The sequence below is a fragment of the Glycine soja genome, chromosome 4, assembly GCF_004193775.1.
Source record: "Glycine soja cultivar W05 chromosome 4, ASM419377v2, whole genome shotgun sequence".
Classification (NCBI taxonomy): Eukaryota; Viridiplantae; Streptophyta; class Magnoliopsida; order Fabales; family Fabaceae; genus Glycine; species Glycine soja.
Window position 1 is genome coordinate 45,336,506 of NC_041005.1, and position 118,272 is coordinate 45,454,777.

The following is a 118,272-nucleotide window of genomic DNA, read 5'->3' on the forward strand; positions in this document are numbered from 1 at the left end:
GTTGGTGGTGTCACTGCTGTTAAGGGAAGGCCTCATCCATCAGTATAACTTAAATAACTATTACACAAATTTATAACTTGATATAGAATGTGTGTTTTATCGATTCAACCGTTGAATTATATCTAAGTATTATCTAGATTGTCAGGAGAATTTTGTCAAAATTGAAAGTAATCAAATGATCCATATTTTAGTATATTTAAAAAAATTATATTACATCGATGTTGATCTATATGAATGAGGTAACAAATAATTTTATATTAATATGAAATTGTATGTGTGTGTGTATATATATATATATCATTTATGTGAAAGGAACTTTCAATTTAACAATAGATTTTAAGAAAATATTATCCAATTAAAAATTATTAAATAATGTAATAGTTGATCAAAATTACACGTTATAATTTGATCCCTCCTCATTATATATATATAATATTAAAAATTCAAGTTAAAATCATTATATTTTTTTAAGAACTTAAAAATAGATTTATATTTAAGATAAGTTATGAGTACGGGAGGTATAATTTAGTTGGTTAAGTGACATGTATCAGTTATTATAAATTTTTTTAATACTTATCCTTAATTTTTATAAATAAAAAAGTTGAGTTTTTATTAATTTCTAATATAACTAGATAATCATATATCAGCACATATACTATTTATTCTTAAGTTATTGATCCTTAAATTAAATACTCAATGATAATTAACAACTTGTATGGTAAGCCAAAGAAAAAAAAACGTGTATTTTAAGCCAAAGTAATTAACAAATACTTAGTGCATGCGAGGAATTATTGTTGTTTTACATATATACATAACATAATCAATTATTTCTTCGACAAGAACTTATCTTTCAAAATAGTTGCCAACTAATTATTAATCAAACTCTTTGAGCAAAGCAGTTTCGTGATTTGTAGAAAAAACGATACTCTTTTTATAAGTTGTTAGAATCGAATACAGTATTATTAGGGGATTTACATATTAATATACATTGTTAACTAATAAATAATTAAAAGTAATTTACTAATATTTTTTAAATCATTTATAATTTTTAAAATAAAAAATAGTTTTATTATTCTATTTTTAATACTTTTATTTTGTGAAATAAGAAATATAAACGAAATGTAAAACAAAACAGTTGAAACTCATATATTTTAAAAATTAATAATATGTAGTAGTGTTTTATTTTATAAATAATTTTAAAGTTAATAATTATTACTCCTATAAAGCAGTAGTAAAAATACCTTTTTTTTTTCCTTCGACTATTTCATTAAAAAAATAGCCCTATTTGAGATATTATTAAATGGTTGTACTACTAAATAAGAATACCTATCTCGATGAAGATTTTCAATTTAATTCACCATAAACAACCACCGACACCAGATAATACTTAATTCTAAGGTTTTACAGTTTTTATTAAAAGGTTTATATTATTATCTAGTTATAAATGATCTTTTTTTGAATTAATTTAAAATAATTATTTTAAAATAAATAAAGTTATCATGTATAATCAGTTAGATGATTGTATAAAAAAAAATATTATCGACATATAAGCTTTTTCTCTCTTCAAATTAAAGTCAATATTTCAGCGGAACCAACACATACTTCCGCGTAACTGTGTCGGCTGCTATAGCATCTCCTACCATCCACAGAAAATTCTAAACGGCAAAGTGTCTAAAATTTAAAAAGAAAACAGATCATAACCAAAAGAGATGTTCTTAATATTCTTTGGTCTAACATATTGGATAAAATACTAATATTGATAATATTAAATATTATAGTTTTCGGTTTTTGAAAGAATAATAGTTACATTACATATTAAAATTTATTATTTTGTTAGAGACATGAGAGTCTTTTTCCTTTACTGCCATGAAAGTCTTTTATGTAACGAATTATATTACTTTAATGTAATTTTCACAAGTTAGTTTTGATATACAAACTTCGTTTTATCTTTGGGCCGATGAAGAATGATTCGACACTCTTTGAAGTAAGAAGGAAGAGAATGATATATAAGAAAATATGAGAAGAGAAAAATAAGAATGTAATAAAAGAGACTGTAAAAATATACTAAAATAAGTGTATAAATTGAAATATATAAAGTTTACGGAGTTTTTAAAAATAATTACGAGAATAAGAAACTTAAAAAAAATTAGATAGGTTTTACGGAGTTTTTTTTATTTATTATCTTGGACCTCACTTTAAATCCTATCTACTTATATTTTATTTATGCTACTTTTTTGTTTTATTATTTTGATATATACATATATTTTTTAAGTAGCAATTTTTAAGTTTCTTTTTATTACATGGTCTTTTGTACCTTCTTGAACGTTAACGTGGTCTTTAAGTTTTTTTTTTTTTTACTTTGCTTTTTTTATTAATGCTTGAATGTAATAAAATTCTTATTTTCATATTTCTTTAAAAACATCAAACAACCATATAGAATAAGTTAAAAATTTCATTATTTGTACTCAATATTTAATTTTTTTTATTAATATTATATATATAATTTGCAAATTATCACTAAAATAAATTATTAGTAAAACAACTTTTGACATTGTTAAAATTCAAAATCTTAAATAGTTTTATCTGAAAAGGTGTTTGGGAGCTCAAAAAATGGAATCTGGTAAATAGCTTCTCCTTTTCTTTTAAACTCTTATTTTTAACGTTAACTTAAAAGTGAATTTTAAGCAAAAAGGAAAAAGAAAAACCTACTTGGACCAAATATACTCTAAGGTTATTTTCTATTCTTTTATTTAATTAGATTAGGTTTTTTTTGGGTACAATCATGTCATCATATAGCTCAAGTCCTATAATAAATTTACGTTATGGTTGGTTGCATAAAGATAGGTTGGAAATTGAGTGGAGAGTGAAATTAGCGATGATAATATATAAAAATTGGTGTTGTTTGGTATAAGTAAATCTAGATGAGAGAATTTTAAAGTTAGTGATTTTCATGGTATGTTATTTTGTCATTGGATTGAGGGAAAATAGGTTGGAAATTAGCCATCAGACTTCAGTTTCCTAAACTACCCTTTATTTCTCGCGTTACTACACCATCTTCCTAAACTATAGTCGATTGTGTTCAGTTCCATGTTTCATTTCGATCTTCCTTTGCTGAATCAGCCTTCCACTTTCTAACCGTTGCCATAAACACTTTGAACTTCCCTTACCACCGGGTTCCCACATTCTTGCGTCGTTGCTAGCTACTTCTTCCTCCTAGCTTCCATGCAATGTTTTGAACTTTTGGTACCTAGAATACACATTTAATCGATTATATGTTCGGGATAATAGATTACGTTACCACAGCATATTGGTCCGATTATGAGACGTGTTAAGGGTAAGATAGTATTTTTAATTCCAATCTAATTCCTCTTTGAGTTTCTCATCAAATTTGAAAAATATTAATTTAATTCTCAATTTGTATTAATTTGATCTTTATAAAAATAAAATATATTTTTTATGATCTTTAATGATAATTTCATTTGACAGGTTGTTTGCACATGTCTAATAGACTTAATTATTTTTAATCTCTAATTCTCTAAACATGCTCAAAAGACATTAAAATCTACCATTATTTTATCTTTTTCTGATTTTATTAGACAGTACGAGAAAATCACTAAAGAAATGACAAAAAATTACAATTTGGAAATTTTTAACCTCAAAATATTATTTAATTCATTTTAGGAATTTTAACACCCATAAATTATTTAATTAATTTGAAATCAAATAAGAAGTATAAGTTTGTTAAGTAGGCACATCACATACTATCTAACGGAATTACTATTAAGGTCATAAAAAATATTTTACTTTTATAGGAACTAAATTAATCAAAAAAATTTCTGAAAAATAAATTAATAATTTTTAAATTTTACAAGGACCAGATATATTTTACCCTTATATATTTTCAATTAATTTTTTATTTCTCTCAACCAAACAATCCAAAATTTTATTATGTTTTTTTTTTATCTATTTCTCTTTTTTCTATTTCCATAAACTATATTTATTTTCTTTTCTTGCTACCAAAAAAAGTATTAAGCAATAATTTGTATTTTATTATTAATTAGAAAATATTATTTTTAGTATTATTTATAAAAAAAAATTAATTTTTTTTAATTAAACATTTACTAAATAGCTAAGTATTATATCAAAGAAAGGCTAGTTAATGCGGAAGAAATTCGTGATTTACTAAAAGAAGTATTCGTGTTTATGGTCAAATGGAATTTGACTTGCAGCAAAAATATTTTACTTTGACGACTTATTTTCTAAAGCATATTCTTGTATTGGAATTTGTAAAGATATCATTTTTTAATAGAAACTTAATGTATTTTTCATTGAAAATAGACTATTATGAATAATAATAAAAATTAAGTATTTAACATAATTATATGTTTAATACTAGAATTAGAATTTGATCATATTTTAAAGACAATATAAGAATTTTCGATATTATAGTAAGTTTGCTGCAGTGGATTACAAATTTGTCGGGAATATGAAAAAAATACAGTAAATTTAGTCATCATTAAATTACAAACAGTTAAAATAATTCTTATTAATTAATTAGTGAATAAATCAAAAACAGATAAAATAAAAAAATGAATAAATTTAGCTCAAATAGAAGGTCCACGTTGAAAATGTATGGATGCTATTATAACTCTAAAGTGCATGCTTATATTACAGAGCTGTTATACTTTATAGTACTTCATTTATTTATACAATTTTTCTAGAAATAAGGATGTCTTAAAAACCAATCCAATACAATGGGAAAAAGCAGCACTGGATTTGCGTAAATCCCACTTGATTGCTTCACCTTCCTCCTCAGCATCTCTCATAACTTGAATCCTAAGTATGATTAACACTCTTTCCCTCTCCCCCTTTAAATCACCTCACTTTTACCCTCTCCACACATAGCAACAATAACACTGACACATTTTCCACCCTCTCCTCCTCAAAAAAACGTTTCACTGACACAAGCACACGGGCAATGTCTCACTATATAGAGCCACTGATGACCACTTCTTCATAGTTCAGAGAGCCTTCTTTCTCCATAATTTAGAAAAACTTTCCTTTTGTGTCCTTTTTTTCCTCACTTTCCTCGCACACATGGGTCGCCATTCCTGTTGTTTAAAGCAAAAACTAAGGAAAGGCTTATGGTCCCCCGAAGAAGATGAGAAGCTTTTCAACTACATAACCAGATTTGGCGTTGGCTGCTGGAGCTCCGTTCCCAAACAAGCCGGTAACGTATTATATTCTACCTCCTTTCCTTTTTATAAGAAACAAGTTATAGTGTATTATTTAAATTTAATTAACACTCATTCTCTCTTCTCATTAAAAGAAAAGAAAAGAAAAGAAAAACCCTCACTTTATGAATATTGCAGGACTCCAAAGGTGTGGAAAGAGTTGCAGATTGAGATGGATAAACTATTTGAGGCCTGATTTGAAGAGAGGAATGTTCTCTCAACAAGAGGAGGATCTTATAATTAGTCTTCATGAAGTTCAAGGAAATAGGTATAATTAAATACATAGAATTACAAGTTTAATGATGATTTCTATTAGACGATAGTGTAAAATCATTTTAAAGTGTCAGGGTATACACCTTTTTCTCTTGAATTAATGTTATATTATTTAATACTAGTATGTGTTATAATGCTCTGAAGTACTTATTAAAATTAATGCTTTGGAAGAGTTGTTTTTCAAATGGTTATTTTTGCAATGTCAGGTGGGCTCAAATTGCAGCTCAATTACCAGGGAGAACAGATAATGAGATTAAGAACTTTTGGAATTCATGTTTGAAGAAGAAGCTAATGAAGCAAGGGATTGACCCTGCAACACACAAGCCTCTCCTCAGTGCTCAAGAACACATAATTATAAAGGAAGAGAAGGAAACCATTTTGGAGACACCACCACCTATGTTATTACCAATGTCTCAAGGGATTTTAGCTTCCTCACAAGAGTCACCACTTGTAGTGAACAATTCAAGTTACTGTGATGGTGGATTAAATGTAACAGAAGCTGCTTCAAGGGAAGTTTTCATGAGCAAGAATGCTGCTTTAGACCCTTTGTCCTACTTTGAATTCCAAATGGGTTACAACCCAATAAGACAATTTGATCAGAACCATGTGGGGACCAACTCAAGCTATGGATTCTCCTCATTGCCGTGTCTGAATAGTTCTTCTGATCACGGGAACGTGTCGGTGGCGGCGGAGTTTTCAGATAACAACTCAGCTTCAAAAATCAGTTCTTTGATGAAGGAAAGTTCCAGCAATAGCTCAAGTATGAGTGTTTATCCAGCTGGGGGAGGGTGTCAAATGATGGAAAATGCAGGGTTCTCATGGGATGGTGAGAACGATAATACTAAGATCGATCCTTTGTTACAGTTCCATGTCAATGTGCTAAAATCTGAAGAGTTCAAGACAAGTTCGTGGCAAGAAGAGCAGATTCTGACTCAGAATTTGATAGATTTCACTAACTATCCGTTAATGTCACTGTCTGAGGATCTAACCGGAGCAAATTTTGATGTGTTCCAGCAGATGTGAGCTGTAAAAAATTCTCATTTTCTTCTTCTTATTATTCTGAGTTGAATTTTTTGAACTCTTTTCTTTCTTTCTCTTGTTGAAAGTTGAAACGACCAAGATAGAAAACAATAGGAAGATGTTGATAACAGGAAAAATTGTAGCAAAAGATTTGAGAATTGATGAGATGATGATCTCCCCCCACTCCCCTCCGGATATCTTTGTTTTTCCTGTTGATGTATCTGTTTTCATCAGCAGAAGTTTGGATGACGATTATTGCTGATTAATGAGTGAAGCTAGCAAATTTTTTTTTGTGATCCTAATCTTTTCATGTGTCCATTCACAACTCTTTTATCTTAAAAAATAACAATTATAACTCAGCATTTCATCATATATTATTTTCCCTCCCATATTATACTTTTCTTAAATTATAGTCTTTGTGGTGCTACTTTGGTTGTCTTCCGTGGAGAAGCGGGTCAAAGACTCAAATTATCAAATATGATGAGGGGTACTTGTCACATTGATATTTGCTGCGATGCAGGCATTCTTCATAACTCATGGGAAGTATATACGATAGACAGGGATATATGATGTTACTTGAGTGGAATCGATGCGTGGAAAAGTCTCTAGTGATGTTAAAAAAATCGATGAAGGAAGAAAATCCGTACGTACATAAGAGAACGAAAACGCCTTTAAAAAAGAAAATTCCATGAACCTTATTATGTTACATCCATTATCCCACGCGCTCGTACGTTTGTTGATATTAAATGTACTAATGTACACACACGTATAAAATATGAACGGTATGGTGAGCATTGGTGAAGATATTAGGATTGATACATATATATTGAAGCGCTGGCATAGCTTGAAATATATAGGTTGATTATTATCGTGGCCTATAGTATTATGTGTTGTTGCTGGCATATGATATGATCCAGGCAGCACCATGCATTTTGTGAATATAATCCCTCCAAAAGGTTAACATTGGCTGCCCAAGATATGCATTATTGGAGAGAGAGATGATATATATAGCATAGGTTATATATATATTAAGGTGTAGGTGTAGGGTCTTCTCATATGATCATATATACACGGTTCAAAAGTGATGTCCAAATTTGTACCTGTTTGATGAAAATCATCTTTAATTATCTGGCACCAAAGACTTGCCCCCAACACACAATGGATCACTCGTCAGCGCCATAACTTGGTGCTTATGAGGTATATATATATATATATATATATATATATATATATATATATATATATATATATATATATATATATATATATATATATATATATATCCCATTTGATATCTACGTATTCAAAAATTAATAAATTTTATTTCGTATTGTTCACAAAATTTTGGATCGTCCTTTTTATCTCTGATTACTCGATAATTTTTACAAACCCAAATTCTACTTTTTATAGGTCCAAAAATTCTTTCACAAAATAATTCATCTTTTTCGGGTTTATTAGTTTTATAGTATAGAGTTTTGTTACCTCCTCCACTATCTCTCCATTAGGTAGGACTTTTTTTGCCCAAACACTTATTTGTTGAGGAGAAATTGATCCTATATATATATATATATAACTTGCATGGAATGAAATTAACAATAATGTGGGATGTGGGTGTTGTATGTGCATATATATTGATATCCGCATCATTATATATGTAGCTCTCTTCTGGATTCCGACAGGTTCGAGAAATTATTATTATCTGAGAACGTGATTGTATATTTTATTGCTGATCAATTTGCTGGCTATATATATATATGTCACTGTTATAGAAATCGATTATGCAAGTGATAATATAACACAAAATAGATGTTTGTAAAATTGATTAAAAATGAAATTATTTTATAAACTTAATTTTGATTAAAATTAAATTTTAAATGTGATTATTTATGTTTAAATGTTTTGAAAGAAAAATTGATATAAAACTTAGTACACATTTTTCAATCTAAACATGAGCTTTTTTTTTTTATCAGTTTCAGCCAAATGGAGGTTTAGATGCATTTCATTCTTTTGTATGAATCACTTTTCTTGTCTTTTAACAGTTTAAATTTATTTTGCCTTCTTTATATTATATGTATGTATTATGATAAAAAAAAATAAAGATTATAAACAATCATTATAGAAAATATAAATTATTATTTTTATATAATTGTATAGCAAAAGTAAAATTTACAGGCCATGATTTATTTATATATAAAATCATATTTAATTGATTAAAGATACTAAATTAATTTGAAGGTTTTAATTTTTATCTATATTTTAGGAACAATTTTTTTAGCACTTTCCAAAAAACTTTTGTCGGCACAGTTTTCACTGTTAATCCGTTCTATCTTTTTAGTTCTACAAAAGATAAACAATTTTAAGTAACCGGAGAGATTAAGCTTCCACTCAATGACACCATCTTCCTAAGAAAAAATGGAAGAATAAAATGTCGTAAGTTTAATTTTGCTGCTGTTAAAAAATTAATAAATTAATAATTAGATAAAAAAAACTTTAACTATTGATACATATCTACATGCAAATAGTTAACATTCAATTAACTGTCAAGTGACAATCAACTTACTTGTTAACCATCAACAAACTAAATTGGTAAATTAAATTATAAGAGAATTAATTTAATAAATTGAGATAAATAAAAAAAGTATTTTTACAATTAATTTTTTTTCCATAACATACGAAAGAGGAAGTACAGTGGCCCGTATCACTCACATGCTCCTATTTTGCTAGACACCAAATTAAGACGGCGAAAGCCACTTGTCTATAATTTTCAATCAGAAAAGGTAATTAATATTGAAGCAGCTAGCACTTCAATGATAAGTTCCTGATTAATATATACTCTCATATAATATTACCTTAAAATTTTAGCTTATGATTGATTAATTAAATAGCTAGGGGACAATGTAACAAAAATATCAAATAATGATAACTCTAATTATATAAATCACTCAATTATGCATTTAATAAACTTGTGCTAGGACCAAGGTGATATTATAGAACAGACTAACTAGTTCCACACTCAGAGGGTGGGAACAGTTCGTTATCTTTTAAGAACGCAGTACCTAAAATAAACTAATCAGATTTATTTAGTTTACTAAAGTTTATTAGTTGTGATCATCGTGTGTATTCAATTCGCATGTATAGATAAATAGAGTGAGAGAACTTATAAATTTTAGGCTTATGGAACTTTTGTTGCTGCTATTTTTTTAAAATATGTAATTTTGATCCTCTGACTTTAAAATTGAGATATTTAGTTTTTTTATTTTTTAAAATTTATAATTTCATTTTTTTTATTTTAAAATAGAAACATTTAATCCTTCAATTTTATAAAATTTATAATTTTGATTCTTTTATCAAATTTAAAAAATATTCATCAATAAAAAATTAACCTAACGTGATCTAAATTTAGTGATGTGATATAATATTATTTAGTTAATCTATGTTGTAATCAATGTTAATATATTAACATTCAACACTTTCAGTAGTTTGATAAAAGGATCAAAATAATAAATTTTACAAAAATGAGGGATTACATATTTTTATTTTAAAATAAAAAGAATAAAGTTATAGATTTTGGAAAATATGAAGACTAAATATTTTTTTAAAAATAAAAGAACTAAAATTGTATAATTTTAAAAATAAAAGGATCAAGATTACATTTAAAACTAAATTTTAATAAGCATTAAGAGTCAATGTTGTCAATTATAAAATCGATCTCAAAATCCTATCAAGTTGTAAAATTAAATTCGAATGAAAGTGTCTTATTAGAGTTATAGTTAGTGATCAATACTATTTTTTCTTATTCAAAGAGAGATTTATAGTATGCATGCCTTATAAAAAGGAGAAACAAAAAATTAAGAAAAAGAAAAAAGAAATGTATTGCAAAGGACATAAAAAACAATTCAAACTCTCACAATTTATATATATTTCATAATGAACTAAATTGACTTAAGAGGATAACCTATAGCTGGGCCCTGTCGATAGAAAGAGTACAAGACTTTAACTTTTTACAAACATTAACTTGACTAAAAAAGAAAGGGAATTTTAATTTGAACTATTTTTTAGGAGTTTTAATACTTGACATAAAATATGATTATTTTTATTATAAACGACAATTTTAAGTAAAAAAAAAAATATTATATCTTTTTCTTAAAAGTAAGTACTTAAATAAAAATATATATATATATATATAGTTGGGCATAGATAGTAAGAGTACCTTTACCCTACCCTGAAATATTGGGACACCAAAAACAAAACATCTCAATTAGTGACAGCTCACGACAAGAAAAGTGCATAACTATATCGTATTTGAAGTGCGAAAATTGATCTCAAGCTTAGAATTATCAATTATACCCGTTTCTGCTTAAGCCACAGCTAGCATGTGCTGTTCATGCGCAATTACTAGTGATGAGGGGTGGAAATAGGTCAGGTCAGGTTTTGAAAGGCCTGAGCCTAGCCTACGATGAAACTTTTATTTTGGTTCGGTCTGGCCTTTTTAAAAGTTTTCTTCACAATAAATATTTAATATTTTATGGAGTAGGAACGTAATAGGAAAGTTAAAAAAAAAGGAAAGTCAATCAAAATAATGAGAAATATAAAAGGGCACATGACTCAACTCTAATTTGTAATTAAAGTCCTTGATTATAGAAATAGAAGTTATCGAGCAATAATGTGTAATCAAAGTCTGATAGTTTAAAAAAAAATAATTGTATCCAAAAAATAATATTATATATTGATACCCAAAAAATAATATATATATAGGTTGGCCTATCAGACATATAAGGCTTTTTAATAAGCCTAAGCCTGGTCAATTTAATTTAATAGGCTTTTAAAAAAGTCTGACCCTACCATTTTAATTAAATAGGTCAGTTCAGGTCAGACTTTATGTAGACCAGGTCGTAGACCCCTGTAGGCCGATCTGGCTTATTCCCACCCATACTAGTGATCATGCCATTGCCATTGAGCAAAATTAACCAAGTATTTTAACACATATTACTGCATAGTGCTGAGAGCATGAGATTAAACTTTTTTCTTTCACTTATCATAATTAGAATCTTTATACTTTTAGTAGCATTTCAACATATTTTTAGTAGCATTTCAACATATTTCTTAGATCTTTAAGTATTGGTTTAACTCAAGCTTAAAAGACTAATTTCTAAGATAAGAGTTACCTTTTATTTATACACTTAGATTTGATCACATTCTTTTATGTAAAAACAATACATCTCAATCTCAAGTGTAAAGTTTATCAAATCAGACATCTAGAAATGATATGATAATGTTCCAATAGCAATCTAATAACGAATAACATAACAAATTTAATAATACTTAATATGATACACTTTGATACATATTAGAATATTAATTTAAATTTAATCCTATAAAATTAATTTATAAAATGAAAATGATCTTTTACTTTTATATTTCAATTTCACCCTATCATTTAAATTCTTTCACCAAACTCAGTATATATCATCAAATGACTCACATTCATATGGAATTATAGTTCATTTTATCAAAACTATACATTACTAATGAGTTATATAAATTAAGTACCAAAGCAAATTAATTTGTAATGTGTCACGTTATATACCAATTAATACAAAAATTAAGGAAAAATATAGCCATTACTTTAATATTTTTGCCTCTGAAAATGATATTTTAATTTCTTATTATAATGATAATATGTTTATTATGTTATTTTGTCTCTGATATTAATATTTCCGCAGTATTTATTTAAAAATAAAGGGCTAAGAATCACTGTTACTAAAGACGCGCACTGCCGCCGACTATTTCATAATATTATCTAAGGCCTGCATAATAAATGCATTATTCCACCCATATAATTTATTCATTTTTCACAAATTAAAATATCACAACTAATGATAGTACAAATTAATAGCTATTTTTAACAATATAAAATATTAAGCTGAATTGCAGCCTTTGCTGCTGCTGCTGATGTGTATCTAAACGGACCAACGTATAACTCGTCTGCTAAAAACTATTTAAAAGTTAAAACTTTTAGATTTATAATTTCTTTGTAATTTTTATAATAGTATTATTTATTTTATTTGACATTCTTCTTAGCACTCTCTAATGTTAAAAAAAAATTATACAAAATTTGATGTACAATTATAATTTCTCAAACATGTAATTTTGCGAGACAAGATGACCATTAGAAGAAAGATGCTCTAAGCAATAGCATGCTCACACTTCAACGTTGTGACGTTATAGACAAATTACCAAAGGTTCTGCCGCCAAGGTATGAGAAGTAAATCAAAAGAGATTCTGATTGCGGAGGTTGTCACAGTCAAAATCATTAATATTAATTAGATTTCTTAACAAAATTAAAGTCAATAACATCGATTAATGCTAACATTAAGTTCAAGATATCATATGATTAAACCGCTGCTAAACCTTAATTGAGCGTGTGAAAGCATTTCTTGGAGGGTCTTAGTGAAATTCAAACGTAAACAAAACTATATTACTAGACAAATTAATAGCCCATTAATTGTAGTAATGAGTATTATACTACATGCCGACGCAGCTGCTGGCTAGCTGAGGAGCACCATTTTAGAACTTCATGATAAAAAGTAAAAGTGTTAAATTTACAAAGAAAACGAGGTAAAAAGGGAAGAAAGATATCAATGATAGTCTACTAAAAGAAGAAGAAAAATAATCAAACACATTTCATTGAAGTGAAAATAACTTAATACTATAAGCCTTTCTTGGTCAACTAAAGGTGCGGTCGACAAGAAATATTGGGATGCTTTTGCTAAATAATAGACTTTAAACCCGACAAGTTCTAACCATATATGATAATAAAGGGACATCACAGGATACTGTCTCATAATTGAAAGGAAATCAATGAAGAAAAAATGTTTATGGTGTTAAAGCCCCTTTCCCATGTCCCTCGTTGGTGGTCAACTCAACTCTTTTTAGGGTAAAAAGTAATTCTTCTGAACTAGCAAGATCTTTATTAAGGCTTCAAAGTTGAACTTTGTCACGGCCTTAAGGTAAGAGATATTTGAATTTCTCTGCTTGTTCATTACTATCACCTGGAGAGAGAGAAAAACTATCACCTAAACATTTAATAATTTATACTCATTTTTAAACAAAAAATATCCTAGGAAAGAAGTACATGCTAGTTTTATCATTTGTTAACCTAATTTATTATTATCATTTTTAGTAGGATCTTTTTTCTTTATCATTTTTTATTCACAAAATTTGAATTTGAGACTTTATTTAAGGATATGTTTAGTTTAATAAAAAAAAAATGAAAGGATATAAAAGAAAAGAAAGAGAAAAGAGAAAGAAAAGGACTGAAGTAAAAAGTGAGATGATTGTAAAGTTGTTTTGTAGGAATGAAAATAAGAGAAAAGAAACTAAGTATTTGTATAAAATACCATAAATATCCCTAAAAGAAAAAATATACAAAATAAATGACATTTTTGTTATTTAATGTTAAAAACATCTCATTTTTTGTCTAGCCTCATATATAATTTCAAAACTTGAATCTCTTGTTAGTCACTTTTAAAGCTCATATCTTAAGTTAATATATAAACACTTGAGAAAAAGTTATTCTAGACAATCTAGGACTTTACTTTTTGAAATACCTCTGAAGAATACAAACAATTGTAAGTTTCATGTAACCACCTGAAACGTGAAAGCTGGCACTTATTACTTTAAACTTAGAAATTGAGTGTATTTAACATAAGTAAGAAGCTACTATTTATAATCTTGCTTTACACTTCTTCTAAAGCTCATTTAGACGTTCATAATAAACATGATAGCTAACTTGATTTCTTTTGCAATTGGCATCAAATCATAAAACTCGATGAATAGAAAGAAAATTAAGTTAGGTAGAGACCAATGATGCGTGGTGATTGGAGTTGGATAGAATGCTAAAGTAATGCGTTGAACTTAACCTCAAGAGTTTGGCTTCTAGATATATGGACCCTGCCAGGGGGATGATGGGAATGAATATGTCAAAAACAGATTCTCACTGTCATTGGGAATGATCAATGATGGAACCTTAGGCCAAAGACCTAAAGAATATAATTGCAAGCCCTAGTCAGAAGGAATATCGATGATAGATTGTAACAATGTGTGATTGAAACAACATATTCCCTAGCATCATTACGAGATATCTTTAACGATTGTGTTTGACATTTAGGGACTCGTTTGTGGTAATATTTGCAAATAAAGAGACAGCTTTTTACTGAATGAAAACGGCTTTTTGGCTTAAAAGTGATTATGACCCCTTAAACACACAAAGGAAACACACCACTTTTTTTTTCTGTTTCTTTTGTTGTTTTTATTATTACCGGGGGGGCTAAAACGATAAAGTGAACAAACTTGAAAGTACATAAAGCATTCCTTAATTTGAACGTCTTAATAATGGCTTCTCATCAAAGATAAGCTACCTGTTGACATCTATCTGGAAATGTGTTTTTCACTGATTGCGTTTCCTCATAAAGTCACGAAACTTCTAATTACGTATTCAATGCGTTTATGAGTACACTAGTTTTTTCTTTTACCAAATTTTCTAATGATTCGGTATGTTTGAATTAAAGTTTACAAACTTTAAGTTTAAGTTAAACTTAAGTTTGTAAAAACAATCCAAATCTTCCTTTTGTAAAATTGAGTTTCAAGACAATTTTCATCTACAAATACACTTTAATTAGAAGTAACCAAAATTAATTTCCTCTCCAAAAATACGTTTAACATCCAAAATTACTTTTTCAACTGATAATCACGATCTTATTTGATTTTACAAAATACTTGTCAAGTGGACGTTGAATTTTTAGCTATTTGGTGCATACAGATACTAGTTTCCCCAGCCCGTACCCTACCTTGACATCCTTTAGTAAGGCTTGAGGCAACTAATTTCATGATTAGGTAACGGGTTACTATATAACTAGATTTTTAGCCCATTCCTTGTACGAATTTATTTAAATTATATGTTTTATATTTATAGTTAGTTTTTAAAACATGTGTACATAAATAAAAATATTGTTTTTTAAAATATTTAGTAGTATATTATATATAGTTACATTAAAACTGAGAGAAAAAATAATTATATTTTTAATTGTACAATTCTAAACTTAAACAATATTAAGCCTTTTGAAAACTTATTCTTTTTCAAAGTAATAATAGTGATATAAGACTTACTTAAAAAGCATAAATTATATATATATATATATATATATATAAATATTTAAATTTGACTATTTATTTTTGTTATTTTAGATATTATGTTAATGTGTGCTTGATTTTTCTGTGTTTATAATTAATAATTTTTAAATGTTTCTTATCAAAATTAAAATTTATTTTAAATTTTTGGAAACAGTGTAATTAATTTTTAAGTTAAAATATAATTTTGGTCCCACTAATTTATTCAGATTGCAATTTTAGTCTTCAACAATTTACAATAGAAACATCTAGTTCCTGAATTTTGAAATATTAATCACAATTTTGGTCAAATCATTAATTTTGCCTAAAATAGAGACATTCCTTACACTTAATAAATTAAATTATTTTTTGATGTATCTTAAATGAATATATTAAGACTGGGAATAAATTGAGTAAAAATAAATAAATAAAACATATGTAAAACTAAAGATTTGAATAAAAAAATTATTTTTTAAATTGAGGGACTAAAAGTCTTTCTTTTAAATCGAAAGACCAAAATCATATTTTATTCTATTTTTTATTATTAAAAACATAATTTTCAATTTATTTTAAAATATTTTAAATAATTTTGAATATATTAATTTTAGTTATTTGATGTTGTTGAAGTTTTGAGCTGATTGACCTCATTGCATCATAAGTTGAACGCTCCCAATTAATATAATGAGATTTGTGTATCATTATTAAATTTTATTGTTTTTGTTTGTGAAATATATTTAATAACTAATTTTCTTTAAAAAATTATCCTAATATATATATATATATATATATATATATTAATTTCAATCCTTAATTATTGGTAATATAATATATTAAGAATTACTTTAATTTTAATTCCATATTTATAAAAACTTTAATTTTAATTATTATTGTTGGTCAAATATATTTTAATGTAATTAATTTAAAATTTTGAGCATAAGTAATAATATAATATTTAATTTTTCTATTTAATAAAAAATTATATAATAAATAGTATATTGTTACTTAATATCAAATTTATTAAAATTATGTAGTAATAAATAACATTAATGTGGGTTATTTTATTTCTTACTAGTTACTAAATACAATTAAATTCATTAAATTCTATTACATCATATCAATAGTTATTATAAAATTGAAATTTGATCAACGACTCATGAATTTTTAAGTCTCATTTACTATATATAGATATAAATATAAATATAGACTAATACGCTGACTTGTGCATACGAGTTTATTATTATGTTATAAAATTATGAATTTCTTATTTTAATTTATGTTTATTTTATATTATTTAAGAGTTATAAAACATAAAACCTAGAGTATTGATTATAAATAAATAATCTAATTCAAGTTTTTAAAAACTTCTTTATACACACATTTGATCATAAAAAAATTAGTTTTTTTACAAGACAATAAAAATTAATTTAAAAAAATTAAAATATGTCATAAGTTTATTAGGCCAAGTAGAAAATTGTTTTCCTTTAATAAGTTTGATTTGTTTAAAAAATTCAAGGCCTAAACTTATCCAATTACTTGTTGCTAACTATTTTCAGGTGGAATCTAAACTTTCTAAAAATCCGTTTAACTTGTTAATTCATTTACAAGTTTGCTTCATATAAAAATAGTATATGTTATTTCATATTTAAATATTTATTTTACATCAATATGTTAACTTGAGACATTGGATTTTTTTCAAATATGTTTATTTTTTTCTATAATTTTTTTTTCAGGTTTAACCCTGAAAATGATTTATTTTTTCTTTTAGTCACTCTAAAATAACTTTTAATGATGTGACAATTTTAATCACATAACACTTATTACATGAGATTTTTATAACATGATATTTAATGATGACATTATTCATTAGCCATGACAGCACTTAATAGCAACTTGTGAGGACAAAAAAGAAATTAACCGAAAAAAGTGTGTATATATATATATATATATATAAGTGTGAAAATTATTATAAATAATTAAATTATAAATACTTAAAATATATTTAAATCTAAAAGGTTAGAATAAAAATTATTATATTAAAGAACAATAATTCAAATTTATAATATAAAAATTAATAGATTTTATAATGATGAAATTAAAAAATAAATAATTTTATTCTATATAACAATTGATATCCAAATACCATATCTAGCATGTCATTAATTGGGGCCGAGCTTCTTCATCATTTACCCAAAAATATAACTAAGTTACATCTCATTTACATTTCATTTTAGAAAAACATTTTGCCATTCAAATAGCATGAAGTGAGTTGAAAGTAATTTTGCATGCATAGTATAAAAAATTTGTGTTTACAGCGAGAAATACAACTGATCCAGACATTTCTCCACAAGGTAATTATTGTTTTATGGATTGACATGAAGATTTCTGTCTCGTGCAATTCAGGGGCAGCTAGCTCGAGAAATTCTCCACTTCTCCCTGCATTTTTGAAGTTTCAACTTTCTTTGCCTCAGCTGATGCTGCAAGACACTCTTTGCAGTTCTGTAAATTATTACCTCATTCTCGTATCTTTAATTGTTTTTTTAGCCTTCTTTTTTTATTCCAAAACAATGAGTGTTTTAAAATTTCAAAGTTATATTTTTAAAAAAAATATATCCTTATTTTAATTGATATAGGTATCAAAGATAAAAGCATTAAATAAGAGTATTTTAATCTCCATGAAACAGTATCTAACTTTTATCAAATATTTATTTATCTATATACATTAAGCTTGAACATCTAAAGATATAGAAATGTGATATTAATTACTAGCTAATCCTTTCCATCTAATTTCAAAACTCTAACCCAAATCTCACTTCACCAATCACCGACATTGATGCTACTCACACCCTTCCCAAAAAGAGCGTCAACATCCCCATGTTTTGAAGAAGTGGCTTGGTTGGAAGCCTTAAAGTTCATTCCCCCAAACCCATATTGTTGCACCACAAGCACTGAAGAGCAATAACCAAAGCTATTTGATGCCAGCGTGTCCCCTATGACCCCAAGTTCAGGGCAATCAGTCCAGTCCATCAAATTCGACAACACCAAAAAGTTCCTTCCCTTTCCATGCCCTAAAATGTACAAATCATAGCTCCCTCTATCCAACTCGTTAAGCACCAAAGGAATATCATCACATAGGTTATTGAATCCCCATTGTTCACTGCCATGACCCTAAACAAACTCACATACTCCTCATCCAACTCCTTCTCCTTCCCACTATCAATTACTGTAGACAATATCCCATTGGCTTCATCATTTGTTGTTGCATTTGTGTCCACTTCAGCTGCCTTTCCGTACAAAAGAACATGCACCAACCAGAGATGAATCCCCGGGTGCTTCACGGCCATCGGGGCCGCCAATGAAGACGATGCAGACACGCAAACTCACCTTCGATAACCACCCGTGCCCGCGATCAACCAATATCCCCACGGAGCACGGCGCGTGGTGCATCACGTTCTGGTTGATGCCTAAGATATAAAATTGATTGGATAGTTAAAACAATAAGAAAAAAAATCACGGATTCGATTTCTGCTAATAAATTATAAAATCAAAAATTAACATTTGCCAAAAAAAATTGTAGTACACCTTCCACGGTCGAGTGTTTGTGAAAGGGAAGGAGAATCAACTAGGCGTGTCTCTCCTCTGCAATGTTGTAAACATCCTTGTGAGTCTGTCTCGTAGGAGGACACGGCGCTGAGAGTCTCAAGACTGGTGTTTGTGTGCCCTTGTTCCGGCGAAATTTCTGCGAAAATATTTGCAATGCCCTCAGTGTCGGCTTGTGGACACAAGCCATTACTGGGATATCTGCATCAGCCCTCAGGTTCTGTATAGTCCTCAGCTTATCCTTCTCAAACCGCTTTCTTGGCTTGTATACGTAGTTGATGATTGGAGACACTAGTATGGTCATCAGAACATTAGCCGTCACCATGATTGTATAGAAATCCCTACTCAAAATCTGAAAATAAAAATTAGATGTAGAGTTATTCATTTGAGAAAAAATAGTAAATGTACCAACGATATCTTCTGATCACAAATTGTTATATATAATAAATACTTATTTGTTTGAAAGTTTATGTATGTAAAATTTTAATGTAAAAAATTTGAAACACATTGTCTTTCTAATCACATGAAGTTCTATGAGAAAATACTAAATCAAACATGCAATAAAGTTGATTAACTTTTAAAATAATCATTTTAAAAATTATGTTTTATGGGTACTAACCAAGGAGCATTACTAGCAGAATGAACCACCTTTACATGTGGTTTAAAATTGTTCACTATTCTTTACCATTAGATCCATCTAGTTACATTTCTCTTATTCTTATGGTTGGAAATAAGGCTTTTTATGTTTAGGAAAAGTGTTTAGGAATATTGGAGACTTTGAATAGAAACTTGATAGGAAGGAGAATTCTTTATGGAGGAGAGAATTTTGTATTTTTGCTTGATACAAATTTGTAGGATTACATCTCTATTTATACTACTCTAAGGAGAACTCTAGACACACTAATTCTAGAGAGTTCTCAACTCTAGAAATCCAAAGAGTATTCTAGAGAATATTACAACCATAAGAAATATTTAGACACTCCAAACACTACAAGAATTCTCTAGAAACATGACCCATAATTACTTAAGCCCAAAATAACTAAGTCCAAGGAACCAAATAATTAATTTAGGCTCAAATCAAGTTTATATTTCAACACTTACACCTTTCTTACCATATTCATGTTTCTTTCCGGAGCCGCCGCTGCCGGAGATAATTTCCAACTGCAGTGGTCTTTTTCCCCCTTACTCCTTTCCCAGATCTGTCCCCGACCGCTAAAATAACACTGCATGATGTCATCATTAGTAGCACCAACAATACCAGTTAAGACGCTGTTGGGTTGTCGTTGCCGATGTCAATTTGATGCTCCTTGAAGGGGCTCTTCCGAAAAACATGCTCGGAAGCCAGAACTTGAAACTCCATAGCAGAGACGGGAAAGGATGCCATACTCGAGAACCTCCTGACGATGACGGAGATGTCAAGTTTGCGAAAGCAATCATCAATACGCATATAATGAAAACTTGAGTGTACATAAAGCACCGTAGATTAATCCCATTTTTCTTTCTTTTATTGTCATCCACAAATCTCATTTACTTTCATACTTTCTGTTGTTCTAAATTGGGATCACAGCTTGGTAAAAAGTGATTGAAATCTTTGGTTTAGATGTGGTACTGGTACATCATAATTTAAGTTAATGTGTTAGCGTAAACACTTTTAGATCTAGGGAGAGAGAAAGAGGAAGAAAAGAAAGAAAGAAAAAAAGAGCACCACTGTCGGAAATTGCCTCCGACAGCACCCCAAAATTAATCGTAGCTAACATGTTTCTGATGTTTAGTATAAGTAGTTATATGATGTGTTTCCTTACTTTTCCATAGGTCTGCATTATATAGACAGTAATGCAAAATATATGAATTTGTTTTCTTTGTAGTGCATGGATGAACACTTCTTGTGTGTTATCTATTTACATCTTGGTTAATAAATTTATTTACTTGTAAAAAAAAACTTAAAAGTCATACCTAACATAGCATAATTTCTATTTAGTTATTACTATCGGAATGAAACTCCACAATGAATGAAAGACCAACAGATATAGCTATAAAGAAAGAAAATTGGCAAAAAGGGTAAATTATAAAATTCTCAAGTGTGATTGTGATGTAGTGATAAATTAATTTTTAAAAGATTAAAAATATAAATTTATTCTTTAAATATATAAAAAAATATGATAAATTAGTTTTATTATTAAATTTGTAAGATCATTATATTTTATTATTAAGTTATAATATTTAAGAATTAATTTGATAATAAGTTATATTTTTTTAAAGATATTTGATTTTAATTTGTAAAATTTAGGAATTAATTTATTATTAAATTATTTATAGGATTAATTAATCACACTTTTTATACATTAAGAAACTAAATTTACATTTTTCATAATTTATAAACACCTCACACTTTTAATAACTAATTTGACTCTTTATCCAGCAAACAATGTTGAACCATGCATGGCAACCAATTAATACCAGTCTGTCACTTGCAATATGTTTAGCATTACTAATGGCAAGAGGCCTTTGGTGTTCAAAAGCTCTCCAAGTGCCACGCCATCTCGAAAAGGCATACGATAGAAGCCAGTGGCTATCACAGTGCTTACAATCTTTGTGCAGCATGACAAGAGCGTGATTATCATGGCATCACGCAACTTTCTTTTTTTGAAAGTTGTGAAGTCGAATCTTACACCACAGCCAATGAACAACAAGGGTTCCAGATACGTAGAGACAAGATCATCTGACCTTTCCATCAACATGTCCACAAATTTTTCCCTAGGAAGAATCAAACCAAACACCAATGCCCCAACAATGGAGTGAGTGCCTAACATTTCAGTAATATGTGCACAAAACATAATGCCTATGAACACATAGGATAACTTGTAGTTGTCCCACTCATTCTTGTCCGTTATTTCTCTATCAACCGGGTAAGTGAAGGGCGCAACACATAGTAGCAAAAAATGACAAAGATCATAGTCAACATCACTGACACAGGGTTTTTCACTATGAGTGGCAAAAGGAATCAGCAGCACAAACATTGCCCAATTGTAGAATTCATTAATTGTGGCTGCAGTTACCGCCACTCCACCAAGCCCCGTGTAGAGGATCTCAAGATCAGCAAGAATGTGAACTAGAACAGGATAGTTTGTGACACTAAGAACCAAAGCCCAGAATAAATATGTGTTGGAAGCCCACGTAACAAATCACGTTTCACGTCCTTTATTTATTTTTATTTTGGAACATTTTGTTATTTCTGAATCTGATCCATTTTCTATCCACATTCAACCCATATCTTTGCAAATATATTTGCAACCACCTTCAGTAACAAATCACGTACTCATCCTTTATCTCACGTACTGATAACTTCTTATCTCACGTACTGATAACTTCCTATCTCACGTTCTGATAACAAGTTGAGAGCTCTGTGATGGACAGACTCTATAAATAGGATGGGGTGTTCTCAGTTTTGTATCACTAAACACACTTCTCTATTCAGAAAAATACACCATCTATTCAGAGTGAGTAAAGGTCTGGAAGAACAAAACTGCCTTCCAGGTTCGTGTGTGTGTGCCGCTTCGCGTTCAATTTGCAATGGTTGGAGATACGCTCGTAATATTTAATTTCTGTTGTTTGATCTGAATATGGTATTTAAATTGATTTGCATGTTTAGATCAGTATATGTATATTTTTACATTTGGTATCCGAGCCTATTTATACATCTGTCTTGCTTATTGGGTTGTTCCTATTATGCGGAGTTTATTTTCTGAGTATATGGGGGTTATGTTTTAAGCCTCTTTAATTCAAAATAACATTAAAATTAGGAATGATATAAGTTTTCTAATTTTTCTATGATTTAAAACGTATTTTTGGGTGTCTAAAATGCATATAATGATGTGGGTTTTTCGAAATCGAGGTAATAATAACTTTTTTTTTAACCCCCGCTAGAGGTTGAAGACGAAGTCTTGCGGGTTTTGTTTATTGTCTTGAAATTGTTAATGTACATTTTAAATTAATGATATTAAACAAAGCACGAGTTGGTCCAATGGTAGATGTCATGTATATTACCTCTCTGTTCTGGGTTTGAATCTCAGTGGAAGCTTTTTCTTCCTTGTTTTCGTTTTTAATTAATTAAAAGGAACGCGAAAACGTTTTGGGCTGGTTTTGAACCCTGAAAGGACTCCCTTTGCCGCTAAGCTACTGCAATTTAATTGTTTATTAGGTGCAGTTCATGTGTATTTATAACGTCTGAAGGATAAATCATTTATGCACAAACTGTTTAAAATTGTGTGTCTCTAAGTTATGCTGAACATGCAATATTATGTTAAATACTGGTATTAATTGGATTTAATCCTTTAAAGTTTATTACATGTTGAATGAATATACGTGCAATGTTATTTTGAATTGGTATACATGTAATTTTTATGATTCAATATTGAGCACATTTGCATTATTAAGTATGTTTATGCAATGATTATTTTTGAATGTTAAGTGATTAATATAATTTTATTAAATTAGAGAATAGCCACAACATCTTTAATTGAGTAAAATTATATGCTAAATTTATAATCACATTAGAACTATTAATTGTGATTAATCATATGTAATGTGATGAAATCTACCCACATGAATTTTGTTATATTTGTATGATTAATTAGGATAAAATATTAAATTATATTTCTTAATTTACCCACAGGAATTAAGGAAAAGAACATGATTTAATAGTTTTATCATAAAGTTGCATGATGAATCTAATTGAGTAGGACTTTAGCCCACAGGCAAGTTTTGTGTCACTAGATTCATATATTGAGACATGATTTGCATTGGCAAAACATGGCATTTGTTTAGTCTCAAATTTTCTTAATGAGCATGTGTGTTTGTTTGTAGTTTCACAATCTATGAATATTTCTTGTGACCTTCCCATTTTGAAAGGTGATAATTATAAGGTTTGGAAGGAAAGAGTTCTCCTTCATTTGGGCTGGATGGATATTGACTATGCTATAAGGAAGGATGAGCCACCGGCTATTACTGAAACTAGCGAACCTGATGTTGTTGATCTTTATGAAAAGTGGGAAAGATCTAATCGTCTCTCCGTTATGTTCATAAAAACCAACATATCAGCTAGTATCCGGGGTTCAGTTGACCAGCATGATAAGGTCAGAGATCTGTTGAAAGCCATTGATGAACAGTTTACGACCTCTGAGAAGTCGCTTGCTAGCACACTCATTATGCAATTCTCTTCCATTAAGCTTACTGGAACGAGAGGTGTGCGTGAACATATCATGCGCTTAAGGGACATAGTGGCTCAGTTGAAAACCCTGGAAGTTACCATGTCTGAATCCTTCCTGGTACATTTCATTTTGTGTACCCTACCTCAATAATATACACCCTTCAAAATCTTCTACAACACACATAAGGATAAATGGTCTATTAATGAATTGATGACCATGTGTGTTCAAGAAGAGGAGAGATTGATAATGGAAGAGGGTGAGAAGGTAAATTTGACTACTTCTACTTCTGGAAAGGATAGGAAGAAGTCTGTAGGCACCAATAAAGGAAAGATTCCGACTCAACCAACAATTAAAAAGGAGTCAAAGTGTTTCTTCTGTAAAAAGAAAGGACACATGAAGAAGGACTGCCCCAAATTTAAAAGTTGGTTTGAGAAGAAAGGTACACCATTGACTTTCGTTTGTTATGAATCTAATATGATTAATGTGAATTATAATACATGGTGAATTGACTCTGGTTCTACAATCCATGTTTCTAATACCTTGCAGGGTATGGAAAGCCTAAGGAAGTTAGTGGGAAGTGAGAATTGCATCTACTCAGGGAGTAGGATGAGCTCGCATGTAGAGGCCATTGAAACGTGCGTCTTAGTTTTAAGTAGTGGCTTTAAATTACATTTGGAGAAAGTTTTTTATGTTCCTAGTTTCTGTAAAAACTTAATTTCTATTTCTAAACTTGCACCTTTGGGATTTTATTTTAATTTTACAGACTTTGGTTTTAATTTACTAAATAAATCTGAAATTATTGGTTGTGGTCAATTGGTTGATGGTCTTTATTCGATTGAATTGAAAAACGACGCTACTTCTATGCACGTTTCTGTTGGGTTGAAACGATGTATTGTGAATGAAGAATCCTCTGTGTTGTGGCACCGGAGATTAGGACATATCTCTATTGAAAGAATCAAGCGATTAGTAAATGAAGGAGTACTTAGTACTTTGGATTTCGCTGATTTTGAGACTTGTGTAGATTGCATTAAGGGTAAGCAAACTAACAAGTCTAAAAAGGGTGCAAAGAGGAGTTCTAATTTATTAGAAATCATACATACAGGCATATGTTGTCCAGACATGAATGCAAATAGTCCGAAATACTTCATAGCCTTTATAGATGATTATTCACGATATATGTATCTCTACTTACTTCATTCTAAGAATGAAGCTTTAGATGCCTTTAAAGTTTTTAAGGCTGAAGTTGATAAACAATGTGGAAAACAAATTAAGATCGTGAGATCAGATAGAGGTGGGGAGTACTATGGTAGATACATAGAGGATGGACAAGCACCAGGTTCATTTGCGAAATTTCTTCAAGAACATGGGATTGTTGCCCAATACACTATGCCTAGTTCTCCGGATCAGAATGGTGTGCCAGAACGAAGAAATCGAACCTTATTCGACATGGTGAGAAGCATGAGGAGTAATGTAAAACTTCCTCAATTTTTGTGGATTGATGCTCCTAAGACGGCTGCGTATATATTAAACCGAGTTCCAACCAAGGCTGTCTCAAAGACACCTTTTGAGTTATTCAAGGGTTGGAAACCAAGTTTGCGACATATACGCGTTTAGGGATGCCCGTCTGAAGTAAGAATTTATAATCCACAAGAGAAGAAACTAGACCCTAAGACTATTACTGAGTATTTCATTGGATATGCTGAAAGGTCTAAAGGGTATAGGTTCTATTGTCCATCCCACAACACTAGGATTGTGGAATCAAGGAATGCAAAGTTTCTTGAAAATGACTTGATAAGTGGGAGTGATCAATTTCGGAACATTTTTTCTGAAAGGGATCACTATGAAGCTGAACCTTCTGGGACAAGTAATAGGTTGGTAGTCATTCCCACCCCTCAAGTTAAAATGGATGTTAGACAACCAGTGATTGAAGTTCCACAAGTTGTTGAAAGTGATCATGTAGATCAAGTTGTTTGTGAGGAACAACATGATGATATTGAACAAGTTCCTCAGCAAGATGACCAAACAACATTAAGAAGATCTACTAGAGAAAAAAAGACAGCAATTCCTAGTGATTATGTAGTGTACCTACAAGAATCAGACTACAACATTGGAGCCGAAAATGATCCTGAGACGTTTTCACAAGCCATGAGTTCTAAGGAATCAAATTTTTGGTATAATGCTATGAGGGATGAGATGGATTCTATGGCATCTAACCAAGTTTGGGATCTCGTTGAGTTACCTGTTGGTGTAAAAGCCATCGGATGTAGATGGGTCTTCAAAACAAAGAAAGACTCAGAAGGCAATATTGAGAGACATAAGGCAAGACTTGTTGCTAAAGGATTCACTCAAAGAGAAGGAATCGATTATAGAGAGACCTTTTCCCCTGTATCTAAGAAAGACTCTCTTCGAGTAATTTTGGCATTAATAGCTTATTTTGATCTTGAGTTGCATCAAATGGATGTGAAAACGGCGTTCCTGAATGGTGATCTAGAAGAAGAGGTTTACATGAAACAACCTGAGGGATTCTTATCTAGTGTTGGTGAGCACCTAGTCTGCAAGCTTAATAAGTCCATCTATGAATTGAAACAAGCTTCCCGCCAATGGTATTTAAAATTTCATGAGGTCATTTCTTCATTTAGCTTTGAAGAGAATGTCATGGATCACTGTATATACCAGAAGGTCAGTGGGAGTAAGATTTGTTTCCTTGTATTATACGTAGATGATATTCTGCTTGCGACTAATGATAAGGGTATGCTATATGAGGTGAAACAATTTCTCTCAAAGAACTTTGATATGAAGGATATGGGAGAGGCATCTTATGTCATAGGCATAAAGATCCATAGAGAAAGATCTCGAGGCATTTTAGGCTTGTCTCAAGAAACCTATATCAACAAAGTTTTAGAGAGATTTAATATGAAAGATTGTTCACCAAGTGTAGCTCCCATTGTGAAGGGTGACAAACTTGCTTTGAGTCAATGCCCCAAAAATGATTTTGAGCAGGAACACATGAAAAATATTCCATATGCTTCAGCAGTTGGAAGCCTTATGTATGCTCAAGTTTGCACTAGACTTGATATTGCATTCGATGTTGGAGTCTTGGGAAGATATCAAAGTAATACAGGTATTGACCACTAGAAAGCTGCAAAGAAAGTGATGAGATATCTTCAAGGAACAAAGGATTACATGGTCATGTACAGACAAACTGATTGTCTGGAAGTGATTGGCTACTCCGATTCAGACTTTGCTGGTTGCGTTGATTCACGAAGATCAACATCTGGTTATATTTTTATGTTAGCCAGTGGAGCTGTATCTTGGAGAAGTGCCAAACAAACCTTGACTGCTACTTCCACTATGGAGGCTGAGTTCGTTTCTTGTTTTGAGGCTACCTCGCATGGTGTATGGTTGAAGAGTTTCATATCTGGCCTTAGAGTTGTGGACTTTATTTCTAGGCCATTAAAGTTGTATTGTGACAACTTTGCTGCGGTGTTTATGGCTAAAAATAACAAAAGTGGAAGTCGAAGTAAGCACATCGACATTAAGTACTTAGCCATAAGAGAACGTGTTAAAGAAAAGAAAGTGGTCATTGAACACGTCAACACTGAGTTGATGATTGTTGATCCTTTAACTAAAGGCATGCCACCAAAGAATTTTAAGGATCATGTAGTACGAATGGGACTTGGTTCCATGATGTAATTTCATTCGTACATTTGTTATTTTCAATGAAACTCTTATTCAGTTAGATATTTTCTCATATGGTTTTGTGCACATATTTATTTATTTCGAGAAAAATCATTCGGTTTAGATATAGAATAAACATATGGTTTATTCATTAAGTTGAGAGCTAGTGTTGAGAGACTTGATATATTGTGGTACATGGAAGATACTACTCATCATCAGAGGACCTATCGCCATGACTCATATATTATGTTTCTTGTTATGATTAATGTTGAGTTAAATGGACCAAGTGGGAGAATGTTGGAAGCCCACGTAACAAATCACGCTCCACGTCCTTTATTTATTTTTATTTTGGAACATTTTGTTATTTCTGAATCTGGTCCATTTTTCATCCACATTCAACCCATATCTTTGCAAATATATTTGCAACCACCTTCAGTAACAAATCACATACTCATCCTTTATCTCACGTACTGATAACTTCTTATCTCACGTACTGATAACTTCCTATCTCACGTTCTGATAGCAAGTTGAGAGTTCTGTGATGGATAGACTCTATAAATAAGATGGGATGCTCTCAGTTTTGTATCACCAAACTCACTTCTCTATTCAGAAAAATACACCATCTATTCAGAGTGAATAAGGGTCTGGAAGAACAAAACTGTCTTCCAGGTTCGTGTGTGTGTGTGCCGCTTTGCGTTCGATTTGCAATGGCTGGAAGTACGCTCGTAATATTTAATTTCCGCTGTTTGATTTGAATATATTATTTAAATTGATTTGCATGTTTAGATCAATATATGTATATTTTTACAATATGCACTAGGTGAATTGAAAGGTGACATATCAATGTAGAGAGCTTGAGCCAAATAATATATATATGACTGCCCCTAACACCATTGGAATGATGGTGGTGGCCTTTATTCACACTAGTAGGACCGTGTCTAGGTTCATCTCCAAGCCAGTTAGTAAGACATTGTAGATGAGACCCATATGTGCCATTGTCTCTATACCAAGGAGTGCTTTTGGAGGCATCACATATGTAGTAATTTCTCAGTCTCCAACTATTTGTGGACATAGCCTACATTGCCAAAAAAAAAAGTGAAAACAATAACACATTTAGCACACCCACAAATTGTTAATTACGAAGAGAATGTCTCCATGTATGAGAAAGAAAAACCATAAATTCAATCTTGGGCAAGGATAACGTTAAGAACACATTTTTTAACATTATCTTTTTAAGTACATGTTTGAATTGTTGTCACGGCAATCTTAACTACATCTCCGGAAACATAACTTTTCATGTTGAAGTATCATTAGGTTTCAAAATTCACCACAAACACAAATATGCGCTAATATAATACATTTTTTATTATGAATTAAAATTTATTAAAAATTATAAAATTACGGTAGTAAGAATCATAATAAAAAGTAAAACCTACCTAGTTTTATAAGATTCAATAAATTTTAACAAATAATGTTTACGGCTAGCATTTCTTTTTGCACAATTGACACTGGATGATCAACAAGCCTTCCTTGATACATATATTGAATGTACAAATTGCTTAACTTATAGTACTAAGCGTTTTGCACCAAAAGTTGTAAATCAATGGTCCTACATGGTTTCCATCAAGCTCTCTTTTCTTTATTCAATTTTCAACTAATAAGAAAGAAGCATCTTGTTTCTGACTTGATTTCTCTTAATGTTTCTCATTCGGGAACACGCAGGTAAATGCATAACCAAAACAAAATGAAAGAGGGATGATACTAAAGTGTACGTAAAATTTTGCATGTACGTAGAATCAATTATAAAATAAAAAGAACATGACAGGCATAATTCGTGGTTAGTAATTCACTGTTCTCATCAAAACGATATTTAACAATTTCAAAAATGAAAAAGAGAGAAAAGCGTGCAGTTACAAAAAATTCAGCAACAAAATGTGGTTGATTGAAAGGTCTGAGGATGTAGTGTATAAAACGGGTCATAGAGACAATGAAAAGCAATAGGAGGGTAAATTGGGGTAGAAAGAATCATAAGATGTTTTCACTTTTCCAAACCTCATTGGGATTATCTACAATAAGTTGGGAATGTAAGGTGTGGTTATTTTCTGGCTCAGCCATAGCTTCTCTTGAAATGTGTCACTTGTATCTTAAACCATTGTAATAATGTCAATTAGATTTTCTTCCAACTTTTGCTTTCTTCTTTTCTTCTCTTCTCGTTGCACAAAATATGAACATCTTTGTCGCCAGTATTATCCATATGATGAATCCATTAATGATGGGAATGAATAATAACATAGGAAATCAGTGGGGGGAAAATTAATAAAGATGTTTTCTTGTCTTCAATTACGTATAACTTCTTATTGTGATATGTTATTTCTGCAAGTAATAATAGTGATGTAATACCATTTATAAAAAAATAGTGATGTAATACTTATATAAAATATATAAATTCAAAAGAAAAATAGTAAATATAAATTTATAATTATTTAAATTAAAATTTATTAAACACGTGATTTATAAAATATTTTAAAAATAAAATTGTTATCAATTTATAATTTATTATAAACAATTCATTGTAATTAGAATTATGTGTATTTTTTAATTAAATATATTGATTATCAAATTTTCATGAGATTATCATTATAAAATAAAATATATTAAATATTATAATTTATTAAAATAACTTATTAAATATTTTCTTATATACTATATGTTTTATGTTTATTAACATTTAAATAATAAAACAGAGAAAATATAAAATAATTAACTTAACTCTAAAATGATGTGAGTCTTATTTTATAACATATAAAGATAATCATAATAATGATTTGAAAAAAATCATAATAATGTTGTGAGTCACACTTATATAAATTTTCACTAACATATTGAATATAAAGTAAGGAACAAAAAAGCATATTCAAACATTTATTTTTCAATTTTAAGTATATTTTTCTTATATAAAAAGTATAAATTTAAAAAGAAATTAAAAATAATGAATATAAATATATAATACTATATAATTATTAAAATTTGTCTGTTTATTTCATTTATTGTTCATATAATGTTAATATGTAATAATTTTTAAAAGCATTTATTATCAAAATTTAAAAAAATTGCTGTAATAGTGTATTTTTTATTCAATAGATATAGGTAATGATTTTAAAGATATTAATATGCAATATTATTAAAGATTTGAATTGATTAACTTCATTGTATCATAAATTGAATATTCTTCTTTAGTATAATTAAAATTGTATATTATTATTATTGTTAGTATTGTTGTTATTATTGAGAAATGTGAGACTTACAAAGCACTATTGGAGAAGTGAAAACAAATATTATTTCAAAGTAACTACATTATCTCTTGTTTTAATAGTTTTCTCTATTTCTGTTTAATAAAAATAGTAAATGAAAAAACATTCAATTATAATTATCTTTTATCTATTTTAATAATTTTCTCTATTTCTATTTAATAAAAGATTAAGTTTTAAAAACTTATAATCTGCTAATATTAAATCACTTTGAATCATATCAAAGACCACGCTATTAATGAAAGTTTGCTTATATAGAATCATATGGAAACGGATGCATGTCAAGGTTTAACTGTTTCAGATATTGTCAGCAAGTATCTCCTATACGAATTTGATTTCTTGTTTTCTTTGTGTTGCCCTTTAAAAATATATAATTTTTATGATTTTTAAAATTAAATATCCCCCTTAAATATTAATACAGCTGTTATGCATTGTTATTTTAATGAGACAACACATTATTTTAATGAGGCACCATCACAGGAACAGTATGAAAAAGGACAGCAGAGAAGTCAAGTCCCTCTTGCAGATGACTTTTTAGTGCAAGAAACAAATTGGAAATGGGAAAGCTTCTTATAAGAGAGCATAAGAGAGCATGCTGCTATGATTTCTCTTGCCAAATTGATGTCTGAATGGTATGTTTTTAGATATTAGCTGTTAAATTAATACTGGTCAATAATTATTTAATATAAAATGAGTGTATATGTTTTAATATGATAACTAAAATTTTAAGATATTCTAATTGGAGTGTATAAAAATCAAACACATACAATAATAAATTAGGGGGAAAAGAGTCCCACAAAAAGTATTTCTTGTGGGAAAAAAAACCATAAATTTGAGCTATATGGTGAAAAAAAACAAGTACAGGCAATCACAATATAATCTTGACACCACACCACTGTAACGAACCTATTATTTTAAAGTCAATTCCACAGCTTTATTACCAGCATTTAGAGTCAAATTTGAAACCAGAATTCTGAGTGCAAAGTAAATCAAATGAATATTACCAGCATGCTTTCCAACAAACGAAACCACGACTTATGTCAATAGCTTTATTAAGATTCTAGATTGAAAATTATAATGTGCTCAACTACATATATCAGTGGATGACAAAATAGTCCTCGTGTTTCTCCCTATCAGCAGCTCAGTGCCATAACTTTTGGTGGGTCAAGTTCCTAAAGCTTTGCCGTTAACCCACTCTGAATTGGTTTCGAAGAGCCATTATCCTTAATGTCAATCCATTCCACATTCATTTGGCGGAACATCTACTGCAGGGGAACAGTCGAAGAATCCATGAGGCTGCACAAAGAAGGGAGGACAAAATGTGCTCTACTGGAATAACAGGCCAGTCTTCCAAACGAGGAACGTGTGTGATTCCAAATATGTGAAAGCATGTCGATGGTGGAAATTAAAGTTAATTGGAAAAGGAAAATGAAGATTGAAGAAACTTATTTTGACAATGTTTGGATGAAACAATATATAAAAATATGAATAGGCTATTGCTTGATGCAGTTACATACTTCAATATACTACTTTAATAGAGATCACTAATTTAGCATTACAAATTTTGTAAAATATTAAGTAGAAATCCTGAAGAATACTTTCTTGAAGTCAGGTAGGTGTGTGCATCAGAGAGTGAGGAAAAAAGAGGGGGAAGGTTTACCAAAGAACTACATTAATTTCTTCCAAACAACGGTTCTGCTTAACCCATGTAGCTAGTCCTTCACCAACACGACGTGAATATGTTGTTACCCAAAAATTATGCTTCAAGAAAGCAGCTCTTCTTAAAAACTTGGCTTCAGAACCTGCCAATGGTAAGCAGTTTGAGCCATGTACCAGCTTATAGCTTGTCAACTGTCCAGTTCTATTGCATGTTCTCGTGTTCCTTACCTGAAGGATTATTAAAACATTATCAGGTCTCCATCAAAAAATTAACTCAAAAAGTCTAAAACTGTTGGAATCAAGGTTTAACATAATATACAAAGCATATGTTTAAAGCAAAACACAAAACAAGATACCAACCCACTGTAAGTATTTTCCTTGTGATAAAACCAAGTACAAAATTTTCAGTACTACCTTACAAAAGTTTATTTTTCCATAAGAAAGCATTCAGTTTTTTTAAAAGCATAACAGACTCTTGTCTGATCATTGCAAATAAGTATTCAACAGCTTGACAAAATGCAAAATTACCAGCATCAATAGTTTGAAGTTGGCTGTAAGACCCACAAAAGACTTACAACCCAATGTCGAGCAGTCAAAGAATTGCAATCACGCATGGCTTCCAATTCAGATCTGAGCAAGGTCTCTTCAGCATAGAATGCATTATTGTGAACATTCTTCTCACCTGGTTCCTCGACTTTGATATTGACCTCCACAACCTATAAAACATCTTAGGAGTAAGAGTGAGCACTGAGAATTACATACATAGTTTATTGGAGAAGGAGGAAGCTGGTAATTTTGCACTTTGTCAAACTGTTGAATACTTATTTTCTATTGGAGAAGAATGACCTCCAAGTTACATACATTATTGGAGAAGAATGACCTCCAAGTTTCTTTCTAGGTGGCTCAAGATTTAATGTAATCATATTCATATCTATCTGAATGGTCTTTTTTTCAACATACAGTAACTTTGCTTTAATAGATATTCGTGCAGCTTCCTTGAAATATCTTGCAGCAGTAGCAACTTTCAATAATTCCATCCCACGCTATATTTTGTAATTTGTAGATGCATGATAAAATCTTTTCTTGCCTGGTTGCAATATCCTTTTGGTATTTAATCACATTTAAAATTTACTGATTGCAATCTTTGTTGCTCTGTTATGCATATATATATAGAGAGAGAGAACAAGGCACAAGTATCTTCACTTTCAATCTCTTCACATATGGTCTGCTTTAACATCCTCTTCCTTCTCATCCTTGTACTCCTCTTCATTAATTCAAAAGAATAAATGCAAAATTTATCATAAATACCTTGAAAAAATTCGTGTTAATAAGAAAATTTTTGATAAATATATTACAAGAACAAGAGATAAAAAAAATAACAGAAAAAAAAAGAAAAAAATAATTATGATCATCCTTAAGCAGTGGGAGAGGGATGAAGAGTACACAGAAAAGGAAAATGGGTGAAGTTTCACCGAGAAAATATGTATACTAAAACTTTTGCACCTTGATTAATTGAAAGGTGAGTAATAATGGTCTATAACGGACTACTTACAAAGTAGTCCACCATAGCCTCTGCCCCAAACATAAGCAGAAGGGTAAGGTGCACTAAAGGAGTTATTCCCTCTAAAATAGGAATGTCAAATGGATAGATTAGATAATTGTTTAATCAGATTATAATGGATGGATTAAAAATAATACACTAATTCATTTATATTCATTAAAATTTCATTAAAAAATAATATTAATTTAATAAAATTTATCTATTAATAAAATTCATCTAATTTATTTAATATATCCATAATTTTAAAAAAAAATATTACTATTTCAAAAATATTTTTTTCTTATCTATCCAAAAAAATATTTTCAACTCAATCTCCATCAAAGTAATGTCAACTCAACCTTTGCAATAATATTTTTAACTTGACCGTAGATAAAGTATCTTTCACTAGTCTCAGATTAAGTATTATCTTAACTTCAACCCAAATAATTTCACATTAGTTTTCACCAAAATATTTTCACCTCAACTTCAAACAAAACATCTTTCAACCTCAATAAGAGCATCTTTATCTCAACATCAATCAAAGTATCTTTAACCTAGTCTCAATTAGAGTAATTTCATCTCTCGTCCTTAGCCACAACAACTTTAGCTCAAAATCAACTAAATGATCCTGAGTTCAACCTTAGCAAAGACGTTTTTGACTCAACTTCAACTAGAGCATTTTCATTGTCAAAGTATCTTTTACTCGGTCTCAATTAAATTATCCTTACCTCATCTTTGGGCGGATATCTTTATTTCAATCTTAGCCAAAGCATTTTTAACTCGATTTCGATCAAAAAAAATTTGAAAAATTAAATGATTACATAACCTATTTTATCTAGAGCTGATGTATCACGTTCAGGGCCACTCACAGACATTATGTGGTCGCACAGTTTATATTTAATTTTGAAACAATTGAAGATTGAAGGACAAGTGCGAAGAGATGACCAACTTCAATTAGGCATGAGGTCTTCAATTGTTATTTTTTAAAGGCTTGATACTCAATTTGGTCCCTTAACTTATTAAAAGTGCTCAATTGGGTCCTTTCCATTAGGTCTGTTATATTGACCGACAAAAATGTTATATGCGGCACCGTATCGTCATCGGCTTGTCGCCATCACCGATAACATCGTCACCTGTTTTTTTTAGGTTACAATGAAGAAAATGAAGAAGGCAGAAGAAGCATCAAATTAACAAATTCCAAAAAAGAAGAAAAGGAGGAAGAAGAAGAAAAAAAATGTGGATGTGGATACTCGCACGAGCAACACGAGTTGTTGTCGTTGTCGTTGCAACAACTATTCACCAACGCATTTGTGACCCTATCTTTCTCAAAATCCCCAAATCAACTTTTTTCCCAAATTTTCAATAGCCCTCGATTTTTGGACACAGATTCCACCTCCAACCTCGACAATGAGTGCTCACTAGATTCTTTAGTGAATGATTGCGACAAACAACTCGCAAAAGAAGGAGACACATATGCAGAGGGAGGAGACACATTCGTAGAAGAAGAAGAAGGAGACACGTACGAGGTTGATTTTGACAAGTTGGAGTGTGCTACGTTTTCTCCAAACCAGGTGCTGCATTGACCGTTGATTGGGGACTAGTTATGAAGCCCTAAGGAAGGACCGTTCTGATTTTGTGTTTCTGATTTAGAAGACTCGGTTGTCGTCAATGATAACACCAACAACTGCATTGGCCACCGACCAGGGAGTAAGCGACCTGGACCACCGTCGCCGCCACCGAAATCGCATAGAGAAAGGGGAGGGTGAGGTTCGACTTCTGGTAGAATTAACGGAAACCTAACAGAAAACACCCAACTACATAGTTGAAAAACCAAAGGATCTAATTAAACCCTTTTAATAAATTAAGGCACCAAATTGGATATTAATTCTCTTTTAAAATTATCCAAATTTATCAGATTAGTTCGATTTGAATTTAAAATTATGAAATATAAATATATTATATTAAATTTAGTTTTTAATTTTTTAATTAATTTAAATTAAATTAATCCAATTAAAGTTAATTAGGTTTGATTTATTTGATGTACAAATATTTCAAAATTAAAGACGTATCCGGATTGTACTTAAGCCAGGCACCGATAAACGTTTTTTTTTTTAATGACAAACGTATTATATGGTCATGCCTATGTCTAAATTATTTTAATTTGTTCGATTCAAAATTTCAAATTAATACATAAAATTTTCAGTTACTCCAAAGTGCATGAAAATTCGCCTATTATTATTATCATTATTATACGGTTCCGTACAAAAATAATTATATAAAGTTTATAAATTCAATAAAACATATCTGAGTCATTGTAAAATTTTAAAAATGTTAATTTCATTCTCATAAAATTTTTCATATTAATATGATCTTTTGTATAAATAAAATATATTTTGACTGGTCGGTCAATAATTCTGTTAGATGGTAATTTAGTAGAACTAACCAATTTACACGTATAATTTTTTTATAAATGAATTAAATAATTTGTAGTAGTTAATATTGTATAAAATAAATTGAATTAAATAATTTGGTAGGTTAAACACTTTCAAAAATTGTAATTTTTCATTAATTCTCGAGTGATTTCTTTACACTTTCTAATAAGATTAGGAGAAAAAATGAAACAAGAAAGAATTTTGATATCTTTTTAGTGTACTTGAAAAGATAGATAAAGAAGGAAAGTAATTAAATTTGTTACTCACATCAGAAATACAACTCAATACTAATAAAAATATTTTGCTTTTACGAGTCAAATTAATAAGAAAAATTTTATGAAAATAAAATTAATATTTTTTAAAACTTTACACGAACCCAAACGTATTTTACCCTTACAAATTTGAGGTGGATTTTATTTATTAATAAAATTCACAAATTAACTATTTAAAAAATACTAATGTGGAAAAAAAAATCTCGAACCCATTCTTCCACTGTTCCACTTAATCGTGAACTATGCTCTCCATATTATGACATCGTCAAAATTCTAAATTAATCAACAAAAAAGCAATTAAGAAAATAATATATAAAATATAATTTATGGGAAATAATAAATAATAATATTTAATATAGAAAATAATGTATATACATATATATGTATGTATCTAGGCAATATAAATATAATAATATATAATTAAAATGCATTAATAATGTAAATGTTAAATAAGTGGTTTCAATAACTTAAGAGGGAGGTAAATTAAGTTTAGAAAATTTCCCCTAACAAAAAAAATTTAATTCTCTCTTTAAAAGAAATACGCAGACTTTAATATGCATAAAAAGAAGTAATGAATAATTTATTTGATGCTTCTTTAAATATGCAAAGTAAAATTAAACTACAATAAAGTAAAATAGTTTAGGAAAGAGAGAATTGTCAACTCAGTTTTATACTGATTTGGCCATTCTATGTATTTCCATCCAGTCCTCAAACAATCCACTTGAGATTTTCACTATACTTGTAAATTTCTTTACAATTTATGAACCACTCAGGGATACATTTTCCTTGTGTTCAAAAAACTTACAAATCCAGAGACCCACTGCCTCTTGATTACAACAACAGTTTGCTTTTGAAGTACAAAAGATGTTTTTCTCTCTTTAAGAAAAGAATGATACAACTTGAAGAACTTATAAGAATCCTTAATAGTTTTGCAAGTGTTTGGCGAAAAGTTTTCTTGTGAGAGAATAGGACAACAAAGTTCTGAAAAACTTTGAAGAATTTCGAACACAAGTCACACATCTATAGACCTTTGATGGTATTTCAAAAACTTATGAAGAGATGTGACTTTTCAGAGTTATTTTTGAAATTTTCTCACTGGTAATCAGTTACAGATCTGTGGTAATCGATTACACAGTTAATTTTGAGGAGTCATGTCTTTTCAGTTTGAATTTTAAAACATTCCATTACTGGTAATCGATTACACAAAGGTGGTAATCGATTACAGTCTTTAAAATTCAAATTTCAAACTTTCTAAAAGCTTTTCAAAAACATGTTTGCTTCTGATAATCGATTACAGCCTTTGGTAATCGATTACCAAAGAAAAATATATTTTTCCAAAGATGTAAAACCACTTTAAAAACTTTATAAGAGAAATTGAAAATTTAAGTCTTTTAAGGCCAAACCTGTTCAATCTTTTAAGAGATTATTTTAACAAATAATGGACTATTGTGAATCGTTTCTCTTGATCTCTTGACCTTGACTTGAATCAACTTTGAATAGCTTCAATCTTTTGGCATCATCAAAATCTTCATATAGCATATGCATTCACAGTAAATTATTCTATACTATCATATAATCAAACGTTATCATATATGAAAATCATTTATTTAAAAAATATTTTAAAAGTCATATTTTAAATGATCTATAATTAATTAATATTGAAAATTTCACTAATAATATATATGTTGACTAACTCCTGAATTTGTATTAACTAATTCTAGCTAGTTTTCTTAGGTTAGTTGTGATTTGGTTAGTTAACCAAGTTAGTTATCCTTGTAACTAACTATAAATAATGTACTCAGCATCCTTCACAACGTAAGTAATATCAGTATTATTTTCTCCTTCATTCTGTTACAGCTTCTTTCCTTTTCTGCATTATTGCTTCTCTTGCATTGCGATTTGTTCTTCATTCTTCATGAGAGAATCAAGCTTTGATATGGTATCAGAGCACTTCGATTGAAGATCTCTGTTGCGCCACTCTTCGCATCTTTTTTTTTTGCACTTTGTTTTCGCTTATGTGCTTCATTTTCTGCTTGTACGTTTGTTGGTTTGTTCGATTCTTCGATATTTCTTTCTATCTTCCTCAATTTCAAAAGAATTTCTACTCTATTGATTGAACATGAACACAGAAACCGACCAATCTTTGAATGTTCATAGTCCCTATTACCTTTACCCTAGTGAAAGTCCAACTATAACGCTTGTATCTATTGTTCTTGATCCAACGAATTATAATTCTTGGAGTTGTTCGATGCTTACTTCTTTGAGTGCAAAGAACAAGGTTGAATTTGTGGATGGAACTATCTCACAACCAGTCATTACACATCCTCTGCATTCTGCATGGAAAAGACGCAATAATATGGTGATATCATAGATTGTTCACTCAGTCTCAAGCTCTATTCGCGAAAGCCTTCTCTGGATGGATAATGCCAGAGACATATGGAAAGATCTGAAGTCCAGATACTCTCAAGGAGATTTATTGAGAATCTCTAATCTACAGCAACAAGTTTGTACAATTTGTCAAGGTGATTGCTCAATTACTGATTATTTCACAAAGTTAAAAATAATTTGGGATGAACTTGAGAATTATAGACCTGATCCTATATGCACATGTGTAAATAGATGTACATGTGATGCTCTCCTATGTGTTATGGAAAGGAAAACACAAGATCAGATTATGCAATTTTTTAGAGGATTAAATGATCAATTCAATAATGTTAGGTCTCAAATTTTAATGATGGATCCACTACCTACAATTTCCAAAACTTTTTCCTACATCGTTCAACAAGAAAGACAAATTATAGGGATGAATCAGATTGGAAATTTTGATTCTAAGGATATCATGATTAATGCAGCAAGTTCTACGTCTAATCATACATGTTCTTTATGTGGTAAAGCTGGCCACACTAAGGATATATGCTATAGAAAACATGGTTATCCATCTAGCTCAAAAAGAGGAAGAGGTCCAGGTTCGAATAACACGTCAGGTTATGACAGAGGAATAGACAGAGGAATGCCAGGCAGAGGAACAAAGTTGTGCACCCATTGTGATAGATATGGACATACGGTGGAGATTTCTTATAGAAAACATGGATTTCCCCCTGGTCATCCAAGTCATAAAACCAATCAAGGAGCAACAATCAACAACACTATCGTCGAAGAAAATTCAAAACATGATACTGATCTTACATTAAATACAGCTAATCATGATGTTCAATTCACTCCACAACAGTATCAAGCTTTCCTGGCTTTAATACAATAACCTAGTAATGGAAACTCAGCATCTCCCTCCCCTCACATCAACCAAATCAATAGTCATCCAGTTATAGGTAATATTACTTTTTCTGCTATATGCAACATTAATAAAAAATTTGCAACATCATGGATATTAGATTTTGGTGCATCTGATCATGTCTCTTCCCCTTTCCCTTTTTAATGTCTTATACTTGCTTGATTTCAATTTCAACTTAATCTCTATTTCTAAACTAACCTCTTATTTAAATTCTAAATTGATTTTTTCTGCTAATGATTGTTTCATACAGGAAAAGAACAACCTGAAGAAGATTGGTATAATTGATTTAGTTGATAGACTTTATAAGCTTGCAGCTATCATTGTTCCTAAAAATTCAATGAGACACAACATTTTTGCCTCTACTTTTTCTTGTAATAAACGGCAAATAGACCTTTGGCATTTTTGCCTAGGACATCCCTCCCATGACAGATTAGTTGTCATAAAACAATCTTTTCCTAGTATTTTTAGTAATAAATCTTTTGTTTGTGACACTTGCCACTATGCCAAGCAAAAGAAATTACCATTTATGAATAACACTTCCATTTCCCCTAAGCCTTTTTCTTTAATTCATGTTGACATTTGGGGCCCTTGAGCCTCACATTCTATGAATGGCCACAAATATTTTTTGACAATTATTGATAATCATTCTAGATATGTATGGGTTGTTTTAATGAGCACAAAAAGTGAAACACAACAGCAACTCAAAGATTTTATTACACTCATGGAAAAACAATTTGACACGAAAACTAAAGCAATTCAAAGTGATAATGGTGCAGAGTTTATAATGAAACAGTTTTATGCATCATAGGAAATTATTCACCAAACTTCATGCATAGAAACACCACAACAAAATGGAATTGTTGAAAGAAAACATCAACACCTTTTAAATGTAACTCGTGCACTCCTTTTTCAAGCCAATTTACCACAAATTTTTTGGTCTTTTGCTTTATCTCATGCAGCATTACTCATCAATTGTTTGCCAGCTCCTTTTTTAAACAACATATCTCCTTATGAAAAAAAATTTCAACAAATCATTTGATTTTTCAGATTTAAAATGTTTCTTATGCCCATGCTATATTAGCACCATTACATCAAATCGAAAGAAACTTGACCCAAGAGTTGTTGCTTGTGTTTTCCTTGGTTTCAAACCAAATACTAAAGGTTACTTAACCTTTAATTTACAAACTCGTGCCATTGAAACATCCTGAAACATAATCTTTTATGAAGATCACTTTCTCTATCTCATTATTGACAACAACATTGCCCATGATACTGAAAATCCACCTCAAATCATACCATCCCCTAATCCCCTTTATGATGTTCCCCATGATGATCCTACTGATCCAACTTTTACTATTGATATACAACCACCCCAACCAATCTCATATGTTATCCTTCATCGATCTAAACGACCTCAACAAAGGCCTACTCATTATAATGATTTTCATACCAATTTTACATCAACTACTGCCTCTCTTCCTTCAGGTATTTATCATCCCCTCTCATTCGTTCTTTCATATCATAAATTGTCCCTTGCACATAGAAATTTTATCATGTCTATTAGTTCAATTTCTGAGCCAAAGTCATATGTTTAGGCTTGTAAACAAGATTGTTGGCTTAAACCCATGAGAGATGAGATCATTGCACTAGAACTGAACAAAACATGGACTATAATTGACCTTCCTCCTCACAAGACTGCAATTGATTGTCGTTGGATCTATAAAATTAAACACAAGGTTGATGGAAGGATAGAGAGATATAAAGATAGATTGGTGGCCAAGGGATACATTCAACTTGAAGGCTTAGATTTCATAAACACTATATCCCCTGTTGCTAAGATAACCTCTGTCAGATTACTTTTAGCTTTGGCAACTATGAATAATTGGCATTTGACTCAACTAGATGTCAATAATGCTTTTCTCTATGGTGATCTCCATGAAGAAGTGCATATGCAACTTCCACCTGGTTTTAATCAATCCCAACTTGGAAAAGTTTTCCGCTTACAAAGGTCCCTTTATGGTCTGAAATAAGCTAGTCGTCAATGGTATGAAAAACTCTATTTTTAGTTTCTCATAACTATGTTCAATCCCCCTCTAACCATTCTCTCCTTTTAAAGAAACACGCCAATGCCTTCACTGCCCTTTTAGTTTATGTGGATGATATAGTACTCACGGACAATGACAACTCTAAAATCAAAGCCATAACCAACCATTTACATGTTGCCTTCAAAATCAAAGATCTAGGAAATTTAAAATTTTTCTTAGGCTTTGAAGTGGCTAGAAACTCACCGGGGATTCATATTTGCCAACACAAATACGCATTAAACATCCTGAATGACTCTGGTATGTTAGCTTCCAAGCTAGTTAGTACCCCAATGGATTATGGAACCAGGTTACATGTCAATTCTGGGACCCCTCTCTCGGATAGTTGTTCTTCTTCCTATAGATGTCTCATTGGTCATCTCATCTACTTGACTAATACCCGATTAGACATTACTTATGCAGTTCAACATTTGAGTCAATTTGTTTCTAATCCTACTATTGCTCACCAACAAGCTGCATATAGAATCCTAAGGTACACCAAGGGAGTTCCAAGAGCTGGTCTTTTTTTTCCTGCTAAAAACACCCCTCAACTGAAAGGTTATAATGATTCAGATTAGGTCGGGTGTATTGATACAAGGCGTTCAATCACTGGTTTTTCTATTTACCTTGAATCTTCTCTGATTTCATGGAGATCAAAGAAACAAGAACCTGTCTCTAGAAGCTCCAGTGAGGCAAAGTACAGAGCATTGACAAGTGCTACATGTGAAATCCAATGGCTCACTTATCTTCTTGAAGATTTTCTCATTCCTTTCTTCCAACCTGAACTACTTTTCTGTGACAACAAATCAACACTCCACATTGCTACCAACCAAGTCTTCCATGAAAGGACCAAACATATTGAAATCGATTATCACATTGTTAGAAATAAAGTTCAAAGTGGGCTCCTCCGTCTTCTTCCTGTATCATCCTCTCATCAGAATACAGACATTTTCACTAAAGCTCTCCACCCTGCAGCTTTTCAGTCTCTTCATTCCAAGTTGGGAATGTCTGATATCTATTCTCCAACTTGTGGGGGCATGTTGACTAACTCCTAATTTTGTATTAACTAACTCTAGCTAGTTTGTTTAGGTTAGTTGTGCTTTGATTAGTTAACCAAGTAGGTTATCCTTGTAACTAACTATAAATAATGATATTATTTTCTCTCCTTCATTCTGTTACAGCTTCTTTCTTTTGCTGCACCATTGATTCTCTTGCATTGTGATTTGTTCTTCATTCTTCATTAGAGAATCAAGCTTTGATAATATAAAAGTAAAATTTTTATATAGAAAATAATAATAATATAAAAATAAAAATGTATATAGACACGGGAAATACAATTTTTTTTATCTCACATGTATTCTCCATTCAAGATTTAATGTATGATCAGCCAAACACTAAGAACATGTTTGGATCTAAGTCTAGAAGTGCTTTTAAGAGTTTATCTACTGAAAAATAATCTATATTTCTAGTAGAAAAGATGTCAAAAGTACTTATGACTTGTATCCAAACAAATCCTAAACGTGAAACACTTTTTTTTTTACAAGAATTTGAATTTTGATTCACTCTATCACGAGGAATTAGTGTTTTCGCTAGACATAATCCCTATTTGTTGTAAATGTAACAAGGATAAAATATATTTTTTTCTCTTTAAAATATGTAAAGTTTGATTTTAGTTTCTCTAAAAAAATTGTTTATTTTTTATCTTTTAATTTTGAAATATATCACTTTCATCCTTCAAGTAATATCTAAATCATTTTTTTTATCTTTTCAAGTAATATCTAGATCATTTTTTTTATCTTTTTATAAAGTATTATCTAAATCACTTGAAGATCAAGTGTAGTACATTTCCAAATTAGAGAGACAAATAAATAAATATTTTTTATAAGAACTAAAGTCAAGCATTACAGGTGGTGGATCTTGGATGTGGGTACATGGATATAGATAATATAATTTATCTTTGTCCCCATAAAAAAATAGTTTTATCCCCATAAAATATTTTTTCTTTAAATGAATGTAAAAAGTAAAAAGAGAGAATAAATTGATATTAATTTTATCACTTAACCTTTTCAAAAATTTTATAGTATTGAGAATAAAAAAATTATATAATATTTTTAAAATATGAAAATGTGTGAAGAACAATATGTAAAAAAAATTTAGGTATTTTAGATTTTTTTTTAGCCTACACATTGTGTATTTGTAATAATTTGCAATATTTTTTTCTATCAAACTTAAAATCAAAATCGATTCTAAACACAAAATCAATTCCCGTTCAACCAAACACACTATATCCATGTATTAGAAACTAGAAAGTGTAAAACGTGAATCAAACAAGTTTCCAAAAGGCATCACAGTTCAATTAGTCAAGACTTTCAAATCAAATATACCTTAGCGGAAGTAAAGGAAGGATGATTGGGGAATTCAGGGCGAGCTCATTCCAAAACCATAGTTTTTTTAAACACTCACGTGTATTATTCCAGAAAGCAATACCGTCATTTTTCACCACAAAGAAAAAGCTAATAACATCAAATGGAATTAGATATACTGCGAAAAGATTCAATGAAAATGAGTTTGGAAAATTGAAATTAACGACACAAGCCATATACCAGAAGTAAGATGAATCACACGAAAAGAAAAAATTCCCTAGTGAAGTTCAATTCATCACGTAAAAACCTAATTTCAAATACCGCATGTTCAACGAAACAAGGGTAACACGCGCAATTTTAACAATTTCGATAGATTCCCAATTTCAAAACACCGTTAAACGCGATAATATTAAATTAAAATTAAGCCGAAGTCTAAAACGCGCAAATTAAAAAAATAAAACCTTAAATTAAATCCTGAAATGTAGCATAGACTAAACAACAACGTCATCCAAAACGAAACGTATCAGAACAAAACCAAAAAAACCCTAAATCGTTGAAAAAGCGATACCGTCAATAAAATCAGGCGGTGAGAACAACAGCACCGCCAGCCTCCTTGATCTTCTTCTCAGCGATCTTGGAAATAAGCTTAGCTTTGACAACAACGGGCTGGTTCTGCGGCAAAACACCCTTTCCGAGAACCTTAAAGTACCCGAACTGCGTGACGTCGATCAGCGGCGCCTTGTTCTCCTTGGAGGCCTTGTCCTTCACTTCTTGCGGAACCAGGGACCAGAGCTTGTCGATGTTGAGGATCGGAGAGTAGAATTTGTTGCGGAGCTTGTGAAAATAGCGCATTCCGACCTTGCCGAAGAACCCAGGGTGGTACTTGTCAAAGAGGATCCGGTGGTGGTGCATGCCTCCGGCATTACCGCGTCCTCCAGGGTGCTTCCGGTGCTTCCCGATGCGGCCATGGCCGGCACTCACGTGGCCTCTCTTCTTCCTGTTCTTCTTGAAGCGTGTAGTCATCTTCTCTTCTCTCGATCAATCTCCTCCTCCTGCGTGCGTTGAGCCCTTGCTGCAGCGGCTAGAGGAGGATTAGGGTTTCAGAATTTATAGTATGTGAGACTTCTGCTGCTAGTTTTACTGCTTTAACCCTCGCGTGTGTGTTTAGTCTTTTTTTTTTTTTCATTTTCGGTCCGGCCCATGAACGAAAGGCCTTTTATTTTGTGGTTTTGAGCATTACATTCTGTATTTATTTCAACTCGATTTGTTTGAATCTCTAATTTCACACTCAAAAATCGGATCAGTCATTAACACAATCGACGCACTGAATCATTTCACTGCTCGGACCAGTAAATTAGTGATTGAATCGCATGCATAATCAATTTAAACAAAGCATAATCAATTTAAACAAATTTAGTATAGTTTGAAGTTGATATAAAAAACCAAATTATAATTTTAATTTCCTATAATTTTAAATTCACGATTTTAAGGCATTTATTTCCCGTATTTTTTTACAATAAACAATTTTGATCTTGATAAGAATAAACTCATGATTTTTTATTTAATTAATTTTATCAACTAAGTGTGTCCATATGATTCTGTTGTAAATCAATCACAATAAATAATATAATGTTCTTTATAATTAGTCATTAATAGAAATTTTACAAATTCAAATTTATAAATTCTATGAATTATTGCTATACTTATAGTTATTTATAATTAGCTATTAGATTTGCTATTAATATAATCTATATTTAAATAATCATACACATAATTTATGAATTTTATAATACATTTAGTCGCAATTCGAAAAATTATAATTATACTTTCTTTTTAATAAATAATTAATAGATATTGTTGTACCCAATTCTAAATACCTATAATCGGTCAAGATTTTTTAAATTTTATCAAATACTTTATATAATTACAGTGTTTTTAAATTTATAAATTCTAAGATTATTATTATCCTCATTTATACTTAGCGATTAAATTGAGTATTAATATAAGCTCTATTTAAAGAATTATAAAAACAATTTATGAATTTTACAAATCTTTAATATATTATTATTTTATAACACATTTATACTAAATTCTAAGAATTATAATGATACTTTTTTAACAAATAATTAATAGATATTACTCTATCAAAATTTGAATATTCTTTATTAGCACGAGATTTTTAAAATTTTATGAAATAATTTTTATAATCATGGAAATTTTTTATTTATTATCATAATTTTATAATATTTGTGGTAAATATGTATTAAAATTATAATGATAATAAATTGCGGAAGATATGTATTACAAATATCATTTTTTTATTTCATTATTTTATAATAGTTTACGTTAAATATTTATTATATCATATTAAAATTATAATAATAATAATATCGATGAAAAGTTTATTACTATTTTATTACACTAATTTACGGGAAGTATATACCATTATATTATGTTATAAAATAAGATTCTGTCAGGCAGATAAGTGTTCCTTTTTTTACGAAAATTAATTATTGAAAGAATTATTAAATATTTTGTATCATTAACACAGTTAAAAAAATAAGAAAAAAATAAATTAAATAATTTTTTTTAAAAGTAAAGTTAAAAGAAAACATAAAGATATTATTAAAGTAAAAAAGGTTTTACTTATGACAATAGTTTCAGTAATAACAATTTTTTAAAGTCCGTATATATGTATATAAAAATATATTTAAATATTTATTTATATATTTATTAAAATTTAAACTAAATAATTAATAATATATTAAAAATATTAAATATATTATTCACATACTATACACGGACAACTAAATTAAGCTAGTGATAGTTATATCTGAGTGAGATTGGCAACATAAATTTAATTATTAAGTATACCCATTTTAACAAATAAATGTGAGTGTAACAAAAATGGTTAACTAAAAATAATAGGGTAATAAAGGATATAAAGGAAATTGCATTGATAACTACGTTAATTATTTAAAAAGAAATAATTTCCTTTCTTTATTTCAGCGGTCCTCTTGCCCAATTAATTATTTAAGGAGCATTATTTTTTTCTTCTTATTCGTCAAGCTTTCCCTTCTCTCATGTTTCTCTTCTTCGTATAAGTTTTTTTTCCTCTTAATCTTCGTGAGAATCTTCAAATCAAAAGTTAACATGTGCTACTTGTTAATTAGAAAAGTTTGTGATTTCTCATGATTATTTTATATTAAGTTTTCAATGTTGTTTGATTTGATGTTGCACAATCGATTTTGAGTCTAAAATTGATGTTTAATATATTTTCATATATTTGATTTTATGGTAGAGAATCATTCATAATTGATTATAAATTGATGTTTAATACATTTTCATATATTTAATTTTATGTTACAGAATTATTCATAATTGATTATGAGTTAAAATAACTTTAAATAACTTATGTGTTAGATCTAAAATTTCACACTAAATTTGACTGGTAACTTAATTTTATAATAAAATATTCAAAATATAAATTCCTAAAATTCATGTGTTTGCAATATGCAGAAAAACTCAGTGGTTTATATATCGATTAAGGTGAACATATGATGGTCCAAGGCACTATTTGCTGCATGCGTCACTCCCGCTCTTGCTTTATTAATCAATTACAATAAAAACTCATTTTAATTATATTCTTCTTTTGATTAATTCATGTGTCTACGATTAAGGTGAAACTGTGATCTTACTAATCTCTCCCATTTTTTTTCTTTTTATTTATTATCTCTCATTCTTCTTTTACTATACTATCTAAGTTGATTCTTTATTAGCTTATCTTTTTGTTCTCTGCATGGAGAGACTGACACTGAAGAAGATTCATGAATTATGTGAAACTAATGCATGGAGACCTATATCCCTATGTGATGGTGGGCCTTACTCTTTCTCACCTATTCTTTACGGAGGAGTAGGTGCAGATAGTAACATCCACCTTTAACCAATTTTGTGTAACTTCTGGCCTAAAAGTAAACTTTGACAACTCAAAATCCATTTCCTCCAGAGGTGTTCGTGATTCCACTAAAGCAACGCTTTAGGTTACTCTTGGCATAAAGCACTCACCAAATATTGGCAAATATTTGGGGATTAATATGCCTTTTAGGCCACATTTTCGAGAATGACTTTAATCATATCAATGAAAAAAAAGTAATGTTATTGGCACTATCACTTTTGCTAGTGACACTATCCAGGTGGATGCATTTTATGCATATTCCAAAATTGTCTCCCTGAAAGTTTGAATAACAGAATTGTCTTTTTTTAGTGTGCAATTGGGGGATGAAAAATACACAATAAAAATACATTTCTATTGTAGAAGTGTACAATGAAATCATGTTTTGGTTGTGTTTTTTTTTTTCACCTTCCAATTCAATAACAAAAAAGAAGATTTTGGTGTGTAATTTTTCATCACCTCCACTTAACACAATGGAATTTCACCCTCAAATAACACAACGAAATCATGATTCCGTTAATTAACGCAAATGAAGTACGATTTTATTGTATTATTCATCCAATAACACAATGGAATCATACTTTCATTAGTTGTTTTTCAAAACAAACAAAAAACACAATGGAAATGTAATTTCATTGTATTCTAGGTTGAAAATCACAATAGAATTGTATTTTTGTTGTGGTGTTTTCCAAAAAACACAATAAAAGTATGATTCCATTGTGATTCTTAACTTAGAAATACAACAAAATCATATTTCTATTTTATATAAAAAAAATGAGAAAAAATGGAAGGGGAAGGGGAAAGGGCGATAAAAGAATGGGGGAAGAGAGAAGGAGAAGAAGAGAAGAAAATATGTAGAGGAATATTTTTGTCTATTCTTACTCCTTTTCAAAAAAGTAATATTAAGAATAGCAAAAGTGATAATGAGAATATCAATTTCCTTGAAAAAAATCATACAAGTTTTTTTTAGTTTGAGAAAAGCTTATATCATGAATTTGATCAAATTTAGGGTTTGTTTGGCAAAAATAATTTGATAGGTTAGAAATGAATTGAAAACAATTATTTTAAAAATTAATATTTAGAAAAGCTTATATCATACAAGATAGTATTAGAAATATTTAATGAATATTTTAAAATGGAAAAGAAAATAATAAGTTTAGACACTATAACCAAAATCTAAAAGAGAGTTATACTAACTTGTAAAAAGTCAATGAGATAAATTAGTTCACTAAATAATTGTTACCTCGTACTCAAACATTATGCAAGTTTCTTAATCAAATACTATCTCCTTTTCATATCTTTTGATGTTTAAAATTATTATACATAGATTAAGAAACATTTAATGGAACTAAAAATGTTTGTATTTGGACTAAAATGTCCTTTAAAATTTTATTTTTGATACTTACACTATTAGTATTAAGTATTAAATAAGAATATATTTGAGAAAAAAAAAATCAAAGAGACTTTGAAAGTTTAAAACATCATTGTTTTGAGAAAAAAAAATTGAAAGCTAAAACATCAAAAGATATGGAAAGAAGGTATTACCTTTTTTTTAGTTCTTAGCCAAATACTTGCAACAACAAATATTCATAACAAGTTAAAAAAAATGACAAAATTGGTCTCAATTGTCAACTATATACATTGGGAGGTAATTCTAAATTCCCAGCCATTTCTGTCATAAACAGCCAAAATATTATCTAATCAAGAAAATACTAGTTGATAGAAAATGAACATCATAACATCATCCATACAATTCCTTGGTTGAGGAAAGTTAAACAAGGAATTAGCCTCAAAACAAATGACCAATGGATATCACTATATACAAGGGTTTCTAGTTTCTGGAACCCTGAATAATGATTTGCAATATCTTGGTGACTGATATGAATACAATAAGCATGATATTTCAAAAAATGTAGAAGCCCCATCTTCTAAGTGGAGCTCTTACTGTCCACTGCTTCCTTGAGCTTTCTCCCCAATGCAGATGCCAGAGGAGGAGGCACAGCATTACCAATCTGCCGGTGCTTGTGTATGATATTGCCAGCAAATTGATAGCTATCTGGGAAGCCCTACATTCATAAAGATGTAAAATATGCTCAGGTATAAAAAATTATATCAAATTATATAATATATTCCTATTTTTTAGGCCGAGATCATAAGGACTATAGTTTTCTATTTACTTATTAAACATTATTATGCTCACTACTTAATCATAGAAACTAATTTCTAGGACATCTCTATTAAGGTAACATGATCAAAATTATCCATAATAGTTCACAAATATTAGAAATTCCAACTTGTTAGGATTTCATTTCTTATCAAAGCATTTAGGGTGACAACTAGAGTTATGGACATACTTGAGACCGAGCACATTCACGAACAGTAAGAATCCTATCTTGGTCAGGGTGGAAGCACATTCCAACCTTCCCCATTGGCTGAGGGTCAGTAATGGAAGTTGGGAAATTCCCTTGCCAATCCAACCTGCCAAACAGTCCCTTCCACTGATTGTGCCGCTTAGCCGTGTTTGGCAAGCACCATGGTATCAAATCAACAACTTGTCCAGTAGACAATTTTATCTGCATTTCATTAGATTTCACATATTAGATAGATCACAAAAAATGTTATGCTAAAACTCAAATATTTAACTTCACCTTTTCTTCTGGAAGGTCACGCCAATCAGCGCCTGGTCTCTTGGGAATTTTCTGGCATCGAATCAAGTTCAATTCATTCATCTCCTTTGATATATGATCAGTCAAGACAACCATATCACCTCGAATCTTCTTTTGAAACCATGAGACTGGATCATTTTGATACTATGCAACATAAAACCCAGTTAATTAGTGAGTGTAGAGAAAACTCATTATGGAAGAATATAAGATATGTATCTTTCCTATTTTATATACCTCCATGTTTCCTTTTGAGGCTCCATTGCCAACAGCTGGGAGATCACCAATAGTATCTTGAACAGTTATTGAACGTAATGGAGCACCATTTGCAGTACTGCGGACAGCAGCATACTGGACATTTTCTGATAATGTAATCTTCAACTCAGGGGCCGAAAAGACATGCATTGGTTCTGGCCATTCAGGAAGCACATCCTCAGGAGAGGCTGCCCATATGAATGCCCTTTTTCTTGACTGGGAAACCCCATATGCTCCAGCCTCAAGGATACCAAACCTCACCTTTTAGACAAGCAAATCAGCATTCATTAGTTCCTTCCTTGAGGTTCTATACTATTCATCAATTCTAAGTGCAATTACTCAGGAAGAAAGACACAGTAACATAATCTTACCTGATAGCCCATCTCAAGAAGTGAAGCCAAAGTTAAACGGAATGTCTGCCCTTTATTGAAAGACACAAAGTTCCTCACATTCTCCAACAAGAAATACCTTGGCCGGAAATAATCGGCAAAGGATAAGAATGCCAATATCATCTCACACTGGACTTTACTCCAACTGCTCTGGTTAAACCTATTCATCCCAGAGAAACCCTGAAAGCAAAACAAGTGTTAAACAATTACCCTATAATATATTCATCAGCACAATAAATACAAAGCCAACAGCTAGAGAGACCTGACATGGAGGACCACCATTGATGAAATCAACTTGTCCAGGCATTGGTAAACTACTTATTTCCTTCTCATCAAGCTTTGCAGCCAATTCTGCAGCTTCGGATGTTGAGATACAATCATCTGTGTCCCCACACTTCTCCATTACAGCCCTACATAACAAGAATAATTTAACAGTCACTTAAATAGGTTCCACTCCTTTCAACCTTAGGGTCTGGAATATGTTATCTAAATGAGATTCTTTACCTAAGAATAACATTGCAATTGTTAATAAACACCAATGCCTCAGGATGATTAGCTTTAAATGCATCCCCAGCAGGTTCTTCATACTCAATAGCCCATTTAGTTGATGAAACTCCTGAAGCATTTTAGAAATAAAAGTCTTATTTTGCATCGGTAGCAGATACAGTTGGGTTTCTTGCTATAATTATGTAGTTAAGATCACCTGACTGCTGCAACCCCTCTGATAAGCCACCACAACCTGCAAAAATGTCCAAGGTTGCTAAACGTTTTTCATTTAATGTTTTTCCTTCATTTGGGGACTCTAAAACATCATCTCCCTCTATACATTTTCCTTTCCTCTTTCTAGCTGCAGCATCAGATGTTTGTCCACTTGAATATTTTACTTTTACATGAGCCGGCAACTGTCAAACAATTGAAAAAGAAAATAGTTAATTACTGAAAAACCATACCTAATACTTCCACCTGTTGTTGAATTGATGATGGTCTGTTATCTTGAGCTAAACCAAAATACTTAATTTGAGTTTAATTATTTCAAAAATAATGGCAGATAGGATATTATTTATAATGATTTTAAATTGGATTGAATTGAGTATTGATCTAATAACAAGATAGAGTTTTTCATAATACCAGTGAACAATGTCATTATGGCAACTGATTGAGTTGATCTTTAGTACAGGTGAAAAACCTCAGTTGCTACAATGTGACACTTTCGAATAACATAAATTTAAGCTGCTGAATATTTTTTTTACCAAAAGTATATATTGTGTGAAACCAGGCAACAAGATCAAGCTTTAGATAGATTCTAATCACACAGCAACACTCCACAAAGCAATCATTTTTACTCAGAACTACAGAAAGGTTGTGGACAGTAATTAAATGAAAATGGGAACAGAACACAGCATACAGTTATTGAACTTATCCATACAATGAGTTCAATAACATGAGTCCAAATAGGCCATACTCATTTAAAATGAAAAACAGAAAATTCTATAAACCATAAAATTCCAATACTTTTGCAGATTTATCTGCTGGATTAACAAGCACCTTAACACTTGTCTAACAGGGCCAAATACACAATACCTTCTTCAGTGACCCAGTGGCAGGATCATACAAGAGCTCGCAGAAAAAAACATTTTGGAACATTCTGCCAAGGGCACTGCATTCGGGAATATCATTCTTTTTTCTGACTTGACATTTCCCTTCTATGGATTCTACAGAGATTATATGTGTTTCATCACTGTAATACACCTAAAATATAAATTATGAAATGCAAATCAGTATAAAACTTATAGACAAGATAAACAAAGTAGAACCAATCCTCAAATTATAAGAGCAATATGCACAAATAGCAGCTCACTTATCACAGTCAGATCAAGCACCGATGACTTAGGAAAAATAATATTATAAAATCCACACAATCATGCTATCTAAGACTGGTACAAAAGCTGTAGCCAGTTTTACTTGCTCTTTCAGTAAAATCATTTGTGATACCTCTCCTATGTGCATGTGTGCATGGGTTCATTCAAGTTCAAGTATTAACTTTTAAGTTGCTTATACCTCTTGTATATCAGAACAGTATGCCTTCTCATTTGATACATCTTCTGGTCGGAAGAACCTCCTGATTTTGACTTGTGTAGACTTTATTTCAGCTTCTTTAATTTCCTTTTTGACAACAATCTCAAGCACTTGGCACACAACATAAGCTTTCAACCTCACATTCCTCCCACTCTTATGAGTTCCTTGCTCTATCATTTCCTCAAATTCGAAGGGACTTACATAAATATAATCATTAAGAGAATACTCAGTTCCTTTCAATAGGAAACCAGACTTGGAGGAATTTACTTTGAAAACATCCTTCTCCTTTTCAGCATCCTGTATTTTGCAAGATGGGCAAACACCAGACCCTAGCCCCAAAGTATCAAGTGGAAGGCTAAAGAAAGCACCTCTTTCAGGCCAGTACAGGCTTTTACAGTAATATTCAGTAGGTAGTCCTTTCTTCTTCCTTTCTTCTGCTTGAGCCCTGTCAACTCTATCTGCAATGATATTATCCTTTCGATGCTGATGTCCCCAAGGCCTATTTTGAATATTTACAACAACTGTCTGATTGACATCATGCAGTCCCAAATCCCTGCACTCATTAGTCAAAAACACCTCTCTCTCATTAGCAGCATTGCCAAGAACAGTCTGACAACCACGCTGCATCATCCTACCATGGAACATTTTTCTTCCGATCTTTGATTCAAACATATATTCAACATAATATATGTCTGGAAATTCATCTGTTTCATCAACCTCCACCAACACAGATCTTCCTACAGAAATAACTTCCCCACGAATAATTGCCTGTTTATAAACAGGATATCCAGAACTAGTCTTCCCTTCAGGTTCCCCTTCCCACCTTATTTCTGTTTCAGCAGAAAATTTTTTGGTTTGCTTTGAAGCTGAATGTGCCTTTGGGGTTCCCTCCAAAAGTATTGTCTCCTCATTGTCATCATCTTCATTTTCTTCTTGTTCCTCCACTTCATCCTCATCCTTTAACTCACTAGCAATTCCCTCTTTTGCATCCTCTGGCAAGTGGTTTGAGTAATACTCTCCCCATATTCTATTGATCAGCCTTGTCGTTGTAGCTTGCATAGCTTTCCTCTTGGATACAACAGGACCCACTGCTGCTCTAGGATTTAAATTTGGTTCACTCCTTGGCACAACTTTCTTCTTCTTCACCAACCATTTGGTATGGTGGCGCTCTTCCATTTTGTTTGTAAGACCCGTCACAAATGCAGACTTTCTGATCTTATCATCAGGAAATTCTGCAAACAGTTGCAGAATTATCTGTCCATGGACAACAACATATCTCTCAACAGTCAATGGATCAGAAGAAATGTAAGAACCGTCTTTCTTATCAAACTCAGATACTTTCCTGATGACATCTCCAAAGGAAAGTCGTGATACTCGGCTCTGCTCCTTCAGCAAGGTGATAATGCTTATAGCAAGCCTTGCAGTTTTCAATACTGTGTCATACCAAGGAGCATACTGCTTTGCTGGTTTGCCAAGTCTATACCTGAAAGGAATGAAGTATGAATGAACCTAGTTTTCATTTTCTGACATTTAGAACCAAACTATTCTAAGATGAATTTACAAATAATATGTGCAAATGTTTCATTCACATGATATGACATTCATCCATTGCAGTTAACCCATTTTTCTTGCAACAATTTGGTTACAAATAGCTTATATTGACAATTGAGAGTTTGCTACCCACATAATCAAATGGATATTTCTAATTCTATTGCATTTGAAATTTGAAATATATATAAAAAAATAGCATTTATTTTAGATAAGAGGCATCATACCAGGCCAAATCAGTTCGGATGGATATGAAAATCATAGATGATCCAAATTCAATCATCCATTCCTTTATGGCACTCAGATAAATTGGCATTCCATCAGCAACCTGTGCTCCAGAACCAACGGAAGAAGATTTGCCAGCCTCAGTATCAAGATGAAACCCACTTCCATCATCTGAAGTCATTATACCTGATCCAAAGATTGCAACATCGATATCTGAACAAGGTTTCATAGGCAGAAGTTCCAAGGAAACCAATCTTGCATCTGAGTTGTATAAAGACCAATTATGCAGCATGCTTCGAGGGAGATCTTGAGTGTCATATATGTCATAGTCATTATCAAAAACTATAAACTCATCTGTTTCTTGAAGGGAGGTTTTATAATAAACAGGTAGAGGATAATCATTGGCAATCTCATCTTCATTAATTTTGATATAGTATTTGTTCGATGCAGAGGCTGATCTGGAGTTTTTCTTCTGGTTCATAGATTGCCAATACTCTTCTTCCTGCAACAGCCGTGCCAGCTTTGCATCCTCATCTTCCTCGTTTACAGAAGCTACTGAATCCATCTGATTCTTGTTTTCTTCATCTCCAACTCCTGAATCAATCCTTAAACTCCCATTTGAGGGCATTACCTGTGCATGTACTTGTTTCTTACTCTCATCTCTAAGAGCAATAAGAGCAGGAATATCTGCAAACATCCTGTCATTTGCCTTGGATGTCATATCCAAACCAACAAGTTGCTTATAAATGAACTCACCCTGTGAAATAACAAAATCCTTTATAGATGCAGCTCCAGAAAAGCATTTGCTACCACTCATAGACCGCACCATGCCAGCAAGTAACTCATCAAGACTTATATCAGGGTCACCACCAGAGGACTTTGCAAGTTTCTTGTATACTTCTACACATGCACGGGCCTTTTCAAGGAAAAGATCGTAAACTTTTTTGTAACTAGCAGCAGGTTTCTGGCAATCATAATCAGCAACTTCAGTAGAAAGCCATATCACTGGAGAGCCATCTTCATAACCAGATATATCCCATGATTCAATTCGACCAAAGCCTTCACACTTAACACCTTTCTCTTTTTTCTTGCCAGAGCTGGCTTCAAGTGGCAATACAAGTCCAGTGATAAACAAATCATCAACCTCCAGCACCTCAAGTGGCTGGGATTTACCAGTTTCATCATGAAGGATAAACTCTGTAATGCGCCTATTTGGACAACCATTATCCTGTCCAGCTGTCATGCGGACAGCCAGACTTTCTTCTTCTACAATATGATCCTTCTCTGTTTCAATGAGGCAGGACTTCTCATATATCAAAAAGGATTTCTCCTTCAAATTTTTACATGCCGCAGCACGTTTTGGCATTTTGCGCATAGCAGCAGTCTGCTCACTGCTCTCCGACAAACTCCGTTTCTTTTGTTTATCTTTAAACATAACTTCCTCTTCAGTTTTGGAAACGACCGATTTCTGTTTGCTCTTGTCATTCTTCTTAACGCCTATTTAGCCAAAAAAAAAAAAGACATAAATTCAAAAATTTTGTCAAGAAAAATAAGGTAAGCAGTAATGCAGGTATAGGGGACACAACAAATGACAATTGGGACATGCTTGAGGCAGAAGGAACTGCTAAGTAACTTATAAGCATCATAATCATCCACTATGCCTGTAAAATATAGAAGGACAAAAAGGGCATAGAACTTTCATACATGATCATACAAAAGCAGGTACATAAAAGATGATACTTATCTATGCGAGCATCAAATAGATTTCCAAAATATTTTCCATCCTTTTAGTCTATCTTTGCCTCTCGTGTTAAAAAAAAGAATTACATAGAGATTTAAAATCTATTTGCCCTTCATCACAATCCGTGCATTACCAAATACTAACATCCTAAAAGATTTAATAATGTTAATGTTATTATAACCTGGTTGAGAAGGATTTAGAAGAGAAGCTGAACCCATGTCTTCCACGAATTAGGGTTCAGGGCGTTTTCTGGGCTTTGCGGCTACTCCTCAATTTGCGTCTCCGAAAAGCGTCCGTCACCTCCCTCTTGCTACCGCTCCATCTGCCATAACGAATTAGGGTTAGCACTTAGCACAGAAACTTAGTTTAGGATTTCAGAAGATTTGGGTTGCAGGGGCATATTTTGAATTTAGGGTTACCTCCACACAACTATATAAGATTGGACCATTTTCTTTGGCGGGAGGGACGCAAATTTTGGAAGAGAGAATTTTTTTTTTTCCCGCCCCTCAAACTGAAATTTTAGGAATTTAAAAATTAGAAAAGAAAAAATATCAAAAGCTTTTGTTACAAGCTTACATGAAATCGAAAAAGTCATTGCATTTTGGAATTTCTCTTTCACCTTCGCAGGATTTTAGAATTCCTAGTGGATGTTTCGATTAAAGTTCATGATCTTAGGTTTGAATTAAAAGTATCTTAAAAACTTAAGTTTTTTTTAAAAAAAAATGAGTTTATACAATGTTTTTATGTGGATATTTTTTTGCTCAAAGATATGTTTGATAAAATGAATCTTGTTTAGATAATACTAAATATAGTATTTTTAAATTTGTAATTATTAGAATTTTTTTGAACAAGGGTTTCTTTTGTCTCTTATGTTTAAATGAGGCGGAGTTAAATGTGCAAAAAAATCTCTCTAAGTTTGGACTCATATTCGTGATTTGGTTCATTTCCGCGGACGCTTTATTTCTCTACAACACATTACTTACTCTTTAATTAGGGACAGATCCACATGAGGTATTCAAGGAAAATTTTGTTGTGTGACCATAGCAATTACAGTCTACTGCATCTGGCTGTCCAGGAATAAATTGATTTTTAAAGATTATCAATTTTCTGTAATAGAAGTTATTAACAAGATTAAGTTTCTTTTGTACGGGGACATTGTTATATCATTTTGGATTTAATATAATTTACATTTAAAAAAAAAGAGTCTATCTAAATAAATTAACAATCTTAATATGGACACAGTTGCTAAATCATGCATCAAAACTATGCATCAGTCACATCTTATGCAGCATTTATGCTTCAAATGTTTTGTGAATAATTACTGCATTGTATTGTACATTAAACTTTTGATCAACTAATTGATGCAGCACTTTAACACTGAAAAAATAATATTTTTCACTGAGATCCCTCGTTGTCGTTTGCGAGGCTTGATATCAGGGTAAAGTCCCAAAACATGCTCTGGATAAAATCATGACTTGTTAGAATCTCAACAACTGGATGTCTATGCAATATGTAGGGATTATCAACATATTTTGCATAAGCAAATTAAGTTGTAATGTAATACTATTAGGGATGCATTTCAATAAACTCTTATTAAATGGTACAGAAAGATGTCAAGCTTATTGAAACAAGCTAAAAAGAGCTAATTTTAAAATAAGTTTTTCTAAATGCCCCTTGAGTCTATTTTGTAATGAGTAAGTCATTAATTTTGTCCTCAAACTATTACCCTTTCTTTTGAATGATGGCTAATGTAAAAAATAAAATATAATTACTCGAGTAGTGCCACAAGTATTGTATATCATGCTAAGTAATCCTCCAAACATTAAAAAAATTGTTCAAATTGATCCCTAAATTTTTCTCAAATACATAAACTTAAGGACCAAATTGATAAATATTCAATACTACGGGGATTAGCTAAATACTTTTATTACTTTTGGGACAATTTATGAGAAAGAAAGGGCCATACTTCAATGACAAAATTGATGGTTTATTCATTTTGGAATCTTCAAATAAATGGTACAGAAAGATATGAAAAATGAAATGTTTGCATGTGAAAGAATGCAAATGACATATTCCAGTGAAGGGTATATAATAACGTATTTTGGGAGGGAAAAGAAAGAATATCATATCCATTGGCTAATTGGAACAACACATATATGCCTGAGTCCATGTTGGCAGAAAAGAATAGCAACTTTGGCCTAAGGGGGTGCATTGGTTATGGGATGGAGATCAACACACATATCCATCTCTTCTTCTTCAATATCAAGACTCTCTAGTGTGATCACCTTTCTTAATCATGCCTTTCCAAAATCTGAAGTAGAAATTCTTTGGAAAATACTTTGATCTATGAAATTACCATCTCTTGAAAAAATATTTTCCTTTAGTAACACTAGTAAATGAGACCTAATAGCACAAGCCCACATAATTTTGGTTCATCTATCAAAGGTGTTCATCAATGACAGGAAACCCATTCTGCCTTATAGTACTAAAAGAATGCAATATATTTCCAACCTTTTTCAATGCTAGAAAAGCTTACTAATGGACCACAAACAACATTCCCTGCTAAAAAAAATACTTTCAACATTATTATTTTAACGTCTATTTTTTATAAAAAAAAACAATGACATTTTTGTAAATAAAATAATTTTGTTAACATCAATTTTTAAAAAATCAATATTAATTTTGTTAACATCCATTTTTGTAAATAAACTAATTTTGTTAATCTCTGTTATTAAAAAATTGATGTTGAATTTTAATGTTAACCTCAATTTTTAAAAAAATGGAAGTTATTTTTTTTTTCTTTTCTTTAATGCTAATGTCACTCTTTGCGTTGCTTCTCTTATTTCTCTCTCTTGCAACTTCAAGAGACCTCTTATATTTTGCTTCTCTTATTTCTCTATCTTCTAATTTTAGTGTTTTGCTCTTGTATTTGTGTTTTTAACTCCTTTTTTAAATATTTATTTTTGATGGTGATGTGTTTAATATAATGTCTCAATCCTGAACTGCAACTTCTTTAAGTGTTAGCAACAATGAAGTAAGAATCAACTATTAAAGAAAAACTGTTATTGTCTTAAGAAATGTCCCGTCAAAAGATCAATTATTATTTTGTTATTGAGTATTTAACAAAGATATTAGAACAATTTCGTCTACTCAAATACTTTAATTGACGTTAGTTAACAACGTTAGCAAAAGAAGGATAAAAAAAAAAAAAAAGAGTATCATGTGTAAATTGAGTGTAACAAAGATGTTAACACAATATAGTTAATAACATTAACAAAAGAGATAAAAATAATGTAAAAAAAAAATCAGATATAATTTGAGAAAAACACAAGCAAATGTAATTTACTCTTTTTATATATATTGTGGTGCAAATATATTGTGTATTGTGGCTTCTGCTTGTAGCAAGTCATATAGAATATATTGAACAAATTTTAAGCAGGACTACACATTTTTTATATATTTATTTTATGAATCCTTTTCCAACCAACGAGCTAGCAGAATATTGTTTAACAGTATACCAAAACCAAAAAGAAAAAGAACGTTGCTTAAGATCATATCTTTATAAAGAATCTGTCGTCAGTCACAAGTCTTCTGGTATTCGCGGTCCCAATTGAATGGATTGGGTTTTCAAATCCGCAAGAAAGTGAAAAAAGGAAAACAATGGAAGAAACTAAATGTTAAAAAGAAAAGAAAGGACAAAAAGTGATAGCGTGATTTCTATTTCTTGGTCACCTATGCCATCCTAAGATAAACTGAATTTAGGCAAAACTTTTAGCATATTCTCTAGTGTTGGAGTTTGATAAATTCCGATGCTCTATTTACATGAGTTACTTGGATTAAAGTTGTTTATTTTTTTTTTTCATCCGAGTAAATGATTGGATTGATTATACAAGTATTGTTGCTTAACTAAATTTATAATTAATAATATATTTTCAAGCATTATAAGATCATAAAATTAAGTTAAACAGTTACTTTAACTACATTAACCTTGGAGTATATTTTTGTGTAAAATACTTAAATCTAAGACTCACAAAATTAAAATAAATAAGCTATTTAAGCAAGAAGCAACCGAGTATTATAAATGCCAATTGTTAATTAAATTAAATCATTTAATAAATAAATTTATTTTATTACTGTACATTTTATAAATTATTTTAACTAGTTTATAATTTATAAATGTGCCAACCCTCAATAATAAGAGAACCAAATTAATTCTAAAAAAAGTAAACCAGAAAATCAAAATAACAATTAAACCGATGATCAAAGATGCGCCAATGAGATGATAGAAAAGTTTCATTTTTCATTTGTTGTCTTGTGTGCAAAGATAATGTGAAGTTAAAATGAGATGGTTAAAGAGAGTCACACAAGCCATAATTGGAAATGTGTTAGCAATAAAGTAATGGGGAACTCCATATATGAATGTTACTATACATTACGGCGTCCACTAGCAAACATTCCAACGATCAAGTAAGCATGTTCTTATTATTGATAGAACGTAGAGACTCTAAAAAGATTACATGTCTAAAGGGAGAAGTCCCTTGAGCCTCTAGATAGGGGTCTTTTGTACTAAAGTTAGTTCAGGTCTAAAAAATAGAGTTTAGAAGAACATAATTGAGGTACTCCTTAGTGTACAATTATTTTGTATGGAAGGAGAGTGTATCCTTTTAAAGTATGTTGCTTGTATGAAGAACGATAAGATTGGGATAGTGATTGGAATTACGCACTTAATTATTATGAACGATATTTCTTTTTAAAATGAGTGATATGATTTAATTGTGAATTTTTTAGTCTAAAATTGCCAAATTGAAGTCTCATTGTCTGAGAAATTACAGTCCTTAAAGCTACAAATACTGTATACTTTTGATTATGTCAATTGAGTGTTGAAATCAATGATACAAGATACTGCATGTTAAAAATACAAACAATTAATAATCAAATTGTTCGTTGTCAAACCAACTGAGTCGTCCATTTTCTAGTAAATATGTTTAGATTTTATGTATGTAGACATGTTTTTAACTTTGTTACATTTCTTTTTTAGTTTAGCTAGGTTAACTTTGTTTCATCTTGTATTGATTTTATTATTATAAATGAAATAACGAGACATTTGCATTAAAAAATATAAAATATTTTTGTAAGAAAATACAAATAATATATACATCTTAAACATGATTTACTACACTGTTAAAAATTAATTTTTACACTGTTTAATAAAACACACATTTTAATATAATTTCTCTTTAACCTTTTTGAAAGTCAATTGTATCCATGTTAATTACTCCACACTTCAACAATAGGCTAGTATTGGCTCCAATTTTTAGAATCTTCTCGGTGGCAAATTTACGAAGGAGGGTTGGTTTTGAAAACTATTTACCGAACAAGGTTTGTTTTAAAACAATTCAGGGGGGGTCACTTTTGGACGTGGGTGTCGCCATTGACACTGGCGGGAAGCTTGAACCGCCAGTGGCAATGGCGGGATAGGGGCTGACTAGGAGAGAGGGGGAGGGGTGCCGCCATTGCTGCTGGCGGGATGGGAGGAGATAGGAGAGAGAGAGGGTGTCCCGCCCTTGGAGCTGGCGGGATAGGAGAGAGGGTGTTGCGGGAGGTGGTATCGCCAGTGTGTGTAGCGGGATAGGGGGAGAGAGGGATCCCGCCACTGGCTTCTGCGGGATAGGCTTGATGGGACTGCACGTTTGCACCCATGGTTCACGTGTTCAAGCTTTGTTTCAGTTCTGAAAAGCCTAAGTCTGCACCTAGGGTTCACGTTGAAGGCTTTCATGGTCTGCACCTTGTAATATGTTTAGCTTTCAGTTCTGAAAAGGCTATACTATATAGCATCTGAACGTTAAAAAAATTTGAACGTTGGGGTTGGGGTTTAAGTTTTCAGCTATAAAAAAAATGTTGAACTCATTCTTTATGCTTACATAGCTTACTTTGCTTTCTCTTTCTTTCTTCTTCTTGAGTTTGAGAGATTATTGTGTTTGTGTTGTTCTGTGCTTTCATCCTTCAAGTGCCCTTCAAGTGCCCTTAAATTCCTGGTATGTATTTTAAAAGTAAATATGCTATTATATATTATAAGTTTAAGTTAGTTAGTATTAGTATTAACAAATATTCTAAGTTAGTTAGTATGTAAATAGTAGGTTAGTTATTATTAACAAAAGTTTTAAGTTTAAATTAGTTGGTATGAGTAGCTATTGTGTTATTATTTTTTACTTATTAATAAATATAGGTTAGTTAGTATGAAAATATTATTTGGTTAGTTAGAATTAAAATTTTATTTAGTTATTGTTATTGTATATATTGTTAGATGTTATTTGGTTATTGTATATAATATTTTAGTATTAGTAGTAATTACAGCATAGCATAGAATATTATTATTAATTTTTTTTATCAAAGAATGAGAATTTTATTATGAATTCTAGAAATATCTGTAAAATAAAATATATTCTAACTCAAGAAATATAAAGTTTTCTAAAATAATTATTCTTTCTTATCAACTTGTTTCAATTATTTTTCTAAATTTATTTTATTTGTATATTACATATGTTGTATAGAATCTAAATTAATTGTATTCTTAATTATTCCTAGAATTAAAATATATGATGTACTTTTGTCGGGTTTGACAAACTAATTATTCTTATGAGTTTTAAATAAGAAATTATTTTATAACTTAATCTCTCGTAAAAAAATTGTATGAGTAAGTATAATTGAAAAGAATATTATATATTTGTTTAGGTAGTATAAAAATATTACGTGTATATATATTTAGTTGTTGTGTATATTCTTAAATTTTATACATGTGATATTAGCTTTTGTAGTATTATGTATATATTTAAATGGATGATAGTTTAGTCTAATAAATATATATACATGCATGATACTTTAGGATGAGATACGTAATATTAGATTTTTTAGTATTAGGCACAAGTTAATATTAGCTTTAGGTATATATTTATAAATTTTAGACACACCTAAATTTTTAGATTTTGTAATATTAAATATTTGACACTTAAATAAATAATTGTAATATTAGACACTTGACACACGTAAATTTATCTTTTTAGTATTATAATTTTGTATTTTAAATAAATGAGTTGATAATTTAATATTATTTGAGTTAATTATTTTTTAGTTAGAATGGTATATATATTATTTGTTAGTTTTAATTTGTATGTTAATATTATTTGTTTTAGAAAATTTAAGTGATTAAATATATGATACATTGTACATTATTATTATTATTTTTGTATATATATTATTGAAATGATTTTTTGCATTTCAATATTTGTTTGTATTATAAATAATTTCTTAGTCCATATTTTATTCAATTATTTATTTGTTAATTGTAGAAAAAAAATTACTAAAAAATTAAAGTTTTCTTCACATGTATTTTAATTTATGTATAGAATATATTAAAAATTGCCCAGTTTGATTTTTTACAAATTTATTGTTATATATTTAAAGTTTACTAATAAATTAAAGTTTTCTTCACATAATTTAATATTATTTTATTTTGCAGTAGCAATGGTATCTTCATCATCATCTTCATCACATATTAACATTAAATCTGGCCCCATCGATATTGATGTATTATGGATGCAACCTAAGCATGTTTCAGAACATGTTTGAAATGAGGAAGAAGAAAGGAAATTACATATGAGGAAGAAAAATTCCAGAACAAATCTTTCCTTTTCTTCAACAATCTGTTTTCGGGTGGATTATCAAGATGGGATACTTAAAAATAAATGTCTCACTAATTAGTGCTCTGATAGAAAGATGGAGGCCGGAAACACATACGTTTCACATGAGATGCGGAGAGTGTACTATCACTCTACAACACGTCTCTGTGTTGTTAGGTATAAGTGTGGACGGTTTACCATTAATCGGTCCAACAAATCTTGATTGGGCTGATTTATGTGAGGAATTATTGGGAGTCAGACCACAAGAAGGTGAAATTATTGGGAGTCAGTGACTTCATCGTCTGTATCAGATATTTCATCATCACTATCATCTTCATCGAAAGACTCTTCAATGTATGAGTTAGATGCAAGGTAATCATCATCATCATCATCTTCATCATCATGTAAATTGCTTATATTTCTTGGTAGTTCCGACTCATGATGAGATACATTACGTCCACATGACGTAACAGAATTTGCAGCATGAAACATCGAACCACCTGCAACATCATTTTCTACGTACAATTCCAGAACTGACATTTATTGTTGTTGTTGAAAACTTTCTATCATAGTTTCAACATCTTCGTCATCAGAAATTTGCAACGCAACATATTTTCCTGAAACTAAAAATCTACAACTTATAGTAGAAATAATTTCATTATTTTCTAACTTTACCTTATCTCCATTTTTTTTTTCAAAGCATTGAAACTAATTCCGTGTTTAATCTGAATGGCCTTTTTACTGCCTTCAAATATTACACCATCATTATCTTCATATACTCTTCCGTTGAAATACAACACTGTAATAATTGAATTCATGATATACCTACATCATCAAAATTAAAAATAATTAATCATATCAATAGTAGTTTTAAAATAAATAATTACTCATACTAATTTTATAATAAAAATTCTAATTAAAAAAATTAATTCACTTAAACTTTAGCTTCAAATATTAGTCTAACAAATAAAATCATTACTTCAATTAAATATAAAATATTTATTTGCTTCCTCTATTAAACTTAAACTACACATTCATACTTTATTCTAAAAAAAAGTACTCTAATTAAATAATTTATGGAAAATTCCTCAACTTCAAAAAAATTCCAGACAGACACAAAATGGAAGGGTTATAAATGAAAGGATTACACTTAAAAAAATTTCAGACGGCACATGGCCAACATGCCTAGGCGCCCCAATATTTGTATCTTCGAAGTCGTTTTTCAGTACTAATTAACAAGAACAACTTACTTTACTTAACTCAAATGACATATATTCGGTAATGAAGGATATATCATATATATACATATGAGAAAATTAGTAGGACAGTATATTGTCTATATATAGGAGTGGAGGAGACAGACAAATAAGAGCGTAATTTTTCCTCCATCTCCACTTAATAGTCTCAATGGTTAATTAATTAAATTACATGCACGTATATGTAAGGCAAAAAATACTCGGTGAACAACTAATTTGAAAGTTAGTGAGACAAGGAGATAAAAGAAATATATACAATTCAAGTATAATAACTAATATGATATATGTGATAAAAACAAAGAGATACAAAATTAGTGACTGTTAAAGAATTAATTCAATTATATTTTTTAATTTTCTGCACTAGTGATTGCTTGGAGAGATAAAATATTCACCTATTATTTTTTGAAAACTTGACAAGTATTAGAACTGATCTAGTATAAAATAATCTAAAAATCCAAGTAAACTTCTTTTAAGATTATTAAAAATCAATAAATTACTAATAAATATAGTAACGAAAAATTGTTATTCCCATGTTAGTAAATTTAAATGACGGGACTTTTAAAATTGGTAATATTTTTGTTATTGTTTTTATAATTAAAATTAAAATTTCTTTTTCTTAACTTATACTAAATTTTATTACAAGTAAAATAAAACTTCGTACTCAGAACACACCACAAAATACTTAAGAAATAGCATGTAATTATTTTTTGTCTTAAATTAAATTATATGTCAAATAATACTTTAGACGCAAAAACCATTAACAAAAAGGCTTACAAATAATTACTACTAATATTTTTTAAATTTAAAATGTAATTTACAAAATTAATACACTTAAATTTGAGCTTCAAATTTCATTCTAACCATAATATTTGTTACTTCAAAATAAAAAATTTGTACATCATAAATAAACAAAATGAAAGAAAACTTTAATTAAATAAATATAAAACATCCTTACTATAGAATCAAACTTCAAAACTCTTTCTTCCTCTTTCACAATACTCTCTTCAGTCTCAAATTTATGTAAGTGCAAAGAATGATTGAAGTTTGCTCTATTTAAAGAAATTTTTTAGCAAAAAAGCTACGTAGCAAATTTATACACCATTATTAAAGTAACTCTGTATGGTCACCTCCTAGATGCCTAGCTCTTTAAGCTCCCATGCATGCATGTGATTTCTGATTTCCTTATGCAAACAGTGCCCTATTCTCTCCTCCCTAGCCCTGCATAAAAAAAAATTTCAGGTGCATGTGAACCCTAGCTGCATCATCAGGCTTGAGTCTCATCATTCAACATCACTCTCCAAGCTTCAGGCCCATCAAACCTGTCCACGTAGAGTGGTTTAAAATTATTATTATTATATAGAAAACGGTATGTTTGATTTATGGAAAAAAAGTGTAAGAAGAGAAAAATAAGGAAGGAAAAGGAATAGAAAATATATAAATGATTTTTTTTTCAAATTGTATGATAAGAAAGAAATAAAAGATAAGAAAATTAGTATTGTTCTCTTCTTGTATAGTTGTAGAGAAAGAAGAATAAAAAATGTGTTTAAAATTATAAAACAATTTAAAACAAAAAGATAAAAAAATTGAGAAAAAAATTGTTTAATTTGTGCATGAAAGAGTTTTTTCTATTTTCCATCTTCTATGTTTGAACAGAATAATTTTTTAGTTTGATTCCCACAAAAATGTTTTCAGTCTTCTAAATAAAAAGCTAAACCATGAAAAAGATAATGAGCCTCACCTTTTCGTCATTTGTTTGCCTTTTCCTGCTTCCACATTTTGGGAAAAGAAAGACTAGAACTAATAAAGCTTCCAATTTGCAAACGTAATAACGTAACAGGATAGAGAGAATTATATGCCCCTATCCCGCCAGCTCCAAAGGCGGGACTGCCCACGTAGGCATGTCCCGCCAGGAGAAATGGCGGTACACGTTTTACCCCTTACCTGTCCCGCTGCTGCGACTGGCGGTATCCACTATCCCGCCATTGGCACTGGCGGTTCAAGCTTCCCGTCAGTGTCAACGGCGGCACCCACGTAAGAAACGAACCCCCTCTGTAATTTGTTATAAATGAGACCTCATTGCATAAATTGTTTCTAAAAGAAACCCTCTAAAGTAAATTTGCCTCTTCTCGGTCACGAAGCGTGGCTCATCGCTATACCAGAATGGGCCACCCATCTTAACTTAATTGGGTAGCCAGGCATGGTTATAAAAAGGTAAAATTACATTTTTATCCCTTAATTTGTCTATAATTTTGATTTTGGTTTTCTTTTAAAATGATTGATGAATTTTGTTTTCTTATTTTATTCAATCATACAATCTTGGTCCCCTAATTTAGAGTTGGACATTGACTATTACATAGGAATGTTGACTGTTATATGTCATGTTTTTATTAAATGATGACTGTCATGTGTGATGTTCTTATTGAATAATGATTGTCATGTGTCATATTCTTATTGAATTTTGAATTCATGAAAGATGAAATGCATTGGTATTGTCATTGGTCAATCATATCACACGTGATAATCATTATTCAATAAGAATGTGACAAGTGACCATCAATGTCCAATTCGAGATTGGGAAACCAAGATTGTGTGATTGGATAAAATGGAAGGATAAAATTTGTCAATAATTTTAAAAGGGAACCAAAATTAAAATTAGAGACAAATTAGAAAACCAAATATATAATTTTACCTTATAAAAATTAGTCCCATCATTGACTCTGTAAAGACAATGAGTCAATAAGTTAGTAGTTTAATTGATGAGTTAATAATTGATTCAATTTGATTCCATATATATTAAAAATTTAAAATTATATATTTATCTATTATATATAAATATATATAATTAATATCATTTAATTAAAAATATTATTTATATTCTAAAATCTAAAATAATAATGAGATATCAAAACATAGATGTGATATTTTTTTTTGGGTGTATAATCTAGTTTCAGTTTGTAAAATTGAGCCAGAATTTCTCAAAATTGGCCCGAATTTGACTGAATCAATCTAGATCATATGCATAAATGGTTCAATAATAAAATCGGTCCCGTTAAATCATTAGGTTCCAATTAGGCTCATTCTGCCCGGGCTAAACCGGTTTCATAACACTGTATCCACTCTCCTACTTTTATTTATTTTTAAATCTGAACTTCGGTTTTCCTTCTCGGAAAGCAAAAAGAAAGGAATATCCGCATATATGGGAATAGTCTGAATTGACCGTCATTATTACTCACTTAACAAACACTCCAGGTAGGTTCCCAGTTTTATTTTTATTTTTCTTTTGTACTAATTATTTTTCAATAAAATTAGTTTATTAAATAAAAATGAAAAACCCTTAATAAAGAAGTATTCTATTAAATGCAAAATATATTCAATATTTATTTTTAAAATAGTTAACAATATATTTAATAAATAGTACTAGTACTAGTATAAATTTATTAAATATCTCTTAAATTTTTATAATCAACGGTTCTATTGTTTCGTTACGTCATTAAGAAAAAAGATAGTGGAAAGTAATAACGCGTGGGCTTGTTCTTCGATTTGCGCCTATAAATAAACCCCAAAGGCACAGCCCAGAGTTTTCAAGCCCTAAGCCTCCAACGCCGGAGGAGCAGAAAAAAAAACACTTCCAGAGTTCCTTCCTCAGTTCTCTCTCTTTCTAGAATCTTCCAATTCCAATTTTTCTTTTCCTTCAACACAAATTAACTCACTGAGTAGCGAGAACGAGTCATGGAATCCAAACCCGCTCAAACTATCAAGCTTCTCTGTAGCTACGGCGGCAAGATTCTCCCACGCGCCACCGACGGCGAACTCCGTTACGTCGGCGGCCACACCAGAGTCCTCACCGTCGACCGTTCCATTTCCTTTCCAGGTTCATTCCTTTTTCCCTTAGCCTTCGTTTTGCGTTTTTTTTATCTTCCTCTGTTTCATGAATTTGACGATTCGTTGCTTCGTTGTGCAGAATTGATGGTGAAGCTACGCGTATTTTGTGGTTCGTCTGTGATCTTGCGGTGTCAATTACCCAAGGGAGACTTGGAGACCTTGATATCCATCACCAACGACGAAGATCTCGCTAGCATAATCGAAGAATACGACCGTTCCTCGTTGAAATTGGCGCATCCGTTGAAGATCAAAGCCGTTCTCTCGCCGCCGAAATCGATGAAGAAAGCTTCGCCTGTTCCATCGTCGGCGTCGGCGTCGTCCAGCGCCACACACTCTCCGTCCGGATCGCCGCACACCTCCACCGAATCGCTGCCGTACGCGGCGTTCCACCGCATCGGCCGCCACAACCGCCCGCCGGTTGTGTATGCTATCGGCGCGGCGAAGGCATGTTGCTACACGCAGTTCGATGGGAGCCCTAGGTTCCTGTACCGTGGACCTCACTGCAATTATTACTGCCACTGAGGCGAACGAACCGATTTTATTCACTGTAAATACAGCTGCAAGAGAATCGCTATTACGAAGTTGATTCCATACAAACGATGATGACGACGAAAAATATCAAAGGACCAAAAAAAATAAAATAGAGAGAAAGAGTGGACTCTTAAATACAATTAATATTTTTTTTAATTTTGATAAAACTTTAGACATGGATGAGTTGAGGTTCTAATTTTTTTAACCTGAGCCTGAGTTTCTTTAATTTTGGAAATATTGGTTACTACGGACTCTTGATTTCGAGATTAGGGTTCTGCGAACTGCGGTTTAAAACGACAGACTACTATTGCCGTTTGACTCATGGGACCACAATTCCTGTTACGTGTTAGACATGTTGCTTTTGGTGGTATTTTTGCGTGTTAATTGTGGCTACATGCGTTATCTTTCCGTAAGACTTCGATTATATTAAGCGGGTACGTATCTTTCTTCCTTGGCATTTTTTTTGAAATTAATGAGATATTCTTGTTGATTTGTATTGTATAAGTTTTTTTTTTTTTTTGTATGACCCAGTGGTGTATTAGTTTTTTCAATGTGCAGGTCAATTAAAGGAGATGGATGCATGGTACCGTAAATAGCGGGGAACTGAGTAAGAGGACAAAACCTTTGAACCTTCTTGAAATTTGGGTTGCAAGATAGTTGGATTGAGAAAATTGAATGTATTAGGAAAGGTAGATGGCATGAATATGATTGATTGAAAGTGGAGGAGGCCAGCAGAGGAGAACGAAATGCCATAAACTTAAAATTGAACCAAATATAATAATTTCAAATACTTATCCTAAAAAAGAGGTCCAATAATAAATAGAATAAAAAAAAACAATGGATGGTATTAAAAACTCCGATAATGATATTGAGGACCAAAACCGAAAGATGGCTTTGGGTGGAGCAAGTCGGCAAGTTGGTTGCTTGAAAATGACATCATTGAGGCATATTTCTGGTAGCCTTTTGATGGGTTCAACAGCTCAACTTTATCTGGTCATTGGATGCGGTCGAGGAATAAATAGAAAAATCCAGGGAAGTTTGAAGAAAGAATCTGCCCCCACCATTGGAATGCAGGAGAAGATCCTAACTTAACATGAAAATATACATACATGGAGAAAAAGAAAAGGCCAATGCCCAAAATCCATGAAGGGTGGCTATTGAATTTGGGCAGATAAAAGTTTGGTTGAGGTGAAATTTAACTAAAAACGTGATAATATTACATGGAGTTAAATTTGAACATCAAAGATATGTTTTTAACCCAATAGTTTTGCCCATGATTTTCACTGAAATATTTAACTGATTTAACCAATCACTTTTTAGTGAAACATTTCTTCTCAATTTAGAAGATTCGAATACAAATCTTATTTAATAAATTTAGTTGAGTACCAACATGTCATCTCCCTAATAGATATCAAGTTTGAAATATTGCTTGAACTTTCCCCAGATTCTTGGGTGAAGCTCAACGATCACAATAATGACAAAGCTGGATGTGGAGGTTTAATCCGTGATAGCCTAGGGCGTTGGGTTCATGGATTTGCAAGAAACCTGGGGTGTTGCTCTATTGTAGGGAATAATCTCGGACCTGCAACTAACCAGGGATAAGGGTCATACTGTTTGAGTGAAAAGTGATTCTAAGGTGGTTGTTTATCTGATACTTAATTTTGACAGTGAGAGAGTTGATCCAAAAGACAATGGATAATTAATATGTCTCAAACTCATAGAGAAGCTAATTTTGCGACAAATACTTTAGTTAATTTTTCGCATTTGTTACCTATAGGTTTACATTTGTTTACTCATCCCCTTACTCCTTGTAAATCCTTTTTGTGGTGGGACATTGTTGGGGTTTCTAGTCCCGGTTCATTATTAATGTAAGAGCTTGACCCTCCCTTACATCAAAAGAAGAAAGGAAAAGAAAAGAAAATTGTGCTCAATATCACTCATACTGATGATAAGTGGATACATAAAAAAAATATACACAACTATCTAATTAAAGTTAAGTATCAAAGATTTACAACAATTTATATATTCTTCTCAACTGATTAAACTAAACAGTTTGAACTTCATTTGATTTTACCACAAAATTTTATATATATATATATATATATATATATAAACTATTAACGCAATAAAGAGTATAAGAAAATTATTATATAAATGAAACTAAAATCCAAAGTTTAGATGAACTCAAAGCTCATCAAAGCTCATTTGCCCTAGCTTAGATAAGATCTATTCAAACTCTAAGCGATAATATTTGAACAAGTTTTGAGAAAAAAAAAACCATTTTAAAAAAAATTGACTAAATATAATTTTTGTTTTTTTAGAATAAGTTTTGATTTTAGTTTTTATAATTTTTTTTGGTTTTTATTATTTATAAAGTTGAAAAAAATTGATTTTGGTATTTATTATTACTTGACACTCGTTAATTATTCTTGAGGATACTTACTAGTGCATGTTATATCATGTTAGCATATGATATCTATAGATATTTTTTAGATTCCCATAATAAATGTTATTTATCTACTTTAAAATGAATGTTTGGAATAAAAAAAAATATTTTATAAATATTAAAATAAAAACTCACTCATTTTACCGTGACAAAAAATAATTATTCCACATTTTAGAAGGTTGAAAAGAAAAAAGTTTTATCTGGACTGAAATTAAAATTTATTCTAGAGAATAAAAACATATTTAAGTTATAAATTTTTTGGGGACTTTTTTTTAAAATTTATTTATAGAAGGATTAAAAGTGGTTTAAAATTATTTTTAAAGAAAAAAAAACATATTGTTAGTCCTAATACTTTGTCTTATATATGATCAAGATCCATGGATTTTCATATCAATGAATTTGATCTTTAAGCTTTAAAAAATGTAAAATTAGTCCATATTTTAGGTAATTTTATTTTCATAAATAATCAATTAAGGACCAAATCTAATACATGGTCTAATTTTATATTTTTTTTTATAAAGTTTAAGGATCAAATTCATCTATATAAGAGTACATGCACCTTAATTATGCTTCACCGAAAGTATAGTAAATATTTTTTTTCTCTTTTTGTAAATTATTTTTTCATTAAAATGTGTAAACATGATTACTTTTAAATAAGACACACAATATGTTAAATATTATAATATATATATATATATATATATATATATATATATATATATATACACACACTCTTGAAAATAAGTGAAATCATGTAATTTGGCTCAAAAACCTTTTGAGATACTCTCAAAACACAACTTGCTAGCATGAGAGATAAGTAGCTACATGTGGAATCGTGGGGATGCAACTTGCAGCTAAGCCATGTCCCCAAAAGTACAATACAAGATGCACCCAAGCTAACTGTGGCTAGCTAGGCATTTGTCGGGTTGGAGATAACCCTGTTAGAAGGGGTATCCTGGTTCTGTAACCAAGCGGCTCTCATAGTCTGGCCCAATCTTGGTTTTGCCGTTGAGTGATTTGGAAACAATAAGCAACGATGACAAATTATTTACATACATGACGTCGCTCATGAAATTAAGAGGGATATAAAACAGGATCAAGTGGGAGCTGACCTATGAAGCACCGACACGAACACCGGACACGACACGGATACAAACACGTGAACACCTGTAATGTCCAAAATATAGAACGTAGTACGGGTGTCGTGTCAGTGTCAGACACTGACACGGACGCGTGTCGGACACCAAACACGGCAAGGGGCTGGCGTGCTTCATAGGAGCTGACAAGGAAAAATTTAACAAGGCAAGGAAGGGATCATCAGCGCAAATAGGAGGCACTGCTACTTAAGTCACTTTTCCTCTAGAGAAAAGGCAAAGTGACCAGTATTTTTCTTGTCTTTGTTTTAACTCTTCAACCAGTTGAAGTTTTAACTGCTCACTCTTTCATTTACATATGCCAAAAATGAAGTAAAAGCTCAGAAATGGTGAAGGGGCAGACATTTAAGTTTTTATGTTCCTGCTCTATGCCCCTATCTCATCTGAATTTAACTCATGCTATTGTTTAAGTATTGGCTATGCCACTTAAAGGTTATAAATATTTAATTAAGCATAATAAAAGAGCAGAAATAATACAAAGTTTGATATGAATGACAAGTCAATACTCAATACTAGGTCCAAAAGATTAATAGAAGAAAAACTCAATACATAGATTTGGCCTAGCAGTCCAAAAACATACTAACAGGTTCTTGCTGATGTGCAGCTATCTCAACCAGTTTCTTGCTCAAATTCTTCGCCCTCAGATTCCTCTGCATTGTCAGCATCATCGTCATCTGCCTCATTGTCAAAGTCTTCCTTATCATTTTCGTTAGTGGTTTTTCCTATCACAATTAGGTTGCTGTTCATCTTCCTGATCTCGTTGCACTGCAATGATTCGTGCCAACATTGACAGGGATGAGTATGAGGCAAGGAACAATATGAAAAGAGAGATTTAAAGAGCACTGAGTTGCAACTTGTAGCCTATTATCCTCTTAACTGAACACTACCTTATGTCATGGATAATCCAAGCATTTTCTTAATACTATGAACTATTAAGTATATGTGAATGACTACTAGTTCAAAATCATCAGAGCAATGCAGATAAGTTCAAGCAAACACAGCTAGATGCCAATGTGGCAAACTGGCAGCTTTCATTTGAGGAGATTTTGTTTGTTTTGTGTGTGTAATGTGTATATTTACAGCATGTTTGGAATAGAGTTTTCACACCACATCCATTACGAAAATCATGTCCACAGGCCTCAATGATTCAGAAGCTACTTGTTATTGCTTCAAATGAATGTAGAGAGAGAATGACAATTCACATTGCGAAATCTGTTCCAAGCATGCACTTAGTAGTTAGCATACACCAAGGATATCTCCTAACCTGAAGTTTGAGATTAATTCCAATAAGACAGAGAGATCATTAAAGTAGACTTTGTCTCTCTCCACAAAACTTTTCTAATAAGAATCAAACTGTGGTCAGGTCAACAAGCCTAAGGGATACAACTATCTCTCAACCAAACTTTGTTGGTAGATTTTATCCTTGTATGATGACCGAACTTTGATTCTCCCAAAAGATATGAAATTTTAAGAGAAAGATGCTAACAACATAAATATGTGCACCTAAAAGAAAAAAAAATATTCCACCTACTACCTCTCTAGAGGGTAAAAAAAACAGAATTTTGTCACAGATTTCAGATATGTGCGTTTAGCTTGTAGTATATTCATTATTCATAGATTCTCATTTGTGAACTCCCAGTTATGACCATTCAGTCATTCACACTCTAATGTTTCCATATCATGGTTCATTATCTTCAAATTGTCTGACAAATTAATGGAAGGCAAAATTGAAATGTTTGATCATCATGCTTCATAAGTACCATATCACCGAATCCCTATATGCCTCTGTTCATCCCAAATTCCCAATCATTTGATACATTACAAACCTAGACAAATAAGAGTGTGCAAAAATGGGTGGAAAAGGAACAAGGTTTAGTTTAATTCAAGCTGCCAAATCAAATAAGCTATTATAGCTATAATAGACAGAGTGCGACCTAAACGACAACGTTTTGAATGAATTATTGTGCGTCAGAATGCAATGAACAAAGCTAACAATAACAGAAAATGAAGGGTGGAGCGTAGAGGAAAGCACCTTTTCTTCGAAATCGGACTCTTCCATGGCGAGAAGGAGTTCTTCGTTTTGGGGCTGGGGCCACTGAGCGGGTAGCAGAAACGACGTCGGAATGGTCATCGTGGACAATGGGTACTGCGTCATATACGCCGGGAACTGTAACATCTTTTCTTTCCTTTGTTTTGTTGTTTGTTTGCCCTTTATTGTTCCCTCGGACACAAACACTCCCCTCACCTCCACTCCAACGTATAGCTTTGGTTGCTCTCCTGTTTAATCCAGAATAGTTTATTTTTGGCTTAGTTATATAATTGATTATTTTATGTTTAATGAGTCTCTCAAACATGAAAAATTCAATCAAATCTTTTAATTATTTAAAACACAATAATTATGTTCTTTCCGTCTAACTATAACTGATGCTATGTATATTATGGTGGTTTAAATTAAGAATATGTTAAATTGTAATTTTAATCTTTTTATAATTTTAAATTTATGATTTTGGTTTTCTAGTTTAAATTAAGATAATTAATTTCTTATTTTTTAGAATAATTAATTTTGATATTTTCATTAATTGATCATTTAAAGTCAAATATTGATATTGATGTGATGTTTTGGTAATGATGTGACTCTTATATATGTTGTTCACATGATGTTTATTTGACAAGATGTTAAATAAAATGAAAATAAAAAATGATAATTTATAATCGTCATTTTATTTATTATCATTTTTAAACAATATAAACTTTTTCTAGTCTTCCATCTTTACTATATTAGAATCTTAACCCCCAAAATATCACAATCGAAAACCTTAACCACCCTCAAATCAACACAATTAGAACATTAAACAATGGTGAGTGAGTGAGGAGTTTGTGGTTGTGAGAAGAGTGATTATGGTTGCTCGTGTTGGTGGAGGTTGGTGGCATGGTTGGATCTAGGTTTGTGGAAGTTAATGGTGGATGTAGACGGCACAAGAATGCTTGTTTGGGCTACGATCATGGAGGTTGGTGGTGACACGATGATGGCTTACCGTTGACCATGAGTTTTGAGTGAGGAAGGATTAGAGAAAGAAAAGGAAGAGGGTGATGATCAACTTTGTAAGTCAATGTCACCAAATTGACGAAAAGAGCATGATTATTGTGTTTTAAATATTTAAAAGATTTGATTGAACTTTTTAATAGGTAAGAGACCTAATTAAACTTTAAATTATAGGAGAAAAAAATTATGCACTGACAGTGTAAAATTTTTTATACGATCATCCAATCACAATTTATCGTGTATGATAAGTTTGTTGATTTTTAAAATAATTATCTTAAAGTAATTCAAAGAGTTTTGTGTGATTAGATGATACTATAAAACTATTTTGCACAGTCAGTGTATCACTGCATATGCATCAACCTCAATTTATACTTAAGAAATCAATTGTATAATTAAGTCTTTATTTATCTATGAATAAATAATTAGCTTTAACATTGTTAAGTTTGTTATATTAGTATCTAATTTAACTTTTGCACATTTAAAATTATCAATATTTTAAAACTAAGCCAAAGCCTAATGCAGATACTCCCTTTGGTGGAGGCGGCAAATATATGATATGTAATTTGTGACAACTTTTGATCTTTAAAATTTAATTTTTAATAAGTATAATTTTTAGAGGTTAAAAACCATTATAAATTGTAAAAAAAAAAAAATACAAGAATCATATTCACTCTGCAAAACCCCAATCAAAGTCCCATGCATTTGGATCATCTTTGCCACCTCTTACTTGAACCCATATTCAATGTTATGAGATTTGCAATCAACATTTGCAATAAAGAAAGAACGGTAAAATGAGAGATTTTCAAATCTAGCAAAAATTAGGAAAAATAATATCATTTTTTTTTATCACAATACAAACCTAAGTGAAGTCACTGATAACAATTTTTTTTTATCACTAGACATAGAAGCCCCCACACGACACCAACACCAGGAGGATCTTGTGTTCATCGCTGCCCCATGCAGATGTGAGTAGGAACCACAAGATCTGCAATGGTTAGAGTGGCATCGTAAGGTGGTTCGATTTTAGGGATGAGAAATCTTGGACGATCTGGCGGTGTCTCAAGTTCGGACTCCAAATCAAAGGATGAGATGCTAGTATGTACAGAGGTTTGTTGCTAATTTTTTTGTTTGTTTATTTGTTGAAAAAAGAAAAGATCTCAAATTGTGTGTTTTTGGGTTGTTTTTATCGGAACATATTAGGCTTTTATTTGCAATTTTTTTTTGTGTTTGAATGTTGCCTCTATATGGTGTTTTGATGGGTTTTTGAGGAAAAAAAAAATAGCAATGGCCTACTAACCTACTAATCCTGATTAATTTATTTTAGAGTAGTTTCTTCAAAAGATGGTAAGTGGGTTGGGTTTTGATTTCTGTGTAGGTTTAAATTTAGAGTTTTTTTAATTGCTTGGAAGCTATATTGGGGTTTAGTTTTTTTATAAAAAATCTTTTTGCAAGTTATTACGATTAAAAACTGTTACAAATTATATATTTCATATTTCCTGTTTGGTTGTGTTAATGAGATATGCGAGTTTGGTTATGTTAATGAGATATGCGAGCGAGGATTAAAAATAATAATTATCAATTCCTAGACACTGAATAAAACAATTTTAAAATTAAGGGATTAAAACAATTGTATCTCATATTTAAGGAATTACAAACATATTTAAACCTAATATTTAGTCACATACCAATTACTTGTTAAAGATATGAATAAAAAATTATATATATTTTATATTGATGTTTTAAAATGATAATTAAAGTAAGAAAAAAGTTATTTGATTTGAGAAAAAACTATATTTATTTATTTTTATTTTGAACAATTATATAGAAAACTATATATGGTTTAAAACAAAAAAAAAAGATGATATTTTTACAATTAAAAATGTAAAAATTATTTTTTAAAAGCTATGCGGCTCCTAAAATTTCTTAAAATGTAAAAGTATGCCCCGAAAGGAATAAGAAATAAGGGTAAGTTTCGATACATGGTCATCTGTACTTAACTAGATTTCTTAAAGCAACAAATAAGCACTTTTAAGTTGATTTTATCTATCTAAGTTGATTAAGTAGTGCGTAACTTAGTGTAAACTTTCGACTGCCTATCTTTAATTTCTACTGATAACAAAAAATGATCTTACCATAATTTCGCACTCATGATAATTTTTTACGTACCATCAAACCAAACACGCAATAAATAATTTAAGGCAAACTCTCTTTCTATGATTCTATCTTATTGCCAAGAGTCACTTTATAATCTTATTAAATTTGAATTATAAGAGGTTCATTTGTGCTCAAGGGACGAGTGACGAGTCCTCAAATGAGAAAACGTTCGCAACCCTCATTCTTCAATAATGTGTTCCTCATCCAACATCGTATACTTCAATAATTAAGGAAAGTGATTAGAATCCCACGGCAATGCTTATCCTATATTACCCGCTACAAAACCGTTTTGGCACCGCTACCACAAAACACAGACGTACAGAACCAATGACTTGGTTTTTCTATTATTCAGAAAACTATTCTTATGTTGTCCTTTTAAAATAATACTGTTTTCATAAATTTTATGAGATAAATTTACGTTTAAATATTAATACAACCGTTATGTTCAGTCACTTTGAATAAACAACACATAAATAGAAAAATAATAACAGAAAAGTAAGATCCAAAACCACATGACAACAAAATTTTAAGGAAACTTCGACCTCGTAATAACAACAACCAAATCTGACATGCTTTCTGAGGAAACCATCTTCGATAAGCAATGACTAATAACTAACGAGTTTCCATTTGCAAGCATACCTCGTGTCATTTCCCTCCAATGTCCACGTATTCGTATAACACGTGACTTCCGCCTCTTCATTCCACCGAATAAAACAAAACAAAAAGAAAAAAAGAATGAAAACTTGGAAACCATTCTTTTCCTTGCATTGTGTGATATACACAAATCATCTTTTATTTTAAACATTTTATCAATATTTTTTTTTCTCATTATAAATCTTATTATGTCTATAATTTTCTTTTTTTTTTACTCTCTAAGTATTTGATAACTCATTGGGGATTTATCAAACATTTTTCTTATGCATTAATAGCGTTAAGAGTTGTAAAGAGCTAGTTTTATTACAAGCTATGTTGAGACTTTACGTGTGTGTATTGGAAGCCAAGGACCTTCCCGTGAAGGATACTTACGTGAAGCTTAGGCTGGGAAAGTTCAAGTGCAGGACAAGGATATTGAGGAACACAAGCAACCCCGTTTGGAACAAGGAGTTTGGTTTCAATGTGCATGGTGCTGAAGACATGCTTGTTGTCTCTGTTGTTAATCATGATAATATTAATGAGTGCAGAGTGACCAATGGTTCTGTGGAGTTTGTGGGTGAGGTACGGATTCCGGTAGGTTCGGTTGCTTTTGAGGATAAGCAAACGTTTTTGCCCACGTGGTTCTCTCTTGAAAGCCCCAAGAGTGGGAAGTTTTTCAATGAATATTGTGGTTTGTTTCCCTCATCACTATGTTAATTAATTACTTGCATACATACACTAACACTGTTCTGTGACCTTCCTTTCAGTTTCATTAATTATGTTTCTGGGTTGCATCTTTTGGTTGGTCACGCTGTATACGATGATGTTGTGCAGCTTCTCAACTTTATATGCGTACTGAAAGTAAATTATTATGAAAAAAATGAAAATTGTGAAGTGCATAAGTTAGTTATATCATGTATGTTTCATCTATGTACGAGAGGAACCCTAGATATTATGTGATCTTTCCTCCACTAGGTTTCTGACAACTATTTGACATTTTTTGTGGCTAAAATGTTTGATTTGTATTAATTCCTTGAAGAATGCCACAACGCACTCTTTAAAATACTTCTTGATAATGACTGAAATTTATTAGAAATTACATAATTTTGTAGATTTCACATTTTATTCAATGAATTTCACTCATGATTTTATAGTTTCAAACAAATTTTAATCAATAACAAGATTAACACTCGGACTCTTCCAATTGCTTTCTCTGTTAACATAGTTGCATCAGGCAGAAACTTCACTATAGTGGTTAACTAGTAGATAGCATTATAGAGTACATTTTAACATTCAAGGTTACGGTTCCTACTTTTCATAGCATATCTAGAATTTATGTATCTGCAGGGTAACACTTGCTAGTTGCTGCTAGTTTCTAAGGAATTCAATTGGAAAAGTGATTATAAAATGAGTCCACAGGACAATCTTAAGCTAATGTTGCATTTTTTGTTCTAATCATTTCTACTTGTTTACCTTATATATACACAGTTTTGTTTGTCACAGGTTAAACCACTCTTTTATTTGTTTTGTAATTTTGGAACTGTTGTCCAATATATGGAACTGATTTTTAGCTTAATGTCTTGTATGATCAGGGAAAATTCTCCTTACCGTTTCTCTTCATGGTAAAGGTCGTTCTTCTTTTATCAATCATAAGCATTCTTCAAATTCAACTATTGCGGTTGACAACTCAAGAGACTTGGAAGGTCTGCACGTTGCGTGTCAGGTACCTTGTGATAAAATGGGTGCAGGCAAACAATTGTTGAAGGCTATTGCTAATGGTCTGCATAGGATTTTCAAAAAGAAAGAAGAAAACTCAAAATCTGGTGATTCTTCAGAACTATCTACTTCATTATCTGATTATGAAGATAGTGTACAGGAAAATTCATCTCCTTGTAGCTTTGAAGAAGCCATTGCACTAATGGAATCAGGAGATGACAAACCAGAAATGCCTGAAAATTTGCCTGGCGGTGTTCTAGTAGATCAGATTTATTTAGTCTCTCCGAATGACCTTAATGTGTTTCTTTTTGCACCCAATTCACAGTTTAGTAAAGATATGGTTGAACTGCAGGGAACAACAAATGTGCAAGAGGGACCTTGGACATGGAAAAATGGAGACATGTCGTGTTTAACACGAGTTGTTACCTATACAAAAGCGGCTACGAAATTGATTAAGGCAGTTAATGCAATTGAGGAGCAAACCTACATTAGAGTGAGCAGAAAGGAATTTGCTATACTTGTTAGTGTAAGCACACCAGAGGTCCCATATGGAAATTCATTTAGGATTGAATTGCTTTACAAGATAATGCCAGGGGAGGCATCTTCAGGAGAGGAATCCTCCCATCTAGTTGTGTCTTGGGGAATTGTCTTCCTCCAAAGCACAATGATGAAAGGCATGATAGAAGGTGGGGCAAGACAGGGATTGAAGGAGAGTTTGGTCCAGTTCTCGGACCAACTTGCGCTGAATTTTAAGGTGCTAGATAAAGCAGATTTACCAGACAAGGAACATTTGTTGGCAACTTTGCAAACTGAAGACCAGTGGAATTGGTGGCAGACAATTACATACTTTTGGAATTTCACTGTGGCTTCCACCATTTTCATGTTTTTGTATGTGTTGGTGCATATTTTAAGGTGTGGTCCAAGTCTACCTCAGGGCTTGGAATTTAGTGGGCTTGAATTGCCAGATAGTTTTGGGGAGCTCATTACAAGTGGAATTTTAATCATCCAGTTGCAGCGTGTTTATAATATGGTGTCTCACTTTGTGCAAGCTAGATTTCAAATGGGTAAGTAAGCATATAATTTGAAAACACTGTTATGCTTGTTATCACTGTCAAGTGACTTCATCTGAGGTATCACATTTTACTTCATTTTCCTCTAATAGGAACTGACCATGGCCTCAAAGCCAATGGTGATGGATGGGTTCTTACTGTGGCTTTAATTGAGGGGGTTGACCTGGCCTCCTTGGAGTCCGAAGGATTGTCAGATCCCTATGTAGTTTTCACCTGTAATGGACAAACAAGGTCAAGCTCTGTCAAGCTTCAAATGCCCGATCCTCTATGGAATGGTTTGGTCTTCTAACTTGTTAATTGTTATCTTATCTGCAATAACTTTGCTTTGATATGAAATTGTCAATATATCTTTACAAGTATTTTCTATTGGTATTTATATTAATATGCAGAGATATTAGAGTTTGATGCTATGGAAGAACCACCATCAGTTTTACATGTGGAAGTTTTTGATTTTGATGGTCCATTCGACCAGGATGTTTCACTTGGACATGCTGAGATCAATTTTCTAAAACACACATCAACTGAGTTGGCAGATATGTGGGTCATGCTTGAAGGAAAGCTTGCCCAATCTTCTCAGTCAAAGTTGCACTTGAGAATTTTCTTGGATAACAATAATGGAGTTGAAACAATCAAGGAATATTTGGAGAAGATGGAAAAGGAAGTAGGCAAAAAAGTAAGCATTATGAATCTGACTTGCTCCTTTCTCCTTGCCCCATGTATATGCTTTGTTATTATGCAGCTCGACCAACTTTTTTCCCTGTTTGTGTCATAGAACATTTAGAACTATTTATTGTATATGAATGGCAGTTGAATCTTAGATCACCTCAAAGGAATTCTACATTCCAGAAATTGTTTGCTTTGCCTCCGGAAGAATTTCTCATCAAAGATTTCACTTGTTACCTCAAGAGAAAAATGCCTTTACAGGTACTACATGTGATTGACAACCTGACATATTTAAACACATTTTTTGATAATATTGGTTGACTATAATATGAGATGTTGAATTACTATATAATAATTTACCTGGTGATGTTTAAGTGATAGACTGCATAATTTAAATAAAGAATGCCTTCCTGTTGTAGGGTCGGTTGTTTCTTTCAGCAAGGATTCTGGGGTTTCATGCCAATTTGTTTGGACATAAAACCAAGTTTTTCTTCCTTTGGGAAGATATTGAAGAGATACAAGTGCTTCCTCCATCATTGGCAACATTAGGAAGCCCTACATTGGTCATAATTCTGCGAAGAGGTCGGGGTCTTGATGCAAGGCATGGTGCAAAGACTCAAGATGAAGAAGGGAGACTTAGATTTCATTTTCAATCATTTGTTTCATTTAGTGCTGCCTCCAGGTATGAATCAGGCATACTTATATTCCTAATCTTATAAATTGATGCCATTTTTCACATTCAGCTGACATCATATTTTGTTTCCATAAAAGAACAATAAAGGCCTTGTGGAGGACAAGAATACTGAACCCCTATCAGAAAGAACAAATTTCAGAAGAGCATGAAGATCAAGAAAGCTTTGTAATTCTGGAAGACTCTGCATCTATCTTAGAGGATGAAGAAAAAATGTCCAGAATTTTCTCTGCAGAACTTCCAATTAAGGTGAGCAATCAACTACTGGTACCACAATATAACTGAAGATAGAATTAGCCTCTTGAAGACTTTTTATGCGTAGTATTAACTATTAAGTTTGTCTAGCTTTAATGTGTAATGTTACTCTTTATCAGATGAAATCAGTGATGGGAATATTTGATGGAGGAAACCTGGAGCATAAAATTATGCAGAGAACAGGATGTATGAACTATGAAACAACATCATGGGAACAAGTAAAGCCTGATTTCTTCGAGAGGCATGTTTCTTACCAATTCAATCGACATGTGTCAGTTTTTGGTGGTGAAGTCACATGCACACAACAAAAATTTCCAAATACAAACACTGGAGGTTGGACTGTGATTGAAGTTATGGCTCTTCACAGTGTCCCATTTGCTGATCACTTCCATGTAAGCTAAAGTGGAAACTCAAACTTTTTTGTGGCAAGTTAATTTAGTTCATCTTGTTGCACTGAAGAGAATCTGATTCTGATATTCTCTGTCTGCAGATTCATTTTAGGTATGAAATTGAGAAATCCTCTCTTGGTGACTGTGCATGCAAGTGTGATGCTTACATTGGTATTATGTGGCTCAAGAGCTCTAAGTTTCAGCAGAGGATCAACAGGAACATAACAGCCAAGTTTAACCTCCGATTGAAGGAAATATTTGAACTGGTTCAGAAAGAGATTTTGTTAATGTCTCAGAACTCTCACGGATAAGTATTATGTTAGGCCAGATAGAATAAATTGTATTATGCAAAAGAAAAATGAGTTTTCTGTAGACCAATTAGCTTTCTGAAATTGTTCAGAAAAATGAGTTTTCTGTAGAACAATCTTGTTGTATAACTGAATTTTTATTAACCCTTTCTTGTAAATTGAAAAATTTAGTTAAGCCATGTCAAAGGAGCAGAGGAAGGAACAAAAAGAGTGACCCCATCATCAACCCAATGAAATCAAAGAAACTCATTTCAAATCCAAAGGCCACTCACTCTCTTAAGATTCATTCAACGAAATATGCCTCAGTGAGGGGAGAAGGCCAAGCTTGCTAACCTCATCAAAGACATGAAGATGAATGTTGTTGCGTTTTTTCAATAATGTTAATAAATAATTTTTAAAATGAAATAAAGACATTTTTAATAGTTATTATTTTAAAATTTAAATATTAATAAAAGACTGACATTTCAAATAATGAAAAATTGAAAAAAAATATATTCTCAGAACATAAAATATTAAAGTGAGATTTTTAAAATTTAATGTATCAAAATAAAATAAATCAAAATTAACGTTAAGCCAATAATCATCTACCCATGGACGCAAACAGGTAATGAAAGTGTAAATATGTTATATGTAGATGTAATATTCCATCCATCAAATATTTTCCTAGAATTCTCATCACGTGTATTTCAACTTTGTCATGCATTTTAATTGTTGTATATGTATTAATTGTGTCCTAAAATTTTTTAAGATTATTATTTATTCTTCCTGTCAAAAAAAGATGATTATTAATTTTTTTATTTATTTCTCAAATGTTTTTTAAACCGTCTTTATCTTTTTTCGCCACAGTACTTATTATATTTGTTATTTTTTTTCACTCCTCTTCCTATCTTTTGCTTCAGTCTAAAGAATATAAACTTAAAATATGATTTTTTTCCCCACAATTTAATTAGAATTACTTCAGAAGCCAATCATTGATAATTTGCATAGTAATAGTAAATTTATATTTAAATGATTAAAAAGAGAATTTAATAATGTATTTAGTGTGCATTAAAATAAATATCAGTCATTAAAAATATTAATATTTCTTTAAGCATATAAGTTAGATATTTGCAATCTTTCTAGCAGTAATACTTTTTGAAGAAAAAAAAGTCAAATTAATGAAGGAATACAAAATTACATGTACTTACTAAAAATCTTCAAAAGCACTTCTGACTTGTAACCCAAACATGGGTTACAGTGAGTTGTGACCACCCCTTATGACTCACAGAACTAGTCTATTAAAGTCATAGATGCACTCTCCACTTTTACTTACTTCCACACTGTCCAATATAACTCTTTCTTGTAACTAAAGCCAAACGCGATATTCTCAACGCTTCATTGAATTGATTCGATATTATCCCAATTTCACAAACCCCAACCCTCGCTTTCTCTGTCATCCAATTCACACCGCCATGGATCCCAACCCCGGAACCTTCCCTCTCCTCTCCTACATCATGTCGCGCCTCCCTTCCCTCACTCCCAGACCCGCCGCCCCGGCACCCTCCGATTCCGACCAATTCGACATCGAACAGCCACCGGAGATTGTGGGCCAAATGCCGCACCTGGCGGACCCGGAGCTGGTGGCCTCTATGGGCCGGGCCGTGGCACAGGTGACGCAGGCCCGCTCGGTCCTCACCCTCATCGGGGAGCGACCCACGCACGAGGAGGTCGACAATGCCCGGGCAAAGTTGGCCGACGTCGAGGCCCAGCTCTCCCGAGAACTGGAAGAGATCGTGCTGCAGGCCCGGCCCGCGGAGATCGAGATCCAGGGGTGGCGGGCCCAGCAGGCCGAGAGGGAGAGGGAGTGCAGGGAGCGGGCCGAGACGGAGAGGCGGGTGTGGAGATCGGTGCTGCAGCTGGACGAGATGCACGAGGCTTACGAGAAGCTTCTGAAGGACGCGGAGAAGCGGTTGGTGAAGATGTACGAGTCCAAAGAAGACGGCGGCGGCGGCGATGCCGACCTGGCTTATGGCGAGGAAGTCAACGAAGAGGTTGTGGGGATTCTGCAGGAGGCTTACGGCAAAGGAATGGAAAGAATTGATCTTTCTGGACGCCAGTTGAAGCTCTTGCCTGAGGCTTTTGGTCGCATTTCTGGCTTGCTCGTTTTTGATCTTTCAACCAATCAACTCTCGGTAACCTCCACCTTTTTTTTTGCTACTTATTTTCCGTAATTGTAGAAGATTTTTTTCTATAGCCAAATGTTAATCATTAGTTTGTTAGTGTTTTTTCGGAAGAATACATTCAACCCGCGCGACCTTTCTCCTCTTTTCTTCTCCCTTTACCATCCATCTCACCGTATATTTCCTTTCTGTCTAAGAATGTAATCAATCAATTAGTCGTTTTTTTCCCTATAAGCCGATTCATGAGTACATGACATGGCTCATGTCCTCTGATATTCAAGGAGTGCGTTTTTTTTCCCTTCACATTGATAGCATTTTTGCTTCCGTGGTGGAGACGTGAATTTCCATGTCAAATAGGAAGCCAATAGCTTCTGCGTTTTTTTTAAGAGAATTACGTGATTTCTCCAGTGCGTGTTTGTTTGCGTTTTGGATTCGCGTTTGCCTTCGTTTTCACTTCAAAAATTGGAAGAAGGTGAAGAAGCAAGGCATTTGTTGATTCCGCAGATCAACATCCGAAGTGTACGACACGTTACCAAACATGCTCTTAGTTTAGACACGTATCCAAACATGCATTATATCATTCAAAATCACGGTGAAACACTAGCCAACATGATTCTAGGTAAATATTTTCATGTTTGGTCCAACATTGAAGAATCAATTTTGGATCCTATATTGATTTTAAGTGGAAGCAATTTTAGGTAAGTTTTAAGTTGCATAAAAAAATTATACTTGGTTTTAGTACTGACTTGCTTTTTGAGTAGACACTTATAGATCATTTCACTTCAAAAAGCAATTTTGCAAAATCAATTCTATGCATCTGTGGTTTGATGTTATGCTGTCCAGAATCACATTAAAATTTTAGTTAACGAGATTTTAAGTAATTAAAATTAATTTCATTTGAAATCAATCTTGTAGAAGCTCACTGCACACAAAATCTGTGACAGAGATTGAGAATCAAAATCAATTATAGATGATGGCGGCTTTCATTTTGAATGTGTGTGTATGCTTCTTGGTGCTCCATTGGTGTTTAAAATCATGTTGCACGTACTGGTCTGTTTCGATGATTTAGCATTTTTTTTATTGATTTATATGTATAGTAATATATTGCGTGCATCACTATAGGCAATTCCTGATTCAATAGCTGGATTGCAAAACCTTGAGGAGCTTAATCTGTCTTCAAATCTTTTGGAATCATTGCCAGATTCAATTGGGTTGTTACAAAAGTTGAAATTGCTCAATGTCTCTGGAAACAAGCTGACTGCGCTTCCTGATTCCATCTGTCAGTGCAGGTAAGTGAGAAATTCTTAAGAGCAGTTCCTTGTAATTACATTTACCATGCCTTGTGATTTGGGATCCCTTTTGGACATTAGCATCCATGTGTTTTAAGAATAAATTGTTAACTTTAGTGGAGAACTGCTTGAGTATTTTGTAAGCCATACTTGTAGACTACTAGCGCAATGAAAAATGGGAGCAGTTTTTATGCATGCACGAGCAATAGCTTTTTTTTTCAAATTTGGGAAGTTTGTCTTATATCAAGGTTATGTCCGATTTTGTCATTTTGTTTGTGACTTTCACATAGGTAAAGTGTTTAAACACTGTCAAGAATCTCACTAAGAATTCTATGTTCTGTTTGTGCAAATATCATCTCATTTTTAAAACCATGACAGGAAAACATACTCAAGTCATTTAGGAATTTGTTCAAACTATAAATGCTTTAATTATAAACGGTTGATCTCCTATTATGTTGAATGATCAGGTCATTGGTGGAGTTGGATGTAAGCTTTAACAATCTCTCATATTTGCCAACAAACATTGGATATGAATTACCGAACTTGCAGAAACTCATGATTCATTTGAACAAGATTCGATCTTTTCCCTCATCTATCTGTGAGTTGAAGTCCTTGCACTATTTGGATGCTCACTTTAATGAGCTACATGGGCTTCCAATTGCAATTGGGAGACTGACTAATCTTGAAGTTCTCAACCTGAGCAGCAACTTCAGTGACCTCAAAGAACTTCCTGAGACATTTGGTGATTTGGCTAACCTCAGGGAATTGGATCTCAGCAATAATCAGATTCATGCTCTTCCAGACACATTTGGTCGCCTTGATAATTTAATCAAGCTCAACTTGGAGCAAAATCCTCTTGAATTGCCACCAATGGAGATTGTAAATCAAGGGCTTGAAGCCATAAAGACTTTTATGGCCAAGAGGTGGCTTGATATATTGTTGGAGGAAGAAAGGAAAAGCAACCAAGAAATGCAAGAACCAGAACAGGGTGGTTGGTTAACACGAAGCACCTTCTGGTTGAAGAATGTTTCTGGAAATGTAATCGGGTATATTGGAACTACCGTTGGATCTCCCATGTCACCCAAATCTCCCAGAGATGCATATCTTGATCAGCAGCTATGAGGTGAAGGTCCAACACATTGGGACTGTCATACTTGTAATTTAGAGGAATAATGTAGATACTATGTGCTGCTAAGCAACAATTCTCTGCCACTCTCTCTTTTGGTTCTCTGCCCCACCCGAAATAGCGTGGGTTGCTTTGCTTACAGATATTTTTGTTTTGCTTAGGTTATATCTGGATGAGAAATGCCAGTAAAATACACTTTCTTCCCCCACACATTTTTGTATTCGGTGAAACTCACGTAGATTTTACTAAATATCTGAGTATTATATGAATTTCAATTAATAGAAGAGAGTATTATGTACACAAAAAGAAGTGTTATTAAGCATGCTAGCAGTACTCCTGTTTGAATTTATAGGAAGAGATGCGATAAAGTAAAACGAAATGATACAAGCTTCCATTATTCCAATTGTTTAAGATAAAATGAAGTGAAATGAAACATAATAAGTAATAAAATGCATTTTTGTAGTTAATGAATAGATTTAAATTAAATAAGATGGATTATGCAAAAATTTATAAACTGGTCTATGGGCTGTAGTAGATAGGTTTGTGGGGTGTTGCTTGCAGCTACATTCTAACATTATAAACATGTTTGGTTAACCGTTCAAAAAATATTTTTAGGTGCTGGAAGTACTTTTGGAGTTAATTCAATTTCTGACATGTTTGGTTATTGTCAAATTAAAATTTTGTCAATAAACTTTAATCCAAACATCAACTATGTTGTTTTGGAGCTATTCGATGTATTTATTTTTCTAGATGCACATGAAATCTTACGAGTCCAATTTATGTTTGACAGATTGTATTACATTCGAAGGATGTCATAGTGTTCGATATTTTTGCTTAAGAGCATCTTCTATGGGGAGTGTTCCTCTCACAAGTAAAAAATTAGCAGCTCAACAGAGGATATTGTGGGATCCAGTAAATTTTAGGTTGTTAAATAGTTTTCTTTCTATTCCGTGGGACCAATCACAGAAAGCATTCCCAAAATCTTACACTTTGGATATCCATTAGGCGATTTTAATTTGTTCAATAAAGTGTTAAAAAATAACTTATTCAACTGTATAATTTAATGCATTTCTTTTGTGTGAATTAATTGAAAAATGATAAAAGATGGCCTCATGCATTCAGTCAATTTGGTTAAAATCTATTGTTACTCAATAAATTCTAATCTATTGTTATATTGGTAACGTCTGCGTAACTTCATCTCCATAGGCATGTATATAAATTAGCAGTGGTTTTAATATTTGCTGCTTCTTTTTTATTATTACACGTGCTCACCTGTATCTCATTCTCCTTTTCAGCATTATCTATAACTTTACTTCTTGATAGCCGTATCGACCCCTTTCTTCAGTACAGTTCTGCAGATCTATATTTCCTTTAAAGAGGGTTCCCTTATTTTAAATTCCGAAGGATTTAGAATTATTCATAGAAATATACTTGGCTAGTTGGCTTCCTGGGAAGTCTTTATAGGTTAGTGTTCTATCAGTACAACTAAGCATATTTTTATTTGCTGCTTTCGGTACAAATATCAAGTGATTAAAATGTTTTGCAATTAGAAGGGCAAAACAAAAGATGCTAAATAAAATGTTAATTATTAGTTAGTTAGAATGGTAATGGGGGATTCAATCTCACGATATCTCCCCCTCTCCCTTCAACTCTTAAACCCCACGAAACCAACCTTATAACTCCTGATTGTTACTCTTGCTGATTGCATCTTCAAAATGGGACAATCTATTCCAGGCTCACCAACCTCAGGTTGCAGCTGGTGTAAGCTCAAAAGCTGATATGCCTAAGATCCTGTCACAGTTAAGGGAATAGTTCCATAATTTATATGTATGGATCAAAGTACCAATGGTGAAGTACAGATGAATTTCATTATCTTTATCCTTCACCCTCACATGAACCAAAAATCAAATAAGAGCAAGATAATTTTGTTTCCAATTTTTCTCCTTTCTAGTTTTATCTGCCTATTTTAAGCTCAACCAAGTAAAATGTACATCACACATATCACATCTTTTATTTGCCTATTTTGTCCATCACATATCCCCTGCCTCTCAATGACCTTGAACACACAAAACATCTTTTATAAATGCATCAAGGTTCACATTGGAGGATCCACCTTCTGCAACTGCTCGGTCACAAATGCCCTTAAATTCTAGTGCCCTGTCTCGAATTTCTTTTCGCTTTCCAAGATCCATAAACTCTCTAATCACTTGCACTATTTCATCTTTTGTTATCAATTCTGCACTTCCCAAATCTGATCTTTTAAGCTCCCACCCATTCTTCCACTCTTCCAAAATTTGCCTACTATTTGGAACTTGGTCTAAGAAAAGAGGGAATGTCAGCATTGGAATACCACCAAAAACAGCTTCTAGAGTTGAATTCCACCCACAGTGGCTCCAAAACCCACCTACAGAAGGATGTGACAAAACCTTCAATTGGTCGCACCAAGGCACCACTAAACCCCTATCCCCACATTTCTCTTTTAACCATGAAACTTCTCCACGAACCACCCACAAGTAACAAACACCACTCGTGTTCAAAGCTGAAACAATTTAATTCATTTGGGCACATGACACAGAAAGGAAACTACCGAGAGAAATGTACAATACAGACATGGATGGCTGATGATCTAGCCAATTTAAGTAGTCAACGTTGTAATCACTGTCGTTGGTCACAAAATGACATGTTTCGTGTTTGAAGTAAGGAAAGGCAATGGGACAAATTGGAAAGTGGAACATGGCTCTCAAAGAATCAATTACTTCAGCTTCCAACTCTTGAACAGTATTAACTATAAGACAATCTGCTTTTGGCACTACTGAAATGCATTCCAACTCAAGCTGCAAAAACCTCAAGTCATTTTCACGAAGCACCGTTCGAAGATCAGCTAATTGTGCTGCAGAAATTCCTGGTATATGCTCTTCATAATCATCTACACCATTGAAAGCCACAAATTCAAACACCAACAAATAAAAACTATATTTATAAAAAAATAATAATTCACTATAATTATCTGCTTCACTTCGACTACCTTTGAAAACTTTATTTTAAATATTCACCGATTTATAATTTTTATAACCAAATTTCATATAATTTAGAAAATTAAAAAGAATCATATAACCTATTGTTGGAAATTTTACATTGATTGATAATATGACTAAAATAGTGTATATAAGTTTAGAACAATCCTCGTTCCGTGAGTTAATTTTTAGGGTTGAAGTAGGCTCAAACACAAAATCTAAGATTGATATTAGTGATTGTTGTATCTCTTGGGTCACTAAAGATATTAGATATCACTCGCAAATGTTCAGTTCAGTTCTGCAAACATTGCGCTAGAGATGTGTAGTTCTAGACTTGAGTAAACTGTGTTGGAGATCCCTTTAATTTGACTTGTGATATAAGGTCGAATCCAAATTCTGAAGTTTATAATGTACCTAAAGAATGAATAAAAACAGTGATTTCTTAATCACTTTAAAATCTGAAGTTGAAACGAAAATTTGTCAATTGCTTAATGCTTAAGAGTTTGAAAAATTAATTAGTTTTCCCATAAGATAGCTAATTTAACAAAATCATCTTAACTAATTCACAATTACATTTTGCAGTGACCTTAGAAACCCTACCTAAAACATCAACCTTCAAAGAGTGGTTACGAACCAAGCTTCCTAGTTGATGCAACGTGAGGTAAAAGGAAGCCGACATGGTCCAAAGCAGCGCGACCGGAATATTACTGCGGCGGGCGACGGCGACAGGGAAGTGAAGCTCGACGTCGGCGACGAGGGCGGTGACGGGAGGGTGAAGGCGGCGGAGGAGGTGGTCGAAGGGAGGTTCCATGTTGGTGACGACGGCTTTGAAGAAAGCGGGGATATCGGAGGCTATCTAAGATTGGAAAGGGATAACGTTGGGGATGGTGGCGAAGCGAACGTTGCTCGGCTTCGGCTCGGAGCCGATGAAGCCGAGCCACTCTTCGGTGACAAGAATGGTGATGATGAAGGGAGAAGATGAAGATGCTGCCGCGAGTAGTTTGCAGAGGTTCATCATGCAGTTCACGTGTCCTCGACTTGGGAATGGCATGGCCACCACGTGTCCATTGAATCTAAGAGATTCTGGAATTTCCATGTCTCTGGCTCAGACTGAAAACTTCAAGCTAGGGTTTCATTGATTGAGTACGTGGGGACATTATCTACACTCTTATCTTACATATACCATTTTTGAGCTCTCATAACTGGCCCTCTTAATTTCTCCATCTTTTTTGTCCCCACTTGAATGATTAAATTAATCTCAATTTCTTTCTATCTTTTAATATATAATTATGTAATAAAAATATCTCCCACTATACTATATTTTTATGTCCATAAAATATCTAACACTTTTACGCAATAAAATTTATTTCCATGAGACCTATAAGTATGAAAATGAGTTGTTTGTTTAAATTAAAATAAATAATTCTAAGAAAACTGATTCTTAAAAATGTGATTTTCCCAAAAGCAGATGATTTTATTTTATTTTTACATAAAAAACAGATTTTTTTTTTTAAAAAAAAGTTTCAACTAACACGCAAACAAGCAAAAAATAATTATTTTATTAAAAAATACTTTTTATTAAAAGAATAAACTAATAAAATGAATCAGGCCGATCGTATAAAACCAAGCTGGACTAAAAAAATAGCCGAAATATAATAAAATATATTTGGATCGGCCTAATAATCTCCAAGGTCACTAAATCTAATTGGACTTATAAAATAAGACTAAAAAAATATAACCTAATCTAATCTAATTCTTGACTCATGCTTAGCCTGGCCGGACCAACCTATCTATTTTGTCACTCTACCTACATTTACTAGATAATTTTAGAATCAATAAATATACTCATACATTCACTTTTTCTTTCATCTCCTTCTCCATCTATTTTTTTTTTCCCTATCTCTTTCGTCCTTTTTCATTACATCACATCACTTATCATATTATTTTCCCTTTTTCCTTTTTATTTTCTATCTCTCTATTTTTACACCCATACACTCCAAATTTGGGATGTATGAATATCCTATACTCTTTTAGAATATCTTCATGTTCTACTACTGTTATCTCGATAAAAAATAAAAATAAAAATTACGTTGCGTAGTCACGGGTCATATTTTCTTTGTCAAACATTTCCTACTTATATGTTCTTCGTCGCATCACTTGCCTAAAGCACTTTAAGAATCAATTTTTTAATCGTCATCCTGTGGACATGAGAACATTAGAAAAGTTCAGTGTCTTTTGTAGTATATATATGATCAACTAGGAGTCACCTAGCTAACCTCGTGGTTGTGGACGAATTTTTTTCCCAAATGCATAAAAAATTAATTAAATACCAAAACATATATATCCCCATTATTTACCAAAACATATATATTTATTATTTATTATGTAAATTCAAGTTAGAGGATCCGAATTTATACCGTATTTTTTCAACAAAATTTCAAAAATCTGTTGAGAATTCGGGTCCCCTAGCTTAAATTCTCAACGTGATTTTTATAAAATTTTTAAGAAAAATTAATTTTTTTAAAAGGTTTAAAAATAATTAATATAAAGAAAATCAATAAAATTAAATAATATTATGATATAATTTTCTAATTATCATGTAAGTATTTAAATAAATTACAAACTTAAGATACTTGAACATGTTGTGAATATTTTTTAACTTCAATTTTTGTTTCGTTGGCGGTTTTTTTTACTTATGTATAATAATTTAAAATGAAAAAATTAATTAGTAGTCTTAAAATAAATTTAAAAAAGGGGAAATGATTTAAAAAATTAAATTGATTAAAAATACAGTGAATAAATAATTACTATATCTCAATTATATAATACACATAAATTAAAACACTACGGTGATTGAGATGAAAGACAGAGAGACATACATAATAAAACGAGAATAACGGAATATACTAACAAATACAATTGAAACACGAAAATGATGAACCTAATGATAGTTTGAAAGATGTTGTGTAACAAACATGTCTTCTTTCATTTGGGTTACTGATTTGTTAAAAATAACTAAAATTTCTATTGGGTTGAAATGTTTCTAGTAGTTGGATTTTGCTAACACTTTTAATACGTCTTCATCATTTTTCAACTCTATTATTTCATATTCAATTAATTTTTCTGAATATTTTGCATGACCTGAATGTCGAAAGAACGATCGTCTGATCATTTGTGATTCATGAATTTCATAAGGGAGAACCCCTAGAGGTGTAACTTGCATGATGACATCCTTGAGTGTCTCGATGCTGATGCTGCATCCCGAAGAAATGTCAAATCTTATTGGATTTGTTCTAGTGAAGGAATAACCCAAAAACCCGCCTTGTCGTGGTATGTTTCACTTCATGTTGTAATACAACATTGCATCATGAGTAGGAGTAATGAAGGATTGAAATAGGTTGAGTATACCATCCGATGTTCTATTGATGGTATATAATAATTCTATAGGGCCAACATACGAGTATTACTCATTGCACATTAACATTGTGCAAACATCATCATCATTTTTCAATTGTAGAGATTGAAAAAAATATTACTGACCTGTATCTATGGATGACTGTCGGTAATAGATTTCATCCACAAATTGGTCATTGGTTAGTTGAAAGGTGTTGTGCATTCTACTCTTGAGTGTCTCAAAAGAACACTCATTAGGAACTCATATTGGTATTGGAGTAGGACTTTGAAAATAAACACAAGTTTGGTTGTGAATGATTGATCAATTTGAAAAAATAAATGCTAATCTTAGGTTAGCAATGGTCTGATTATTTGTTTCTCCCAAGAATGTCATAGTATTGAGATTGAATTTGGTTTGTGAAGGTATGTTGTGTGGAAGTGTGTGATTGTATTGAGTGTGTTTCGTGTTATTTATAGTTGTTTGAATATTTGCCCCGTTGATGTGTATTGGAATCTCATAAGGTTATAATTGTGTTTCTGATAGACGCTTGTGTGAAATCCAATGTTGATTGAGAATGTCATTATTTTATATAGTGCATAATGTATAGTGTATTGTGTTATCTATTAACTCATTGGCAAGTGCATTAAATTTGTCAAAAGTAGTAAAGTACTCGGAAGTCTGAGTGTTAAATTCATAATGACTTTGTTTGTATTTAGATTGATACAAACCCAATTTACAAGTAAGAGATAAGGAATTTAAAATAACAGATAAAGAAAGATAGGAGATACGATAAAATAAAAGATAGAAAAGATAAAAGATTTAAATTAAAAGATGATAAAGACAAAGATAAAAAAAAAGATAAGATAAGAAAAATAAAAGATTAAGATGAAGATAAAGAAAGATAAATTCAAAATGTGATAATGTTAGAACCTAACTTACCTTATTTGTCTAAGATGTATTATTTTAGATTTTTCTCTTTCAATTTGGTGAATTTTTTTCCTACCCACATCTGTTAGAATACTTGCCCCTGATGTCTCACAATGACAAACCTATTTTACCCATTTATCTCCCAAATGACTTTGCAAAGACTCAATAGATAAAATGCATGAAGTTCTAATTTTAAATGTTTGCTTTGATGCATGGGCATAATGCAATCACTTTATGTCTAGCAATGATTTTATTAAGATACTCCTTCCTTTTAGTTCTATTAGAAATTATCCTTTGTCGAGAGACTAATCCGTAAAAATGATGCATGTAAGACCTTAATTGTATTTCTATTAAGGATTACCCTCTATCGAACACCTAATCCCTAAAGATGATACAAGGATAAATGATACATGAAATTAAAATAAGAAAGGATAATAGGAAAGAAAACACATGTCTGCATTGATAAATATGAAATGTACAATACATTCTTTGGCTTTTTAGGCCTGCCAGACCCTAATTAAAGGTTTAGCCTCTCATAGCCATAAAGGGCCTTATACTTAAAAAGGGTTTTAGAAACTGATGGAAGAGAATGGATGGAAAAAAGATATAAAAAGAAAGATTTTTCTTACTAGAGATACTCAGACTTAGGATGAATTCATGAGAGGGCTCTGAGTCTTTGGGGTGGTGTATTTTCTCCTTGACTTGACTCTCTTTTTATAGTTGTTGAAGTGGACTTGGACCTAATGCAAAAAATCTTCCTTATTCATATTTTTGATATTTTCTGGATCTTTTTTGCTTTTAATCCCTCTTTTTCATAGCTATAAGCCATAAATAAGAAAAATATCAATTTCTAACATTTAAGCCAAAAATAACTGCTAAATAAATATTTTCAACGATATTTTAAATATATTTTTATTATAAAAAATAGTTCATATTTAACAATTATCATTGTCAATTTTTACTGTGATTTTAGCTTTCTACCTGATGTACTAGATGTCCATTCTAACTTCCAAACTTAAATTTAGATTGTGAGTTGTCAATTTAATGTCAGTTTTGTTGGTGAAACATTTATTATCATTTTCAGAGACGTGGATAAATTACAAAGTGTTGTCAATTTCGACTGTGATTTTATCCTATTACCTGCTGTTGTAGATGTCCATTATTACTTTCAGACTTATATTTAAATTGTGAGTTGTGAATTCAATGTCAAATTTGTTGGTGAAACATCTATTATTTTTTTCAAATATTTGGGTAAATTCCAAAGTGTTATCAATTTTGACTGTGATTTTATCCTGCTACTTGTTGCACCAGACGTCCATTGTTACTTTCAGACTTGAATTTAAATTGTGAGTTGTCAATTCAATGTCAGTTTTGTTGGGGAAACATCTATTGTTTTTTTTTTTCCAGAGATGTGGGTAAATTGCAAAGTGTTGTCAATTTCGGCTGTGATTTTACCCTGTTACTTGCTGCACCAGACATCCATTATTACTTTCAGACTTGAATTTAAATTGTGAGTTGTCAATTTAATGTTAGTTTTGTTCGTGAAACATCTATAGTTTTTCAGAGACATAGGTAAATTGCAAAGTATTGTCAATTTTGACTATGATTTTATCCTGGTAGCTACTGCATTAGACGCGGGTAAATTGGAAATTGTTAACATAAATTGAAACAAACGATTTATTTCATTACGTAAAGTAATCACTGAACACCAACATAGCACACCATGTGAAAACCTCAAAGCAGAAACAACTAACACATGGATCATCCCCAGATTAGTAACCTTGTTTGAATATTAATTCGTGGGAAGGAGACATGTTACTTTCTTTCGGCCCGAAAGATGAGTCATTATCACTACCATGGTTTTTGACCCAACAACTATCATATTCATCTGATAGGTCCTAAAGATTGGAGGTTGAGTCATGTTGGTTGTTTGGTGGGTTATTGTTGTCACAAATTGTGGCAAATAACTCCACAAATGGTTGGGTTGTTGTAAAAAATGTTGAACATTTGTTGAACATCAAGATCATCTCCTAAAATAAAACATGTGTACATATATGGTTGTCCTGACTCAAATATGGGCACCGAAAGTGGAGATGTTGAATATGTTGGTGTGATTCAATGTTTAGTTTTTTGTGAACAACTTCAAGCAATTGTGTAAGGGTTATGACATTATTGACCATGAAGGTTTTTGTATTGTTACTAATGAAGATGGTGCCTTCATTAGTGTTGCAGATTTGGCTGTTGTAGTAAGCACAAACATATGAGTTGAGTGACACATTGTGGTAGAGGTTGAGATGAATATTTGAATGTTCTACGAATTTCTTTAGCTGGTAGTGATATTTATAGAATTTGTCGGTTTTTGTAGGTGTTCACTATGCAATCACATGCATTGGTAAATGGCATGTGAGTCTGTCTAGCATATGGTCTCGAGATGCGATAAGGGTGAATGTGTTGAATAGTAATAATAAAAAATATTGTTTTAAAGGTGGAAACATATTTTTTTTTACTCTTAATTTGAGGTTGTTGTTGATGAAACTTTTACACGATATATGTTTTTTTGGATTTTTTGACATGAAAACTATGAAAAAACTTGCCATGGATTTTTTTAATGTATTGGAGATAAATTAAAAAAATTGCATAACATAGCCACTTAAACATTGTTTCAAGGGTCGAAAACATAATTATTTGGTCTTTTGTCGGTTGCTACAGGCATTCATTGTGCGATCACATGCACCGATAATTGGCATGCAAGGTTGAACAACACATGGCCTCGAGATGCGATAGGGGTCTTTGCGGTGAGCAGCAATAATAAAAACAACTTTAATTGTTCACACATGCTTTGTCGATTACGTGGAGTTGTTCACTATGTAGTCACATGCACTGATAATTGGCATGTGAGGCCGTGTAACACATGGCTTTTGTTTGAATGTAAGGCCTTGAGATTCCAAAGCACATTAAAATGATTGTCTTACTATCATGCCTCTAGATTCCAAAGCACGTTAACCATTAACCCGTGATTGATTATATATTTAAGTGCATCATATCACCATGTACTTTGCATTGTTACATCAAATTGTCACTGAGCAAAAACAAATATATAGTGCAAGCAAAATGAGTTCAACCCTAATTTGTGTGTTCATTTATGTCAATAGTGAGATCATCCGCAGTTCAAGTGGAAATGCGATTTTCACCAGTGACAACACAAATCAATGTTGTTCTATCCAACAATGACACTGTCAGACACAATCAGTGTAATCACTTCACTTTGGTATCGTTGTCCTATATATGAAATGAATGGACATGATGAGTATAGGGCATGTCGAATTATTGATGAAGAAGATGTTTCATGAATGCTTAATACATTCCCAAATATGGTAAGTGTAATATGTATGGAACTTAGAGTTGAAGTTCATACTTCACCATCACCGTGTCAAGCTAATGAGCTAATCTGTGCGCATCACTGTGCTCGTCAGGAATCCTGTAGAGACATTGTGCGCATCACTGTGCCCATTAAGAATCTTGCAGAGATATTGTGTGCGACACTGTGCATGTCAGGAATCCTGTAGAAATATTGTGCGCATCATTGTGCCCGTCTAGAATCCTGCATAGACACTGCGCGTCACTGTGTCCGTCAGGAATCCTACAGAGACACTGTGCATGCCACTGTGTCCGTCAAGAATCTTGCAGAGACACTGTGCATGTCAGGAATCCTACAGAGACATTGTGCTCGTCAGGAATCCTACAGAGACACTATGCACATCATTGTACACATTAGGAATCCTGCAGTGACACTGTGTTAACACTGCTCATGGTATTGTAGCTGCAATCTCGACTGCTAAAAGTGTTGGGGCGATGAGGACCATTGGGTCTATCAGTACAACATTCCCATACCACGACACTATAAATTAGACTCATAACGTATTCTTCATAACACATCAAATCCTTCACTAGAAAACATTCAATTCATTCTCAAACATATAGTTTATTCACATACATCACACCTTAGTATCACTATGTCAAGCACAAACGAAACAATCTCTGTCATAGTCTACTATGATGCCTATGTAGCCGATTGTAATGTTGGTGCTTGTTTCAATGAAAAGAGGCCTGACCTTCAATGCCTTGAAAAGAAAAATCCAACAAAAGATAGGCCTAAACCGAGGTCAAAACATAACCGCAGTCATTTATCGATACCCATAACTACAGGGTCTGACATGTTCAATTATCATGCTGTTACCATCAATGACGATGAGGATATTGATGGCATGTTCAATGTCTATAATTGACAAGAATGCATAAGTTGCTTTGAGTTACTCGTACAATACGAATAACAACCTTCTTCTACCACTAATGTTGAAACAACCATTCTATCACCACAAATTCACCAAATACAATATACTGACTACCATACTGAAAGCTACCATGAAGGTCCATCTTCTTACACCCCAATCCCATGCATGCACACAAATGATTGTTACATCCCCTATTCCATCATCAGACTACTGTGTGACGACTCCCCAACTTTTGAATCTAAATGAGTCTTCTCACCTAAATGCCCAACCAACTACTCAAATCCATGTTGCTCAATTTCAAAGCAATGAAATGTCACACAACTATCATGTTGAAAATGGGTTGCCGAATGAAGTAATTGATCACTTTAGTGACAATGAAGATGAAATTCTGGTGGTCAATAACGATGACAACATCAACAACAACGACAATAATGACATCCAATTTCTTTCCAAACCGACAACAACTGAAAATGTCTATCATTCATATCCAAATTGCACTGATGTTGGTGACAACCAAGTGATTGAGAACTTCGACTATATGCATTTTTTGGACCTACCACAACAATCTAAATCGCAGGATGGGGAGCTATATGTTGGTCAATGATTTCGTCAGTTAGAGGACCTCAAACACCCAGTAAAAATGTGGCACATTAAGAACCATGTCACTTTCAAACACAAAAGGTGTGTGAAGGATACATGGGCCTTATGTTGCCGAGCTGAGGGGTGCCAATGGAAACTTAAGGTGTCTGAACGCAAAAAATTTAAAAGTTTGGGAAATTAGAATGATTGAAGGGCCTCATGTATGTATCATGCCCACCATTTCCCAAAATCATAATAAGATGGATTCCAAACTCATAGGAAAAATTATCCTTGCGATGGTTGAAGAAAATGAGCAACTAACTATTCCAACATTCATCGCCTTCATTAGACAAGAGTTCGGCTACACCATCACATATCGAACAACATGGCTAGCAAAACAATGAGCCCTCGATAAGGTATATGGTAATTGAGAAGAGTCATAAAATATACTTTCCAAATATCTACAGGCTCGTTCCTGGCACAATGGTCATAATTCAAACTATACCTGCACTAGACGAGTCAGGCCAACCAATTTCAAACAAGGTCATATTCCATCGACTTTTTTGGTTATTCACTGCATGCATTGATGCGTTTGTATTCTGTAAACCCATGGTGCAAATCAATGGAATATGGCTTTATGGACGATACAAAGGGACACTATTAATTGCAATTGCAGAAGATGAGGCTAACAATAAATTTTCATTAGCACTTGCCATTGTTGAGGGCGAGACAACAGATGATTGACACTTTTTTTTTTTGCAAAACTTGAGAACCCACGTCACAAGACAACATGGTATATGCTTAATCTTTGATAGGCACGAGTCAATCAAAAGTGCATACAGATAATCAGACAGTGGGTGGACAACAGACAACTCATCGCATGTGTTATGTACTCGTCACATTGGGAAAAATTACAAAAAATAATTCAAAAGTAAGGACGAAAGGAAAAACGTCATGCATACGGGTAAGATATTTTTTAAAATTTTAATTCATATTATTTTATCATTTAAAGTTAAACTGACAATCGGATTTACATTTTTTTTTTCAAACAATAGGGTATGCCATGACCCAACTAGAGTTTTTTTTGTCACTACCAGCTGTTACAAGAAGACAACCCACACGACACTGTTTGACTTGATCAAATACCAAGGGAGCAATGGACCTTGACATGTGATGATGGAAAATGGTGGGGGACACATGACCACTAATTTGGCAGAGTCACTCAACTCGGTGCTAAAAAAATGAGAAAGTTTTCAATTACTGCCTTGGTCAAAGCTAGTATGAGAAGTTGAACAAATGTTTCGTTGATCTTTGACCCCTTATGAAAAAGCTAAAAGGGAGCTAATTGTGGATGATTGGGGGCAGAATATGGTGATCCAAAATCCCTCTCCCTCAATTTCTCTGTTCAAGTATTCCTCTGTCGGAGACGTTATTTTTCCTTTCATTTCCCAACGCTGTTAGCTGAATTAAATGGATTAAGTTCCATAGTAGAACATGTGTATTTCATTTCACTATTGTATTGATGTGCTGACTATTAGTGAATGATACTTGAGTTCCACCTTTCCATATTGATCTGTTAAATATTAACTGAGCATTACAAAATCCTGCTAAGTTTCAAGATTTTATCAAATACCTATTTGGTTGCTTCTACATGATGAAATCCAACCGTACCTAGATGTAAAACTGCTCCAATCAGACGGCTCAGAGTGCCTCATGCATGACTACCGAACATATTGATCAATTGGCATGAAATTGTTTCAACCTATCGTTCCAGAAATCTTGAGATCAAGTCTTGATATGCAGTTACATTAAATACTCAGAGAGCTTTCTCATATATAATTGTTCTTCCCAAGTCAAACAAAATTACCTTAAGTGAAGAACTCTGTCTGGTAAAAAGAAGAATACCTTCTACATTTTCATACCTTTTCTTAAATGACACATGACATACATTGTCCTCTTTCATATCCATCCAACCCAACTCTCTTATTTTTCTTTTTAAAGTTGGATATTTTAAACTAAAAGTCAAAAACTAATATTTCAAATACTGAAATTTATTTAAGGAGATATCACCTTTTAACTAATTTTTTTTCATATGCACAAATATTCGATGTTAACCAAATTTTAAAAGAGAAACTTACTTGTCAAACATATCCTACCATATTAATTGTCAACTTTCTTGTCATGCTTATGAGTTGTGTATATTATAGCTAGGGACTATTAGTCCATTACCCCACAGTAGTACTTAGAAAAATTCAAATCAGGCCAAAATGTCTGTGGAAAACATTATGTATGTGCGTATTTGTTTGATCTCTAGCAATTACGAACTCGATCTTTGCCGATGTTAGCTATAGAAATCTTCAAAACATTTATCACTAAACACTATTGACTCTTCACACACACATATTATCTTATTCCGCATCACTTAGAATAATCCTTATTCGCCTTAAAAAAAATTCTTATTTGCTACTTACCCACGTATATGTTCAGGCACCCAGTGGTTGAACTATATAACCTAACCTTGGAGTGATGAAAGCTACTATTCAGCCAACAATCACGCATTAATAATCGTTAATGCGTGATTTATGGGGCAATGCATATCATTGATTCATGAAGTTGTGATTATTAGGTATAAATAAAGACTTAGATATATTAACGTTGGTTTACTGAGGACGGGTTAACGTCATACACATGAAATTGGGGTAATGACCGTCGACTTTTATTTTCCACGTCTTAGTCAAACTTTTTACTTACGTTGGACTTGAGCATGTTGAAGATTTTCGTATGTATTAAAATTTATATGAGTGTTTAGTTTTATTTTTTATTATCTTTATCCTCTTCTTATGATTGAGTATAAAATCTTGACTCGAGTAAAAATCCTATGAAATAATTATATATATAAATAAATTCATTTTTTATATATATGTATACTTATATAATCAGTTGAAATACATCACATTTCAAAAGCTCAAGTCACACAAATATGTTTTTCATTACTATATATTCATTCGAAGATATATATATATATATATATATATATATATAATTTAATAACTGACTAGCTACCTTATGCTTAATTAGATATATATTTATTAATTAGTTGTTTTACTTGATTATTCATATATTCATTCAGATACCAATGAAAATGATGCTCCTAGTAATTTTACCAAGTAAACTGAGATTGCCTTCCCAATAATTTCAAAGGCTTGAAAACAGGTTAATCGGAGGCATATAGCAACTAGTTGCGGATAAAGAAAGAAGCTATAGCTTCCCTGCCGACGTGAAATAAACACCCATGAGTGTGAGAAGATGAAAGTGATGTCTAGGTTAAAAATATAATAAAACAGAAATAAGGATTAATTATGTTTTTTTCACTAAATTATAGGTATTTTTTATTGGAGACATTATTCGAGTTGGATAAAACTATTATGAACAATAAAATTATTCTTCTAAGAATTTAAATAGTTAGAGACTCAGACGTTAAACTTGAGACAACATATTAAACTTGAACAGTTTGACGAAAATTAATTCATATGTTTGATGATAAATGTTTTTATTCTTTTAAATTAGGAATATATTCTTTTAGTTCATGGATTCACTTTGTTGGCAATGTTGATAAATATATGCATGATAGTGATTAGTGATATAGAGATGTGACTCAAAGACTTGAGAAATTTAAAGTAAATTTAAGAATAAAATCTTTTATTAAATTTCTTTTTTTTAAATAAAAGTATGATATTGGTGAAGAGTTGTTGTTAATTAATTAGTACTTACTGTATTAATAAAAATATTAATAATTGCTTATGATATTTTAATTAAAATTTATTTTTAAATATAATTTTACAATAAATTTTTTAAGGTATATTAGTATTAAAAAAAAATTTGGAGTATTTTTTGGAATCTAAAGTTTTTGTTTAGGCTGCTTGGGCCTTAAACCAGGCATGGTGACATGATGATGTCAAAATAGAAATCATTGGATGTTATGTTGAGTATAGGATTTCTCCCTCCCTTTTTCATATGCTTAAAACTCATGGAGAGGATCTAAATTTTCATCAATAGGAAGTGTAACCGGAGGCAATATAAACAACAAACGTAAGTTGATAATGAAACACCAAAGCAACCCTTGCTAATTAAGCCTCTCCATTATGAAGCAAAAGGCCTGTTTATAAAATTGCCGGCTTACTCTATTTCGTTGAACTAGACCTCAACATTATTCTATTGTGATTCTTCACTTCAACATACTATTTTTTTATATGTTAATTTTTTCTAATAGTATCTCACTTAAATATTTAAATGAATTCATAAATATATTTTATATTTAAATAAAAAAAACTTTGTAAAAATGTTATTTTATTATAATACTTTGTAATTAATATTTTTATAGAAACACATATTATCGTAAAACTGTAAAAGACAAATAACACGAAATAATAGAAAAATGCTTGTTTGAAGCATAGTGTAGCAAAATGGACAAACCTACACCTGTACCCGTCATCTCATCCCGTGACACTATATGCTCCATTTTCCAGTATAATGAATTAAGTCACTAATTTATCTTTTTAGAAAGTGAGTTATAAGTTTAATACGATTTTATCGAATTAACTTGTAAGATAATAATTGTTTTCATTTATATATATTAATTTAGTTATATTACTAGGCGATTGATGTAGAATCTAAAACACATCTCTCTCATGACAAGAACTAAATGTCTCGAGCATTTTGAAAGACTAAACCTTTGCAGTGGTCTGATAGCAACCCAATAACAAATGACATGATAAATTCAACAATAATTGTTAAGTTAAATTTTGATATTATATTAAAATGTTATTTTGAATCAAATTCAATCTTATAAAATTGACTTATAAAGTAAAAATTATTCCTTATTTATATACATTTGACCGTGTTATTAGTCGATGGGAGATCTTCATCAGTGTCTCGTGCATAATACTAGCATAGAATGGATTAGTTGCTCGTAATCAGAGTAAAATTGCCAAGCCTACTCTAAACAGCAACACCTTTATCATAGCATGATTGTCAAAGTACCATAATTCTAACTCTGGGAACGGATCCTATAATGTAAAATTTTAATCTGAATCTCATACATAGAAAAATAAACACAAATACCATATTCAACCCTATTATGTAGGGACCATAATTGTATCGTATAGCCTAAGAAGCTCATCCTATACTTGGATCGTGGTGGTCATCGACTCCCAACCGCACCTAGAGCAGTTAGTCGACGTGGCCCAATGTGGCCCCTTGAAAAGCGTAATTCCTTTAGAGTTAAACGTATATATATAGATCTAAAGGCAAGATTATCAGGCACGTCCTATTGATCACTATATATACAAACACTTAAACACCACGAGCACTACTGACTTGCTTGTCAGAGCCCCTTTTGTAGGTACCTCCCCCTGCATCAGCAAGGAGATCGGAGACTCCGTCGAGACGAGGAGACAAAGGAGAAGAACCAGGAAACTCGTCGGAACTTGCTGAAGTGCATCAATGAGGGCAATATGATATATGTCCTGGACGAGGTGCACAAATGAATATGCAGAATGCACACCGGAGGGCGAAGCATGACAGCAAGGGTCATACGAGCTAGATACTACTGGCCGACCTTGAGGGAGAATTGCACCGAGTGCATCAAAAAATGCAAAGAATGTCAGGAATTCAGCAGTATCCACCACGCACCACCTGAAGTACTTCACATCATCACTTGTCCTTGGCCTTTCACCATGTAGGGAATGGACATTCTCGGACCAATTCCCACGATGAAAAGTCAAATCAAATTCCTCCTTGTCGCAGTGGATTACTTCACCAAGTGGGTTGAAGTTGAGCCCCCAACAAAAATCATGACCCAAAAGGTGCAAAAGTTCACATGGAAGAATATTATATGTAGGTATGACCTACCTCAAGCCATCGTGACCGACAATGGAAGGCAATTCACTGAAAAGGGTTGTGAAGAGTTTCTTAAACAACTTGGCATTAGACATCTGAATTCCTCAATGGAGCATCCCCAAACCAATGGGCAAGTAGAAGTCGCAAACAAAGTCATCCTTGTCGAGTTACGCAAAAGACTGTCGAAGGTTCCCATGGGGCTGTGGGTAGACGAGCTCCTGAGCATGCTTGAGGGGACCATTGCACTCCCCAGTTTACCATGCAGGAGACTCCATTCAACCTAACCTACAACACTGAAGCTATGATACTTGTAGAAATCGGCGAACCTTCACTACGAAGAGGAATGTTCAACATGACCAACAACTCAGAATCATTGGCAGTGGAGTTGGACCTGGCTGAGGAAGTTCGAAGTGAAGCTAGGGTTCACGAAGAAGCATGTAAAAAGAGAGTAACTTGAAAATATAACTCCAAACTCAGGAAACGGAGCTTCAAGACCAATGACATGGTTTGGAGGCTAAGAGGGGACTCCAGAAAAGACAACTTGGAAGTCAAACTTACACTGAATTGGGAATGGTCATTTCGCGTGGTGGAATAATTGTAGAACGACGTGTACAAGCTTCAAGACATGGCAGGAATGGTTGTCCCTAGGACCTGGAATGTAACTTACTTAAGGCCTTACTATAGTTAGAATTGGGTAATGTACTCTTTTTCCTACTTCAGTATTTTCCCACTTATAAAAAAATAAGGGTTTTGTTGAAGAGGTTTTAACGAGACACACCTAAGTATCCATGTAAAAGGATGATCCCTTCTAAAGTTAAATCATCAATGCAATCCTTTTACATCGCCTGATTTACATATTTTCTTATCGTTTTACTAGTCCATTTAATAACATGCATCGCCTTACGAAAACAAGAGGTCGAATCTGAACATCGATTTTTTTTTCAAGGTTGAATTCGAACCTCGGCTTTTTCAAGTCAACGGGAGGTCAAAACTGAACCTTGGCTTCTTCAAGCAAACAACAGGTCAAATCCGAACCTTAGCCTTTTCAAGCCAACAAGAGGTCAAATTTGGACCTCAGCTTTTTGCAAAAAAATAAAAGAGGTCGAATTTGAACCTCAACCTTTTCAAACTAAAGGAGGTCGAATCCGAACATCAACTTTTTGTGGAACATAATGCAATATGAATTTGTGGATAACTTGACTTTTTCACTAAAATTTTGTTCAATAAAGGAGTTTCGTATAACAAACTCAACTTCAATGCATAGAAAATTTTCATTCATTTAATTCAGATTCTTAAAAAAAACTTTATACATCACCCATAAACTAGAAAATCTTAAAAGCTTATGCAACAAAACTTAGAAACTGCAACTTTAAAAACTAAAATCACTTTGACTCCACTTCTTCCTTCTCCTCCTTTCCCTTGGACTTATAATAGAGTTGGGACTCCTTGATGATCTTGGCATCCATGACATCGAAGTTTACATCAAGTTGTGCAGGGTCGAATGACGGAATCAACACCTTAACTTGACGCTTAACCTTCTTGATGGTTCAAGATGATCAACCTCTTGGCCTCATCCAACTCAGTTGTCAAGGCAGACTCCGCTTGCTCCTTCTTTTACATTTCGCTCTTCAACTTCTCAATTGTATTCTCTAAATCTGCAACTTTGTCTTTTGTAATTGCCAGATTCTCCTTAACCACCTTATTCTCAAAGACCAGCTCCTCCACCTCGATGCCAATATCTTTCACTTGCTGCTCCAAGTCAGCAACTCGGTTTCTCAGGGCCTTATTCTCCTCAGACTTGCTCGATAGATAGCCAACATGCTTATTGAGATCCTATTTTAGTTTCCTCACTAACTCCCTACTCTTAGCCAACTTCACACCAAGTTGTTTAGTTTTGCTCACCTCAACCTTCATGGCCTTAGTTGCACAACCATCGCCTTAGTCTTCTCATTCACTTTTGAAATCGTCTCTTTCTAATGATGCATAGCGGCAAGAGAGCAACCAAAGAAGATCTCGGTGTCATCAAAACTCTCCCCTAATCCCACATTGTCCATCATATCACAATTAATTTGACTTAAAAAAACAGTTAATCGGATGAACTACCGACCAGTCAAGTCGGCATTCCATAAAGATACAATGTTGGGCGTGATAGACATATGATCCAATCGACACAGTTTGCCTTCATGTTAATGAAATACATCCTTGTTCATCCATGACGCTTTGGTACTCGGGTTATCCTTGGATTCCATCGATGCCAACTTCTAAACCTCGACCCATTTCTCCTTCTCGGTCGACTTCTGAACGACCTCGGTACCTGTCTCCTTCTCGGTCATGGTCGAACTCCGAACCACCTCCGCTTGGTTCCTTTCCTCCACCTCTTTCTTCTTTTCAATCTCACAAGCGGATCCCTTGTTGGCATTATTCTCCTCCACTCCCCTGTCCACCACATCTAGTCCACCCAGATGGACGATATTAACTTTGGCATTGTCGCCCTAAACTCTCTCCTTCACAACCTTCACATATTTCTTTCATAGGTCGGATTTTGAAGAGTCCTTCACACGTTTCCTCTTCTTTGTCTTCTCGAGATCATTTTGGTCATCAACAACCAAACTCTTCAACTTTTTGTAGTCATAGCCCTTCATGACTTCTGCAAAACAAACAAGTCAAATCATTCAATACTCCTCCAACTTAACTAATACACGTTATGAAATAAAAATACTCATTACTTAAAATGCAATAAGGAAAATCCGAATGGGGAATAACCACAACAAATTTACAGGACATCTGACATGGCCACTCTCCAATAGTCTCAATATCCTTGATCTCTTGGGCCAACCATATTTGATGGGGACACGATTTGAACTTGAAAGGGAAGCATTGTTAGTAAAAAAAGGAATTTAGGAGTTTTTCCATCCACCTTGAAAAACAACTCCCTTGACTTTTTGCGACCAAGGCCAAGACCAACTTGGAAAAACCTCGACTTCAAGTTTTCCAGGACTGACGATACAACTGGAACAACTTACTAAATTTATAGGCATTCAATGAAGCCTAACTCACCTTGGCACTCATTTTTAGTTGATAAAGATACATGAACTTATTGACCATAGGCATAATATTCAAACTTTTACAGAGAATTTGAAATGCATACCAAAAAGCCTAATTGTTAGGCTGAAGTTGGGAAGGGGCAATATTCATGACACTTAACATCTAACATTCAAAATTCGACAATGGAAATTGAATGCTCAAGTCCCTAAACACATCCTTGTACATATATACAAAGCCGACCTCACCCTTGGCCATTCTCATAAACACACACTTATTGGTGCCACACAATTCTACGATTAACAACTCAGCGTCATGGGAGATTGTCATGTTGATCCTTTTTTTCAACCTCTTGACTGACTCGTGAGTTTGAAATTGAGTAGGGTACGAGTTGACCTCGGCGAAGACCCTCTCATACCCAAGAATAGTGATAAGGGAAAACTTACCTTCTTTACCTTTCCTAACCTTCCCTCCACCCATCGCAACATCGTCTCTCTTATGCACTTTCACTTCTCCAGGACCCTCGTCCACTACGCCCTTATCCTTCTTTCCCATCCTCTCACTAACCTCTACCCTTACATTACCCCTCACTGCGACCTCCTCCTTTCTCTCAGAATTAGACATTGAAGAAGATGAAAAAGACAAGTCACCTTCACTCCCTGACTATCCTATACCCCTAACCTCTCTACCCACAAGGGTGTTAGACAAATGGCCTCAGTTATCTTAAGAAGGGGGGGTTAAATTAAGATAACAAGAACTATTCCCCAATTAAAATTTCACTCTCTCTTTTTAGATTAACAATGCACCCTTAACATGAATCACTCAAAAGACAATTCAAAATAAACTTCTTTTAAGTCAAAGATAAATAGCAATTAATAAAAGAAGTTTAAGGGAAGAGAAAGTGCAAACTCAGATTTATACTGGTTCGGCCACACCCTTGTGCCTACGTCCAGTCCCCAAGCAACCCGCTTGAGAGTTCCACTATCTTGTAAAATCCTTTTACAAGTTCTGAACACACAAGGACAATCCTTCCTTTGTGTTCAGAATTCTTTTACAACAAGAAACCCTCGGTCTCTTAATCCCTTAGAGAATTAGAAAGAGAAGAAGAATGAATCTCTCTTGAAAGAGATAGATTTTACAATGTGAGCACTCAAATGATTCCTTAATGAATTGCAATTGAATTGGCCAAGGAATTCTTAAGAGGATAAAATGATTTTGCTCTTTGAGAGAATAAACACTTGTTGTTCTGAAAAACTCTGAGCAAATTCGTGTTCTAAGTCACATATATATAGACCATTGATGGTCATGTAAAAAACCATTTGAGAAGTTGTGACTCTTAGAAATATTTTTCTGAAAATCTTGTCTGGTAATCGATTACAGGATTTGTGTAATCGATTACAGCTTTTAAAATTTGAATTTAAACGTTTATTAACTGCTGGTAATCGATTACCAATATTGTGTAATCGATTACACAGTCTAAAATTTGAATTCAAATATTTAGTAGCTGTTGTAAATCATTTTTGGCCACTGGTAATCGATTACATCCTCTGGTAATCGATTACCAGAGAGTAAATCTCTTGAAAAACACTTTTTAACTTAAATTACTTGGCCAAACCTTTTGTTATATCAATTAGGAATTCCCTTCCTAAAATACTAGTGATCATCTTGATGTTGTGGCTTGTATTCTTGAATCATTGTCTTGAATATAAACTTGAAAAGCTCATTTGCATCAAATCATCATGATCATCATCAAAACACCAAAGGCGTTTGCATCTACAATCTCCCCCTTTTTGATGATGACAATATAAGTCCTGAAATCAAGATTCAAGCAAGCAATGTATATATATAAAATTTGCGTTCACTCCCCCTATGTTTTGGAATTGATGATCACTTGATTTCTACTAAGCCTTTCTACACCCCATTTTTCTCCCCCTTTGGCAACATCAAAAAGCCAAAGTACTTGGGAATCAAACCAAATATAATAATGAAGTGGAAACAAATCAATATCAAAGTATAAGGCATAACCAACCAAACTCATAAATAAGACATAACCAAACCAGAATCCAAACAGTTCAAAATTCAAAAACCACATAGTATCAAAGCATAAAAGTTTGAAATCCAAATACTGCAAGATAAATAAAGTACTGAACATAATAATCTAAGTAGCATAGCCAAAATACACGGCTTATAAGAGACATAGAATTAGAAACTAAATGCTAAGAAGGTGGAGGTGGTGGTGGAAGATCGAAACTCTGACGAATGTAACCCACATCCTCTTCAAGCTGTGTGAGGCGAATATCCATGCCGGCAAAACGTGTATCCAATGAGTCGAAACGTTCATCAACATAAGAACAAAGACCTCATAATTCGGAAAGGACTTCATTCATGAGTGCTAAATCATCTCGCCGAGGAGGAGATGAAGGAGTACGCTCATCTTGAGGAGGGAGTGTGTCTTCCTTCAGCCATTGACCATTTCGATCCTTACGGTATCCAAAGGAAGTCACTGCACCAGCACCAATTGCAAAGGAATGCTTGACTTGAACAAATGGTTCATCATCAAGCGGAATTTGAAAATGACGCAGAAACAAAGTTATCAATTGTGGGTAAGGGAGAGGTGCATTGGCCCGTAATGCCTTATGCATTCGGTACCGAACCAAGTGGGCCCAATCGATCTGACGACCGGTAGGAAAGTCCACATTAGAATCAAATCCTCCTCAGAGGCTTGTGCTAAATTTGAAGACAGGGGAAGCAAAATTCTAACAATTATATAGTGCATGATGCGATTATCAAATGTTAATGACCCGGCCAACAATCTACCGGTCATTTCAGCCTGGTCATTGCAGACCATACGGCGAGCATCATGACTAGAATAATCAAATATCCAGTCATCAACAATGGTGCCCTCAAAAGGTGCACTTTGACTGGGTAAATGAATTAAAGAAAAGAACAATGACTGATCAATGATCATAGGAATACCATGCACCTCAGAGGAAATAATGTCATCCTGAATTTTTAAATTGCAATAGAAGACCTTTACAAGTTCAGGATAATGTGACAATTTTAATGACATGAAATCAACCAGGCCTGAATTTTGAAACACTTGATAGCAATCAAACGTTTCATCATTAAAGAAATCTACGTCTAGGTACTTAGGGTCTAAGATGATCCTAGAAGAAAATTGAGAAAGGTACCGTAGACGTTGATCATCGGATGAAAACAATGTGGATGATCTTGGAGATGATAAAGAGGGATGAATAGGTGCTGTGGGTGCTTCGGATGGTCCGTGGCGGCGATGGGCAGCAGCAACGGCTGTGGAGGATGATCCCTTTCTCTTCTTCGATGGTTCTGCCATTTGATGAAGTTTCAGTAGATTTCAATCGGTGGAAGTGAAAGAGGAGTGAAAAAGCGGAAGATTGGGCTTTACGGGACGTGTTTTGGTGAAGATTTGAGTAAGATACGAAGGTTTGAAGTTTTAGGGATGGAGGAGGCACGAGGGAAAGCCTTGGCTGCGCAGCAACTCTGATTTCGTGAGTATTTATAGACGAGGACGAGTTGTAATCGATAACAAGGCTTGGTAATTGATTACAGGAGTAATAAGCCTTCTGGTAATCGATTACAGGATGTTGTAATCGATTACAGGCTGCCTGTTCTTGTGTAATCGATTACACTAGATGGTAATCGATTACCAGAGCATAAACTAGGCTAGTTTAAAAAAAATACCTATGTCTATGCTAAATTCATCTAATATGATTAATTATCACTACTAATGCACTTAATTCAATCATTCAACTATAAAACACACAGGAATTCATAAATTCTATCATAATAACAAAAATTTAAACAAAATCAATCAAAGTAACATATAAACAATCAAACATAAGAGTAAATCAATCAATCCTTATTTTTCTAAATCACTAACATCTAGGAGGCCTAATTCCCTTCTAATAGAGAAGAATGCTTCTTTGGGGAGAGGTTTTGTGAAGATATCAGCAAGTTGATTCTTAGTATCAACAAACTCTAATACACAATCTCCCTTTAGGACATGATCTCTAAGAAAATGATGCCTAATTTCTATATGTTTAGTTCTAGAGTGTTGAACTGGACTCTTGGAGAGATTAATTGCACTTGTATTATCACATCTAATAGGTATATGGTCAAGAAGGATTCCATAATCAGAAAGTTGTTGCTTCATCCATAAGATTTGAGCACAACAACTGCCGGCAGAAATATATTCCGCTTCTGCAATGGATAAAGCAACACTATTTTGTTTCTTACTGTGCCAAGAAACTAGAGCAGATCCAATGAATTGACAAGTTCCACTAGTGCTCTTTCTATCTGTTTTAGAACCGGCAAAGTCTGAATCAGAATATCCAATTAAGGTGCATGTGGAATTTCTAGGGTACCATAAACCTATGTTTGTAGTGCCTACCAAATATCTAATGATTCTTTTAACAGCACTAAGATGTGATTGTTTAGGATTTGATTGAAATCTAGCACACATACACACACTAAACATTATATCAGGCCTGCTAGATCATACCTCGATATTGCTTAATATCTATTGACTGACCAGTTTCATCTTTATCTATTGACTGACCAGTTTCATCTTTATCTAGATAGCAAGCAGTGCTCATTGGTGTAGCCATGTGCTTAGCATTTTCCATGTCGAATTTGTGGATTAACTCTTTGCAATACTTGGATTGATTGACAAAGATACCATCCTTAGTTTGTTTAATTTGTAATCCAAGAAAGAAGTTAAGTTCTCCCATCATTGACATTTCAAACTCACTTTGCATGTCATGAGAGAATTCCTTGCACAACAATTCATTAGTGGATCCAAAAATAATGTCATCAACATAAATTTGAACTAATAAAATATCATGTGATTTTCTCTTTATAAAAAGAGTAGTATCCATTTTTCCTCTAGAAAAGTCATTTTCTAAAAGGAACTTACTTAGACGCTCGTACCAAGCCCTAGGGGCTTGTTTCAAGCCATATAAAGCCTTTTTCAATTTATAAACATGATTTGGCTTATCCAATATTTCAAAACCTGGTGGTTGTTCAACATATACTTCTTCTTGAATTAAGCCATTTAGAAAAACACTTTTAACATCCATTTGATAAAGCTTAAAATTCATTATGGATGCATATGCTAAGAGCATTCTAATGGCTTCTAATCTAGCAACTGGAGCATATGTTTCCTCATAATCTATACCTTCTTCTTGATTATATCCTTTTGCAACTAATCTAGCCTTATTTCTAATGATTATTCCATGTTCATCTAACTTTTTTCTAAATACCCATTTTGTTCCTATGATGGGATAATTTTTAGGTTTCTCTACAAGTTCCCATACATTGTTTCTTTCAAATTGATTCAGTTCTTCTTGCATGGAAATAATCCAGTTATCATCTACTATGGCTTCTTTTATATTTTTAGGTTCAATCATAGATACAAAAGTCATATTATTGCATAAATCTTTAAGAGAATGTCTAGTTGTTACCCCTTTTGAGATATCACCAATAATGTTGTCAAGGGGATGATCTTTTGAAGTTTTCCATTCTTTTGGAAGTTCATCATTGGATTTGACTTCTTCTGGAGGATCTTCATTTCTTCCTTTACCTTTTCCTTTAGAATCTTGTCCATGAATATGCATTTGTTCTAAAGATTCTGCAATATCATCTAGCATATTCTTTCTTGACAAGATAACATTAGATTCATCAAAAGTAACATGAATGGATTCCTCAATATTCATATTTCTTTTATTATATATCCTATATGCTTTGCTTTGTAATGAATATCCAAGAAAGATGCCTTCATCAGATTTTGCATCAAATTTTCCTAGATTATCTTTACCATTATTAAACACAAAACATTTGCAACCAAAAACATGTAGATGTGAAATGTTGGGTTTTCTACCATTATATAACTCATATGGGTTTTTCTTTAAAATGGGTCTTATTAAGATCCTATTCATGATGTAACATGCAGTATTGACAGCTTCAGCCCAAAAATATTTTGGAAGAAAAGTATCATTTAATAAAGTTCTAGCAATTTCTTCCAATGACCTATTTTTCCTCTCAACAACTCCATTTTGTTGAGGGGTTCTAGGTGTAGAAAAATTGTGTTCAATACCATGTTCTTCACAAAATGATTCAAAATCTTTGTTTTCAAACTCACCCCCATGATCACTTCTAATGATGCAATCTTAAGATTTTTCTTGTTTTGTATAACTTTAGCAAGTTTTCTAAATGCTTGGAATGCATCACTTTTATGAGTAATAAATAATGTCCAAGTATATCTAGAGAAATCATCAACTATAACAAGGGCATATTAATTTCCTCCAAAACTCATGGTTCTAGATGGAACAAATAAATCCATATGTAATAATTGTAAGGGTTGAGTGGTTGAAACAATATTTTTAGGTTTGAATGAGACTCTAGTTTGTTTGCCCTTTTGACATGCATCACATAGTTTATCTTTTCAAATTTCAATTTAGGTAAACCAACTACTAAATCTTTTGAAATTAATTTGTTTAAGTGATCCATGTTTATGTGAGCAATTCTTTTATGCCATAACCATGGATCATCATCTTTGCTAAGAAAACAATGTTTGTTATCTAGTTTTAGGCTTAAGTCTATCATATATACATTGTTGACTCTATGTCCTACATGCTTTATATTAATGTCATGCTTATGTTCTATAAGACATTTTTGA

The 118,272-nt window shown here is 32.2% G+C and overlaps 7 protein-coding genes and 3 pseudogenes across 8 annotated transcripts; 4 read left to right on the forward strand and 6 right to left on the reverse strand.

Annotated features, from left to right (window-relative positions):
• Nucleotides 1-4,855: 4,855 nt before the first annotated feature.
• Nucleotides 4,856-6,829, forward strand: LOC114409863 (transcription factor MYB86-like). The gene is made up of 3 exons (XM_028373504.1): nt 4,856-5,230; nt 5,373-5,502; nt 5,714-6,829. The coding sequence occupies exons 1-3, from the start codon at nt 5,098-5,100 to the stop codon at nt 6,528-6,530; spliced, it is 1,080 nt and encodes a 359-aa protein (XP_028229305.1). The 5' UTR covers nt 4,856-5,097; the 3' UTR covers nt 6,531-6,829.
• An 11,595-nt stretch (nt 6,830-18,424) lies between these two features.
• LOC114410874 lies at nt 18,425-29,248 on the reverse strand (annotated as a pseudogene).
• A 3,350-nt stretch (nt 29,249-32,598) lies between these two features.
• On the reverse strand, nt 32,599-33,855 carry LOC114408253 (annotated as a pseudogene).
• Nucleotides 33,856-45,567: 11,712 nt separating this feature from the next.
• On the reverse strand, nt 45,568-46,229 carry LOC114409864 (60S ribosomal protein L27a-3-like). Its single transcript, XM_028373505.1, has one exon. The coding sequence runs from the start codon at nt 46,142-46,144 to the stop codon at nt 45,701-45,703; it is 444 nt and encodes a 147-aa protein (XP_028229306.1). The 5' UTR covers nt 46,145-46,229; the 3' UTR covers nt 45,568-45,700.
• A 4,390-nt stretch (nt 46,230-50,619) lies between these two features.
• LOC114409865 (DNA (cytosine-5)-methyltransferase 1-like) lies at nt 50,620-58,379 on the reverse strand. Its single transcript, XM_028373506.1, has 12 exons — nt 58,152-58,379; nt 56,232-57,726; nt 54,439-55,939; nt 53,962-54,129; nt 53,084-53,282; nt 52,885-52,996; nt 52,643-52,790; nt 52,363-52,560; nt 51,974-52,252; nt 51,722-51,883; nt 51,428-51,646; nt 50,620-51,139 (listed from the first exon to the last, which is right to left on the reverse strand). Exons 1-12 carry the CDS (start codon nt 58,186-58,188, stop codon nt 51,002-51,004), a joined length of 4,656 nt encoding a protein of 1,551 aa, XP_028229307.1. The 5' UTR covers nt 58,189-58,379; the 3' UTR covers nt 50,620-51,001.
• A 12,089-nt stretch (nt 58,380-70,468) lies between these two features.
• Nucleotides 70,469-71,591, forward strand: LOC114409866. The gene is made up of 2 exons (XM_028373507.1): nt 70,469-70,773; nt 70,864-71,591. Exons 1-2 carry the CDS (start codon nt 70,632-70,634, stop codon nt 71,304-71,306), a joined length of 585 nt encoding a protein of 194 aa, XP_028229308.1. The 5' UTR covers nt 70,469-70,631; the 3' UTR covers nt 71,307-71,591.
• Nucleotides 71,592-75,335: 3,744 nt separating this feature from the next.
• LOC114409867 lies at nt 75,336-77,213 on the reverse strand. The gene is made up of 2 exons (XM_028373508.1): nt 76,948-77,213; nt 75,336-75,680 (listed from the first exon to the last, which is right to left on the reverse strand). The coding sequence occupies exons 1-2, from the start codon at nt 77,089-77,091 to the stop codon at nt 75,525-75,527; spliced, it is 300 nt and encodes a 99-aa protein (XP_028229309.1). The 5' UTR covers nt 77,092-77,213; the 3' UTR covers nt 75,336-75,524.
• A 3,736-nt stretch (nt 77,214-80,949) lies between these two features.
• On the forward strand, nt 80,950-85,981 carry LOC114409868 (C2 and GRAM domain-containing protein At5g50170-like). Its single transcript, XM_028373509.1, has 9 exons — nt 80,950-81,436; nt 82,338-83,525; nt 83,624-83,806; nt 83,921-84,204; nt 84,339-84,455; nt 84,614-84,876; nt 84,966-85,134; nt 85,260-85,532; nt 85,631-85,981. Exons 1-9 carry the CDS (start codon nt 81,079-81,081, stop codon nt 85,838-85,840), a joined length of 3,045 nt encoding a protein of 1,014 aa, XP_028229310.1. The 5' UTR covers nt 80,950-81,078; the 3' UTR covers nt 85,841-85,981.
• Nucleotides 85,982-87,111: 1,130 nt separating this feature from the next.
• On the forward strand, nt 87,112-90,717 carry LOC114409869 (plant intracellular Ras-group-related LRR protein 9-like). The gene is made up of 3 exons (XM_028373510.1): nt 87,112-88,008; nt 89,119-89,285; nt 89,753-90,717. The coding sequence occupies exons 1-3, from the start codon at nt 87,289-87,291 to the stop codon at nt 90,405-90,407; spliced, it is 1,542 nt and encodes a 513-aa protein (XP_028229311.1). The 5' UTR covers nt 87,112-87,288; the 3' UTR covers nt 90,408-90,717.
• A 1,170-nt stretch (nt 90,718-91,887) lies between these two features.
• On the reverse strand, nt 91,888-94,657 carry LOC114409871 (annotated as a pseudogene). The gene is made up of 2 exons (XR_003666229.1): nt 94,026-94,657; nt 91,888-93,337 (listed from the first exon to the last, which is right to left on the reverse strand). The product of XR_003666229.1 is annotated as a UDP-glycosyltransferase 87A1-like (transcript).
• Between the last annotated feature and the right edge of the window lie 23,615 nt (nt 94,658-118,272).

What these genes read in the sequence shown, in the direction of transcription:
- LOC114409863 (XM_028373504.1), top strand. Translation starts at nt 5,098, where the DNA reads ATGGGTCGCCATTCCTGTTGTTTAAAGCAAAAACTAAGGAAAGGCTTA. An exon ending in CTCCGTTCCCAAACAAGCCG is followed by an intron (nt 5,231 to 5,372) that starts GTAACGTATTAT and finishes TGAATATTGCAG; the next exon opens with GACTCCAAAGGTGTGGAAAG. An exon ending in CATGAAGTTCAAGGAAATAG is followed by an intron (nt 5,503 to 5,713) that starts GTATAATTAAAT and finishes TTGCAATGTCAG; the next exon opens with GTGGGCTCAAATTGCAGCTC.
- LOC114409864 (XM_028373505.1), bottom strand. Translation starts at nt 46,144, where the DNA reads ATGACTACACGCTTCAAGAAGAACAGGAAGAAGAGAGGCCACGTGAGT.
- LOC114409865 (XM_028373506.1), bottom strand. Translation starts at nt 58,188, where the DNA reads ATGGGTTCAGCTTCTCTTCTAAATCCTTCTCAACCAG. An exon ending in TTCTTGAGATGGGCTATCAG is followed by an intron (nt 52,253 to 52,362) that starts GTAAGATTATGT and finishes CTTGTCTAAAAG; the next exon opens with GTGAGGTTTGGTATCCTTGA. An exon ending in CCTCAAAAGGAAACATGGAG is followed by an intron (nt 51,884 to 51,973) that starts GTATATAAAATA and finishes TATGTTGCATAG; the next exon opens with TATCAAAATGATCCAGTCTC.
- LOC114409866 (XM_028373507.1), top strand. Translation starts at nt 70,632, where the DNA reads ATGGAATCCAAACCCGCTCAAACTATCAAGCTTCTCTGTAGCTACGGC. An exon ending in CCGTTCCATTTCCTTTCCAG is followed by an intron (nt 70,774 to 70,863) that starts GTTCATTCCTTT and finishes TTCGTTGTGCAG; the next exon opens with AATTGATGGTGAAGCTACGC.
- LOC114409867 (XM_028373508.1), bottom strand. Translation starts at nt 77,091, where the DNA reads ATGTTACAGTTCCCGGCGTATATGACGCAGTACCCATTGTCCACGATG. An exon ending in AGTCCGATTTCGAAGAAAAG is followed by an intron (nt 75,681 to 76,947) that starts GTGCTTTCCTCT and finishes GAATCATTGCAG; the next exon opens with TGCAACGAGATCAGGAAGAT.
- LOC114409868 (XM_028373509.1), top strand. Translation starts at nt 81,079, where the DNA reads ATGTTGAGACTTTACGTGTGTGTATTGGAAGCCAAGGACCTTCCCGTG. An exon ending in GTTTTTCAATGAATATTGTG is followed by an intron (nt 81,437 to 82,337) that starts GTTTGTTTCCCT and finishes TTGTATGATCAG; the next exon opens with GGAAAATTCTCCTTACCGTT. An exon ending in CTGCAGAACTTCCAATTAAG is followed by an intron (nt 85,135 to 85,259) that starts GTGAGCAATCAA and finishes ACTCTTTATCAG; the next exon opens with ATGAAATCAGTGATGGGAAT.
- LOC114409869 (XM_028373510.1), top strand. Translation starts at nt 87,289, where the DNA reads ATGGATCCCAACCCCGGAACCTTCCCTCTCCTCTCCTACATCATGTCG. An exon ending in TTTCAACCAATCAACTCTCG is followed by an intron (nt 88,009 to 89,118) that starts GTAACCTCCACC and finishes GCATCACTATAG; the next exon opens with GCAATTCCTGATTCAATAGC. An exon ending in GATTCCATCTGTCAGTGCAG is followed by an intron (nt 89,286 to 89,752) that starts GTAAGTGAGAAA and finishes TTGAATGATCAG; the next exon opens with GTCATTGGTGGAGTTGGATG.